General features: G+C 44.5%; 1 protein-coding gene across 2 annotated transcripts; it reads left to right on the top strand.

Annotated features, from left to right (window-relative positions):
• The first annotated feature begins 77488 nt into the window (after positions 1–77488).
• CCDC25 (coiled-coil domain containing 25) lies at positions 77489–119458 on the top strand. 2 transcript variants are annotated; one of them, XM_040427101.1, is made up of 11 exons: positions 77522–77547; positions 79017–79117; positions 79294–79373; positions 80092–80139; positions 80733–80772; positions 95327–95378; positions 106474–106549; positions 107504–107607; positions 111595–111797; positions 117452–117497; positions 118815–119458. In XM_040427101.1, exons 3-11 carry the CDS (start codon positions 79349–79351, stop codon positions 118842–118844), a joined length of 624 nt encoding a protein of 207 aa, XP_040283035.1. In that variant the 5' UTR covers positions 77522–77547; positions 79017–79117; positions 79294–79348; the 3' UTR covers positions 118845–119458. The 2 variants fall into 2 exon arrangements, with proteins under 2 accessions (XP_040283034.1, XP_040283035.1); XM_040427100.1 differs by lacking the exon at positions 79017–79117 and having other exon boundaries at positions 77489–77547.
• The last annotated feature ends 24721 nt before the right edge of the window (positions 119459–144179 follow it).

The following is a 144179-nucleotide window of genomic DNA, read 5'->3' as shown; positions in this document are numbered from 1 at the left end:
CCCAGCTGCCTATTTAAAGGACAGTCAGGTGCTGCCAAAACCCGGACCAGCACTTAAACTCAAGTCCGGTATTTGATCTCACCTGGCTTGAAATCAGCCCAGCTGCCCATGTTGGGAGGAAAATACCTGCCTTCCCAAACAAAACCTCTTGCTATGTCACATACCCCACCCCTTCTTTTGTTCAACCCTGATGGGGTGAACACACGCTAGACAGTGTACCCGGGACAGGGCATCCGCGTTTCCCTGTAACCGGCCTGCCCTGTGTTCTACTGTAAACTTTAAGTTTTGCAAGTTAGCCTAGCTCTGGGTCCCACCAACCAGCCAGGATTTTAATTAGCCTAGTATTTAGTAGTAGGGGTTAAATTAGCCTATCATGCTCTCAGTTGGAGTTCCTGTGAGCTTCAGAGCAGGTGAGCTTTGACAACTGTTCACATGGTGCAGTGCTGCATGGGGGCCGCTGTGCTGTTTTCCTGGCTGGTTGGTGGGACCCAGAGCTAGGTTGGGCATGGTCAGGCAGCAGGGGTTCTGTTTGGCCACTGGGTCCCGCCGCTGGCTGGGATGGCGCTACAGCGCTGGCGGTCGCGGTGTAGCGCCGCGCCAATTTTAGGTTAGGACCCACTCATAGAGGCAACCTTGGCGTGGTAAATAGGCTTATTGCCTTTTGATCAAAATGTACACAAATGCCTCATTTAGCATGTAGCATGGAGGTAGTACACATGCGCTATTCAGTGCTGTCTCCTGCAGGAATGCAGGGATGAGAACATAGCATTAGCAGTGGATGTGCGATTCATTTCTTCTTCTCTCTCATTATTTTAAGTTTTGCAAGGACAAGAACCATCTGGTGACCCGAGCATTCCTCTCTTTGGCCTGGCTCATCCACTTGAGAGGGGAGTGATCGATCACCAGACAGAACTTTCTCCCCAACAGATAATAGCACACACTCTCTCTCCACTATACTATACTGGTTCTTGGCTGGAGTGAGCTTAAGGCTGAGGAAGACAATAGTATGCTCCTCCCCGTTGACTTCCTGAGACAGTACAGCACCGAGGCGTACTTTGGAGGCATCAGTCTGTACTATAAACTCCCTTTTGAAGTCGGGCGTCACCAAAACCGGGGACCCACACAGGACCGACTTCAAAACGGAGAAAGCCTCTTCCGGCTGGTCATTCCAGCGGACCATCACTGACTTCCGTCCCTTCAAGAGCCCTGTCAATGGAGCTGCTAAAGTGGCAAAATGGGGAACGAACCTCATATAATAGCCCACCATTCCCAGGAACGACTTTACTTGCCTAGAGGTGACAGGTCGGGGCCAATTCCTTATTGCCTCTATTTTGTTTACTTGCGGTTTGATGACTCTGCACCCAATGACATACCCTAGGTATTTGGTCTCCTCTAACCCTATCACACATTTTTTGGGGTTAGCTGTTAGACCAGCCTTTCGAAGGGAGTCCACTACGGCCTGTACTTTGGGCAGGTGACTTTCACAGTCGGTATTGTGAATGACAATATCATCCAGGTAAGCCGAGGCGTACCGCCGATGTGGACGAAGCACAACGTCCATTAGATGTTGAAAAGTGGCAGGGGCGCCATGGAGACCGAAGGGTAACACCTTATATTGGTACAGCCCCCTGGTGTAATGAAGGCAGTTTTCTATTTTGCAGCCTCTGTACCTGCCAGTACCCTTTGATGAGGTCCATAACAGAAAAATACCGGGCTTGGCCTAACCTTTCATTAAGCTCATCCACCCGAGGCAGGGGATACGCATCGAATTTAGATATTTTGTTAAGCTTATGAAAATCATTACAAAGTCGTAACGTCCCGTCCGGCTTGGGTATTAAGACTATAGGACTGGCCCACTCACTTTTAGACTCCTCGATGATGTCTAGGCGCAGCATGAGCTGCACTTCCTCCGAGATGGCTTGTCACGGAGCCTCGGGTACACGGTATGGCTTTAACCCGACTTTTGCCTGTGGCTCAGTGACAATGTCATGCTGGATTGCGGAAGTGCGTCCAGGGAGGTCTGAGAACACATCCATGTTCTGACTAATGAACTCCCTGGTCTCCTGAGCCTGTTTAGAGGAGAGGCTATCAGCAATTTTTACTGTGGCAACCGCTTCCCTTGCATCAGACATAGGAGCCAGAACCTCTTCCCCTAGAAAACCTGGCCGCAGGCAATCTTCAGTACAGGTCTCCCTATCTGGTCTTCCCCCTGAGCCAGGCCACTTTGCTAGGGTTACCCCTGTCTCATGGGTATCAGTCACTCTCGTAGCAGGCCACAGTGCCGGGAAGCCCGGGAAGTCTCTTCCTATTATAAGTTCGTAGTGTAGATTGGTGGCGACAGCCACCTCGTGGGTCCACCTGCCGGCAACTGTGGATAGAAACACCATAGCAGTGGGGTAGTCTTTTAAGTCTCCATGAATACGCATGACCCCGACTTTGGTGGGCACAAGTCGCCGGGTCTGAGGTGGAGAGTCACAGGGTTTGATACCCCCTCCCAAAAGAACCCCCTGCAGATTCCGGGTAGCCTCATAGCGCTCCACCAGGTTGACCATCTTCAGAGCATTACCTGGAGAGACCTGGCCGATCCATTGCTGGAGAGGGGGTGGCAAAGCCCTCCAGAGCATATCAGCCAACAGACAGTCCAGCATAGCAGTGGGGCTTAGCACGTCAAGCTGTAGCCACTTTTGAAAGAGGTTAAGTAAGTTATATTACTGGGGTCTAACAGGCTCAGCCAGCTTTAACCCCTATTGATGCACCCGCTGGGCCCAGACCAACACATTCACCCCCAGTCTTGCCAGAATCTCACGCTTGACTTTTTGGTAGTCAGCTGCTTGATCGTCCGGCAAGTCGAAATACACCCGCTGAGAATCGGATGTCGGGAACGGAGCGTCGTCTGATAGTGTCATCTTGGGGATTGCCGCATGGACCGCTTTCCAGACATCATGGACACTCTGGGACGCTCCTACCGTCTGTAAAGTCATCACATGCTGTAACAGCAGCTGGTTTGTTTCCTGCTGGTGTTGGTTAGCCTCCATGAGAGCCTTCATTTTGTCTACTTGCCTGGGCGGGGCTAAGCTCCATTTAAGTAAACAGAGCTTAGCCCCGCCCAGGCAAGTTGATACTAGTCGTGACGTCACTGGGCCGGCGGTAAACAGTGAGAAGGCTGCGGCGCTGCTGGAGCGCCACTGCCTTCTCAAACAGCTGATCGTCGGGGGTCCCGGGTGTCAGACCCCCGCCGATCAGATGCTGATGATCTATCCAGAGGATTGATCATCAGTTTAAACAAAGTGCAGAACCCCTTTAAATTTAGCTGGTTTAATCCAGGAGATTTAGTCGTACACGCAAACAAAAATATTTCAGCATTTACGCCAGCCTCTCTGCGCTTGCCCGAATCCTCCAATTGTGAGGATTTGCTCTGGTAGACAGGGTAAGCGGACGCAGTACAGACGCAAAACAAGTTTGTAAATCAAAATGTCAGTGTTTATTCACACAAAAGGCAAAAGAAAAATGAATCATTACAGTCTTTGTGTTAATTCACACAATGAAAAGTCCATAGAACAGACACGTCACCATGGTGGCCATTTTATCCCCGGCAGTCCACAGCAGGCTTTAGGGGGCCTGTTTCCCAGCATGCAGCCCTCATGTGGCGCTCAGCCTTCCAGCACAGCACCGTGCTTCAGATCCCAAGACAGAGACTCAGCTGCTGAGCCCAGCTGCCTATTTAAAGGACAGCCAGGTGCTGCCAAAACCCAGACCGGCACTTAAACTCTGGTCTGGTATTTGATCTCACCTGGCTGGAAATCAGCCCGGCCGCCCATGTTGGGAGGAAAATACCTATATACAATATATATATACAGTACAGACCAAAAGTTTGGACACACCTTCTCATTCAAAGAGTTTTCTTTATTTTCATGACTATGAAAATTGTAGATCCACACTGAAGACATCAAAACCATGAATTAACACATGTGGAATTATATACATAACAAACAAGTGTGAAACAACTGAAAATATGTCATATTCTAGGTTCTTCAAAGTAGCCACCTTTTGCTTTGATTACTGCTTTGCACACTTTTGGCATTCTCTTGATGAGCTTCAAGAGGTAGTCCCCTGAAATGGTTTTCACTTCACAGGTGTGCCCTGTCAGGTTTAATAAGTGGGATTTCTTGCCTTATAAATGGGGTTGGGACCATCAGTTGCGTTGAGGAGAAGTCAGGTGGATACACAGCTGATAGTCCTACTGAATAGACTGTTAGAATTTGTATTATGGCAAGAAAAAAGCAGCTAATTAAAGAAAAACGAGTGGCCATCATTACTTTAATAAATGAAGGTCAGTCAGTAAGCCGAAAAATTGGGAAAACTTTGAAAGTAAGGGCTATTTGACCATGAAGGAGAGTGATGAGGTGCTGCGCCAGATGACCTGGCCTCCACAGTCACTGGACCTGAACCCAATCGAGATGGTTTGGGGTGAGCTGGACCGCAGAGTGAAGGCAAAAGGGCCAACAAGTGCTAAGCATCTCTGGGAACTCCTTCAAGACTGTTGGAAGACCATTTCAGGGGACTACCTCTTGAAGCTCATCAAGAGAATGCCAAGAGTGTGCAAAGCAGTAATCAAAGCAAAAGGTGGCTACTTTGAAGAACCTAGAATATGACATATTTTCAGTTGTTTCACACTTGTTTGTTATGTATATAATTCCACATGTGTTAATTCATAGTTTTGATGCCTTCATAGTCATGAAAATAAAGAAAACTCTTTGAATGAGAAGGTGTGTCCAAACTTTTGGTCTGTACTGTGTATATATATATATATCCCCTTCCTGACGCAGCAATTTTTGCGTTTTCATTTTTCACTCCCTGCCTTCCTGGAGCCATAACTTTTTTAATTTTCTGTTCACATAGTCATAAGTGGGCTTGTTTTTTGCAGGACAAATTGTACTTCATGACACTGGTAAAATGAAGTAAAAAAAAATCATTTTTATTTATAAAAAAATACCAGATATACCAGATTTACCAAATATTTTTAAAAAATTGCAAATTTCCAAGTTTCAATTTTTCTACTTAGTAATACCTCCAAAAATAGTTGTTAATTTACATTCCCATATGTCTACTTCATGTTTGGATCATTTTGGGAATGATATTTTATTTTTTGGGGATGTTACAAGGCTTAGAAGTTTAGAAGCAAATCTTGAAATTTTTCTGAAATTTAAAAAAAAAACAATTTTTAGGGACCAGTTCAGGTCTGAAGTCACTTTGCGAGGCTTACATAATAGAAACCACCCAAAAATGACCCCATTCTATAAACTACACCCCTCAAGGTATTCAAAACAGATTTTACAAACTTTGTTAACCCTTTAGGTGTTCCACAAGAATTAATGGAAAATAGAGATACAATTTCAAAATTTCACTTTTCATTGGCAGATTTTCCATTTTAATATTTTTTTTCCAGTTACAAAGCAAGGGTTAACAGCCAAACCAAACTCAATATTTATGGCCTTAATTCTGTAGTTTACAGAAACACCCTATATGTGGTCGTAAACCGCTGTACGGGCACACGGCAGGGCACAGAAGGAAAGGAATGCCATACAGTTTTTGGAAGGCAGATTTTGCTGGACTGTTTTTTTTTACACCATCTCCCATTTGAAGCCCCCCTGATGCAACCCTAGAGTAGAAACTCTATAAAAGTGACCCCATATAAGAAACTACACCCCTCAAGGTATTCAAAACAGATTTTACAAACGTTGTTAACTCTTTAGGTGTTCCACAAGAGTTATTGGCAAATAGAGATGAAATTTCAGAATTAAATTTTTTGGGCAAATTTTCCATTTTAATCCATTTTTCCCAGTAATAAAGCAAGTGTTAACAGCCAAACAAAACCCAATATTCATGGCCCTGATTCTGTAGTTTACAGAAACACCCCATATGTTATCGTAAACAGCTGTACGGGCACACGGCAGGGCGCAGAAGGAAAGGAATGCCATACGGTTTTTGGGAAGGCAGATTTTGCTGGACTGGTTTTTTTGACACCATGTCCTATTTGAAGCCCCCCTGATGCACCCCTAGAGTAGAAACTCCAAAAAAGTGGCTCCATTTTAGAAACTACGGGATAGGGTGGCAGTATTGTTGGTACTAGTTTAGGGTACATATTATTTTTGGTTGCTCTATATTACACTTTTTGTGAGGCAAGATAACAAGAAATAGCTGTTTTGGCACTGTTTTTATTTTTTATTTACAACATTCATCTGACAGGTTAGATCATGTGATATTTTTATAGACCAGGTTGTCACGGATGCGGCGATACCTAATATGTATATATTTTATTTATTTATATAAGTTTTACACAATGATTTCATTTTTGAAGCCAAAAAAAAAAGATGTTTTAGTGTTTCCATAGTCTGAGAGCCATAATTTTTTCAGTTTTTGGGCGATTACCTTGGGTAGGGTATGATTTTTGCGGGGTGAGATGACGGTTTTATTGGCACTTTTTTGGGGTGCGTGTGACTTTTTGATCGCTTGCTATTACACTTTTTGTGATGTAAGGTGACAAAAAATGGTTTATTTAGCACAGTTTTTATTTTTAATTTTTTACGGTGTTCATCTGAAGGGTTAAGTCATGTGATATTTTTATAGAGCCGGTCGATACGAATGCGGCGATACCAAATATGCATACTTTTTTTTATTTATTTATTTTAAAACAAAAAAAATGATGTTTTAGTGTCTCCATATTCTGAGCCATAGTTTTTTTATTTTTAGGGCGATTGTCTCAGGTAGGGGCTCATTTTTTGTGGGATGAGGTGACAGTTAGATTGGTACTATTTTTGTGGGAAAACGCCTTTTTGATCGCTTGCTGTTGTACTTTTTGTGATGTAAGGTGACCAAAAAATGGTTTATTTAGCACAGTTTTTATTTTTTATTTTTTACGGTGTTCATCTGAGGGGTTAGGTCATGTTTTTTTTATTTTTTTTCCTATTTTTTACCATTTCTTTTTAACTTTATTTGGGGAAAATGACGTTTTTGTTTATTTTTACTTGAAACTTTTAATTTTTGGGGGGGGAAAACTTTATTTTTTCAACTTTTTTTTCACTTTATTATTTGTCCCACTTTGTGACTTTTGCGGGTCTAATCGTTTACAATGCATTCCAATACTTCTGTATTGGAATGCATTGGCTGTATGAGTAATACAGTGTGTATTACTCATACAGCTTCCGGCCTGTGAGATCCAGGGGTCTGGATGTCACAGGCTCGTCACCGGAAGGCAGCGCGATGCCTTCCTTAGGCATCGTGCTGCCTTCCATGCCATCGGGTCCCCCCTACAGCCACATGAGGACCCGATGGCACCGCCACACGCCGCCGCAAACCGCAGGTAAAGCCGCAAACCGCAGGTCTGAATTGACCTGTGGTTTGCGGCTATCACTGACACGGGGGGGTCACGGGACCCCCCCGCGCATTTAGCCAAGTTGCCAGCTCAATGATTTGAGCAGGCACCGGGTTCCGATCACCGCCTGCTGGGCGGCGGTGATCGGAAATACACATGACGTACCGGTACGTCATGGGGCATTAAGGACTCGGGAACCATGCCGTACCGGTATGTCATGGGTCCTTAAGGGGTTAAAGATACCGGTGACATCTTACGCAAGGTGAACGGTTTACAATTGGAAGAAGATATGATCATTGTTACCTGTGATGTGGAATCACTTTACAAATCGATCCGCCATGAAGATGGGATGTTGGCTGCCACTCATTTCCTAATGACGTCTAACATAGATTGTGAGTATGGGACATTCATTTTGGAAATACTCTTTGTACTTTGCATTGCGACACCATTTTTTCACATTTAAGGGTTCCTACTACCTATAGCTCCAGGGTACTGCTATAGGGGCGGCTTGTGCACTCTCGTATGTAAATCTTTTTCTGGGGCTGTGGGAGAGGAGGATCTTCTTAACTGAACCAGTCGATCAAATTGAAAAAGTCCATCTATGAAGTCGATACATCGACGATATCTTCATTATCTGGCAAGGGACATTGGAAAACCTACAGAAATTTAGGACATCCCTAAATTATAACATTATAAATATCGATCTAATGTACAAGGCTGGTAGAGGAAATATGGACTTTTTAGATGAGCTATTGCAAGTTGATAATGATGGTTTCATTTACACAGACTTGTTCCGGAAACCCACGTCAGTGAACAGCCTTCTCCATACTAACTCTTTCCATCCAAAGAAATTGATAGAAAGCATTACCATAGGCCAATATCTGCAACTAAGAAGACTTCGAGATTAAGAATTTGAGGTACGAGCAAAAGAACTGCATAATAGGTTCAAAGAGAGAGGATACAGTAATTCATCACTGAAAAGGGGGTATTTGCGTGCCAAGCTATCCAAAAGAGATGCCTTACTACATAGCCGACATACATCAAGAGACAGAAAAGTGGAGATAGTGAGATTCATTACTTCATGCAATTTGGGCCATAAAGAAATATCCTCTATGTTAAAAAAACACTGGAACATCTTACTTATGAATAATACCCTGCGGAAATATTTGCCTCCCATCCATCACTGTCACGAGGGTGTCAAGAACCACGCCGTTATACCCGGGGTCAGGAAGTCGCAGCGGTTGGCTGCACGCTCTATGTAAGATAGGGCTGTTTCCTTATGGTAGCTTTCTGGGTTTGCTTTGCAAACCCTTTTGGCTCACTCAGGGATCCGTAGCTCCTTCTCCTCAGCTGTTCCTTGTCCAGCACTCCCAACCTCCTTATATTCCCCTCTCACACTTCTCTGGTTGCCAGATATAGAGCTTCCTGCCTGGACATCTATTCTGACCCTCTGGAGCTGTGTTGGTGCGTTCTCTGGTAGTTGGTCGAGAACGCTACCCTCCGGATCCCTGTTGGACCTTTGTGGTCTATTGTGGTCGCCCACCTGGGTGTATGTGTTTGTCTGTTTTGTCTGTCCTCTCCCTGGTGTTTCCCTCTTAGTGACAGTGGTGCGGACTAGCGATCCCACCGGCCCGTTCACTATCTAGGGCTCATTTTAGGGAAAGCCAGGGTTTAGGCACGTGATCGCCGCACGGGTGAGGAACCCGTCTAGGGACGTCAGGGCAGTCAGGTGCCAGCCGCAAGGTGAGTTAGGGGTCACCACCTTTCCCTCTCCCTTGGGCAGGGCTTTCCCTTTTTCCTCCCTGTGCGTGACGCCGGTCATTACATTATATCTGGCCCTTATTTTGTGTAGGTAAAAAAAATAAAAATAATTTTACCTACTTAGAATCCAGTATGGATCAAATTGCTGCTCTGTCCAAACAATTTCATGGCCTGTCTTTGAAGGTGGCAGGATTGAAGGCGTCGGTCCTCCAGCAACAGCAGCAATTACAACTGACCGCAAGCCCAGCGGTTGCTACTGGTAACCAGGTTGTTGCGGAACCCAAGGTCCCTCTCCCTGACAGATTTTCTGGGGGTAGGGACAAGTTTTTGACATTCCGTGAGGCCTGTAAATTATATTTTAAACTGCGCCCTTACTCCTCTGGTAATGAAGAACAGCAGGTGGGGGTTGTTATTTCCCTGCTGCAGGGGGACCCGCAGTCCTGGGCGTTCTCTTTACCTACTGATTCCCAGGCTCTTCGGTCAGTGGATGAGTTTTTCGGGGCCTTGGGTCTCATATATGACGACCCTGACCGAGTCGCACTGGCTGAATCAAGATTACGGAGACTCTTACAAGGAAAGCGGCCGGTAGAGGAGTATTGCTCTGAATTCCGTAGGTGGGCTACGGATACCCAATAGAACGACCCGGCTCTCAGGAGTCAGTTCTGCTCTGGGTTATCCGAAAGGATTAAGGATGCGCTTGCATTATATGAGACCCCCTTTTCCCTTGATGCGGTTATGTCCATTTCTATCCGAATAGATAGATGCCTTAGGGACAGGTTGAGAAAACCGGAGCAATTGGTAACCCCTCCCAAGCAGCAGTTAGTCTGTACGGACTTAGACGAGCCTATGCAGCTAGGAGGAACTACTCGTCAGGTCCGTCCTCCTGAGGCTCGCCGTAGGCGTGGGTTTTGTTTTTTTTGTGGGGAGAGGGGTCACTTCATTAATGTCTGTCCTTCTTTCCTCAGAAACAAAAGACCGTCGGAAAACTAACCCCAGGCTGTGTGGAGGATGTCAGCCGGGGGGTATACGTTTCCTCCATACGTACATCGCAATTTGTGTTGCCAGCGGTTATTGTTTTTGGTGATAAGAGGGAGACTATTTCTTTCTTTCTAGACAGTGGAGCAGGGGTAAATTTGATAGATGCCCATTTTGCCCGCACTATGGGTTTGTCTCTCTGTACGCTACAGAGACCTATTCCCATATTCGCTATTGATTCTGCTCCTCTGTCTCAGAGAAACCTCACCCACATTGTTCATAATTTACACCTTCGGGTAGGGGACCACCATAACGAGATGCTTTCATGTTATGTTCTGGAGGGGCTTCCCACTCCGGTGGTGCTGGGTCTTCCCTGGTTGGTAGCGCACAATCCAGTGGTGGATTGGCAGGCCAGTGAGATATTGGAGTGGAGTGAGCAGTGCAGAGAAAATTGCTTAAATAGCAATTGCTTAGTCGCCTCCATAACTACCCTACCTACATTTATTTCGGATTTTGAGGATGTTTTTTCTGAAAAGCGTTGTCAGAAGTTACCACCTCATCGTCCTTATGATTGCCCGGTTAACCTTATTCCCGGCGCAAAATTACCCAAGACCAGGTTATATAATCTTTCGGGTCCAGAGAGACAAGCCATGAAAGATTATATCTCCGAGAGCTTGGCTAAGGGACACATCAGACCCTCTTCTTCACCCGTGGCTGCAGTGTTTTTCTTCGTTAAAAAGAAAGATGGGGGACTGCGTCCTTGCCTAGATTTTCGCGAATTAAATCGGATAACCATCCGAGACCCATACCCTCTTCCTCTCATTCCTGACCTGTTTAACCAGATGGCGGGTGCTAGGTAGTTCTCCAAACTTGATCTTAGGGGGGCCTACAATCTGATTCGTATTAAGGAGGGGGATGAGTGGAAGACAGCTTTTAACACCCCTGAGGGGCATTATGAAAATCTAGTTATGCCTTTCGGTCTGACCAATGCTCCTGCCGTCTTTCAACATTTCGTTAATGACATTTTTAGTCATCTAATCGGCAGGTTTGTGGTAATATACCTAGATGATATTTTAATTTATTCATCTGATCTGAGAACACATGAGGTGCATGTCAGACAAGTACTGCAGGTCCTACGGACGAATAAATTATATGCTAAAATTGAAAAATGTGTCTTCGCCATTCAGGAGATACAATTCCTAGGTTATTTTTTATCTGCTTCAGGTTTCCGTATGGATCCTAGGAAGGTCCAGGCAATTTTAGATTGGGATCTTCCTGAGAACCTCAAAGCACTACAATGGTTCTTGGGCTTCGCGAATTTCTATAGGAAATTCATTAAAAATTATTCACTTATTGTAAAACTCCTTACTGACATGACTAGGAAGGGGGCTGATTTTTCTAAATGGTCTGACGCCGCTAAAGTTGCTTTTTCCTCTCTAAAAGAGAGGTTTACCTCAGCACCTGTACTAGTCCAACCTGATGTCTCTCAGCCTTTTATTGTTGAAGTCGATGCGTCAGAGGTGGAAGTGGGGGCGGTGCTGTCTCAGGGTCCGTCTCCTTGCAAATGGCGTCCTTGTGCTTTCTTTTCTAAAAAACTATCTGCAGCAGAAAAGAACTACGATATTGGCAATAGGGAACTATTAGCTATTAAACTTGCGTTTGAGGAGTGGCGTCACTTTTTAGAGGGGGCAGTCCACCCCGTCACTGTGATTACGGACCACAAAAACCTTCTGTACCTCGAATCAGCTAAGCGTCTCACCCCTAGACAAGCTAGGTGGTCGCTATTTTTTACCAGGTTTAACTTTGTGATTACCTATCGTCCTTGGGCAAAGAATACCAAGGCAGATGCACTATCTCGTTGTTTCCCTGGAGGGGGTAATGTGAGTGATCCGGTGCCCATTCTTCAAAGAGGAGTGGTTGTTTCTGCGGTACACTCTGTTCTGGAGGGGAAGGTGTTAGAGGCCCAGGGGGACGCCCCGGTCTCTTGCCCCTCAGAGAGATTGTTTGTACCGTTGAACCTACGTTTCGAATTATTAAAGGAACATCAGAATTCGGCACTTGCTGGGCACCCGGGTAGTAAAGCAACCTTGGAGCTATTGTCTCGTCGTTTTTGGTGGCCAAGGTTGCGTCAGGATGTATTGGATTTTGTGTCTTCTTGTTCTACCTGTGCGTGCGCAAAAGTTTCACATACACGTCCTGCAGGGTCTCTATTACCACTCGTCATTCCCAATAGACCGTGGACACATCTGTCAATGGATTTTATCACTGACTTACCTTTGTCTACGGGTAAAACAGTTATTTTGGTAGTAGTGGACAGGTTTAGCAAAATGGTACACTTCATTGCGTTATACCCGCACTACCTAATGCTAAGACTCTTGCTCAGGTATTCGTCAGTAAAATCGTGAAGCTACACGGGGTCCCCTCCGATGTTGTTTTGGATCGGGGTACCCAGTTTATTTCTAAATTTTGGAAAGCTTTTTGTTCCCGTTTGGGGGTACACTTGTCCTTTTCCTCAGCTTTCCATCCTCAGTCAAATGGACAGACTGAGCCTACCAACCAAAACCTGGAGACATATCTAAGATGTTTTGTGTCTGAAAACCAAGAGTTGTGGTCATCATATTTACCGTTAGCTGAGTTTGCCATAAATAATCGTCGTCAGGAATCCACTGGCAAGTCACCATTTCTTGGTGCATATGGTTTTCATCCCCAATTCTGTACTTTCAAAGAGGGGGGGTCTTCTGGGGTTCCCGAAGAGGAACGGTTTTCGTCATCTCTTTCATCGGTATGGCAGAAGGTGCAAGCTAACTTGAAAAATATGGGAGGTAAATACAAATGCATGGCTGATAAGAGACGGTCGCCAGGTCCGGACCTAGGAGTGAATGACTATGTGTGGTTGTCTACTAGGAATATTAAATTGAAGGTTCCCTCTTGGAAACTGGGTCCTAGGTTTATTGGCCCTTACAAAATTGTAGCCATCATCAACCCCGTGGCTTTTCGCCTGGAGTTACCTCAGACTTTTAAAATCCATAATGTTTTTCATAAGTCGTTACTCAAAAAATATGTTCCACCTCTAGAACCGTCACCGCTGCCACCCCCTCCTGTTGTCGTGGATGGTAATCTAGAATTTCAGAAAACCAAAATTGTTAATTCTCGTCGGGTCCGCCGCTCTCTTCAATATCTGGAGCATTGGAGAGGTTACGGTCCCGAGGAAAGAATGTGGGATCCCACCGGCCCGTTCACTATCTAGGGCTCATTTTAGGGAAAGCCAGGGTTTAGGCACGTGATCGCCGCACGGGTGAGGAACCCGTCTAGGGACGTCAGGGCAGTCAGGTGCCAGCCGCAAAGTGAGTTAGGGGTCACCACCTTTCCCTCTCCCTTGGGCAGGGCTTTCCCTTTTTCCTCCCTGTGCGTGACGCCAGTCTTTACAATCACCTACAGAAGGGAGAAAAACTTAAGGGGCATACTAGTACACAGGCACTACCAAGGTACAAATCCAAATAGATTATTTGGTTCGAAGGGACCCAAATTGGGGTGTCGTCCTTGTGGTAATTGTGTTGCCTTCCCCAATATTGTGAGAACTACAACATTCACAAATGGTACGGGCCACAGATCTTACATTATGCACGCCATATTTTGCAGTACGATTGATGTAATCTATTTGGCCAGTTACCCATGCAATCTTTTATATGTAGGTAATTAAATAAACTTACCATAGCGCATGTCTTGGGAATTAGCACGGCCAAGGACGAAAAGGATCTAACAAGACTGAACACCATCCCTCGTCACTTCAAAATCCATCATGAAGACAAGGGCTCTCTCCTGAAGGTATTGATAGGATACTGGTTGGCAATAGGGGAGGGAACTGGAAACGCCTACTGGCACAGAGGGAGGCGAAATGGATCTTTGAGCTCAATACAGTCGCCCCTCATGGTCTCAATGAAGGTTTAAGTTTTTCTCCATTTTTGTGATGATAATGTATAGATTGTAATTTAATAAGGTCTTTTCTGCATTCTGTATATTTCATTTTACTTTGGTTTTAATAGGAACTCATATATCTACAACAACAAAAAATGTTTTAATAGTTTTGTTATTTTGTTTATTCTATTTTAGGTGGTGGGATATATCCTTTTTTTATTTTAATATCTTTATTAGAATAAAACAAACATAATTCAAATTTTAAATACGTAATCAAAATGTAACATTATTATACTTTTCTTCCCCATAAACCACCAATTCCCCCCCCCCCCCACCACCACCCTTGCAATGCATCTCAAATCTCATATCACTCAAAAGAGAAAGAAGGAGAGTGGAAGAAACAAAAAGGGAAGCTGTAAAAAAAAAAAACAAGACAAAAAAATATATCATTGAGGCTTAAAAACTCCAAGCCTCCCATATCTTAATCCACTTCTCTAGAACATTTCTCTGCTTATATAGAATCTTAACTTAGAAAGATGACTCAATATAAAACATTTTACCTTAAAAGGAATATGTAGCTTTCATTTATAAATAAGAAAGTTATTAATACCATTTTAATATTCTTTTAATTCTGGACAGGACCAAAGCATATGTAGGTGATCCGCACCCGGTAGATCACACTGTGGGCACTTAGAACTATCTCTTAAGCCACATTTATTAAGCCATAGGGGTGTAACATATAATCTATGACAAATATTAAATTGTACTAAACTGTGATTAAAATTGTGAGATAATAAGCTTAAATCCAAAAATATATTTGTATAAATATATGGTAGTGCCTGCGCTGTCGCTATATGGTTGTCTCTATATGCACTACGGCAGATAGAGCCGCTGCTGAGTACCTAGAGGGATATCGGCTGCTCCGATCCAAAAATATATAAATCAAGATAAACAAATTAATGTTTGGTACCAGCGCTGGAAATATAAGAATAGATGATTAGTTAACTTGTGTTAGTTGGCGATTACCTTGTTCCGGCAGAACCAAAGGCTTGGTCAAATGAGGTGTACAGCAGATGTCCGGTTTAGCGGTATGGTGGAAAGGAAACTTTGCAGTGCTTCTTGATTCTTGCTCAACCTCTGAGCGCGTATGTCGCCCCGGCCGGTGGCTGGCGTGCGCGCGAGGGAGCTGTGTTGGTACGGGGTTCCGGAGCGTGCGGCGTGACGTCACGACTGACCTACGGAGAGATCCAGAGACCAAAAAGCGATCCTACGCGTTTCGAAGCCTACGGGCTTCTTCGTCAGGGATAATTGCTCTGTTTGTTCCCTGGATTAAATAGGTGCCCGGTCCCCATGGCAACTACTATAGGTTACCTCATCAGAGTTCCTGCATAGAATCCTGCATGGATAGATGGTAGCATCCGCTTATTTGTAGCAAACATCAATTAGAGTACTATAAGTTTTCCAGTGAGGGTCATTTAAAATGCAAATAATTCCATCTCACGGTTTAGGCCATTTGGTGCTAAAGTGTTCAATCTGAATATCCATTTGCTTTCACATCTCGACAACTGTTTAATAATGTCTCCACCTCTCAGATTTAATTTTACTTTTTCAATGCCCCCAAAGAAAGAACCAGCAAAGCTGCCTGCGTGGTGTTGGGCATAATGACAGGACAGGGGATGACCGTCATATTTTTTCTTTATATTGTTTAAATGTTCCCCCATCCTAGTTTTTAATTCACGTTTGGTTCGGCCCACATATATTTTAAAACAGGGACATTAAGGGCTCATTCAGACGGCCGTATGCTGTCCGCAAAAATACTGAATGCTATCCGTTTTTTTGCGGATCCGCAAAAAAAATGAAACATGTCCTATATTTGTCCGTGAAAATCAGGACATGGCCCCATTGAAGTCTATGGGTCCGCAAAAATACTGAATGCTATCCGTTTTTTTGCAGATCCGTTTTTTTGCGGATCCGCAAAAAAACGGATAGCATTCAGTATTTTTGCGGACAGCATACGGCCGTCTGAATGAGCCCTTAATAAAATATATCACGCCTCGAGTATTACATGAGATGTACTGGTTAATTTTATATTTGTGGTGATTGTCCCCTATTTCTGTAATGGGGAATTTAATTATGCCATGTTTAATTTTCCTACAGTTATTGCACAGTTTGCATGGGAAGAAACCTTTTTGTGTTAGATGACTCAAATTATTTTTTTGGGGCAATTTCACAGTGGGCGCTACCATAGTGCACAGATTTAAAGCCTTCCTAAAGATAAAGGTGGGATTTTTTGGGATCCTATCACCTATCAGTTTGTCTTGTCGCAACATTTCCCAGTGTTTTCTGACAATTCTTTTGAGGATTATTGCCCCTTCACTATATGTGGTGATTATCGGGATTTTGATGGGGGCATTGGTGCAGTCGTTTTCAATGATTTTTTCCGGGTCCTGCATTTTATCCTTCAATAATAGGTTACGATCTACCTCTCTGATGTGTTTACTGGTTGGTTCCAAGTCCTCCATTTTATACCCCTTTTCAATAAATTTGGTATTAAGGTCTCTGATTTCTTCCTCAAAATGACCAATATCTGTGCAATTCCTACGTATCCTGATGTATTGGCTACGAGGGATATTAGTGAGCCATGTTGGTAGGTGGCAACTTCTGAGAGGGATATAACTGTTGCAATCCGTGGGCTTACTGTATGTCTTAGTGTGAATCTGCCCTTTCTCAATAAATATTGTAAGGTCTAAAAAGTTTACCTGCTGTTTACTGTATTTAGGTGTGAACTCTAGATAAAATTCATTTTTATTTAAATCATTTAAAAAGTGGTTCAGTCCGGATTCTCCACCCTTCCAAATAAAAACAATATCATCAATAAAACGTCTCCATAGGACCAGATTCGCACCGAGTCTGCCCAGTGGGAAGATGGTGGTATGCTCCAAATGCCCCATATATAGATTAGCAAAACTCGGTGCGAATCTGGTCCCCATCGCAGTACCCCATGTCTGCAAATAAAACTCCTGGTTAAATTTAAAATAATTATGTGTAAGAATAAACATGACACAGTCTCCGATGAATTCTATTTGTTCTTTCGGCATGTTCCCATCTTTTTCTAAAAAGTACTCCGTCGCTGTCCTGCCTTTTGTATTTTCGATCACAGTGTATAGGGAGGTAACATCCAGGGTCCCCAGGATATAGTCATCCTCCCATTTAACATCTTCCAGAAGTTGTAAAATGTGTTTGGTATCTTTAAGATACGCTGGAAGTTTCTGAACATGGCTTTGTAATAAGGTGTCCACATACTTGGATAGATTGGCTGTCAGACTATCTATCCCTGAGATGATCGGTCGGCCAGGTGGGTTTGTTAGATTTTTGTGGATTTTCGGAAAATAATAAAAGATCGAAATCTTGGGGTATTGGTTATTAATATATGCTGCTTCTTCAACAGTTAAAATGCCTTTCATTTTTCATTTTTTGATAAGGGATCCAAGTTGATGTTTATATGTATTTGTCGGATCAAAACTCAGTTTTTTGTATGTTTTTTTATCACTAAGGAGTCGTATTGACTCACTATTATAAGAGTTCTCATCCAAGATAACAATCCCCCCCCCTTTTATCTGCAGGCCTTATCACAATTTGGTTATTGGTTTGTAATGTCCTAATAGCCTTTTTTTCCCAGAGAGATAGATTTTGGGAACCCGTTCGCTTGCTGTTTGGATTGATATTACGTAAGTCTCTCAGTACCAAGGCTTGAAATGCAGTAAAAGCATCAGAGTATTCACCGAGGGGGTTAAAGTGTGATTTGGGTCTCAGCGTTGTATGTAAGGGGTCCTGGTTAAGGTGCCTGGATCAGCAATGAGCTGTTGTCCCATCTCAAAATTAGGTTGCAAATGGTTTTTAGGTCTTATAGATGGTATTATGCCAATTTTTGGCATAAATTTATTAGTATTAGGACATGGGGTAGTACTCATTTTTAAAAATTATTTTTTTAAAGCTAAATTTCTTAAAAATTTCTTAATTCCTACAAATGCATAAAAGGGGCAAAATTTAGAGGTAGGGGCAAATTTAAGACCCTTCTCTAGTAGTGCCAACTCATTGTCCTTCAGGGTATAACAACTAAGATTATATATACCCTGCCCTCTCTTGCGTTTAGTTTCAAGTTTCCTAGTTACTCCTTTCCCTTTTTTGCCTCTTTTTGTTTTTTTCTTTGTGAAGGTCTTGCCTGGAAAAAATCCCTTTTCACTGTCTTTCTTTTTGTTTTTATTATATTGTCTATTTTTAGGGATTTGTCTTTAGCTCGTCTGCTGGTATTTCTTTTTACTATTGAGCTATAACTATGTGGCATTTGATGATTTACTCCAATATTAGTTGTTCCTTCATGATGTGATTGGACATGGGTATCTATACTTTCTACTGTAGTAATGGAGTCATTGTGGTTAGGGTCTTCATATAAAAACAAAAAGAAAGACAGTGAAAAGGGATTTTTTCCAGGCAAGACCTTCACAAAGAAAAAAACAAAAAGAGGCGAAAGAGGGAAAGGAGTAACTAGGAAACTTGAAACTAAACGCAAGAGAGGGCAGGGTATATATAATCTTAGTTGTTATACCCTGAAGGACAATGAGTTGGCACTACTAGAGAAGGGTCTTAAATTTGCCCCTACCTCTAAATTTTGCCCCTTTTATGCATTTGTAGGAATTAAGAAATTTTTAAGAAATTTAGCTTTAAAAAAATAATTTTTAAAAATGAGTACTACCCCATGTCCTAATACTAATAAATTTATGCCAAAAATTGGCATAATACCATCTATAAGACCTAAAAACCATTTGCAACCTAATTTTGAGATGGGACAACAGCTCATTGCTGATCCAGGCACCTTAACCAGGACCCCTTACATACAACGCTGAGACCCAAATCACACTTTAACCCCCTCGGTGAATACTCTGATGCTTTTACTGCATTTCAAGCCTTGGTACTGAGAGACTTACGTAATATCAATCCAAACAGCAAGCGAACGGGTTCCCAAAATCTATCTCTCTGGGAAAAAAAGGCTATTAGGACATTTCAAACCAATAACCAAATTGTGATAAGGCCTGCAGATAAAGGGGGGGGGGATTGTTATCTTGGATGAGAACTCTTATAATAGTGAGTCAATACGACTCCTTAGTGATAAAAAAACATACAAAAAACTGAGTTTTGATCCGACAAATACATATAAACATCAACTTGGATCCCTTATCAAAAAAGGAAAAATGAAAGGCATTTTAACTGTTGAAGAAGCAGCATATATTAATAACCAATACCCCAAGATTTCGATCTTTTATTATTTGCCGAAAATCCACAAAAATCTAACAAACCCACCTGGCCGACCGATCATCTCAGGGATAGATAGTCTGACAGCCAATCTATCCAAGTATGTGGACACCTTATTACAAAGCCATGTTCAGAAACTTCCAGCGTATCTTAAAGATACCAAACACATTTTACAACTTCTGGAAGATGTTAAATGGGAGGATGACTATATCCTGGGGACCCTGGATGTTACCTCCCTATATACTGTGATCGAAAATACAAAAGGCAGGACAGCGACGGAGTACTTTTTAGAAAAAGATGGGAACATGCCGAAAGAACAAATAGAATTCATCGGAGACTGTGTCATGTTTATTCTTACACATAATTATTTTAAATTTAACCAGGAGTTTTATTTGCAGACATGGGGTACTGCGATGGGGACCAGATTCGCACCGAGTTTTGCTAATCTATATATGGGGCATTGGGAGGATACCACCATCTTCCCACTGGGGAGACTCGGTGCGAATCTGGTCCTATGGAGACGTTTTATTGATGATATTGTTTTTATTTGGAAGGGTGGAGAATCCGGACTGAACCACTTTTTAAATGATTTAAATAAAAATGAATTTTATCTAGAGTTCACACCTAAATACAGTAAACAGCAGGTAAACTTTTTAGACCTTACAATATTTATTGAGAAAGGGCAGATTCACACTAAGACATACAGTAAGCCCACGGATTGCAACAGTTATATCCCTCTCAGAAGTTGCCACCTACCAACATGGCTCACTAATATCCCTCGTAGCCAATACATCAGGATACGTAGGAATTGCACAGATATTGGTCATTTTGAGGAAGAAATCAGAGACCTTAATACCAAATTTATTGAAAAGGGGTATAAAATGGAGGACTTGGAACCAACCAGTAAACACATCAGAGAGGTAGATCGTAACCTATTATTGAAGGATAAAATGCAGGACCCGGAAAAAATCATTGAAAACGACTGCACCAATGCCCCCATCAAAATCCCGATAATCACCACATATAGTGAAGGGGCAATAATCCTCAAAAGAATTGTCAGAAAACACTGGGAAATGTTGCGACAAGACAAACTGATAGGTGATAGGATCCCAAAAAATCCCACCTTTATCTTTAGGAAGGCTTTAAATCTGTGCACTATGGTAGCGCCCACTGTGAAATTGCCCCAAAAAAATAATTTGAGTCATCTAACACAAAAAGGTTTCTTCCCATGCAAACTGTGCAATAACTGTAGGAAAATTAAACATGGCATAATTAAATTCCCCATTACAGAAATAGGGGACAATCACCACAAATATAAAATTAACCAGTACATCTCATGTAATACTCGAGGCGTGATATATTTTATTAAATGTCCCTGTTTTAAAATATATGTGGGCCGAACCAAACGTGAATTAAAAACTAGGATGGGGGAACATTTAAACAATATAAAGAAAAAATATGACGGTCATCCCCTGTCCCGTCATTATGCCCAACACCACGCAGGCAGCTTTGCTGGTTCTTTCTTTGGGGGCATTGAAAAAGTAAAATTAAATCTGAGAGGTGGAGACATTATTAAACAGTTGTCGAGATGTGAAAGCAAATGGATATTCAGATTGAACACTTTAGCACCAAATGGCCTAAACCGTGAGATGGAATTATTTGCATTTTAAATGACCCTCACTGGAAAACTTATAGTACTCTAATTGATGTTTGCTACAAATAAGCGGATGCTACCATCTATCCATGCAGGATTCTATGCAGGAACTCTGATGAGGTAACCTATAGTAGTTGCCATGGGGACCGGGCACCTATTTAATCCAGGGAACAAACAGAGCCATTATCCCTGACGAAGAAGCCCGTAGGCTTCGAAACGCGTAGAATCGCTTTTTGGTCTCTGGATCTCTCCGTAGGTCAGTCGTGACGTCACGCCGCACGCTCCGGAACCCCGTACCAACACAGCTCCCTCGCGCGCACGCCAGCCACCGGCCGGGGCGGCATACGCGCTCAGAGGTTGAGCAAGAATCAAGAAGCACTGCAAAGTTTCCTTTCCACCATACCGCTAAACCGGACATCTGCTGTACACCTCATTTGACCAAGCCTTTGGTTCTGCCGGAACAAGGTAATTGCCAACTAACACAAGTTAACTAATCATCTATTCTTATATTTCCAGCGCTGGTACCAAACATTAATTTGTTTATCTTGATCCAAAAATATATTTCCCCATCCTTCTGGTTGGATACTAGGACAATCAAGTCCCCAGGCCTTTTGTCCCAGTTATTGTATTTTCGAAAATCGTGCCTTAAGAAGTAATTTATAAATATGTGCAATCTTCAGTCTCTGCTCTGAATTCCCTATCAACTCATTTAAAAAGGTACAAGTACAGTATCTATCTCTAAAAGTGATTTATTCTTTAAACTAGAAAGTGCAGATCACAACTGAAAATATCTACACTGCTCAAAAAAATAAAGGGAACACAAAAATAACACATCCTAGATCCGAGTTAATTAAAAATTCTTCTGAAATACTTTGTTCTTTACATAGTTGAATGTGCTGACAACAAAATCACACAAAAATAAAAAAATGGAAATCAAATTTTTAACCCATGGAGGTCTGGATTTGGAGTCACACTCAAAATTAAAGTGGAAAAACACACTACAGGCTGATCCAACTTTGATGTAATGTCCTTAAAACAAGTCAAAATGAGGCTCAGTAGTGTGTGTGGCCTCCACGTGCCTGTATGACCTCCCTACAACGTCTGTGCATGCTCCTGATGAGGTGGCGGATGGTGTCCTGAGGGATCTCCTCCCAGACCTGGACTAAAGCATCTGCCAACTCCTGGACAGTCTGTGGTGCAACATGACGTTGGTGGATAGAGCGAGACATGATGTCCCAGATGTGCTCAATTGGATTCAGGTCTGGGGAACGGGCGGGCCAGTCCATAGCATCAATGCCTTCGTCTTGCAGGAACTGCTGACACACTCCAGCCACATGAGGCCTAGCATTGTCTTGCATTAGGAGGAACCCAGGGCCAACCGCACCAGTATATGGTCTCACAAGGGGTCTGAGGATCTCATATCGGTACCTAATGGCAGTCAGGCTACCTCTGGCGAGCACATGGAGGGCTGTGCGGCCCTCCAAAGAAATGCCACCCCACACCATTACTGACCCAATGCCAAACCGGTCATGCTGGAGGATGTTGCAGGCAGCAGAACGTTCTCACGGCGTCTCCAGACTCTGTCACGTCTGTCACATGTGCTCAGTGTGAACCTGCTTTCATCTGTGAAGAGCACAGGGCGCCAGTGGCGAATTTGCCAATCTTGGTGTTCTCTGGCAAATGCCAAACGTCCTGCACGGTGTTGGGCTGTAAGCACAACCCCCACCTGTGGACGTCGGGCCCTCATATCACCCTCATGGAGTCTGTTTCTGACCGTTTGAGCAGACACATACACATTTGTGGCCTGCTGGAGGTCATTTTGCAGGGCTCTGGCAGTGCTCCTCCTGTTCCTCCTTGCACAAAGGCAGAGGTAGCGGTCCTGCTGCTGGGTTGTTGCCTTTCTACGGCCTCCTCCACGTCTCCTGATGTACTGGCCTGTCTCCTGGTAGCGCCTCCATGCTCTGGACACTACGCTGACAGACACAGCAAACCTTCTTGCCACAGCTCGCATTGATGTGCCATCCTGGATAAGCTGCACTACCTGAGCCACTTGTGTGGGTTGTAGACTCCGCCTCATGCTACCACTAGAGTGAAAGCACCGCCAGCATTCAAAAGTGACCAAAACATCAGCCAGGAAGCATAAGAACTGAGAAATGGTCTGTGGTTACCACTCCAGAACCACTCCTTTATTGGGGGTGTCTTGCTAATTGCCTATAATTTCCACCTGTTGTCTATCCCATTTGCACAACAGCATGTGAAATTGATTGTCACTCAGTGTTGCTTCCTAAGTGGACAGTTTGATTTCACAGAAGTGTGATTGACTTGGAGTTACATTGTGTTGTTTAAGTGTTCCCTTTATTTTTTTGAGCAGTGTATTAAACGCTTATACAAGTAGAGCCCCCCCGACAGAGTGGAGAGGGTCTTGTATAGAGAAGGGTCGGCACTGCTTTGGAGTGGATGCAGTGCACGAGTCAATGGGGAGGCGTCCCAATACTTGCAAAAAATGAAGAAGAGACCGGCACTCGCGATGATGATCAATGTTGCGTTTATTCAGTCACATATTAAGGAGCATAGTGACGCGTTTCAGCACACACACGTGCTTTCTTCAGACTATACAATGAACTCCTATCTCATCTCTTATATACCCAAAAAGAGGGAGGAGTAACAAAACAAAAGGGAAATTACATCATACTATGTAACTCCACCCACATCAGGGCTGACACAGGTAAAACAATGAAAGGTGCAATAAACCATAAGGATCAATGTAAATACATTGATGAAACAATGAAGCAATTGATAACAATTCAGGAATCAGGTCCGCTGAAAGAAACAAATATAATGTATATTATTATAATAATAATTATTATAATAAAAATAATAATGTAGTCAAGAACTAAGTGAAACTAGAAATGTTATACTCGCGGTTGAGCCCCCTTGGATCCACAGTTTGTAACCGGTGGATCCAATAAGCCTCACGCTTTAAAAGCAAACTATTTCTATCGCCGCCACGGCGAGGTAAAGATACACTCTCAATCACTTGAAACCGCAACTGCGATATCGCATGACGCTTCTCGTGAAAGTGATATGGTAGGGGTAACAGCAAATTCTCAGTGCGGATGGTGGATTTATGCTTACTTAATCTATCTTTTATCCGCATTGAGGTTTCCCCTACATAGACTAAACCGCAGGGACATTTCAAAATATAAATGACATTTTTGCTGTCACATGTGAACATGCCTTTAATTGGAATTTGTTCACCAGAATGAGGGTGAGTCAAGGTAGAACCTCTAATGACACTCGAGCAGTTGTTACAATTTAAACACGGAAATGTACCCTGACGCGGGGTAGCCAATGTGGTCTGTCTGATAATGGGTTTGTTAGTGCCTATATCTGCTCTAATAATTTTGGCACGAATATTGTCTGCTCTTTTGTAGCACATCATTGGAGGATTTTGAAATATCTCTATATGAGGATATGATCTGGACATAATGTGCCAATGCTTATTGATTATACCCCTCATTTTGTGTGTCCAAGGATGGTACTTCACTATTAATGGAATGCGAGATGGTTTGATAATCTTCTGTCCCTGGGGTTGATCTAACTTATGCTTTTGGGATTGTAATAAATGTAGGGGATAGCCCCTATTAAGGAACTTTTTCGTCATCTCTTGAAACCTAATTTCACAGGTATCAGGATCAGTCACGATCCTTTTAACCCTCTGGTACTGTGAAAAAAGAATCGCCTTCTTGATTGCTGGGGGATGGCTACTAGTGTAGGTGAGTAAACTATTACGATCTGTATCCTTAATATATAAATCGGTATACACTGTACCGTCGTCCTTGCGCTTCACCCATGTATCAAGAAAGGATATTTGTTGAAAGTCAAAATGTATTGTAAATTGAAGCTCACTCCAGATGGAGTTGAGATGACTATTAAATTCCATGAGGGATCGAACGTCGCCTCGCCATACGCAAAACACGTCATCTATAAATCTGCGCCAAAATATGCAATGTTTTAAATATAAAGAATTGGAATAAACAAATTCACTTTCAAACGATGACATATAACTGTTTGCGTACGGCGGTGCGACGTTCGATCCCATCGCGGTCCCGCGGCACTGTTGAAAAAAGGTATCTTGAAATAAGAAGTAATTTTCCTCTAACACTAATTTTAAGAGTGTCAGAAAAAAATCCTTCTGTGCTGATGTATAATGACTGGTATTTAATAATCTGGATGCTGCCTCTAAACCCTTTTCATGAGTAATAGAAGTATAGAGGCTGCATACATCAAAAGTGACCAGTATGCAGTCTCTATCTAGGTGAAGGGGACGTATCTCACTCAGGAAATGCCCTGTGTCTCGTAGGTAGGAAGGAGATAACATGGTCAAAGGTGTTAGTACTTTCTCCAGAAAGATGGCTGGGGGAGAGAGGATTGAATCTGAGGAGGCCACAATAGGGCGTCCCGGTGGTCTAGTCATGGAGTGGAGAGGGTGTCAGCAGTAAGTTGTGTTGACTTCAGTGATTATTTTGCCCTTCCTCTAATCCGTCAGAACAATAACCCACAAGAAACCTATCCTATCTGTGGAGCATACGCCTTCACTCGGTCAGCATTTGGTCAGTAATCCATCAGTATTGCTAATGACAAAAAAAAAAAAACAGGAGTGGATCCAAAACAGAGATGACACGTGAATGGAATATTTGCATGTCTTCTGTGTTTTCTACCTACTCCTGCTTTTGGCTACCAAATCAAAAGAGAATTCTGATGGGACCATACAGGCCTTAAAGCTGCTACACAGACATTATCCGTTGTGCGTCTCATTTTTTCTTCCTTCTGACCGATCAGAAGAAGGGTCAAATAAATCATGATGTCAGCCAGGTCTAAAGGCAAAATAGTGGCCCAGTCATAAAGTTGGGAGGGTGGGAACAGCATGAGAAGTCCACAGAGTGGCCCTATGACATAGTGGTGAGGTGGAAGCAGCATCAAGAGGCCGCAATGTGGCACAATGACAGAGTCTGGAGGTGGCAGCAGCATGAGGAGACCACAGAGTGGCAGAACGACAGAGTCTGGAGGTGCTGGAAGCATTAGGAGGCCACAGAGTGGCACAATTACAGAGTGGAGGTGGCAGCAGCATGAGCAGACCACAGAGTGGCACAATGACAGAATCTGGAGGTGGCAGCAGCATGAGGAGACAGCAGAGTGGCACAATTACAGAGTCTGGAGGTGGCAGCAGCATGGCAGGACCACAGAGTGGCACAATGTCAGAGTCTGGAGGTGGCGGCAGCATTAGGAGGCCGCAGAGTGGCACAATTAAAGAGTGTTGAGGTGGTGGCAGCATTAGGAGGCCACAGAGTGGCAAGATGACATAGTGTGGAGGTGGCAGCAGCATGAGCAGACCACAGAGTAGCACAATGACAGAATCTGAAGGTGGCAGCAGCATGAGGAGACAGCAGAGTGGCACAATTACAGAGTCTGGAGGTGGCAGCAGCATGGCAAGGCCACAGAGTGGCACAATGTCAGAGTCTGGAGGTGGTGGCAGCATTAGGAGGCCGCAGAGTGGCACAATTAAAGAGTGTGGCGGTGGAAGCAGCATGAGCTAGACCACAGGGTGGCACAATGACAGAGTCTGGAGGTGGCAGCAGCATCAGGAGGCCACAGAACGTCAGGGTGACATAGTATGGAGGTGGCACCAGCATGAGCAAACCACAGAGTGGAACAATGACAGACTCTGGAGGTGGCGGCAGCATCAGGAGGCCGCAGAGTGGCAAGTTGACATAGTGTGGAGGTGGCAGCAGTATGAAGCTTATTATCTCACAATTTTAATCACAGTTTAGTACAATTTAATATTTGTCATAGATTATATGTTACAGGTGGCACCAGCATGAGCAAACCACAGAGTGGCACAATGACAGACTCTGGAGGTGGCGGCAGCATCAGGAGGCCACAGAGTGGCAAGGTGACATAATGTGGAGGTGGGTGGCAATACCAATACACTCTGAAGATGGTGGGTGACAGAAAGAGCACTTGGCATTAGATGTGTGGCATCAGGCAGGTGGCATCATCAGAATAGTTGCTGAGTCATGTAGCCAGAAGAAATTGGTCTCTTTTGTCAAAGTGTTGGTGTGGCACCATGAATGATCTAGTCTGATGCATCAGGAATTGGTGGGTGGAAATCCTGGCTGATTTATCTTGACAAAGGTCAGACTCTCCACATTTTGGGTGGACAGGCAAGTTCTTCTTGGGGTAACTATGACCCCCGCCGCACTAAACACCTGCTCTGATGCCACACTACTGGATGGACAGGACAGCTTTTCCAGGGCAAAGTCAGCCAGTTGTGGCCACAAATCCAGTTTGGCTGCCCAGTAGTCCAGCGGATCTTCAATGATGGCTGGCAGGGTGCACTTCAAGTATGCCACCACCTGCTGGTTCAGGTTCTGCTCCAGGTCTAGATGCTGCTGCTGGTGAGTAGTTTCTTCACTAGGCGGGTAAAGAAAGCTGCACATCAATGACTCTAGACTCAGGCTGCTGATGGAGCTGGAACTGCTCCTGTCACCCCTCCCCAGCAGCCATGGCTGTAGAATGTGAGCGCAGAGGGCCCCCCAGGTCAGCCCTGCAAGATGATGGACAATGGCGCAGATAGGCAGCCGCCAACTTACTACATAGGATGTCTCTATAGTAGTTCAGTGTGTACTCCCTCTCAGCGGGTGTAAAAAAGGCCCCCATTTTGGAACGGTAGCAAGGGTCCAACAAGGTGGAGAGCCAGAAGTCATCCCTCTGCCAAATGGTGACAATTCATCTGTCACTACCCATGCAATTGAGCATGCAGCGGGCCATTTGCGCAAGTGACTCGGAGGGACTCCCTGCCTCCATCTCCACTGCATACTGCCACGGTGTGTCTGGGTCCTCTGCCTCGTCTTCCTCATCGCCCTGTAGCTCCTCTATGTGCTCCTGCTCCTCCTCTCCTGTCACCTGTGTAGAAAAATCACCCATTTCGCTACACATAGCTTGTGCCTCAATGTCCTCCTCCTCCAGTTCAGCACCCACAGGGCTCATGTGGCCATGAGATGTAGTCGCCACATCTCCTGTCCCCTGGCCAGCCATATTTAGCATCCCGTAGTCCTGGTGACGGACAAATAAAGTGGCCTCCACAAAGGGCCCGAGCAAACGGCAGGTGTCACGCATGAGCTGCCACTTGCTAACATCGAAGTTACACAGGGGAATACCTCTGTCCTCTTGTATCATCAAGAAATCGTTTATGGCCTTTCTTTGTTCATATAATACGTCCAATATATGGAGGGTGGAATTCCAACGGGTGGAAACGTCACATATCAGCCTATGTTGGGGGATGCAGCTCAAGGAAGGTGTGCTTTGCGGTGTATGGCTAAAGTGCATGCAAAGTTTCCTGCCAATTTTTAGGATGCCTTGCAGATGGGTAGAAAACTTCAGGAACTGCTTGACAACCAGATTGAACACAAGTGCCATGCAGGGTGCATGGCTCAGCCCTTCTTGACACAGCGCCGACACAATGTTCTTCCCATTGTCGGTCACCATGTTTCCGATTTTCAGTTGTCGCGGAGAAAGCCAGGATTCGATTTCTTGTTGAAGGACACAGAGCAGTTCCTCCCCGGTGTGACCCCGGTGTGACCCAGGCAAGCGAGGTGCAGAAAAGCATGACACCGCAGTGCCCTGCACATGTGGTATGCTGGAGGTTGACAGTGATCATTTTTGTAAATATACTTGATTAACAAATTCCCACCGTTTAGGATAAAATTCATCCCCACTTACCTCATTGTTGTGACTCGGTCTCCCCTGGTTACGGCCACCGCTCTTCTCCAGAATCCCGGTGGCCGCGCTTGCGCAGAAGACTCCTTCTTTTCTCCCGGCCGGGCCGCTCACTGTCCTGAACACGCACGCTGCCACGTGCACGCCGGCTCTGTACTATACTGGCCAGAAATAAGTCACCATGGCGCATGCGCGGCGGCGTGCGTGTTCAGTCCAGCGTGCAGCCCGGCCGGGAGAAGACTTCAATCAAGATGAAGCCTGCCCCCAGCCAGAATCCAGGAAGTGAACGGCGCGGTGGCAGCAGGTAAGTATAAAAAGGCGAAGTGGGAATACCCCTTTAAAGACCTAGACACCCATGAGGCCGCAATAGCTGGTCTGAGACTTGTTGATGCACATTCCCATGACCTCCGAAGATAAATATCCGCCTTTTTATCTAAGGGATCTCCTAAACAGCCTAGGTCTTCAAAAGGAAGGTCTGATCTCCTGGAAATCTTGGCTACCGATGCATCAACTAAAGTTGCCTTATGCCATGCGGTAGAGACGGATTCCTCAAACGGGTATTTACGCTTGACAGATTTTGGGATAAAAAAAATTCTTTCGGGATTTTTCAATTCCTTCTTAATTAAAGTCTCAATATTCTTGTGAATGGGAAAAGCCCTATGGCGCTTTGGACCCAGACCCTCAAAGGCCTGATCAGCTATAGATTTAGGCTCATTAGAGTCCTCTAATTGACTAGTAGTCTTCACAGCTTTTAATAAGGGCTCTACATCCTCTGGTGGAAAAAGAGATTTTCCTGCCGTATCCTCGTCATAAGACATATACTCGGAGGATAATTCCTGGCCTGAATCTAGGTCTTCTTCAACCGTTGAAGGCTCAGAGTCAGAGTCCCAGTTACCGGCCCGTTGCGCCGCCTTTGCCTGAAGGATTTTTAAGAGGATTTAACTTCCAACTGCACTAAGACTTTAAAAAGCTATGGCATTCTTCCACCACTAGCTTATCAATACATGATTCACAGAGTGGCTTAGCATAAGTAGAGGACAGGGGCACTTTACTCCCCCCACATTCTTTATGCTTGGTTTTCCCGGAGGCTTTTTTAGGAACTTTAGCAACCTACAAAGAATCATACAACACCCAGGCATAAAAAAGGAGGGTTAGAAAACAATAAATCTCACCCAACTGTCGTGTCAATATTCCCCACTCCTCATGTCCAGTACCGGGCTTGTGGGCCTCGAGGGTTCCACGGGGTTAGCGCGTCCAGTATCACCTGGCTCCGACATAATATGTGTCTGCTCCAGATTCTGCACAACACTGTGTGCATCCATAGCTGGCTGCCTCCTCCTGCTGCCGTATTTTTTTAACACGCCTCAGCTCCTTCCCATGTCCTGTTTTTTAAAAGGACTGCCTAATCCACGCTCTCGCAATTCCGACTCCGGCGGCGCCACCGGAAGTGACCTCTATGCGCCGGAAGCGCTTGATACTGCGCATGCGCCTAGCGTCCCGAGCCCCGATCCGCCATTTTGCCAAAGGGAGGCCGGCGCTACCACAGCCATGGACCGGGAGCCGCCTGAACACGGCCACAGCGTGACCCAAAGAGGCCAGGGAGGGTGCAGGATAGAGGGCAGACTTCGGCAACTGCTCCGCATGGAGACTTACGTCGCCAGGATGGGTCCTGTTATGGTAGGGTAGACCTGGATATTCCCTAGCCATCCGAGGTGAGAACCAAAAAAGAAAGGGAACTCCTCAGGTACCTCCTATCCAGAGGACAGGAAACCTGAACTGAGTAGTGATGAGTGGCAGGGGCAATATTCGAATTTGTGATATTTCACGAATATTAACCATATATTCGCGAATTCGAGAATTCGTTATGTCCAGTCATTATTTTCTTAATTGCGGAAATCTGCAATTGAAAAATTCTCGATAAAAATTTGCATTACGAAAAATCGCAATCAACACTACTCCTAAAGTCAAAAATATTGCAGCCTTCTCATTGGCCCACAAGCTAGAAGCAGGGAGGGATTGTCACAGAGGGGATTGGGGGAAACCCCCCACCGTCCGGTGTAAAAGGGTAAAAGGGGATCAGCCTGGCCAAAAAGAGTAATAAGGGAGCAGGTCACCTCCTACAACATCCCTAATCCTCTCCCTGACTCCTCACCGTATGACCAGATCCCGATGGTAGGACGACTCATACTCAGAATTCCTAGAGACCCTAAGTCGCCCTGGTAATCCCTCATCAAGGAGCAGGGAAGAGACAACCTGTTCATCCCAGTCATGGAGGAACAGGAGTCTCTATCTGAGGCCAGACTGCAAGGAGAGGGGAACACATACAGCATATGGAGATGGCAGGTAAGCGACACCCATAACACACTTACCTGCCACAGACACACTGACTGGAACCCGTGCACAAGTGCTGGTGTCCACACCAACATTAAAGGACACAGCACACACCACAAACCACACAGGGACCCAGGACACCCATAGCTGCAATAACATGAGACAGGGGAATGTCTAGTAAACATGACACCAAACACCACCAGACATGGAACACCAAACACCCTGAACCTAACCCACTCCATACAAATAGGGACAGGAAGGGAAGGAGACACCGGGATAACATTGATGACCACAAGGGTGGCCCTCACCGGACAGATGGAACACCCTGGACTGGAGCAGAGCTCCAGCACCAACCACAGCTGAAGTACAACTACCTCCAGCCAGGAAACCACAGAAGATATACCAAGTGACCACACCCAGTCAGGGAGTTACCCCTTACAGCACCAGACAGAGGGAGGCTACAACTAAAAGGGGAAGTGCATACACAAGCATACCAAACACGTAACCACCGGCAACAGCATGCGTGGCAACCATGTCACGGCAATCACCCAGAAGGCCGAGACACCGCCACCGCATGCTCTCACAGCAACACGTTGCCGCAGTCAACCGCAAGTGTGGCAACAGTGTCACAACGTACACCATAGGCCGTGACAGGGATCATGTGTACTGATTTAAAAAAATCTCGAATATTCGAAATTACGAATATATATCACTATATTCTAAATATTCTCGAATTCTCAAAGAGCCGATATTCGCGATAAAAATTCGCAATTTGAATATTCGTGATCAACACTAGAACTGAGGTGTGGTGGGGGTGTGAACCTTTTTATCTCAGCAGGTTTCTTGTACTGGATGGGAGGACCCGGTCGGATGGGTGCCATCATGGGTGAGGGGAAAATATATATTTTCTTTTTCCGCTAACACACGTCACAGAAGTCTTCACCACAGATAACTGAACCGCTGAGTGTCAAATATATATTTTATTTTTCCGATAATACACATCACAAAAGGCTTTACCACAGATAACTGGACCGTTGAGCAGCAAATATATGTATTCTTTTTACGGTAATACACACCACAAAAGGCTTTAAAAGATATACGGTAACTGCACCGCTAAACGGCAAATATATTTTGGTTTTGCCACTAATACACGAGAAAGAGGGCTGTAATTTTCGCACTTCACCACTCATCAGCTAATAAGCCCTTTTCTTCCCACTAATAAAAGCCCAAAAATTCTTTAGAACATATAACTGCACCGCACAAGGGCAAATAAGACGTACAAATATTTCCTTGTAATAAACCCTGTTAATGGCTGTATCAAACAGCACTTGCACCCTAATAACAAGAACGGTTTGCTGGAATTACAGAGCTGTATAATGGCAATTTGGGTCCCCAGTCAGTGCAGCAAGGTGAAATAGGATTGTTCCTATTACCCAGGCTATAATATTTACAATTGATCCACTGGACCCAGGAGGTCAAGAAGTACAAATTCAATAGTCTGCGACTATAATTCCTGTTTCTGGCCTTTTCTCTCATTTTTAAAATATAACTTTTATTTCTCTTTTAATAAACGATATAGCCCAAAAAACATATAAATTTTAAATTGTTGTTTTCAATTTATATGTTTTTTGTGGCTATATCGTTTATTAAAAGAGAAATAAAAGTTATATTTTAAAAATGAGAGAAAAGGCCAGAAACAGGAATTATAGTCGCAGACTATTTAAATTGTATTACCCAGGCTGTCACCTCTCCTACTGAACCCTGTTCTGCATAAAAGCTGTGAAATGATTCCTCCCTATACTTTCCCTACACCTTGAATAATCTTTCCCTGCACTGGTAAATCGCTTTTTCTGCACAATTAAATAGTTTTTTCCTAGCACTGTCCCTAGCGCCTGCAGACGTCTCTCCCTGCACTAAGTACACTGGTAAATGGCAGAATGTAAGATGGCTGCCGCTATTTATAGGCCTGTGACATAACAGGGCTGGCTGGCTGCTGATTGGCTGCATGCATGCATGTCAACCTGGGTGATCCCGCCTTACCAGAGTTCCTTTCTCCATGTCCTAACACAGTGTTCCCCAACTCCGGTCCTCGGGACCCACCTACCAGTCATGATTTGAGAATATCCCACAGAATGAATACCTTTGGAAAGTCCTGATGCATTGAAACTAATGATATCACCTGCTGATTACTAAGAAAATCCTGAAAACCTGACCCTTAGGTGGGCCCTGAGGACTGGAGTTGAGGAACACTGTCCTAAAACGGGCAGCGGCCATTTTAGGACAAAAATGTGATTTGTTACCACGAAGCGCGAGGAAATTCGACTTCGGTGTGAATTAAATTTTTCCTGAAATTCGGATCGATTTCCACTTCGTCAGCTTCGAGTCTCTCATCTCTAAAAATATCTAAACCACAACAAATTATCCACCCCTTGTGCTAAATCCAAGAATGACAATATTTCTCTATTCTTCACCACCTGTATAACATATAAAACACCCTTAAAACCTTCAAGTAACAATTGTACCAAAAACCTTCAAGTAACAATTGTACCAAAGAGGAGTGCATTGGAGCGATCCCTTTTACCCTCAACCATGATCTAATAGTAATAATTGATAATGGATGTGGGGGGCACTCTGATATCCCTGGCTGTATGTGATGATAACGGTGTATATAGTACAAACTAGAATTGTATATGACAATGGAGATATGTCTTAATACAATATAAATTTATTTTTCAAGCTGCTAAAAAGGTGCCATGTGCATATCATCAAAAGGTACAATTACAATTGTTATGAAAATATTTTAAAACCTATTTCCTTAATAGTTAACTTAAGATAGAAAAAAGGAAAAAAATGGAAAAAAATTATAGATAAATTATTGATTTGTAGAAAAAGTCATTTCATAAAGAATCCACTTCATGGGAATTTTCCTTTCGCTGATACTATGGGATAATAGTCTTTTTACTTATGTTCAGTAGATGGCGCTGTAGCTCTCAAATCGAAGGGTGTGAAGTAGTCGGAATAACATGACATCTGATTGTAGGCCATTGTGGCCACTGAGAAAGAAGCATTGCGCTTCGAAACGCGTTTGTTATATCCTGTAGTAATATATATATATTTCATATTTTTAAGCAATCCTAACAATCCTACAAAGGACTGGACATCCGATCCGATATAACTGAGAGCATTAAAAAGGCGAACAGCCCGGCACCCCCGCATCTATTCAGAGGACAAGATACCGCTGAAGCTCCCGCTCAAGTGGGACGCCACGTCAAGAGCTGGTGAGTAGAGATGGCCTTGCGGTTCGACCAGCGGTCATTTAACGGTGAACTTTGCTCGTTCGCGACTCACCGAACGGGCGAACATATGGCGATGTCCGCTGGCGCCATACTCTTTTACATTGTGAAGAACTTTGACCCATGACACATCCATCAGGTGGTACAGGACAGCCAATTGAGACGTTTCAGCACATGGACATACCCCCTACCTTATAAATAAACCTGATCTGGCCGCCATTTTACATTCAGTGTTTTGCCAGTGTAGGGAGAGGTTGCTGTGTGGAGCAGGGACAGGCTGTTAGGGACACCAAACGCTAGCTAATAGGGCCACAAAAGTCCTTTTAAGGACTATTATAGGTGTGCTATCGATAGGTGTGATATACTGAGGGGTGCGATATACTTATAATATACTTTCTAACATAGAAAGTATATTATAGTGCATTTGTATTGTGCGGCAGTTGTGTGCGGTTCTGCTGCGATACTGCAATTACACAGAGTGGCAAACGCTATTGGAACAAATAATTTCTACTGGTGTGATTTACCAGTTGCCCCCAAAAAAACTGATTGAAGCAGGGGTGTAATATACCAATAATATACTTTCTATATAGTGCATTTGGGTAGTGCAGCATTTGTTTGCGCTTTTGCTGCTGGAAAATTGATATCCAATGACCGTGTAATCTACCTCCTACTTGTTCTTTTATGTCTGCTGAATGAATAATTGTTGCGGCCTCGGAGGAATTCAACACCAGTGACGACCATGTGTTATCGATTTTCAACTATTATTATTAGGGTTTTTTTAAAGAGGGGGGATTTCGTTAGCCATGTTTTTAATCCAATTTTATGTTTTTTGTTAATTTAACCCCTTCACGCAACATCACATACATGTACGTGGGGGAATGTGGTGCCTCACCGCATTCCCACGTGCATGTACGTGATCGGCTTTCACTGTCAGCGCAGGGAGCGAAGCGCTGAAGCTCCAGTGAAGCCGGCGTGCTGGGGTTGCTAGGCAACCAGAGAAGCCGGCAGGAGCTGTATTGTAGCTCTGACCCGCCCACGATCGCTGTGATTGGTCCATTACTGCAGAGGGACCAATCACAGCGCATCGGGGCAGGTAAGGGGGGGTTAGGGAGGGACTATGTGCTTCTCCTTCTCTGATCGCCCCAATTCCTGTCAGGGAAGCGATCAGAGAAGGAGAAAGTGTGAAAATATTCCCCACCTATGACGAGTATACTCGTCATGGAGCACTGCTACTTAGCGCGCCATGATGAGTATACACGTCATGGCATAAACTGTCACCATGTCTGCAGACATGGTGACAGCGCTGAGATCCCGGCTGTCACACACAGCCGGGCACCTTAGGTCAATGCCGAGGGGGGTCCTGTGACCCCCCCATGTCGGCGATCGCTGCAAACCGCAGGTCAATTCAGACCTGCGGTTTGTAGCGCTTTCTGCGGTTTCTGATCGCCGCGGTCCCTGACCGCGGGGATCAGAAACTTTACTATGCCCAAAATAAAGCTTTTTCACCCCCCCTGCACCCCTGAATGATGTTATGTGGGCGGGTGGTGCAGGGGGGGTGTCGCAGGCGGTGGGGAGGTGCGGTAAGCTGCGGGAGGCGGGCGGTGCGGCAGGCGGGATCGCGATCCCCCGCCCGCCTCCCTTTCAATGATCGTTGGTGTCTAGTGGGGATACCAGGGTGCCAGCACATTGCTGGCACCCTGGTATAAACGGCTGACATCTGCGATGCGATGTCAGCCGTTTAACCCTTTCCATACAGCGGTCCGTACGGACCGCTGTATGGAAAAGGTTAACAGCGCAGGGAGCTCTCTCCCTCTCCCATCGGGGGGCTGCTGTGCCTTTGCAGCCCCCCGATGGGAGAGGGAGAGAGCCCCCAGAGAGCCCCCCTCAGACCTGTTCTTACCCTTCCCCGTCTGCGCAGTTCTGACCAGTACTGAGCAGACGGGGAAGGTTCCCATGGCAACAGGACGCCTCTCAGGCGTCCTGCTGTCCATGGTGCTGAACAGATCTGTGCTGAAAGCATAGATCTGTTCAGACAAGTGTAAAATACAGTGCAGTACAATATATATTGTTCTGTACTGTATTATACAGACATCAGACCCACTGGATCTTCAAGAACCAAGTGGGTCTGGGTCAAAAAAAAAGTAAAAAAAAGTGAAAAAAGTAAAGTTTCAAAAAAACACATTTATCACTGAATAAAAAAAATAAAAAAAAATACACTACACATATTAGGTATCGCCGCGTCCGTAACGACCTGATCTATAAAACGGTCATGTTACTTTCCCCGCACGGTGAACGCCATAAAAATAAAAAAATAAAAACTATGAGGAAATTGAAATTTTGCCCACCTTACTTCCCAAAAAAGGTAATAAAAGTGATCAAAAAAGTCGCATGTACGCCAAAAAAAGTACCAATCAAACCGTCACCTCATCCCGCAAAAAATGAGCCCTTACATGAGACAATGGCCCAAAAAATAAAAAAACTATGGGTCTCAGACTATGGAGATACTAAAACATGATTTTTTTTTTGTTTCAAAAATATTATTGTGTAAAACCCTGATAAATTATAAAAAGGTAGACATATTAGGTATTGCCATGTCCGTAAGAACCTGATCTATAAAAATACCACATGACCTAACCCCTCAGGTGAACACTGTAAAAAAATTTAAAAAAAACGGTGTCAAAAAAGCTATTTTTTTGTTACCTTACATCACAAAAAGTGTAATAGCAAGCGATCAAAAAGTCATGTGCACCCCAAAATAGTACCAATCTAACCGTCATCTCATCCCGCAAAAATGATACCCAACCTGAGACAATCGCCAAAAAACTGAAAAAACTATGGCTCTCAGACTATGGAGACACTAAAACATGTTTTTTTTTTGTGTCAAAAATGATATTATTGTGTAAAACCTAAATAAATAAAAAAGTATACATATTAGGTATCGTCACGTCCGTAAGAACCTGCTCTATAAAAATAGCACATGATCTAACCTGTCAGATGAACGTTGTAAATATTAAAAAATAAAAACAGTGCCAAAACAGCTATTTTTTGGCAAATTTTCCATTTTAATTCATTTTTTCCCATAACAAAGCAAGGGTTAACAGCCAAACAAAACTCAATATTTATTGCCCTGATTCTTTAGTTTATAGAAATGACCCATATGTGGTCGTAAACTGCTGTATGGCCACACGGCAGGGCGCAGAAGGAAAGGAGCGCCATATGGTTTTTGGAAGGCAGTTTTTGCTGGACTGGTTTTTTGACACCATGTCCCATTTGAAGCCCCCCCGATGCACCCCTAGAGTATAAACTCCAAAAAATTACCCCATTTTGGAAACTACACCCCTCAAGGTATTCAAAACTGATTTTACAAACTTTGTTAACCCTTTAAGTGTTCCACAAGAGTTAATGGCAAATGGAGATGAAATTTCTGAATTTCTATTTTTTGTTACTTTGCCTCACAAAAAAGTGTAATATAGAGCAACCAAAAATCATATGTTCCCTAAACTAGTACCAACAAAACTTCCACCGTATCCCGTAGTTTCCAAAATGGGGCCACTTTTTTGGAGTTTCTACTCTATGGGGGCAACAGGGGGCTTTGAATGGGACATGGTGTCTAAAAACAATCCAGCAAAATCTGCCTTCCAGAAACCATATGGCATTCCTTTCCTTCTGCACCCTGCCGTGTGCCCGTACAGCAGTTTACGACCACATATGGGGTGTTTCTGTAAACTACAGAATCAGGGCCATAAATAAAGAGTTTTGTTTGGCTGTTAACCCTTGCTTTGTTACTGGAAAAAAAATATTAAAATGGAAAATCTGCCGAAAAAGTGAAATTTTGAAATTGAATCTCTATTTTCCATTTATTCTTGTGGAACACCTAAAGGGTTAACAGCGTTTGTAAAATCAGTTTTGAATACCTTGAGGGGTGTAGTTTCTTAGATGGCGTCACTTTTATGGAGTTTCTACTCTAGGGTTGCATCAGGGGGGCTTCAAATGGGACATGGTGTCAAAAAAAACAGTCCAGCAAAACCTGCCTTCCAAAAACCGTATGGCATTCCTTTCCTTCTGCGCCCTGCCGTGTGCCCGTACAGCGGTTTACGACCACATATGGGGTGCTTCTGTAAACTACAGAATCAGGGCCATAAATAATGAGTTTTGTTTGGCTGTTAACCCTTGCTTTGTAACTGTAAAAAAAATATTAAAATGGAAAATCTGCCAAAAATGTGAAATTTTGAAATTGTGTCTCTATTTTCCATTAAATCTTGTGCAACACCTAAAGGGTTAACAAAGTTTGTAAAATCAGTTTTGAATACCTTGAGGGGTGTAGTTTCTTAGATGGGGTCACTTTTATGGAGTTTCTACTCTAGGGGTGCATCAGGGGGGCTTCAAATGGGACATGGTGTCAAAAAAACAGTCCAGCAAAATTAGCCCTCCAGAAACCAAACGGCGCACCTTTCACTCTACGCCCCGCTGTGTGGCCATACAGTAGTTTACGGCCACATATGGGGTGTTTCTGTGAACATCAGTCAGGGCAATAAAGATACAGTCTTGTTTGGCTGTTAACCCTTGCTTTGTTAGTGGAAAAAATGGGTTAAAATTGAAAATTAGGCAAAAAAATGAAATTCTCAAATTTCATCTCCATTTGCCAATAACTCTTGTGCAACACCTAAAGGGTTAATGACGTATGTAAAATCAGTTTTGAATACCTTGAGGGGTGTAGTTTCTTAGATGGGGTCACTTTTATGGAGTTTCTACTCTAGGGGTGCATCAGGGGGGCTTCAAATGGGACATGGTGTAAATAAACCAGTCCATAAAAATCAGCCTTCCAAAAACCAAACGGCGCACCTTTCACTCTACGCCCCGCTGTGTGGCCGTACAGTAGTTTACGGCCACATATTGGGTGTTTCTGTAAACGGCAGAGTCAGGGCAATAAAGATACAGTCTTGTTTGGCTGTTAACCCTTGCTTTGTTAGTGGAAAAAATGGGTTAAAATGAAAAATTAGACAAAAAAATGAAATTCTCAAATTTCCTCCCCATTTGCCAATAACTCTTGTGCAACACCTAAAGGGTTAACAATGTATGCAAAATCAGTTTTGAATACCTTGAGGGGTGTAGTTTCTTAGATGGGGTCATTTTTGGGTGGTTTCTATTATGTAAGCCTCGCAAAGTGACTTCAGACCTGAACTGGTCCCTAAAAATTGAGTTTTTGTAAATTTCGGAAAAATTTCAAGATTTGCTTCTAAACTTCTAAGCCTTATAACATCCCCAAAAAATAAAATATCATTCCCAAAACAATTCAAGCATGAAGTAGACATATGGGGAATGTAAAGTCATCACAATTTTTTGGGGTATTACTATGTATTACAGAAGTAGAGAAACTGAAACTTTGAAATTTGCAAATTTTTCCAAATTTTTGGTAAATTAGGTATTTTTTTGTGCAAAAAAAATTATTTTTTTGACTTCATTTTACCAGTGTCATGAAGTACAATATGTGACGAAAAAACAATCTCAGAATGGCCTGGATAAGTCAAAGCGTTTTAAAGTTATTAGCACTTAAAGTGACACTGGTCAGATTTCCAAAAAATGGCCTGGTCCTTAAGGTGAAAATGATCCCGGTCCTGAAGGGGTTAAACATATGTATTTGACCTGTATTTGTACTGGCCTGCAGTAAAATTGATATCCATTGACCGTGTAATATACCTCCGGCCACATAATCACTTGATGTTTTTCTGTCCAGTGAATGCCTAATGTTTGGGGCTTGTAGTCCAGTGGCCTACAGTAAAATTTTTATCCATTGACCGCATAATGTACCTCCAGCCACATAATCAGAATTTATTTTAGGTCAGGTGAATGCCTAATTTTTAAGGCCCATACTCCTGTGGCCTAAAAAAAAAATATTTCTAGGCTCCAGCAGGGCACATTTCAGAGAATTTCCCTTTAAGACGCATTAAAATGTCCCCTGATTAAGATTTTTTGTGGGAATTTTTGCCATTGATCCCCCTCTGGTGTCACTGTCCATGTTGTGGGACTATTTGTGCACTTTTACTAAGTATTTGGTGGCTGCAAATATGAGCTGAAGGTTTTTCAGGTTCGCCTGCCATTAAAGTGAATGGGGCCTGCCGTGAACTTGCGGTTCGCGGACATTTGTGCACGATCGCGTTCGCGAAGCGTCCCGGCCGATTTTCGTCCATCACTATTGGTGAGCATAGCGGAGAATACCAGCACACATTGCTGCTGACAACTCCCGATCCATCCAGCATCTACAGAACGGGTAATGTAACAATACACAGATCGAAAGAGCCAGGATCACATACAAAGTATGTAAATTATTATTATTTTTTTCTGGATATAATATTTACTGGCAGAAATACATTTATCGGTGCATTAATTGGTAGATACAAAAATTTGGGATACAAACCAACATATTATTTATACATCCAATCCTACTAAACCATAGTACCTTCCTATTACTCAAGCAGCGATCGGCTGAAACCTCACCTGAATCTTATAATAGGATTATTAATTATACCAATATAGGAGGATTTTACTATTCAACACCAGTCAATTAAGGATCAATATGAATTAATACCTACAATCAGATGTCATGTTATTCCGACTACTTCACACCCTTTGATTTGAGAGCTACAGCGCCATCTACTGAACATAGGCAAAAAGACTGGTATCCCATAGTATCAGCGGAAGGAAAATTCCCATAAAGTAGATTCTTTATGAAATTACTTTTTCTACAAATCAATAATTTATCCATTTTTTTTATCCATTTTTTATCTTTTGACCTTTTTTTTTGTTTTTTCTATCTTAAGTTAACTATTAAGGAACTAGGTTTTTAAAATTTCCATAACAATTGTAATTGTACCTTTTGATGATATGCTCATGGCACCTTTTTAGCAGCTTGAAAAATAAATGTATATTGTATTAAGACATATCTCCATTGTCATATACAATTCTAGTTTGTACTATATACACCGTTATCATCACATACAGCCAGGGATATCAGAGTGCCCCCCACATCCATTATCAATTATTGCCAATTCTGTTTTGCGACATTGGGGTGAGTCGCGGGGAGAGCACCGAACCATAGTTTCACAAATTGGTGCAGCCACTGACCCACCTGCACATGATCTAATAGTACCGTCAAGACTTAAACAACAACTTTGTAGCCTCTCTATAGTCCTGCTCCCCATTAATCAATTGGCCAGATTCTAGTAGAGTAAATATATTATTATAGGAGGATCCCTTCACCAAAGTCGTGAACAATGGACTTTTCTGCCATTCACGATACAACCATAACTGGGAAGCAATGAAATAACCCTTGAAGTAGGGGAGGTTCAGTCCCCCCTGCTCCAATGGTTTATACAAATATTTCAATTTAAGCCTTACTCACTTTCTTCCCCACAAAAAGTCATTAATAATTCTCTCCATAAGTTTAAAAAACTTGTCCTCTATCCATATAGGTGAATTCCTAAGAATATAAAGGAGTTGGGGTAAAATCACCATTTTAACCAGGGATACTCTATCTGCTCTGGATAGGGGAAGTTGAAGCCATATCCCGATTTTCTACCTGAATTTAATAGTCAAATTAAGCTTTAAAAAATCCTCAATCTTGGGAGATATAATCATGCCCAAATAATGAAAAGAATCAGAAACATTCAACTTAGTCAAAAAACCTTCATTAGAGGGTACAAAATCCAGTGGCATAAGAGTAGTTTTTGACCAATTTATATCTAAACCTGAGACCTTGCCGAAGGAATTAACTAATCGGATGAGTCTTGGAAGAGTTGTGTTTGTGTGATCTGTAAAGAATAAGACATTATTATTATATAAGGAGATACGATTTTCCACAAGTGGTTGAGGAGCCAACCCGGAGGGAGGCCATTTTGGATTTGGTATTCACAAACGGGGATTCGGTATATGATGTCATTGTAGGCGAAACCTTGGGATCTAGTGATCACCAGTCAGTGTGGTTTAATATAAGAACTGTGAAAGAGTCCCACCACACAAAAACAAAAGTTTTAGATTTTAGAAAAACAGACTTTTCAAAAATGAAATTAGTCATAAATGAGTCCTTATCAGACTGGAACGGATTACATGGAGTCCAGGAGAAATGGGACTACTTAAAAGGTGCATTATTGAAGGCAACAGAAAATTGCATTAGACTTGTCAGTAAAAGCAAAAAAAGGAGGAGACCACTGTGGTACTCAGCAGAAGTGGCCCAAATAATTAAAAATAAAAAGCTAGCATTTTGTAATTATAAAAAAACCCAGAGCAATGAAGATAAGGAAATCTACAAGATTAGGCAGAGAGAGGCCAAGCAAGTTATAAGAACTTCTAAAGCGCAGGCAGAAGAAAAACTAGCTCAGTCTATGAAAAAAGGGGATAAGACATTCTTCAGATATATAAATGAAAAAAGGAAATTAAAACAAGGAATAACTAAATTAAAAACAAAGGACGGAAGGTATGTAGAAGAGAATAAAGGGCTAGCCGACTGCCTTAATGAATACTTCTGTTCAGTTTTTACAAAAGAAAAAGGAGAAGGACCTCCACTAGAAAGGATGACTAATAAATCGTTTGATGCATGTGTCTTTACAGAGGAAGATTTTCTAAGTTTGCTGTCTAAGGTGAAGACAAATAAGTCACAGGGGCCTGATGAGATACACCCAAAATTATTAAAAGAGCTTAGTGGTGAGCTGGCAAAACCGTTAACAGATTTATTTAACCAATCATTAGTAACAGGAGTCGTCCCGGAAGATTGGAAATTGGCAAATGTCGTGCCCATTCACAAGAAAGGTAGTAGGGAGGAATCGAGCAACTATAGACCAGTGAGTCTGACATCAATAGTAGGCAAATTAATGGAAACCCTATTAAAGGATAGGATTGTGGAACATCTAAAATCCCATGGATTGCAAGATGAAAAACAACATGGGTTTACTTCAGGGAGATCATGTCAAACAAATCTTATAGATTTTTTTGACTGGGTGAATAAAATAATAGACGGTGGAGGTGCAGTAGACATCGCATATCTAGATTTTAGTAAGGCTTTTGACACTGTCCCACATAGAAGACTTATCAATAAACTGCAGTCATTGAGCATGGACTCCCATATTGTTGAGTGGATTAGGCAGTGGCTGAGTGACAGACAACAGAGGGTTGTAGTCAATGGAGAACATTCAAAACAAGGTAATGTTACCAGTGGGGTTCCACAGGGATCTGTACTGGGACCGATTTTGTTTAATATCTTCATAAGTGATATTGCAAAAGGCCTCGCTGGTAAGGTTTGTCTTTTTGCTGATGACACAAAGATATGTAACAGGGTTGATGTTCCTGGAGGGAAACGCCAAATGGAAAAGGATTTAGGAAAACTAGAAGAATGGTCAGAACTCTGGAAACTGAAATTTAATGTGGATAAGTGCAAGATAATGCACCTGGGGCGTAAAAACCCAAGGGCAGAATATAGAATATTTGACACAGTCCTGACCTCAGTATCTGAGGAAAGGGATTTAGGAGTAATTATTTCAAAAGACTTAAAGGTGGGAAGACAATGTAATAGAGCAGCACGAAATGCCAGCAGAATGCTTGGATGTATAGGGAGAGGTATAAGCAGTAGAAAGAGTGAAGTGCTTATGCCGCTGTACAGAACACTGGTGAGACCTCACTTGGAGTATTGTGCGCAGTACTGGAGGCCATATCTCCAGAAGGATATAGATACTCTAGAGAGAGCTCAGAGAAGAGCTACTAAACTAGTACATGGATTGCAGGATAAAACTTACCAGGAAAGGTTAAAGGACCTTAATATGTATAGCTTGGAAGAAAGAAGAGACAGAGGGGATATGATAGAAACTTTTAAATACATAAAGGGAATCAACTCGGTAAAGGAAGAGAGCATATTTAAAAGAAGAAAAACTGCTACAAGAGGACACAGTTTTAAATTAGAGGGGCAAAGGTTTAAAAGTAATATAAGGAAGTATTACTTTACTGAGAGAGTAGTGGATGCATGGAATAGCCTTCCTGCAGAAGTGGTAGCTGCAAATACAGTGAAGGGGTTTAAGCATGCATGGGATAGGCATAAGGCCATCCTTCATATAAGATAGGGCCGGGGGCTATCCATAGTATTCAGTATATATCCGTTTTTGATCTTCCCATGCTGCTATCAGTTTCTCTATTAAGTATATGATCTTGATCTATGGACCTCTCAGCCGATTATATATGGATAAATTTGTATGATTAGGGATTTATTTATATTTTTATATTTTTAGGAATATTAATGTGTTTTTATATATAATAAAATGTTATTTTAAATTATGAATGGGGTATATGGTAATCCCAATATGTTGTTAATCTGATTTATGATAAAACGCAATGAGGTTGTAAAAAACCGCAGTATTACCGCATGGAAACCGCAATGGAGCATATTTGTCCAAAATCCGGATTTTCCGGAGTACCGAATGGACTATAAAAGGTGGAGTGGGAGGTCTTGCGCTTTTACCACTGAGGAAGGGGTGTAGAACGCCCCGAAACGCGTCTGGTGACTGGAAGAAGCGCCCACCTAACCCACTGGATTCTGATGGAATACATTGCATGGCCATGCGATAAGGAATCTTACTAATACATTACCAGGACAAAGGAGCTAAATACAGGTTCCAACAACGATCTACCATGCATACCAGCCAAATTTTCTGCTCCCGCGATACTGTGACGTCAGCGACTCGAGATCTGTGACGTGAGACGCCGAAGTGGCCGGCATCACTCGCTGCTCGTGGCAGGACGGCCCAGCGGAGAACAGTTTGGTGAATCTTGGGATAAGGTAGGAACCTGAACTGGGCACGCATTATCTATAGCCCTGTGCGGTTATACCGGAACAATTGTGGAGAGACTGCTATATTGAGAGACATTTCCATGCACGTGGACACTTTAATCCGGAGCCATACGAATCTGTACCGGGACACTATAGCTGCTATATGCGGCCTGCGGTTTCATTGTCACCATATAACCTTATGTGGTGTCAAGTGTGAATTGTGAATATTTATTACGCAAGGTTTACGCAACCATCATTCGTCAGTGTGATTTTATGTTGGTACCATTTATCATTTTATGTGATTTTATTGCATTTGAGTGTTGATACAAATTACCATTTATTAAATACCATTTATTCCCCATGGTCCAGATAGTGTGAGTGCTCACTCCTTTCTTCTTTTTATAAAGGGAATCAACTCGGTAAAGGAAGAGAGCATATTTAAAAGAAGAAAAACTGCTACAAGAGGACACAGTTTTAAATTAGAGGGGCAAAGGTTTAAAAGTAATATAAGGAAGTATTACTTTAATGAGAGAGTAGTGGATGCATGGAATAGCCTTCCTGCAGAAGTGGCAGCTGCAAATACAGTGAAGGGGTTTAAGCATGCATGGGATAGGCATAAGGCCATCCTTCATATAAGATAGGGCCGGGGGCTATCCATAGTATTCAGTATATTGGGCAGACTAGATGGGCCAAATGGTTCTTATCTGTCGACACATTCTATGATTCTATGTTTCTATCCCTAATGTTCCAAACCCTTTCATTTTAGCATCCTGTCTAACGGCCAAAGCCTCGATATAAATATCAAATAGCAATGGAGATAGTGGACAGCCTTGATGAGTGCCCCTATTCAAGTCGAAGCTAGATGTCAAAATTCCATTAACATTTAACCTCGCTGAGGGAGATTTATATAGTAGTTTAATAATATTTATAAATCTATCTCCAAAACCCATCCTACCCAAAACCTTCCAGAGGAATCTCCACTCCACCCTGTCAAAGGCCTTAGAGGCATCTAAAGACAGGATGGAGCGAGAGGTCCCCCCGGGGGACTGAATGTTTGTAAACAAACTATGGGCGTTATAATTAGAGATGAGCGAATCGAATCCCACAAAGTGGAATTCCATCCGAATTTCAGGATAAATTTGATTTGCCTCAAAGCTGAATTTCCTTGTGCTTCGTGTCAGCGAATCGACTTAACCTGAAATTAATATTAACAAAATATGAACCTTACCTTCTCCATTTGCTCGTGACGGGCCGTCAGCCTCCATCTTGCTTGAAGATCTCGGATCTCCTGTGACTGACAGCTGGCTGTCGGGCATAAGCGCTGTCAGTCACAGCGAAGGGGCAGGGAAGGGGGCACGGTTACCTTGACTCAAAAATAGCGCGGGCAGGGGATAAAAGATAGTTTTTTTTTCCTGCTTTTACCGCATCTGATTGCAGGAAGAAAATCATCATTAGAAACACACTGCCGGCTACTTGAAGGTACTGCTGGCAGTTTGGGGTGGTTTTTGCCACTGAAAGGTTCCCTTTAACAATTTTTCCAATAGTTAGGCGAATATTATCTATATGTTTTTTTTGCTCTTGATTGGAAATCACTCTGGACAGTAGTTTACCCGGACGCCTGACTCTATAAAGTATTTTTGACCTTTGATAAATAACCTCTGTTGAGCCTTCTCCAACAAAAAAACTGAATAGGCTTGACTAGCTTTCTGCATAGCATTTCTATTTTCTTCTGTCTTATTCCTATAGATTGAATGTGTAGCTAATACCGCTAATTCTTTCAACTTTTTCTCATTGATGCCATACCCCTTCCTTAAATTAGCAATCTTACTAACGAATGTTCCCCTCATAAAGGCCTTAAAGGTATCCCACACTACCTGAATTTTAGCTGAGTTATAATTGATATCCCAAAAGCATTCCATCTCTTGTTGTATTATTTCATGATTCTCCATTACCGACATCCAATAGGGATTTAATCTAAATGGGGGTCTCGTTGTATTCCTATCATTAGCCATACAAAGCTCAAGGGACAAAAGGACATGGTCCGAGAGAGATTTTGTCTCATAATTCATCTGTTTAACATATCTCATATATTTAATATTTATTAGGGCAAGATCTATCCTGGACATAGATTTACCAGATTTACTGATACGGGAGTATGCTCTTCTCCCATGCCCTAAACGTCCCCAAAGATCTTCAAAACCAGCTTCCTAACAAAACCATGCCAAGGGAGACCCTTGGACAGAAGTATAGCCATCTCCACCCATAGAAACCCTGTCTATAGTAGGATTGATGACACAATTAAAATCCCCAATAACGAATGTAGGACATTCAGGCCATTGATCCATAAAAGATAACAAAGAGTTAAGCACATAAAGGGAAAACGGAGGTGGAATATAAACAAAGGCTAAAATACATAATTTCCCCCAAAAGTTTACAGTATAAAAAAACATATCTCCCCTGCTCATCAACAGAGTGTCATCCACAGATCCCTTCCAAAATATGGAGCAGTCCTTTGTAGACAGAGGCTATCCTAGGAGTCTGGTGCATAGACATGCAGACAAAGCAAGAAAAATGTCAAGATGGGAACTGTTCATTACAAAACAGAAACAAGAAAGTGATAGGTTACCTTTTGTGTCATCTTATAATGAGTTGAGCCCTAGCATTGAACGAATAGTGAGACAACATTGGGGGATACTCAGGAGCGGCTATCCTACAATAGCGGCATTCAGAGACCCCCCTATGATGGCATATAAAAGAGCAGGGAATATTAGAGACAAAATAGCGCATTCAAGGGTGCCAACAAAAAGCCAGTTAAGACAAACATTATGCATCAGTATTTACACATCCCGACACAGGAGAAACTTTTGACATCAAATATTATCTCACATGTGATTCATCGTGGGTAATATATGTATTGTGGTGTCCGTGCAAAATGCTTTACGTAGGGGAGACCACGTGTGACCTGAAAACCGGGTTAAATAATCATAGACAATCCATCAGAAATAAAAGAAAAGACCTTCCGGTATCAAAGCATTTTGATGAATTTAAATTTATGATTCTAGATCATGTCAAACCGTTGGAAAGGGGTGGCCATAGGCTAATGATACTAAAGAAAAATGAGCTCAGATGGATTTTTCGTCTTGATACATTGAAGCCCAAAGGCTTAAATGTTGAATTTAGGGTAACTGGGGGTATGGTGGGTTAGTGCCCTGTCCTCTATTGCTTGTGGCTTTGTGTATTCATGTTGCTGTATCAAGTGAATCTAATGTATGTTACATATAACTCCAATTTGGTAAATAATGCCACAATATGATTTTTTCTATTGTTGAGAATATAACTTGTGATATAATGGAAAACAAGGAAGCTGTTATGCTGGGGTATAGATTAGCTGGATACCAGAGTATGGAACAAGGAAGATGTTCAATGTATATATATTTGCCCAAAAGATTGCCCTTAGATAAAATGGTGGAGATCGGGAGTGCGTCCCCGGGATGAGGACGCTCGATGATGCATGGGCGAGCGGTGTGGTGATTGGTCCGCGGGCACTTTCGTGTGCGCTGGACGGGCAGACTGCACGGATACCTGGCGTCGCGATCGTTTGGTCTCCGCCCCGGGTGATGTTCAACAGATATGTACCGCCTAGTAGGAGGGATATGGGTTGACACATGCGCATTAGGTATTGGGAGACGCGCTGAATGTAGCGTGAAGTACCGCGATTTAAGATGAAAGTTTTATCTTCCTTGTTCGACATATGAAATACAGCTTTAATCTCCCAGCAAGGCATTTTTTAATGTATAGGTTTTTAATGCACTCTGCACTTTATTACACTGTCACTATGATTGTATGAAGTTTATGCTTAAGTCACGGTTATGATATATTGATTGCCATCGAACACATATGGGGCGTTTTTCGTCCCTGTTCACATTGAGATGTGGTTTGGAAATGAATGAATTGTAACATTGTTAAAGGGGGAGTGCACGTTTTTTATAGGATGATCAATTAATTGGAATTGACTACAATATGTATATATACTAGCACTATTGCACTTTATGTTTCACTTGGCTTGAAAAAGGTTCTGAGAGAGAACTGAAACATTGCTACATGACATGTGTGAATAAATAGCAAATTTTTTTCATCTTTCAAGGAGTACTGCAGAATTTTATTGTTTATATATATAGCAGAAAAAAACACTGGCAGCACCACGCAAAAAAGGATATAAGGAAAAAGAGCGGGTGCAATGTCCAAGTATGGTAACAGGTGCTTACCCACTTATAAAGAGCAAAAATCGGACTGCACTCCAGACGGTTCTTCAGTAAAACAGTGTGTTTTTATTCACCCATATGGTGGCAAAGAGTGACGTTTCGGCTCATACATGAGCCTTTCTCAAGGCTTGAGAAAGGCTCATGTATGAGCCGAAACGTCGCTCTTTGCCACCATATGTGTCACGACCGCTATCCCAGCAGCAGTCGTGTCGCACCAGACGGAGGGGAAGGGGGACCCTTATCTACGGATGGGAAATAGAATGGCCACCCCTGACTTACCCTAAGCTGGCACCTGTCTGCCCTGATACCCTAGACGGGGTGTGAACCCGTGCGGCGAGCAGGATGCCTAAACCCTCAGTCACCCTAACATGACTAGACTGTGGAAAGGCCGATGGGAGCACTAGTCACCATCACTCACGTCTAGGAGAACAACAGGGGAAGAGAGCAACAAACAAACAATCTATAGCAGAGATAGACTTATCCTGTCACGAGCAGAGAAGGCGATCCCAATCACGACAGTCCACGCCGGACAAGAGCTCCACAGCAACACCATCAAACGATCTCCTTCAAAGGTCAGAATAGCACTGGAAGTAAGGACTATATCTGGCAATGACTGCAAGTGAAACTGAAACTAATATAGTAGCTGGGAGTGGCAGACAGGACTCACCTGAGAAGGATGCCTACAAACTCCCAGTCAGGACAAAAAGGTTCACAAGGCAAAACCCAGATGACATACCCTGAACCACGGAGCAAACTCACAAGCTATCGTGAGTAGCAAGTCGCTGCGACCTTCTCCTCCCAGACCTGTCTGGATCAGTCACAGTCGTGACAATATGGGTGAATAAAAACACACTGTTTTACTGAAGAACCGTCTGGAGTGCAGTCCGATTTTTGCTCTTTATATATATATATATATATATATATATATATATATATATATATTATAAGACATATACCGTATTTTATAAGACGCACCTAGGTTTTTGAGGAGGAAAATAATAAGAAAAATATTTTAGTGGGTTTTGAACTAATGGTGGTCTGTGGATGACACTGGTTTGGAAGGGATCTCTGGATGACACACTGTTATGGGGGATCTGTGGATGACACTGTTATGGGGATCTGTAGATGACACACTATTATGGGGGAGATCTGTGGATGACACTGTTATGGGGAAGATCTGTGGATGACGCACTGTTATGGGAGACCTGTGGATGACACATTGTTATGCAGATCTGTGGATGACACACTGTTATGGGGATCTGTGGATGACACACTGTTATTGGGGGACCTGTGGATGACACAATGTTATGGGGGATCTGTGGATGACACACTGTTATGGAGATCTGTGGATGACACACTGTTATGGGGATCTGTGGATGACACAATGTTATGGGGATCTGTGGATGACACACTGTTATAGGGGATCTGTGGATGGCACTATTATGGGGGATCTGTGGATGACACTATTATGGGGGATCTGTGGATGACGCGGATAAATGGGAGGAAATGCTCAAAAAACCCAAACACTGTGGCGTGTTTATAACGGGGGAGCAATTCCTCCGCATGTGATCTGTTGCTAGCGGCAATGCCCAGCAAAAAAAGCATACAATGGAGGATGTCGGCAGCGGACCACATGCACCACAATGGCATCCTACACAAAATGGGATAAATACATAAATCACTGCAAAAGGTGCACCACAATGTGTTCCTGACAGGAATACATTAGCTAAAGTCTCAGTTCCCAGAGTTGTCAGTTGCATATCTTTGTGGTGCACCTCTCGCAGTGATTTATGTATTTGTATAATTTTCATCCACACATTATCCCATCTTGTGTAGGATGCCATTGTGGTGCATGTGGTCCGCTGCCGACATCCTCCATTGTATGCATTTTTTGCTGGGGATTGCCGCTAGCAACGGATCACATTCGGAGGAATTGCTCCCCCGGTTATAAACACGGCAGAGTGTTTGGGGTTTTTGAGCATTTCCGCCCATTTAGGTCACTTTATTTCCGTTATTTTTCTATATAAGGATAAGGCCTCATGCACACGACCGTATGTGTTTTGCGGTCGCAAATTGCGGATCTGCAAAAAAACAAAAACGGATGACGTCCGTATGGCATCCTTTTTTTTTGCGGATCCGTTATTTTGGAGGATCCATTGTAATAATGCCTATTCTTGTCCGCAAACTAGAAAACTCTTTTTTTTGTGGGGCTACGGAACGGACATACTGATGCTGTCCGCATTTTTGGTGGACCCATTGAAATGAATGGGTCCGCATCCAGTCAGCAAAAAAAAAACAGAATGGACAAGGAAACAAAATACGGTCGTGTGAATGAAGCCTTAGAGCACACTACACACTTATCCCCTGAGGAAGCGATTGCGAAACGCTCGTCGGGGTCAGGACTACATTGCTCGGTATTATTTTCTACATGATGTACTCTTTAATGAATTTTGTATGTATTACATTGCACCAAGCACTTTATTTGTAATTAGCAAGGTGATTTTTTTCCTTTAACTTACATTCTTGCATTAAAGGAGGTTGCACTTTGCAATTTGGGATAATAAGGAAACTTAAGATAGATATTTTCCATTAACGGGTCTTGTAGTTTGGCATACGACACTTTATCTGTGGTCCTGTTTTTCTTGATTCCTGTGTATGCTGCCATTACTGGTTTTTAAGACTGTTGGATATTTGATCAATAAAACATGCGGGGCATGTTGCTTACCCACGGGCAATAGATCGCGCCCACGCTGTATTTGGCGCCGGTTTTTAAATGCCTCGTTATCCCAAGACGAGGCGGCGGCCTGTCAGGCGTCCAACGTCATCGCGCAACTGCGCGTGGCGAATGATGACCATCCGCGCATGCGCGCTGACGCGTGCACCCCGACAGAAGCATCACAGGACGCGACTCACACTGGGTAACGTCAGCGCGTCCGAACGCGCTGTTCAACAGTGCGATCAGCTGACACTGGTTGCTCGGCATACCGGGCGCGTCCCCAGCAACCAATGCCAAAACGGTCTTTAATACAGACCGTATTGTATTTAAAGACATTTGCCGCGTTAGTATATACATGGAAACTTAGTCACAGGGGTAGAGAGATCAGATCATATGAAGGGCCAATATGGGTCAGCTACAAAGAGATGGAATATCGAATCATATTAAAAATACAAGCAAACGTAGCCTAACCAGTGGTATCCCTTGAGAAGTTCTGTTCCTAAATTGTTGGGGGGCATGATAAGACATGAAGTAGAACCTACTTCTACTTCATGTCTAATCATGCCCCCCAATAATTTTTTTGTAAAATTCTGCAAAGCAGCCAAATCGAGTTTTTCAATACTTCGCTCATCTCTACCATTCTATGGTGGAGTTTGCCCTTTGGGAACCACTAGAGGGCGCCAGAGCCCTGGAGAAGAGACAGGGAAAAATCTGTTACAACCGTTGCAATAAATATCAATTCTAAGACAACACTCTTCCTTAAAAAACCAAAGAGACAATAAAAACACTGAGCTGTATGAACTATGGGGACAAATAGTGATTAACTACTGTCGTAGATATCATTTTCACCGAATGGTTTCTGTGATTTCATCGAGACCATTCGGGTCAATCGTACGTAATTTATAAATCCAGAAAACTTCTCTCTTCTTTAGGACTTCAAATCTATGGTTGGTGTCTACCGGGACATGATCTATCTATCAGTTCTGCTGGTGCAGTCACTGTGTATATACATTACTTATCCTGTACTGATCCTCAGTTACATCCTGTATTATATTCCAGAGCTGCACTCACTATTCTGCTGGGGCAGTCACTGTGTACATACATTACATTACTTATCCTGTACTGATCCTGAGTTACATCCTGTATTATACCCCAGAGCTGCACTCACTATTCTGCTGGTGCAGTCACTGTGTACATACATTATATTACTTATCCTGTACTGATCCTCAGTTACATCCTGTATTATACTCCAGAGCTGCACTCACTATTCTGCTGGTGCAGTCACTGTGTACATACATTACATTACTTATCCTGTACTGATCCTGAGTTACATCCTGTATTATACTCCAGAGCAGCACTCACTATTCTGCTGGTGCAGTCACTGTGTGCATACATTACTTATCCTGTACTGATCCTGAGTTACATCCTGTATTATACTCCAGAGCAGCACTCACTATTCTGCTGGTGTAGTTACTATGTACATACATTACTTATCCTGTACTGATTCTGAGTTACATTCTGTATTATACTCCAGAGCTGCACTCACTATTCTGCTGGTGCAGTCACTGTGTACATACATTACATTACTTATCCTGTACTGATCCAGAGTTATATCCTGTATTATACTCCAGAGCTGCACTCACTATTCTGCTGGTGCAGTCACGGTGTACATGCATTACTTATCCTGTACTGATCCTGAGTTACATCCTGTATTACAGGGAGTGCAGAATTATTAGGCAAGTTGTATTTTTGAGGATTAATTTTATTATTGAACAACAACCATGTTCTCAATGAACCCAAAAAACTCATTAATATCAAAGCTGAATATTTTTGGAAGTAGTTTTTAGTTTGTTTTTAGTTTTAGCTATTTTAGGGGGATATCTGTGTGTGCAGGTGACTATTACTGTGCATAATTATTAGGCAACTTAACAAAAAACAAATATATACCCATTTCAATTATTTATTTTTACCAGTGAAACCAATATAACATCTCAACATTCACAAATATACATTTCTGACATTCAAAAACAAAACAAAAACAAATCAGTGACCAATATAGCCACCTTTCTTTGCAAGGACACTCAAAAGCCTGCCATCCAAGGACTCTGTCAGTGTTTTGATCTGTTCACCATCAACATTGCGTACAGCAGCAACCACAGCCTCCCAGACACTGTTCAGAGAGGTGTACTGTTTTCCCTCCTTGTAAATCTCACATTTGATGATGGACCACAGGTTCTCAATGGGGTTCAGATCAGGTGAACAAGGATGCCATGTCATTAGATTTTCTTCTTTTATACCCTTTCTTGCCAGCCACGCTGTGGAGTACTTGGACGCGTGTGATGGAGCATTGTCCTGCATGAAAATCATGTTTTTCTTGAAGGATGCAGACTTCTTCCTGTACCACTGCTTGAAGAAGGTGTCTTCCAGAAACTGGCAGTAGGACTGGGAGTTGAGCTTGACTCCATCCTCAACCCGAAAAGGCCCCACAAGCTCATCTTTGATGATACCAGCCCAAACCAGTACTCCACCTCCACCTTGCTGGCGTCTGAGTCGGACTAGAGCTCTCTGACCTATACCAATCCAGCCATGGGCCCATCCATCTGGCCCATCAAGACTCACTCTCATTTCATCAGTCCATAAAACCTTAGAAAAATCAGTCTTGAGATATTTCTTGGGACAGTCTTGACGTTTCAGCTTGTGTGTCTTGTTCAGTGGTGGTCGTCTTTCAGCCTTTTTTACCTTGGCCATGTCTCTGAGTATTGCACACCTTGTGCTTTTGGGCACTCCAGTGATGTTGCAGCTCTGAAATATGGCCAAACTGGTGGCAAGTGGCATCTTGGCAGCTGCACGCTGGACTTTTCTCAGTTCATGGGCAGTTATTTTGCGCCTTGGTTTTTCCACACGCTTCTTGCGACCCTGTTGACTATTTTGAATGAAACGCTTGATTGTTCGATGATCACGCTTCAGAAGTTTTGCAATTTTAAGAGTGCTGCATCCCTCTGCAAGATATCTCACTATTTTTGACTTTTCTGAGCCTGTCAAGTCCTTCTTTTGACCCATTTTGCCAAAGGAAAGGAAGTTGCCTAATAATTATGCACACCTGATATAGGGTGTTGATGTCATTAGACCACACCCCTTCTCATTACAGAGATGCACATCACCTAATATGCTTAATTGGTAGTAGGCTTTCGAGCCTATACAGCTTGGAGTAAGACAACATGCATAAAGAGGATGATGAGGTCAAAATACTCATTTGCCTAATAATTCTGTACAGGGTGTATACTCCAGAGCAGCACTCACTATTCTGCTGGTGTAGTTACTATGTACATACATTACTTATCCTGTACTGATTCTGAGTTACATCCTGTATTATACTCCAGAGCTGCACTCACTATTCTGCTGGTGGAGTCACTGTGTACATACATTACTTATCCTGTACTGATCCTGAGTTACATCCTGTATTATACTCCAGAGCTGCACTCACTATTCTGCTGGTGGAGTCACTGTGTACATACATTACATTACTTATCCTGTACTGATCCTGAGTTACATCCTGTATTATACTCCAGAGCTGCACTCACTATTCTGCTGGTGGAGTCACTGTTTACATACATTACATTACTTATCCTGTACTGATCCTGAGTTTTACAGCAAGACACGGAGGCTTCGTATTGCTTTCTCCTTCTTTACTGAACCACCAATAGCAGCAAAGAGAAAAAAATTACATATAAGGAACCATAGCAACCAAGGTCCCTCCCCACTGGCCCCTATAATAGGCCTCTCTTCCTCTGTGACTTCCTCTTTCTTTGCTGCTGCCACCAAGTTAAGTACATCTTCTTCCTTGCTTATGTCATTGATGTTTGGTGTATATTGTGCGCTGTATACCCCAGGGTGACTAACCCTGCTTGCCCGCAGCGCTCCTATTTGTTGTTTTTGCACGCCTGCCCCTGTTGGGGCGACTACACTAGTCCCCTGCGCTTATCACCGCGCTAGTTGCTCCCAGGGACGCTTTCCCTTAGCCCCCCCTTGCTTGTTCCTTCCCAGGGAGAGTTCGCTACCCTACTCGGTGAATTCTTACCCTTTTGGACCATCTGGTATGGTAGCGCGGCTCCCGGTGCTCGGTGGGCGGGCCCTCTGTCCCCTTGTACCGCCATACCATCACTGACGCTCCCGGAGCGGTGGGGCCGCGAGATCTCGCGAGATCTCGCGAGATCTCGGCGGCCATCTTGCGATTGGCTGCCGTGATTCGCGGGCCTTTTGGGGGCGGAACTACAACACTTCCTGCTTCCTTCCAGCATTCGGCCACTACACACGGCTCGGTCGGCGGCTCCTGCTCCCCTGCTCTGAAACTGCAGCGCTTCTCTCAGGTGACCTCTTCCCACCCTCTGGGTTTAATATTAGTGCAGTGTGCTGTTCAATCTGACCAGTTTAGGGATGTCATCTACTACTCCCCCTCAGACGGCCAGTAGGCCCCCCTCCCCCTCTGAGAGACGTCTCTCCACTGAGGTGGATGCACAGGCGCTGGCCCTGCAGCGCTCTGTATCGGATGCAATCATGGCAGCCATGGGCTCCATGTCATCCATTCTCTCACAGACCATTTCCCAGGCTCTGTCCGTCCTACCTCCCACTGTACCTTTGCAGGACCCCACTGACACAATGCAGCCTACCTCTAATGACCCTCCTGTGGCTCAGGAGATTGTGACTGGTGCGCATCTTGCCACCCCAGAGACCGTGCTTAGCTCACGGAAAAGGGCCTATTCCCGCCAGGCAGAACGGGAGCGGACATGGAAATGCGCGAGAGCGCAATTACCGGAACTGTCTGACTCTGACAGAGCTTCAGACGAGGAGGCATTTGCAGACATGGATTACGGGGCAGAGGAGGATGTCACACCCCCCCCCCCCCCCCCCGATTCAGGGCCCCTCTACTTCCGCTACGGCGGCCTCCTCTGCCAAGGAGGTGGCGTCCTCCAGCTATGCTGACCGTTCTGAGGTCGTATTAGATGACTCAGGAGAACCCATGTTCGACCCTGAGTCCTTACATCACCCGCGTTTGGCGGAATGGCTCCCCTCTCCCCATGTGGGGGCTTACTTAGAGCATTGGGTCCGTCACTCGCTTACCCGCGAGTCACGCAATAAGCTCAGGGCAGAGTGTCCCCGACCAGTAGTACCCAATAAGGTGTGTGACACCCCAACAGTTGACCCCAAGATGGCGCAATTTCTGGCCAAGACTGGCTGGTACTCAAAGAAGGGCCTGGATTCAGCTCTCCGCAGCTGCCAGGACAAAATTCTAGATATCCTTGGTCCACTGACCAAGATCTTGGAGATGGCCGAGACGGCTAGGAATGAGGGATCCCAAATAGACCCCGAGGAATTACGGGGCTGGACCCAGCGGGCCATTTGCCTTACTGGTAACGCCAATACGGCAGTGGCGATTGAGAGGCGCAAGTCAATCTTGTTCAAGATAGACCCGAAACTAGCTAATCTAGCGCTCACTGAAGCGGGAAAGGAAGCCCAGGGCCTCCTTTTCGGTGAGTCTTTCATCAAGGACATGAGTCGTTTTGTGGGCACCTTTACTGCGCTTGACAAGGCCCAGAGCTCGATCGGGCCGGCAGTGGTAGGGGCCGCCTGTCCGGCCGTTCTAGTTTCCAGGCCCGTGGAGCAAATAGAGGCTTTGGTGGACATCGTCCATCCTTCCAGGAGCAACGTAACCCGTCTCCTTTCTTCGCCTCCAGAGGAAATCAGTGGCGTTCTCGTTCCTTCCGGGGCAACCCCAACCATCGCAGACCCTTGGGTAAGTGCTCCCCTGACCGGGGATTCTATGGTGCCTTGTGTAGGGGGCAGACTCCAGCGTTTTTCCCACGCTTGGAGTGTCATTACCTCAGACCCGTGGGTCCTCACCACGGTCAAGGGATTTCACATAGAGCTCACGGGGTCTCCCTACCTTGTTCCCTCCCCGCCACTTGTCCCCCTGTCACACCCAGATTGCGCTCTGGTTGACGCGGAGTTGAGCTCCCTCAGACAGAAGCGGGCGATCGAACGAGCGTCCCCATCACGCGGGGCTGTGATCAGCAATATCTTCCTTGTCCAGAAGAAGGGTGGACAGATGAGGCCAGTTATCAATCTGCGCGCGCTGAATGCGGTAGTTCGCTACCGGCATTTCAAAATGGAGGGGATCCATCTTCTTCGGGATTTGTTAGTTCCTGGGGACTGGATGGTAAAGCTGGACCTGAAGGATGCCTACCTGACGGTCCCAGTGGCCACTCACTCCAGGGACCTGCTCCAGTTCAGGTGGAACGGCGAGGTATGGAGGTTCACCTGTCTGCCATTCGGACTGTCTTCAGCTCCTTGGTGCTTCACCAAGTTGCTGCGTCCAGTCGTGTCATGGTTGAGGACTCGGGGCGTCCGCCTAATCATTTACCTGGACGACATCCTTCTGATGCACGAATCCAGGGTGGGATTGCTGGAACATCTCCAGTGGACGTCGGATTTGCTTTCAGATCTCGGATTCCTCCTCAACGTAGAGAAGTCCTGCCTCATCCCGGCTCAGAGGATGGAATTCTTAGGATTCACGGTGGATTCTCTCTCAGAGTCCCTCAGTCTGCCGACGGCAAAGTTGCGGGCGATCCGCAAAGAATTGAGACATGCACTCCTCATACCCCATCTCTCATTGCGTCATCTGGCCCGCATCATCGGTCTGTTAGCCTCGTCCATCCAGGCGGTGTTTCCAGCCCCGTTACATTACCGGGCGCTCCAGCGACTGAAGATCGCCCATCTTCGGACCGGTGCATCATTTGCGGACGCGGTGGTTCTGGACTCGGAGGCCCGAGAGGAGTTGAGTTGGTGGATAACCAATCTGGAGGCGTGGAACGGCAGGGCGATTTTCGGCTCCCTGCCAGAGTTGACCATAGAATCGGATGCGAGCCTCCAGGGTTGGGGCGCCCATTGCAATGGTGTTTCCACGGGGGGCCCCTGGTCAGCGGAGGAGTCCCTCCTGCACATCAATGCGTTGGAGCTCCTGGCGGGATCTTTCGCGGTGAAGAGTTTTTCCAACGGGATCGCCAACGCATGCATCAAGTTACGTATGGACAATATATCTGCAGTCCAGTATGTCAACCGTTTGGGGGGTACTCGTTCAGCAACGTTGGCTCGTTTTGCCAAAGACTTTTGGACATTTTGCCTATCCAGAGACATCATGGTCCAGGCGGAGTACCTACCGGGGCTGAACAACGTTCAGGCGGATTGGAACTCGCGCTACCTATCGGATGGCAGCGATTGGCAGTTGGATCCTCTGGTCTTCTCAGCAATTTCGGAATTGTGGGGTCCAATGTCTATCGACCTGTTCGCTTCACGGCTGAACAGACAGCTCACCCGGTTCTACAGCTGGCGTCCGGACCCAGAAGCAGTAGCAGTGGATGCGTTCCTCCAGGATTGGTCGGTATCCCGCCTGTACGCGTTTCCCCCATTCTCAATGATACCGAGGACACTCTTGCAGGTGATTCGTCAGCAGGCGGACCTAGTTCTGGTGGTACCGTTCTGGGGGTCTCAGGTCTGGTTCCCCTCGTTGCTGAGGATTCTAGTGGAGATTCCTGTACTTCTCCCGACCCGATCGGATCTCCTCCACAGCCCTCTGGGTCTACAACATCCCCTTCTACTCGACGGATCCCTGCGGCTGCTGGCATGCCGGATCTCCGGACACCTGGATCGTTCGAGGGAGTTTCGGCAGCAACTCGACAGTTATTGGACAGTGCATGGGCTCCCGGCACTAGGAAGTCGTACCGGGCAGCCTGGAGAACTTGGGCTAACTGGTGCGTGGAACGGGACTTGTATCCTGTTTAGGCACCTGTTACCCACCTGCTAGAGTTTCTCACCTCTCTCTTCAAGGCGGGGAAGGCATATCGGACCATTAACCTTTTTAGGTCCGCTATTTCTTCTACCCATGCGGGCTTCGAGGGCGTCGCGGCTGGCCAACATCCGTCGGTTTCTCGCCTTTTAAGGGGGGCTCGTTTATCTCGCCCCCCGCGTCCTCGTTTTTCCACTACATGGGACGTGTCCCTGGTCCTTACCTTCTTGACCTCCTGGCCCGGGAACTCTGACCTCACAATTAGGCAATTGTCAGCTAAATTGTTGGCGTTATTTTGCCTTATTTCGTGCAAGAGGGTCTCGGATGTGAGGGCTCTTGATCACGACGCGCGTTCCTTTACCCCAGAGGGGGTTACTTTCAACATCTCGCGTCGCACGAAGACCAGCATACGTTTCGTGTCCTACCCCAGTTTTCCTGACTCTCCAATCTTATGTCCAGTGGCGTGTCATAAAGAATACGAGTCCAGGACGCTGGCGCATCGGTCTCCGGCCAGTTCTCAGCTGTTCATTTCTATTCGTCATCCTTTTGGACCGGTTTCTAGCCCCACGTTAGCACGCTGGCTTAAATGGGTTATGTCATTAGCGGGTGTGGACACGTCTGTCTTCACGGCCCATTCGGCGCGTGGGGCCTCTGCCACCGCCTTGGCGGTTTCGGGTGCCAGATTAGAGGATGTTATGCGTCTGGCTGATTGGTCCAATGTTACCACGTTCAGGGAGTTCTATTTCCGTCCTCCATCTAATTTATTTGCTTCTATCATTGACGGGCTTTGAACTTGCAATACGAAGCCTCCGTGTCTTGCTGTAAAACTTAATGATTTTCCTATTTCATGACGTAAAGTCATAGTTTTATTAAAGACACGGAGGCGAGTATTGCCCACCCTATTCCCTCCCTTGGGGTTTTCTCGCAGTTTTTGTTACAGAGATCATGTATCATTACCTCTATGTATTATTAACCTTTTAAGTTATTGTGTTTTAGGTTTTATTGTCCTAATGTTCTTGCATTGACATTGTATTTCATGTTATTTATTACAATTCTTATTGTGTTCGGTCACTTGTCACCTGTCTTTCCAGTGGCGAAGGTGGCGTCTGGACATTCTGCCTTGAGAGTTTGTTTCACCTAGGCCTATGGTCTGTTTTATTTTCCAGGATGAAGTCTTTCCGTTACAGGATGCCGTGTTTTCCGGAGGATATGTTCTACAGTTTAGCCTGGTTGGCTAGTTGATTACGCTTCTGGGCGTTGGACTGTCTGTTCCAGTTAGAGTTTGGAGTCATCGTTGTGATGTTCGTGATGTTGGTTCAGTTCGGAGTTACCGTTGGGATGTTCGGGATGTCAGCACCAGATGTTCAAAGAAAGAGGAAGTCACAGAGGAAGAGAGGCCTATTATAGGGGCCAGTGGGGAGGGACCTTGGTTGCTATGGTTCCTTATATGTAAATTTTTTCTCTTTGCTGCTATTGGTGGTTCAGTAAAGAAGGAGAAAGCAATACTCGCCTCCGTGTCTTTAATAAAACTATGACTTTACGTCATGAAATAGGAAAATCATTAAGTTACATCCTGTATTATACTCCAGAGCTGCACTCACTATTCTGCTGGTGCAGTCACTGTGTACATACATTACATTACTTATCCTGTACTGATCCTGAGTGACATACTGTATTATACTCCAGAGCTGCACTCACTATTCTGCTGGTGCAGTCACTGTGTACATACATTACTTATCCTGTACTGATCCTGAGTTACATCCTGTATTATACTCCAGAGCTGCACTCACTATTCTGCTGGTGCAGTCACTGTGTACATACATTACTTATCCTGTACTGATCCTGAGTTACATCCTGTATTATACTCCAGAGCTGCACTCACTATTCTGCTGGTGGAGTCACTGTGTACACACATTACATTACTTATCCTGTACTGATCCTGAGTTTTACAGCAAGACACGGAGGCTTCGTATTGCTATCTCCTTCTTTACTTCCACCAATAGCAGCAAAGGAGAAATTAACATAAACATAACAATAAAGGACCCTCCCCTGACAGATCCTATAATAAGCAGTGTCCTCTTGCATATCTTCCTCTTTCTTTGCTGCTCCACCAAAAGCTAAGTGATTTCTGTATTTGATGAAGTGATTTTACATATTATGAAGCCATTATGTCTTTACCATGTGTATTAATACTTGTCTAGTATATAGAGCGTTCTGCCCTTTGACAGGGTCCCTTTTCCCCTCATTGTGGGCATTTGATTACTGAACAACTGTATTTCCCCTACACCTATCGCGGTTTTCATCAGGGGGTCGTTTCCCCCCCCCTTTCCCCTCTCAGCCTCGCTTCACGCTGCGATTTTATCTCATTGTTTGCTCCCTTCTGGCTTAGGGGGAGCTCTGCGTCTCCCCTCCTTTCCTCCCTACCTCGTCGCCGCTCCGATTCCCTCCCGCTGGTTCCCGGCGGTAGAGGTGTCGGTGGCATATTGCAGTTGCTTCCCGCGGCTCCGAGATCTCGCGAGATCTCGGCGGCCATCTTGGGGAGCTCCCGACCGTCCTCTCGCGGGATTTCGGAGCATACTACCGTGCATGTCAGTTCGTTCGGCTCCGGATCGGCTCCTGCAGTGCGGCGCTTGGGGTGATTAACCCCTTCTTAGGTTTACTTTCTACCCCTTATTAGCGACCCTTATTCTAGGCATCCCCATTAGGTCCTCTGCCTTTAGGAGATATATATTATAATATTCAGAATCATGTCATCTGACCGCTCTCCCTCTGGGCCTAATCCCCCCCCATCCACAGGGGACCACAGCTTACCAGCCATGAGTGCACAGGCCCTGGAGCTACAACGCTCAGTGTCTAGTGCTATTATTGAGGCAATGGGATCCATGTCCTCCATGATCTCACAGACCATATCCCAGGCCATATCTGCCCATGTTCCTGGCCCCTCTACTCAATTGCCTGTACTCACTAACCCGCAGCCTACCATTGAACCTCCTGCCCAGGAGACTTTGACTGGTGTGATCCAAGCCACCCATGATAGCGCGCTTAGATCGCGCAAAAGAGCCTTACCGCGCCAGGCAGAAAGGGCGCGAACGTGGAAATGTGCTAAAGCACAAACTAATGACATAGATTCGGATAATGAATCTGACATGGAGGCTTATGCGGAGGCAAGTGACCACTCTGATGGGGAGTTGGAGATGGAACCTGAGTTTCCAGGCACCTCAGGCCCTAGGCCTTCCACATCTGGGTCCGTGGGCGCATCCGCCTCTGCACCTAACACGGCTTCTACCCTGGTGGATCCCTCAGGCAACCCATTATTTGACCCTGATGCCCTCCACCACCCTAGGTCGGCGGAGTGGCTGCCGGTAGCTCATGTGAGCGACTACCTTGAGCATTGGGTGCGTCGTCCTCTCAGCAAAGAGGCGCGCAGCAAGCTCCGTGCGGAATGCCCCAGACCATTGATCCCCAACAAGGTCTGTGAAACGCCATCTGTGGATCAAAAAATGACACCGTTTTTGGCTAAAACCGGCTGAAATCCCCGTAAAGGGCTAGATTCCGCAATAAAGAGTTGTCAGGACAAGCTCCTCGACATTTTTGGCCCCCTCGCCAAAATCTTTGAGATGGCCGAATCGGCCAGAGTGGACGGCTCTCCGATAGATCCGGAGGAGCTTACTGGCTGGATACAGAGAGCCATTTGCATTGCGGGCAGCACCAACTCCTCCCTGGCCATTGAAAGGCGTAAAGCCATTCTGTTTAAAATTGACCCGAAATTGGCCAACCTAGCACTCACTGAGACAGGGAAGGATGCTCAGGGTCAACTGTTCGGGGATTCCTTTATCAAGGACCTCAGCAGGTATGTAGGAGCTTTTACTGCTTTGGACAAGGCCCAGTCCTCCATGAAAAGGGTCTTTCAGGGACGGGTCTCCACTAGGGCCGGCAGTAGTAGGGGCCGTCTGTCCGGCCGCTCCAGTTATCAAGCCCGCAGCTCGGGCAGAGGCTCCTTCAGCCAGAGACCTCCTTTCCAGGACCAAAGGAATCCTCCTTCGTTCTTCCCGGCCAGAGGCGGCCAATGGCGTTCCAGGTCCGTTAGAGGGAATCCGAACTTCAGAAAATCTTTCGGTAAGTCTTTCCCCAGTGGGGACTTCTTTGGCTCCTTGTGTCGGGGGCAGACTCCGTCTATGTTCCCACGTTTGGTCCAGCATTACATCAGACCCATGGGTGCTGAGCACGGTACAGGGGTTCCACATAGAACTTAAGGGTTCGCCAGATCTAGTCCTTTCTCCCCCACCCCTGGCACTACCAGACAGGGAACTAGTGGACGTAGAACTTTTTTCCCTCTTTCACAAGGATGCGATAGAAAGGGCCCCTTCCACCCCGGGGGGTGTTCTCAGCCACATTTTTCTAGTTCAGAAAAAAGGTGGACAATTGCATCCAGTCATAAATCTCCGTGCCCTGAACGCTGTGGTGCGCTACCGCCACTTCAAGATGGAGGGGATTCCCCTCCTTCGGGACTTGCTGATTCCGGGGGATTGGATGGTGAAGCTGGACCTCAAAGATGCCTATCTGACGGTCCCGATTGCCTCCTCCTCCAGGGATCTCCTGCACTTCCTGTGGAAGGGCGAAGTGTGGCGCTTCACTTGCCTACCATTCGGCCTTTCCTCAGCGCCTTGGTGCTTCACCAAGTTACTACGCCCAGTCATGGCCTGGCTGCGGAGTCGTGGGGTTCGTCTAGTCATATATCTGGACGACATCCTCATTATGCACCAATGTCAGTCGTCTCTACTACAACATCTCCAGTGGACCTCGGATCTTCTGACGGGTCTGGGTTTTCTACTCAATCTCGAGAAATCCTGCCTCACACCGACTCGACGTATGGAGTTTCTGGGCTTCACGGTGGACTCTGTTGCGGAATCTCTCAGTCTTCCTGCAGAGAAATTGCGGACGATACGCAAGGAGTTGAGACATGCTCTCTCAACTCCCTCCCTATCTCTACGCCACCTGGCTCGCATCATTGGGCTATTAGCCTCCTCTATCCAGGCAGTCTTCCCCGCTCCACTCCATTATCGGGCTTTACAGCGCCTGAAGATCGCCCACCTCCGTGCCGGGGCCTCGTTTGCAGACGCGGTGATTCTGGATCAGGAAGCTCGGGAGGAACTTCGTTGGTGGTTAAGCAACTTGGAAGCCTGGAACGGCAGAGCAATCTTCGGATTCCAACCAGAATTCACGGTGGAGTCGGACGCGAGTCTCCAGGGCTGGGGTGCCCACTGCGAGGGTATCTCCACTGGGGGTCGATGGTCGGAGACCGAGACCCATCTTCACATCAACGCTCTGGAACTTCTAGCGGGTTTGTTTGCCATCAGGAGTTTCACCAAGGGCATAGCTCATGCATGCATCCGTCTACGCATGGACAATGTGTCGGCGGTCCGATATGTTAATCACCTAGGCGGCACTCAATCGGCCACCTTAGCCCGACTGGCGAAGGAGTTCTGGTCCTACTGTCTGTCCAGGGACATCATGATTCAAGCGGAGTACCTGCCGGGTCTTCACAACTACAGAGCGGATCGGAGTTCCCGATGCTTCACGGACGGCAGCGACTGGAGGCTGAATCCGGAGATGTTCTCCACAATCTCGGACATCTGGGGTCCTTACTCCATAGACCTTTTTGCCTCCCGGCTCAATACTCACCTGCCCAGGTTCTTCAGCTGGCGGCCGGACCCGGAAGCAGAAGCGGTGGATGCGTTTCTACAGGACTGGTCTGCAGCCCTACATTACGCGTTTCCACCGTTTGCCATGATTCCGAGGATGTTGCTACAGACTCGGCGTCAGGTGGCGGAATTGGTGGTGGTGATTCCCTTCTGGGGATCTCAAGCCTGGTACCCGATCCTCCTAGAACTCCTAGTGGATGTACCTCTCCTACTTCCGACGCGGACGGATCTCCTCCAGGACCCTCTAGGTGCCCCAAACCCCCTTCTGGTCGAAGGCTCCCTTCAACTTCTAGCGTGCCGAATCTCAGGACTCCAGGAGAGGTCGAGGGAATTTCGGAGGCAACTAGACGCCTCCTGGACAACGCTTGGGCTCCCGGCACCCGAAAATCTTACCGGGCAGCTTGGGGATCTTGGGTTAGCTGGTGCATGGAACGGGACCTGGATCCCATTTCGGCATCTGTAACCCATTTGTTGCAATTCCTGACATCTCTTTTTGAAGCAGGGAAAGCTTATCGGACCATCAATTTGTTCCGTTCTGCGATTTCCTCGACTCATCAGGGATTTGATGGCGTTCCTGCTGGTCAACACCCTTCGGTGTCTCGACTTTTACGTGGATCACGCTTGGCTCGTCCTCCCCGGCCTCGTTTCACCACTACGTGGGATGTTTCCCTTCGTCAACTGTCGGCCAAATTGCTGACCCTCTTTTGCCTGATTTCCTGTAAGAGGGTCTCTGATGTCAGGGCTCTGGATCATGATGCGAGATCCTTTACTCCCGAGGGTGTTACCTTTAACATCACGCGGCGCACCAAGACCAATATTCGGTCTGTGTCCTATCCCGGTTTTCCGTCTTCTCCGGCGCTCTGTCCTGTAGCTTGTCTACGGGAATATGAGTTGCGCACTCGGTCTCACCGTTCTGCGGACAACCCGCAACTTTTCCTCTCTATTCGCCATCCCTTTGGCCCGGTGACCAGTCCCACTTTGGCACGTTGGATGAAGTGGGTCATGTCCCTTTCTGGGATTGATACGACGGTCTTTACCGCTCACTCGGCCAGGGGCGCGGCTGCCACTGCCCTGGCGGTTTCGGGGGCTCGTTTGGAGGAGATTCTGCGTCTGGCTGACTGGTCTAGGGCCACGACGTTCACAGAATTTTATTTCCGTCCGCCCCCTCATGTGTTTTCATCTATTATTGAGCAGCTTTGAACTTGCAATACGAAGCCTCCGTGTCTTGCTGTAAAACTTAATGATTTTCCTATTTCATGACGTAAAGTCATAGTTTTATTAAAGACACGGAGGCGAGTATTGCCCGCCCTGGGTTTCTCCTGCCCGCCCTGTTTATATGACGTTATTTTGACATTATTGACTGTTACATTGTCTTTTATTGTTATTTATGAGATTTATTACCGTTAAGGTTTATTCATGGTTCTGTTTATCAGCGACCTTGTTGATGTACGACCGTTATAGGGTCGAGATTGCTCAGTTTTACCCAATTTTTACACTGGCTATATTATTAATTCTGTTTCAGGTTGAAAACCCCTCAGCATATGGAATTCCGTGTTGTTCCAAGTTTTCCTGAGATGTTAGCCATGTTGGCTCGAGTTCTTTAGTTGGACGGTCCAGAAGGGTCGGTGGCGGATCCAGTTCCAGTTTCGGTTACGGTTTCGGTTATGGTTTGGTGTCGTGGATTCAAAGAAAGAGGAAGATATGCAAGAGGACACTGCTTATTATAGGATCTGTTAGGGGAGGGTCCTTTATTGTTATGTTTATGTTAATTTCTCCTTTGCTGCTATTGGTGGAAGTAAAGAAGGAGATAGCAATACTCGCCTCCGTGTCTTTAATAAAACTATGACTTTACGTCATGAAATAGGAAAATCATTAAGTTACATCCTGTTTTATACTCCAGAGCTGCACTCACTATTCTGCTGGTGGAGTCACTGTGTATATACATTACATTACTTATCCTGTACTGATCCTGAGTTACATCCTGTATTATACTCCAGAGCTGCACTCACTATTCTGCTGGTGCAGTCACTGTGTACATACATTACATTACTTATCCTGTACTGATCCTGAGTTACATCCTGTTTTATACTCCAGAGCTGCACTCACTATTCTGCTGGTGGAGTCACTGTGTACATACATTACTTATCCTGTACTGATCCTGAGTTACATCCTGTATTATACTCCAGAGCTGCACTCACTATTCTGCTGGTGCAGTCACTGTGTACATACATTACATTACTTATCCTGTACTGATCCCGAGTTACATCCTGTATTATCCTCCAGAGCTGCACTCACTATTCTGCTGGTGGAGTCACTGTGTACATACATTACTTATCCTGTACTGATCCTGAGTTACATCTTGTATTATCCTCCAGAGCTGCACTCACGATTCTGCTGGTGGAGTCACTGTGTACATACATTACATTACTTCTCCTGTACTGATCCTGAGTTACATCTTGTATTATCCTCCAGAGCTGCACTCACTATTCTGCTGGTGCAGTCACTGTGTACATACATTACTTATCCTGTACTGATCCTGAGTTACATCTTGTATTATCCTCCAGAGCTGCACTCACTATTCTGCTGGTGGAGTCACTGTGTACATACATTACTTATCCTGTACTGATCCTGAGTTTTACAGCAAGACACGGAGGCTCCTATTGCTTTCTCCTTCTTTACTGTCCACCAATAGCAGCAAAGAAAAGTTTACATAACATAACGTAACCATAGTAACATCACCCTCCCCTCACAGTCCATATAACAGACGGCTCCTCCTATAGATCCTCCTCTTTCTTTGCTGCTGCCACCAAGATAAGTACTCATTTTGGCAGCTCCTGTGTCTAAATTTTGCATTCTATTTGTATTGCTGTTTATTTGTCACTTGCTGTTATTACACGCTTCTGTTAGCGTTTATCATGCTGCTCATTGCTTGGGACTAGTTCCCTGCGCCCATCGCTTTGCTGTTTTCATTTTCCTAACGTTATTGGGTCCGTTTTTCCTCCCAATAGGTTCCGCTTCTTGCGGTTTTCACTGTACTCCATTATAGTGTTTTTATTGCAGGTTCCGTCTTACCCCATCGGCGCAGCGTTTCCCGCGCTCTCCTCAGTCTTTTCCTATGGCCGCGTGATCTCGCGAGATCCCGGCGGCCATATTGGTGCTCCTTTGGCCGTCTCCCGCTTGTTCTCGCGGGATTTCGGCAGCCATTTTAGTTTCTTCTGCTGTCTTCCCGCCGGGTCTCGCGGGACCTCGGCGGCGCTTCCTGTTTCTCCGCATCCGTCCTGCGATCCAGTCGCCTGTACCGGCGCTCCTGTACATCGGGTGACTAACCCTGTTTTCCTTCCCTACTCCGTTTACCCTGCAATATAGCATCTACCCGGTCTATTAGGCTCTCATATATTCCTCACCTTAGCTCAGTGTAGCCATTATCTAGCATTAGGCATATATATATATAGGGATAGTTTCTTATTTCCTATCATGCCTCTATCCGATCCTACCCCTGAGGCCTCTGCACCTTCATCCCCTGGGAGGGATGCCCATATTGGGGCTGACACCCAAGCAGTAGCGCTGCAGCGCTCTGTCTCGGCCGCAATCACTGCTGCAATGGACTCTATGTCCTCTGTGCTGTCTCAGACGATAGCACAGGCACTGGCTGGCCACCCTTTTTCAGGGTCTGTGCAGACTGCGGTCCCCACAGCTCAGCAACCTCCTACTGTGAATATTCCTGTGCCACAGGAACAATTGACTGGTGCGCATCCGGCCACCCTTGAACGCGCGCATAGATCGCGTAAGAGAGCCTTTCCGCACCAGGCAGAACGGGCGCGGCCTTGGAAATGCGCTAGAGCACAACAATTAAGCGATTCTGAAGCCGAGATCGGGTCAGATGAGGAGGCTTTTGCTGAAGCTAGTGTTGATTCTGAGGAAGAAACGCATTCGGGGCCCAGTGCCCCCCACTGCCCCACTCCTTCCACTTCTCAAGTGAAGGATTCCTCTGCTGTGGTTACTCCGGCTTCTTCCCTGGTTGACCCTTTGGGAGAGCCCATGTTTGACCCTAACACCCTCCACCATCCCAGATCGGCGGAGTGGCTGCCGACAGACCATGTTGGTAAATACCTGGAGTACTGGGTCCGCCGCCCCCTTAGCAAGGAGGCGCGCAATAAGATGAAGGCGGAATGCCCTAGACCCATTGTACCTAATAAGGTATGTGACACCCCTGTGGTTGATCCTAAGGTCACACAGTTCCTTGCCAAGTCCGGCTGGAATCCCTGTAAGGGGTTAGACTCGGCTCTGCGTAGCTGTCAGGACAAGCTCCTGGATGTGTTTGGTCCTCTGGCCAAATTGTTTGAGATGGCTGAGAATGCCAGATCTGAGGGGTCCCATATTGACCCATAGGAAATGAGAGGCTGGATCCAGCGAGCAATATGCATCGCTGGCAACGCCAATTCCTCTTTAGCAATTGAGAGAAGAAAGGCGATTCTATTTAAAATAGACCCTCAACTGGCCAACCTGGCCCTGACTGAATCAGGCGCAGATGCACAGGGTCATCTTTTTGGCGACTCCTTTATTAAGGATTTGAGTCGGTTCGTGGGAGCATTTACTGCCCTAGATAAGGCCCAATCTTCCATTAGGAGAGTATTCCAGGGACGGGTCTCCACCAGGGCCGGCAGTACTAGGGGCCGCCTGTCCGGCCGTTCCAATTTTCAACCCCGCAACGCGGGCAGAGGCTCCTTTCATCAACGCCCCGCCTTCCAGGAACAGAGGTTTCCATCCCCTTTCTTCCCTGCCAGAGGTGGACAATGGTGTGGCAGATCCTAAAGAGGGAATCAGTCTTCACGACGTCCTTTCGGTAAGTCCTCCCCCGATGGGGGCTTCTTTAGATCATTGCATAGGGGGCAGACTCCTGCATTTTTCCCCTGCTTGGGCGGCAATAACATCCGACCCTTGGATTTTATCCACTATAGAAGGCTTCCACCAGATTCCACCCCCTCCCACCTCCCTGCTGTCTCGCCCCGACGCCGCGCTGGTAGACCTAGAACTCACTTCCCTCTACCACAAGCGGGCGATCGAGAGGGCACCATCATACACGACAGGGGTCATCAGCTCTATCTTTCTAGTCCAGAAGAATGGGGGTCAGATGCGCCCAGTTATCAATTTGCGGGCTCTGAATGCGATTGTCCGCTATCGCCACTTCAAGATGGAGGGCATCCATCTACTCCGAGATCTCCTTATGCCGAGCGATTGGTTTGTAAAACTAGACCTCAAGGACGCTTACTTGACAGTTCCTGTGTCCGCCCCCTCCAGGGACTTGCTTCGTTTCCTGTGGAAGGGGAGATCTGGCAGTTCTCGTGCCTCCCTTTCGGGCTTTCCTCAGCACCGTGGTGTTTCACGAAACTAATGCGACCGGTTGTGGCCTGGCTCCGCAGTCGTGGGGTACGCCTCATAATATACCTGGACGACATTCTTGTCATGCATCAGTCGGCCTCGACTCTGTTAATACATCTCTGCTGGACGACGGACCTTCTATCCCGTCTAGGTTTTCTCGTCAACCACGAGAAGTCGTGCTTAGTACCATCGCAGAGGATGGAGTTTTTGGGTTTTACCGTGGATTCGGTGTCGGAATCCCTCTCTCTACCCGCAACGAAGCTGCGTTCCATACGCAAGGAACTCAGACATGCCCTGTCTATGCCTCTGTTGTCCCTACGCCATCTGGCCAGGATCATCGGTCTCCTCGCCTCTTTGATCCAAGTGGTATTTCCAGCCCCTTTGCACTACAGGGCCCTTCAGCGCTTGAAGATAGCACATCTCCGCTCTGGCGCTGCGTTCGCAGACACTCTGACCATGGACCCGGAATCTCGGGAAGAGATCGCTTGGTGGATCGACAACCTGGAAGCGTGGAACGGCAGAGCGATATTCGGTTTACAACCCGATTTCACTGTCGAGTCGGACACCAGTCTTCACGGTTGGGGTGCCCACTGCAACGGGATCTCCACGGGTGGGCGGTGGTCCACAGAAGAGGCACGACTTCATATCAACGCGTTGGAACTTCTTGCCGGTTCCTTTGCCATTCGGAGCTTCACCAACGGGATGGCTCGGGCGTGCATTCGTTTGAGGATGGACAATGTGTCTGCGGTGCGATACATCAACCGGTTGGGAGGTACGCGCTCGGCTACCTTGGCTCGGTTGGCGAAAGATTTCTGGTCTTTTTGTCTCTCCAGGGAGGTCATGGTTCAAGCGGAATATCTCCCGGGACGCCACAACAGTCGGGCGGATTGGGGCTCTCGCTACCTTACGGACAGCAGCGATTGGCGATTGGATGCTAGCTCCAGAAACCTTTTCCGAGTTATCCAGGAATTGGGGTCCTTTTGCTATAGACCTATTTGCCTCACGTCTCAACACCCAACTTCCACGGTTTTTCAGCTGGCGCCCGGATCCGGCGGCAGAGGCAGTGGACGCGTTCCTTCAACCCTGGTCCGGTCCGCTGATGTATGCATTCACGCCATTTGCTATGATCCCGAGGATAATGTTACATGTTCGTCGTCATCTGGCCGAATTGGTGGTGGTGGTCCCTTTCTGGGGGACTCAGGCTTGGTTTCCGTCGTTACTGGGTCTCCTGATAGATGTGCCGTTTCTTCTCCCGATTCGGATGGATCTCCTCCAGGACCCTCGAGGATTACACCACCCGCTCCTGTTGGACGGATCCCTACGTCTGATAGCCTGCCGGATCTCAGGACGCCTGGAGAAATCGGCGATATTTCGGAGGCAACTAGACGCCTTTTGGACAACGCATGGGCTCCCGGCACCAGAAAATCTTATCGGGCAGCCTGGCGATCTTGGTCTGGTTGGTGCGTGGAACGGGACTTGGATCCCGTTTCGGCCCCTGTGACCCATCTTTTACATTTTCTTACCTCCCTTTTCGAAGCGAGTAAGGCTTATCGGACAATTAATTTGTTCAGGTCCGCTATTTCGTCTACACATCAGGGTTTTGATGGTGTCCCTGCGGGACAGCACCCTTCCGTATGTCGTTTGCTTCGCGGTTCCCGCATGTATCGTCCTCCCCGGCCTCGCTTTACCACGACTTGGGACGTGTCTTTGGTCTTGTCTTTTTTATCCAACTGGCCAGGTAACCCGGATCTCACGTTACGGCAGTTGTCGGCCAAATTATTGGTTCTTTTTTGCCTGATATCCTGTAAGCGGGTCTCAGATGTTCGGGCGCTTGATCACGACGCCAGGTCATTTACTCCGGAGGGGGTCACCTTCAATATATCCAGACGTACTAAGACCAACATTAGGTCGGTCTCTTATCCATCTTTTCCGGCTTCGCCGGCTCTTTGCCCGGTGACTTGTTTGAGGGAATATGAGTCTCGGACGCGTACTTACCGGTCGTCTTCGGTTCCTCAGCTTTTCCTGTCCATTCGGCATCCGTTTGGTCCTGTGTCCAGCCCTACTTTGGCGCGCTGGATGAAGTGGGTTATGTCGTTAGCAGGAATTGATACTTCCATATTTACAGCTCATTCCGCTAGAGGCGCATCAGCTACCGCCTTGGCGGTTTCAGGGGCACGGTTGGAAGATATTCTACGTCTTGCGGACTGGTCTTCGGCGTCAACATTCAGGGAGTATTATTTTAGACCGCCTCCACATTTGTTTTCTGCTGTTATTGTTCAACTTTAAACTTAGCAATAGGAGCCTCCGTGTCTTGCTGTAAAACTAGGTGATTTTCCTAGTCTCTGACGGAAAGTCATGGTTTTATTAAAGACACGGAGGCGAGTATTGCCCGCCCTAGGATTCCCTCCCTTACAATGTATTTTTCTGTGGTTTTCAGTCTGATTTGCATGCTATGTCTGCATAGTCGGCTTAAGATGTTTATTCTGGCAGGATCGCGTATGACTTGCGATGTATTCTCCTGCCTATTGCTTAACCTGTTTATTACTTTCAGGAGAAGGTTGATTCGCTTCGGGCTTCAGTTGCTCTGTTCCAGTTATAGCCATGTTGGCTTTCTTTGAAGAAAGGTTCCAGTGATCTGAGCTGATGGGGTTCGTTGGGATGTTCCGGTGGTTCCATGTTGGTTGTTTTCCCGATTCAAGGTTCCGGTTTCGTGTTCGGTGGTTCCGGTCATGGTGTCAGGCTCGTAAAGAAAAAGGAGGATCTATAGGAGGAGCCGTCTGTTATATGGACTGTGAGGGGAGGGGGATGTTACTATGGTTACGTTATGTTATGTAAACTTTTCTTTGCTGCTATTGGTGGACAGTAAAGAAGGAGATAGCAATACTCGCCTCCGTGTCTTTAATAAAACCATGACTTTCCTTTAGAGACTAGGAATATCACCTAGTTACATCTTGTATTATCCTCCAGAGCTGCACTCACGATTCTGCTGGTGGAGTCACCGTGTACATACATTACATTACTTATCCTGTACTGATCCTGAGTTACATCTTGTATTATCCTCCAGAGCTGCATTCACTATTCTGCTGGTGGAGTCACTGTGTATATACATTACATTACTTATCCTGTACTGATCCTGAGTTACATCCTGTATTATACTCCAGAGCTGCACTCACTATTCTACTGGTGCAGTCACTGTGTACATACATTACATTACATATCCTGTACTGATCCTGAGTTACATCCTGTATTATACTCCAGAGCTGCACTCACTATTGTGCTGGTGCACTCACTGTGTACATACATACATTACTTATCCTGTACTGATCCTGAGTTACATCTTGTATTATACTCCAGAGCTGCACTCACTATTCTGCTGGTGGAGTCACTATGTACATACATTACATTACTTATCCTGTACTGATCCTGAGTTACATCCTGTATTATACTCCAGAGCTGCACTCACTATTCTGCTGGTGGAGTTACTGTGTACATACATTACATTACTTATCCTGTACTGATCCTGAATTACATCCTGTATTATACTCCAGAGCTGCACTCACTATTCTGCTGGTGGAGTCACCGTGTACATACAGTACATTACTTATCCTGTACTGATCCTGAGTTACATCCTGTATACTCCAGAGCTGCACTCACTATACTGCTGGTGCAGTCACTGTGTACATACATTACTTATCCTGTACTGATCCTGAGTTACATCCTGTATACTCCAGAGCTGCACTCACTATTCTGCTGGTGCAGTCACTGTGTACATACATTACATTACTTATTCTGTACTGATCCTGAGTTACATCCTATATTATACTGCAGAGCTGCACTCACTATTCTGCTGGTGCAGTCACTGTGTACATACATTACATTACTTATCCTGTACTGATCCTGAGTTACATCCTGTATTATACTCCGGAGCTGCACTCACTATTCTGCTGATGGAGTCACTGTACATACATTACATTTCTTATCCTGTACTGATCCTGATTACATCCTGTATTATACTCCAGAGCTGCACTCACTATTCTGCTGGTGCAGTCACTGTGTACATACATTACTTATCTTGTACTGATCCTGAGTTACATCCTGTATTATACTCCGGAGCTGCACTCACTATTCTGCTGGTGGAGTCACTGTGTACATACATTACTTATCCTGTACTGATCCTGAGTTGCATCCTGTATTATACTCCAGAGCTGCACTCACTATTCTGCTGGTGGAGTCAGTGTGTACATACATACATTACTTATCCTGTACTGATCCTGAGTTACATCCTGTATTATACTCCAGAGCTGCACTCACTATTCTGCTGGTGCAGTCACTGTGTACATACATTACATTACTTATCCTGTACTGATCCTGAGTTACATCCTGTATTATACTCCAGAGCTGCAATCACTATTCTGCTGGTGCAGTCACTGTGTACATACATTACATTACTTATCCTGTACTGATCCTGAGTTACATCCTGTATTATACTCCAGAGCTGCACTCACTATTCTGCTGGTGCAGTCACTGTGTACATACATTACATTACTTATCCTGTACTGATCCTGAGTTACATCCTGTATTATACTCCAGAGCTGCACTCACTATTCTGCTGGTGGAGTCACTGTGTATATACATTACATTACTTATCCTGTACTGATCCTGAGTTACATCCTGCATTATACTCCAGAGCTGCACTCACTATTCTGCTGGTGCAGTCACTGTGTACATACATTACTTATCCTGTACTGATCCTGAGTTACATCCTGTATTATACTCCAGAGCTGCACTCACTATTCTGCTGGTGCAGTCACTGTGTACATACATTACATTACTTATCCTGTACTGATCCTGAGTTACATCCTGTATTATACTCCAGAGCTGCACTCGCTATTCTGCTGGTGCAGTCACTGTGTACATACAATTCTTATCCTGTACTGATCCTGAGTTACATCCTGTATTATACTCCAGAGCTGCACTCACTATTCTGCTGGTGCAGTCACTGTGTACATACATTACATTACTCATCCTGTACTGATCCTGAGTTGCATCCTGTATTATACTCCAGAGCTGCACTCACTATTCTGCTGGTGCAGTCACTGTGTACATACATTACATTACTTATCCTGTACTGATCCTGAGTTACATCCTGTATTATACTCCAGAGCTGCACTCACTATTCTGCTGGTGCAGTCACTGTGTACATACATTACAATACTTATCCTGTACTGATCCTCAGTTACATCCTGTATTATACTCCAGAGCTGCACTCACTATTCTGCTGGTGGAGTCACTGTGTACATACATTACATTACTTATCCGGGACTGATCCTGAGTTACATCCTATATTATACTCCAGAGCTGCACTCACTATTCTGCTGGTGCAGTCACTGTGTACATACATTACATTACTTATCCTGTACTGATCCTGAGTTACATCCTGTATTATACTCCAGAGCTGCACTCATTATTCTGCTGGTAAAGTCACTGTGTACCTACATTACATTACTTATCCTGTACTGATCCTGAGTTACATCCTGTATTATACACCAGAGCTGCACTCACTATTCTGCTGGTGCAGTCACTGTGTACATACATTACTTATCCTGTACTGATCCTGAGTTACATCCTGCATTATACTCCAGAGCTGCACTCACTATTCTGCTGGTGCAGTCACTGTGTACATACATTACTTATCCTGTACTGATCCTGAGTTACATCCTGTATTATACTCCAGAGCTGCACTCACTATTCTGCTGGTGCAGTCACTGTGTACATACATTACATTACTTATCCTGTATTGATCCTGAGTTACATCCTGTATTATACTCCAGAGCTGCACTCACTATTCTGCTGGTGGAGTCACTGTGTACATACATTACATTACTTATCCTGTACTGATCCTGAGTTACATCCTGTATTATACTCCAGAGCTGCACTCACTATTCTGCTGGTGCAGTCACTGTGTACATACATTACATTACTTATCCTGTACTGATCCTGAGTTACATCCTGTATTATACTCCAGAGCTGCACTCTCTATCTCCATCCCCTACGCACACAGAAGTATGTGTATCTTTAGTGGGCTATAGATAGGGCTCCACAGGCTTCTGCGTACTTCCTCTTATTTCCTTCTATGACTTAATTTATTATTTACCAAAAGTGTTGAACAAGTGGAGTTTTTGGAGGAGAATTACCGCAGACATCAGCTGAGCCTTGTGACTGGACCTGGTCTGTCTTGTCATACGGCTCCTGACCTGCAGATGGCAGTGTGTCTCCACGAGGTCAATTATTGTCAATGCTGTCTAGCGTCGTGTGATTCCACTCCCGGCCTGCAGATGGCAGTGTCCCCGCTGTTGCCGCCTGGTGTACTATCCTTAGCTCTGCGGCGGTTGGTCTTACGTCACTTCCGGTTGGTGAGCCGGGCAGGAAGCGGACCGTTGTTGAGATTCCGGTGAGTGCACGGGAGAACCGGGTGGTTGTCATGGTAACTGCTGAGGCTACCAGAAGGCCGCCTTGTCTAAACCGGCGCCTGGAGCACCACAAGTGCCAGCATGTCCGTCTGGGACTTGCGGGCAATGCGGTGTCTGCTGTCATTATCACAGTGTATCACCTCATGTATCTAAGCTCCCAGTCAGAGCTGAGCTTTCATGTCTCCAGCGCTGGCTCAGGGATGTAATCCGGCCTGTGATTCCATAGGGTTCTTCTTCGAGTTCAACATCTCTGCTTCATGTCAGTGAACAGGAGGGTTCATACTGGCAGCTTGCTGGTCCCCGTCCTGAAGGGCAGCGCTGACACATTGTAACAAACCCAGCAGCTGGGTGACGTCAGGACAGGGTGACGATCTCTGAGCCATGCCCGTTGGTTTCGGCGATCGATTAACACGCCTGTGAGGTCTATGACATATCAGACTTCGAGGGTCTGTCCACCTGGTGCTGGGGTATCGCCCGTGGTGATGCGGGGCGGGTGAGATTGTCGAAAATCACAGGGGAAAAAAATCTGCCTAGTAAAGTGACCGGAGGAGACGGGCGGGTAAGTCTGGAGGTAGGTCCTCAGCGGCGGTCAGGTCTGACTCTGGGACCCCCGCCAATCGGCTGCTTGGAGCGATGATGTCACTGGAAGAGGTCAGAACGCCGCGGCCTCTTCCGTCAGCTGATCGGATCCCCTCCTGTTAATAGGGTCTCCTGCGCCGGACGACCTCAGCTGTGAAGGGTCCACAAGCGCCACGAGACCCCCCTCCCCCAGTGACGTACCGCCTGCGGACATCGCACCGCCGCAGGGTTGATTCGATTCCGATACCATAAAAAAGTATTGCGATACTCGATACCAAAAAAAGAAAACACCAAAAAAGCCGCGTGCATTCCGCATAAAAAAAATTGTGAATCGCGCTGTTTTATTATTATTTTTTCTGTACCGGCAAACGGACAGCATTTGTAGACTGTTGCCGATCCGTCTCACAAATGCATTGCAATACTGGATCCGTCTGTCCGTTTGTCATACGGACAAACGGATCTGTTTCTATATAATTTTTTTTTTACATTTTTCCTGGTCTGCGCATGCGCCGACTGGAAGGACGGATCTGGCACTAATACATTCCTATGGGGGAAAAAATGCCATGGTAACCGATCGGAGCCCCAGGATTACACTGCTGGGGCTCCGATCAGAAGCTGCCACGGCCACCAATGAAGAGCAGGGGATAGGACCCTGTGGCCACAGCCACCAATGAAGAGGAGGGGATAGGACCCTGTGGCCACGACCACCAATGACTTTAATACTTTTCTCCTCACCTCACACTGCGCACACGCAGATTGTTAAATCTCCTTACCCTCACAAGGGTTGGGTTTAGGGTTATGCCCCCCAAGATGGCTGTATCAATACCGGGACCAAAGTATTGATTGGGTATCTATATTTCGATACCCGCAGCAACCCTACACCGCCGAGGCCAGTCATTGGCTGCAACGGCGCACGTGACCCTGTCCATGTGGAGGTTGTCAGGTGAAGGGGACCACAGAGCGGCGGGGAATGTAAGTATAGATCTCATCACAAGTACAGGGTGTATATATATATAGCAAAACTCCTGGACAGTCCCTTTAAGGACCGTGCTTAGAGCATTCCCCCATCATTCATTACTTCGCTGATGACTTACCGTCTGTGAGACATTAACCATTGATGAGCCAGTGACTTGTGTTTCCTCCCGCAGTTGTTGTTCTTCCGCTGGGTCACGTGAGTGGAGGCGCAGTCCTCAGGGGGGCGCCATGGTGTTCTACTTCACTAGCAGTGGTAAGTGACTGGGGTGTTGTGTCATCGGTGGCTCTACCAGTAACACCAGCTCATGCGCTGCTTCGGTATCACCACACCCCCTTATCATTTGCTTCCCAGTCCGCCAGGGCCAGCACTTCGCTTCCCAGTCCGCCGGGGCCAGCACTTCGCTTCCCAGTCCGCCGGGGCCAGCACTTCGCTTCCCAGTCCGCCGGGGCCAGCACTTCGCTTCCCAGTCCGCCGGGGCCAGCACTTCGCTTCCCAGTCCGCCCGGGGCCAGCACTTCGCTTCCCAGTCCGCCCGGGGCCAGCACTTCGCTTCCCAGTCCGCCGGGGCCAGCACTTCGCTTCCCAGTCCGCCGGGGCCAGCACTTCGCTTCCCAGTCCGCCGGGGCCAGCACTTCGCTTCCCAGTCCGCCGGGGCCAGCACTTCGCTTCCCAGTCCGCCGGGGCCAGCACTTCGCTTCCCAGTCCGCCGGGGCCAGCACTTCGCTTCCCAGTCCGCCGGGGCCAGCACTTCGCTTCCCAGTCCGCCGGGGCCAGCACTTCGCTTCCCAGTCCGCCGGGGCCAGCACTTCGCTTCCCAGTCCGCCGGGGCCAGCACTTCGCTTCCCAGCCCGACTTAGAGGGCCACAGTTATAAGTCCAGGTCCCTTTCAGTAACCTCATCCTACCCCGATAGGAGCATCGTGATGTCACACCTTGCATCAGTCTCTGATCATTTCTCTGCTTCTCTTGCAGTTGTCTCCCTGCCATATACGATATACATGGGAAAGGACAAGTATGAAAGTAAGTGACCGCCATCACCGGAGGAGGGAAGGGGGGGGGGGGGTATACCGCTGACCAGTAGTGGGGGAGGGGCAATAACTGATCAGTCTGTCACCAGCCAGATCTCCTTATATTAGAGCTTCTATCAGACCACAGAGGAGAAGGAGGCTGTATGTACAGCACCCAGTATATTACCAGTGACCTGCTCCGACCTCAGGACCGACTGCAAGATACATGTAAGGCCTCATTCACACGTCGGTAGTGTGTTTTGCAAATCTGCAAAACACGGAAACCAGCAATGTGCGTTCCGCATTTTGCAGACCGCACATCGCCGGCACTAATAGAATATGCCTATTCTTGTCCGCAATTGCGGAGAAGAATAAGGACATGTTCTATTTTTTTCGGGAATGGAATTGCGGACCTGGAAGTGCGGGTCCGCAATTCCGTATCCGGGCTGCACATCGTGCCGCCCCTTAGAAGTGAATGGGTCCACAATTCCGTTCCGCAAAATGTGGAACAAAATTGCGGACGTGTGAATGGGGCCTAAATAACATGACTGACAGCGCCACCTGCTGATGACATACAGTTTACATTTGATTTTGCTTCTCTTTCAGATGAAGACCTCATAAAATATGGCTGGCTGGAGGATATCTGGTATGTCGTCATTATATTCTTATACATAGGAGCAGTATTATAGTAGTTATATTCTTGTACATAGGAGCAGTATTATAGTAGTTATATTATTGTACATAGGAGCAGTATTATAGTAGTTATATTCTTGTACATAGGAGCAGTATTATAGTAGTTATATTCTTGTACATAGGAGCAGTATTATAGTAGTTATATTCTTGTACATAGGAGCAATATTATAGTAGTTATATTCTTGTACATAGGAGCGTATTATAGTAGTTATATTCTTGTACATAAGAGGCAGTATTATAGTAGTTATATTCTTGTACATAGGAGGCAGTATTATAGTAGTTATATTCTTATACATAGGAGCAGTATTATAGTAGTTATATTCTTGTACATAGGAGCAGTATTATAGTAGTTATATTATTGTACATAGGAGCAGTATTATAGTAGTTATATTCTTGTACATAGGAGCAGTATTATAGTAGTTATATTCTTATACATAGGAGCAGTATTATAGTAGTTATATTCTTGTACATAGGAGCAGTATTATAGCAGTTATATTCTTGTACATAAGAGGCAGTATTATAGTAGTTATAGTCTTGTACATAGGAGCAGTATTATAGTAGTTATATTCTTGTACATAGGAGCAGTATTATAGTAGTTATATTCCTGTACATAGGAGCAGTATTATAGTAGTTATATTCTTGTACATAGGAGCAGTATTATAGTAGTTATATTCTTGTACATAGGAGCAGTATTATAGCAGTTATATTCTTGTACATAGGAGCAGTATTATAGTAGTTATATTCTTGTACATAGGAGGCAGTATTATAGTAGTTATAATCTTGTACATAGGAGACAGTATTATAGTAGTTATATTCTTGTACATAGGAGGCAGTATTATAGTAGTTATATTCTTGTACATAGGAGCAGTATTATAGTAGTTATATTCTTGTACATAGGAGCAGTATTATAGTAGTTATATTCTTGTACTTAGGAGCAGTATTATAGTAGTTATATTCTTGTACATAGGAGGCAGTATTATAGTAGTTATATTCTTGTACATAGGAGCAGTATTATAGTAGTTATATTCTTGTACATAGGAGCAGTATTATAGTAGTTATATTCTTGTACATAGGGGCAGTATTATAGTAGTTATATTCTTGTACATAGGAGCAGTATTATAGTAGTTATATTCTTGTACATAGGAGGCAGTATTATAGTAGTTATATTCTTGTACATAGGAGCAGTATTATAGTAGTTATATTCTTGTACATTGGAGCAGTATTATAGTAGTTATATTCTTGTACATAGGAGGCAGTATTATAGTAGTTATATTCTTGTACATAGGAGCAGTATTATAGTAGTTTTAGTCTTGTACATAGGAGGCAGTATAATAGTAGTTATATTCTTGTACATAGGAGCAGTATTATAGTAGTTATATTCTTGTACATAGGAGCGGTATTATAGTAGTTATATTCTTGTACATAGGAGCAGTATTATAGTAGTTATATTCTTGTACATAGGAGCAGTATTATAGTAGTTATATTCTTGTACATAGGAGCAGTATTATAGTAGTTATATTCTTGTACATAGGAGCAGTATTATAGTAGTTATAGTCTTGTACATAGGGGGCAGTATATAGTAGTTATATTCTTGTACATAGGAGCAGTATTATAGTAGTTATATTCTTGTATAGAGGAGCAGTATTATAGTAGTTATATTCTTGTACATAGAAGCAGTATTATAGTAGTTATATTCTTGTACATAGGAGCAGTATTATAGTAGTTATATTCTTGTACATAGGAGCAGTATTATAGTAGTTATATTCCTGTACATATGGGGCAGTATTATAGTAGTTATATTCTTGTACATATAGGGCAGTATTATAGTAGTTATATTCTTGTACATAGGAGCAGTATTATAGTAGTTATATTCTTGTACATAGGAGGCAGTATTATAGTAGTTATATTCTTGTACATAGGAGCAGTATTATAGTAGTTATATTCTTGTACATAGGAGCAGTATTATAGTAGTTATATTCTTGTACATAGGAGGCAGTATTATAGTATTTATACTTTGTACATAGGAGCAGTATTATAGTAGTTATATTCTTGTACATAGGAGCAGTATTATAGTAGTTATATACTTGTACACAGGAGCAGTATTATAGTAGTTATATTCTTGTACATAGGAGCAGTATTATAGTAGTTATATTCTTGTACATAGGAGGTAGTATTATAGTAGTTATATTCTTGTACATAGGAGGTAGTATTATAGTAGTTATATTCTTGTACATAGGAGCAGTATTATAGTAGTTATATTCTTGTACATAGGAGGCAGTATTATAGTAGTTATATTCTTGTACATAGGAGGCAGTATTATAGTAGTTATATTCTTGTACATAGGAGGCAGTATTATAGTAGTTATATTCTTGTACATAGGAGCAGTATTATAGTAGTTATATTCTTGTACATAGGAGCAGTATTATAGTAGTTATATTCTTGTACATAGGAGCAGTATTATAGTAGTTATATTCTTATACATAGGAGCAGTATTATAGTAGTTATATTCTTGTACATAGGAGCAGTATTATAGTAGTTATATTCTTGTACATAGGAGGCAGTATTATAGTAGTTATATTCTTGTACATAGGAGGCAGTATTATAGTAGTTATATTCTTGTACATAGGAGCAGTATTATAGTAGTTATATTCTTGTACATAGGAGCAGTATTATAGTAGTTATATTCTTGTACATAGGAGCAGTATTATAGCAGTTATATTCTTGTACATAAGAGGCAGTATTATAGTAGTTATATTCTTGTACATAGGAGCAGTATTATAGTAGTTATATTCTTGTACATTGGAGCAGTATTATAGTAGTTATATTCTTGTACATAGGAGGCAGTATTATAGTAGTTATATTCTTGTACATAGGAGCAGTATTATAGTAGTTTTAGTCTTGTACATAGGAGGCAGTATAATAGTAGTTATATTCTTTGTCAATTGTCTTTTTATTGAAAAGCATATCAAAAGAGATGTTTACATACATTGATGCACAAATCAGAGTTATTACAGACAAGTCTAAAGCGTACTTTGACAGTATAGTGCATAGTATACATATGACATATATAAAGTGCATGTCTTCAGAGCAAGGTCATCTAGAACCAACTAATTGACATTTGGTGTGTGACCTGATGTAGGTAGGTCAAACAAACATATAAAAAGGGGGGGGGGGGGATGGGGGATGGGGGGGGGGGTGTCCTTAGAACTGGACAGATACGGTCTGAGGCTGTTAAGATAACCTTTGATGATTCCAAAGGGAGGAAGAAGGTTTAGCACCCTCCATTCTCACTAATGTGTCGTTCCTGTCTGCGGGGACATTTTCAAAGTTGTTTGTCTGTTGAAAATTGTTTAAGATGTTGGTGTACCATTCGCATATCTATATGTAATCCATGGGGCCCATAGCTTTTTGTGCTTCTCATGTGCCCTAAGTTCCCAGCCCGCTAGCTCTTCCATACGATGAACATGATCTAGTTTGCTTAACCACTGAGAGGTGGTGGGGGGTTCTTTACTCAGCCACTTTTGGGGGATAAGTAGACGGGCAGCTTGAATCAAGTGTATAACAAGTTTGTTCCTTGATGGCGATAGTTCTTTTGTTGGAAGCCATAAAAGAACCAACTCTGGGGTTAATGTCAGGTTAGTGTTTAGAATTTCATTAATGGTCCGAGAGACGTCATCCCAGTATCCTCTTATTTTAGAACAGGACCAAAAAATGTGTAGAAGAGTGCCACTCTCTTCCCCACACCTCCAACACCTGTCGTGATCACTCAGACCACTAAGAAATAGTTGTTTAGGGGTGAGGTACCACTGTGTGAGGACCTTATATGAGTGCTCTTGGATCTTCACGCAGCGGGAGAAGCCATGCGAGTGTGCGTGCATACGGAGAATATCTGTCTCCGAAAAGGTAACCTTAAGGTCATTAGCCCAGGTGTGGACATATTGTGGAGTAATGCGACGTTGTGGTGAGATCAAGGCCAAATATATAGTGGATATCAATTTGCGTTGAGGGGAAGGGGGGGTTGCTAATTTTTCAAACCATGTCGGGGTCATTACACATGACTTCTGAGTAGTTAGTTGTTTCCCAGCAGATTTTATAGTTATTAGGTCTAGAAAGTTAAATGTACTCCAGGCTAAGCTAAGGGGATGTTGATCCGGTAAAGTGCCGTTTACCTTTCCTATAAAGTCAGCTGTGGAGAAATCTCTTAATCTGCGCCAAATCTGTGAGACCTGAGATCCTGGAGGCTGAATCGAGTGTGGTATGAGATCTGCTGGCATTATACTAGGGGGGTTCTGTAGGAGCCCATGTGTCTTGTTGAGCTGTTTAATGACCAGGCTAGTGCCCTTTAAGAGGACATGTGAATGGAGTGATGCATTTGCCTGACCCCATAGTGCTGCTTTCTGTGGTTGGGTGAGCTGCATTAGTTCCAGTTCCGTGCCCAATGTGCGGTAGACAGGGGAATAAAGCTGCAACCACCTCCTCAGGTGAATAGCCCTGTAATATGTTTGGACATCCGGCAGTGCTATACCTCCATGACCACGCCCCAGTATCAGCCTCTGGTGAGGAGCCCTAGCCTTCTTGCCGCCCCATAGGTAAGTCATAAAAAGCCTGCGAATCCTTGTAAAATATGAGTTAGGTAAAAATATTGGCAACATCTGTAGTACGTACATAATTTTTGGGAGGACAAACGCTTTTAGTATATTCTTCCTTCCCATCCAAGAGGAATAAGGGAGGTGTAGCGATTGGAGCAGGTTTTGGACCTCTGATATTAGGGGAGTATAATTAAGCCGGAATAAATCTTCCGTGCAGGCGGAAATCTTAACTCCTAGATAGGAAACACAGGAGGACTGCCATTTAAATGGTGTATTTGATTTCAAAATGGCTATGGAGCTCGCCGGAGCATTAACGTTTAAAGCTTCTGACTTGGTATAATTCATTTTGTAGTTTGACAGCCTACCATACTCTTTAAACAATGTCAAAAGATGCGGGAAGGCCTCGACCGGGTTAGAAACCATGATCAGTAGATCGTCAGCATATGCCACGTTAATGTATTCTATGGCGTCATTTTCTGTTTTCACACCACGTATATTTACATGGTCTCTAATGGCCTGAAGAAGGGTCTCCATGACCAATATATATAAGGCAGGAGATAGGGGGCAGCCCTGACGTGTCCCGTTGCGAATAGGGAAGGATGGGGACAATGTGCCATTGACCCTGATTCTAGCACTCGGATCCTTGTACAACGACATGACTGCCTCCTGAAATCTCGTCGGGATTCCAAACCTCAGTAGAGTCCTCCTCATAAAGTCCCAGCTCACCCGGTCGAAGGCCTTCTCCGCATCCACACTGAGCAGCGCCAAGGGGAGGTTTTTCTTTTTGGCCCACTGTATTGCTGTGATTAACCTACAGGAATTATGATTCCCTTCCCTCCCTGGAACAAAGCCAGATTGGTCAGGGTGGATAAGTTTAGGAAGTAGATTTCCCAGACGTGTCGCCAGAAGTTTGGCCCATATTTTTATATCTACGTTAAGTAACGAGATTGGCCTAAAACTACCGCAGAGAAGGGGATCTTTCCCCGGTTTGGGGAGGATGGTTACCGTGGCCTCCAGTGATTGTTTATGAAGGGTTTCACCATTTAGGAGTGCATTGCACCACGTTACCAGGTGGGGTATTAATATATCTGAGAATTTTTTATAATAGCCCACTGGGAAGCCATCTGGGCCAGGACTTTTACCCATGGGCATAGAGGCTAGTAACTTTTTCACTTCTAGTTCGGTGACTGGCTCTAATAATGTGTCACTTTCTTGGGAGGTTATCTGGGGTAGATTGAGGCCTTTTAAAAACAGGTCTGTTGCTTCTGGTATTGATGGATCTGGGTGATTAGGGTCTGACAGGCCGTATAGTTGCTTATAGAATTTTTGAAATTCTTCTGCAATGTCAGCTGTTTTATGCAGCATATTTCCAGTACTGGATTTGATATTGGGTATGAACATGGACTCTTTCCTTTGTTTAATAAGGGAGGATGTCAGTTTAGAACCTTTATCCCCGTGTGAGTAGTGTTTAAATTGGGCATATTGATAGGCCTTTGCGTTTTGAATGTTTAAATGGTCTTTTAGTTGTGATCTTAGCTGGGTCAGTTCAGTCTGGACTTTTATTGCTCTAGACCGTTTATGGACCGCTTCTTTATCTGCTATCTGAACCAAGAGATCGTGTAGGATCTTTTGTTTCTCTTTTTTAACCCTACTACCTAAGGCTATTAACTCTCCCCGGATAACCACCTTGTGCGTCTCCCACAGTGTCGTCTGGGGCATACCTGGTGTCGCATTATCTATAAAGAAGTCCTTTAATTTTTGCTCCAGGATTGAGGTATCTGCTTGTCTATCTAGCAGCGTCTCGTTTAAGCGCCACTGTCTAACTGAGTCAGGCAAGCTGGAAAATCTGAGGGCAGCAGAGACTGGGGCATGGTCAGAGACGGACACAACACCTATGTCAGCCGAGTCCACCATATCCACGGCATTGCTTGACAGTAGGATATAGTCTAATCTTTTATGTGATTTGTGTGGGGCCGAGAAGAAGGTGAAGTCCCTAGTATCTGGGTGGGCTAGTCGCCAGACGTCCAGCAGATTCATGTCTGATATGTACCTATTGATGCACCCCAGTGCTGATTGGGTCAATTGGGAGGAGCCGTCAGAAGCATCAATCAAAGGATTCAGTGTGACATTGAGGTCTCCCCCAATCAATCTAATCCCCTCTGCAAACAGATCTAGTTTACTTAGTGTGATCTTGATCCATTGTTTCTGGCCACGGTTAGGGCTGTACAAACTAGCGAGTGTAACCTTTTGTGTACCTATGAGGCCTTTCACGAAAATGAAGCGGCCCTCAGGGTCCGTCAGGGTAGATATCAATGTAAATGGTACTTTTCTAGAAATTGCAATACCCACTCCTCTTTTTGCTTTCTCAAAGGCACTGAAATACCAGTGTTGGAAGTATGGGTTCTGAATTTTAGGTACATTTGTTTCTCTAAAATGCAGCTCCTGAAAGAAGCAAATATCTGTATTGTTCTTTTTTAGCAGACGGATGACCTGAGAGCGCTTTTGTGGGGTGTTAAAGCCCCTTACATTATACGTTGTACATTTAATTGACGACATCATTGAGAAAATGGGGTGACTTTGGAACCGGAGAACTCCAGTTATTCACATCGACCGTATCTAGGGAGTGAACAAGTAACATCACAACTAAAGTTTCTGTCAACATGACAAGTATAACAGTGCAATGGCTCCCATGCCAGCAACACCGCAGCAGGTCACTTAGCTGCAGTGAAGCGGGCGTGAGCAGCCATTTAATCAGGCACATGTACCAGGTCTGTGCCAAGATAACCCTGGTAGGTAGGGGGGGTACAAAGTGGAACCATATCTTCATAATGGTGTCCACATTGCGCCACCTGCTGAACTGGTGCGGGATAGCACCTTACATATTATGGTCTAGGTTGAATGCAGTAAAATAACATTGCAAAGCAGAATGTCTGCTCTGCAGATTACAACAAGAACGGGAACAATTCAGGACTCATGACAGACAGGTATACTTGCAGACTTAAGATGTGATATAATCAAGTAAGAACCTGTCCCTCTATGATGTCTGTGGAGAACTTCATCTGAGGTAAGATAACTCCTCTGTATAGTCTCTAGGACTTCAAGTGTCTCTAGATCTGTGCTGGTTCCTCTTCTTCTGTGAAGCTTTAAGCCATCCTGAGGCCTCTGGGAGATCTGGCAGCTGTGTTCCAATCTCTGCAGACGGCAGCCATGATGGTACATCTAGTGGATCTGTTTGCAGCAGCTCCCAGGCCGCCTGGAGATCTTGTGGCAGGCGAATGGTGCAGCGCTTCCCATCTACAGCAAAAGTGAGGCCAAAGGGGAATAGCCATTTGTATGGCACCTTGTGATGGCGCAGATGGTCAGTGAGGGGCCGCAGCGCCCTCCTTTTATTCAATGTGGAGGATGCCAGGTCCTGGTAGATGGAGATTTTAGCCCCCTCATATATGATCTCCTTCATATTTCTGGCAGCTTGCATCAGGGCAGCAGTGTCCACATACCTCAGGAGACCGCATACCACGTCCCTGGGGTTCTCTCTCTCTTTTGGCTTCGGCCTGAGCGCTCTGTGGATTCTTTCTATTTGAATCTCGGCCGCTCTGGAGCTTCCCAGGAGCAGGGAGAAGATGGCGCCGGCAGCTTCTGGTAAGCCTTCATGTGGGGTGCTTTCAGGCAGGCCGCGGATCCGGAGGTTTTTCCTCCTATTCCGATTCTCCTGGTCTTCTATGAGGGAGTATGCAGTGTCCAGTGAGGCTGCCAGAGCCATGGTGTGATTGCTTGCAGCTCTGATGTAATTCGAGATGGACGCCTGGTTACTTTCCAGTGTTTCCACCCTCGTGCCGATATGCTTCAGGTCAGCTTTAATCTCCTGCAGATCCTGAACCACTGGGGCCAGGGCTGCTGATAAAGCCTGCTGCAGGAACTGCCTGGATATCGGGGCAGCACTTTGTGATGTGGAGCCTGCTGTGTGCTCTGCAGCAGCTTCATCTTCTCCCTCCGAATCCCTGCCCCAATAGTAGTTATATTCTTGTACATAGGAGCAGTATTATAGTAGTTATATTCTTGTACATAGGAGCGGTATTATAGTAGTTATATTCTTGTACATAGGAGCAGTATTATAGTAGTTATATTCTTGTACATAGGAGCAGTATTATAGTAGTTATATTCTTGTACATAGGAGCAGTATTATAGTAGTTATATTCTTGTACATAGGAGCAGTATTATAGTAGTTATAGTCTTGTACATAGGGGGCAGTATATAGTAGTTATATTCTTGTACATAGGAGCAGTATTATAGTAGTTATATTCTTGTATAGAGGAGCAGTATTATAGTAGTTATATTCTTGTACATAGAAGCAGTATTATAGTAGTTATATTCTTGTACATAGGAGCAGTATTATAGTAGTTATATTCTTGTACATAGGAGCAGTATTATAGTAGTTATATTCCTGTACATATGGGGCAGTATTATAGTAGTTATATTCTTGTACATATAGGGCAGTATTATAGTAGTTATATTCTTGTACATAGGAGCAGTATTATAGTAGTTATATTCTTGTACATAGGAGGCAGTATTATAGTAGTTATATTCTTGTACATAGGAGCAGTATTATAGTAGTTATATTCTTGTACATAGGAGCAGTATTATAGTAGTTATATTCTTGTACATAGGAGGCAGTATTATAGTATTTATACTTTGTACATAGGAGCAGTATTATAGTAGTTATATTCTTGTACATAGGAGCAGTATTATAGTAGTTATATACTTGTACACAGGAGCAGTATTATAGTAGTTATATTCTTGTACATAGGAGCAGTATTATAGTAGTTATATTCTTGTACATAGGAGGTAGTATTATAGTAGTTATATTCTTGTACATAGGAGCAGTATTATAGTAGTTATATTCTTGTACATAGGAGGCAGTATTATAGTAGTTATATTCTTGTACATAGGAGGCAGTATTATAGTAGTTATATTCTTGTACATAGGAGGCAGTATTATAGTAGTTATAGTCTTGTACATAGGAGCAGTATTATAGTAGTTATATTCTTGTACATAGGAGCAGTATTATAGTAGTTATATTCCTGTACATAGGAGCAGTATTATAGTAGTTATATTCTTGTACATAGGAGCAGTATTATAGTAGTTATATTCTTGTACATAGGAGCAGTATTATAGTAGTTATATTCTTGTACATAGGAGCAGTATTATAGTAGTTATATTCTTGTACATAAGAGGCAGTATTATAGTAGTTATATTCTTGTACATAGGAGGCAGTATTATAGTAGTTATAGTCTTGTACATAGGAGCAGTATTATAGCAGTTATATCCCTGTACATAGGAGCAGTATTATAGTAGTTATATTCTTGTACATAGGAGCAGTATTATAGTAGTTATATTCTTGTACATAGGAGCAGTATTATAGCAGTTATATTCTTGTACATAGGAGCAGTATTATAGTAGTTATATTCTTGTACATAGGAGGCAGTATTATAGTAGTTATAATCTTGTACATAGGAGACAGTATTATAGTAGTTATATTCTTGTACATAGGAGGCAGTATTATAGTAGTTATATTCTTGTACATAGGAGCAGTATTATAGTAGTTATATTCTTGTACATAGGAGCAGTATTATAGTAGTTATATTCTTGTACTTAGGAGCAGTATTATAGTAGTTATATTCTTGTACATAGGAGGCAGTATTATAGCAGTTATATTCTTGTACTTAGGAGCAGTATTATAATAGTTATATTCTTGTACATAGGAGCAGTATTATAGTAGTTATATTCTTGTACATAGGAGCAGTATTATAGTAGTTATATTCTTGTACATAGGAGCAGTATTATAGTAGTTATATTCTTGTACATAGGAGCAGTATTATAGTAGTTATAGTCTTGTACATAGGAGCAGTATTATAGTAGTTATATTCTTGTACATTGGAGCAGTATTATAGTAGTTATATTCTTGTACATAGGAGGCAGTATTATAGTAGTTATATTCTTGTACATAGGAGCAGTATTATAGTAGTTTTAGTCTTGTACATAGGAGGCAGTATTATAGTAGTTATATTCTTGTACATAGGAGCAGTATTATAGTAGTTATATTCTTGTACATAGGAGCAGTATTATAGTAGTTATATTCTTGTACATAGGAGCAGTATTATAGTAGTTATATTCTTGTACATAGGAGCAGTATTATAGTAGTTATAGTCTTGTACATAGGGGGCAGTATATAGTAGTTATATTCTTGTACATAGGAGCAGTATTATAGTAGTTATATTCTTGTATAGAGGAGCAGTATTATAGTAGTTATATTCTTGTACATAGAAGCAGTATTATAGTAGTTATATTCTTGTACATAGGAGCAGTATTATAGTAGTTATATTCTTGTACATAGGAGCGGTATTATAGTAGTTATATTCTTGTACATAGGAGCAGTATTATAGTAGTTATATTCTTGTACATAGGAGCAGTATTATAGTAGTTATATTCTTGTACATAGGAGCAGTATTATAGTAGTTATATTCTTGTACATAGGAGCAGTATTATAGTAGTTATAGTCTTGTACATAGGGGGCAGTATATAGTAGTTATATTCTTGTACATAGGAGCAGTATTATAGTAGTTATATTCTTGTATAGAGGAGCAGTATTATAGTAGTTATATTCTTGTACATAGAAGCAGTATTATAGTAGTTATATTCTTGTACATAGGAGCAGTATTATAGTAGTTATATTCTTGTACATAGGAGCAGTATTATAGTAGTTATATTCCTGTACATATGGGGCAGTATTATAGTAGTTATATTCTTGTACATATAGGGCAGTATTATAGTAGTTATATTCTTGTACATAGGAGCAGTATTATAGTAGTTATATTCTTGTACATAGGAGGCAGTATTATAGTAGTTATATTCTTGTACATAGGAGCAGTATTATAGTAGTTATATTCTTGTACATAGGAGCAGTATTATAGTAGTTATATTCTTGTACATAGGAGGCAGTATTATAGTATTTATACTTTGTACATAGGAGCAGTATTATAGTAGTTATATTCTTGTACATAGGAGCAGTATTATAGTAGTTATATACTTGTACACAGGAGCAGTATTATAGTAGTTATATTCTTGTACATAGGAGCAGTATTATAGTAGTTATATTCTTGTACATAGGAGGTAGTATTATAGTAGTTATATTCTTGTACATAGGAGCAGTATTATAGTAGTTATATTCTTGTACATAGGAGGCAGTATTATAGTAGTTATATTCTTGTACATAGGAGGCAGTATTATAGTAGTTATATTCTTGTACATAGGAGGCAGTATTATAGTAGTTATAGTCTTGTACATAGGAGCAGTATTATAGTAGTTATATTCTTGTACATAGGAGCAGTATTATAGTAGTTATATTCCTGTACATAGGAGCAGTATTATAGTAGTTATATTCTTGTACATAGGAGCAGTATTATAGTAGTTATATTCTTGTACATAGGAGCAGTATTATAGTAGTTATATTCTTGTACATAGGAGCAGTATTATAGTAGTTATATTCTTGTACATAAGAGGCAGTATTATAGTAGTTATATTCTTGTACATAGGAGGCAGTATTATAGTAGTTATAGTCTTGTACATAGGAGCAGTATTATAGCAGTTATATCCCTGTACATAGGAGCAGTATTATAGTAGTTATATTCTTGTACATAGGAGCAGTATTATAGTAGTTATATTCTTGTACATAGGAGCAGTATTATAGCAGTTATATTCTTGTACATAGGAGCAGTATTATAGTAGTTATATTCTTGTACATAGGAGGCAGTATTATAGTAGTTATAATCTTGTACATAGGAGACAGTATTATAGTAGTTATATTCTTGTACATAGGAGGCAGTATTATAGTAGTTATATTCTTGTACATAGGAGCAGTATTATAGTAGTTATATTCTTGTACATAGGAGCAGTATTATAGTAGTTATATTCTTGTACTTAGGAGCAGTATTATAGTAGTTATATTCTTGTACATAGGAGGCAGTATTATAGCAGTTATATTCTTGTACTTAGGAGCAGTATTATAATAGTTATATTCTTGTACATAGGAGCAGTATTATAGTAGTTATATTCTTGTACATAGGAGCAGTATTATAGTAGTTATATTCTTGTACATAGGAGCAGTATTATAGTAGTTATATTCTTGTACATAGGAGCAGTATTATAGTAGTTATAGTCTTGTACATAGGAGCAGTATTATAGTAGTTATATTCTTGTACATTGGAGCAGTATTATAGTAGTTATATTCTTGTACATAGGAGGCAGTATTATAGTAGTTATATTCTTGTACATAGGAGCAGTATTATAGTAGTTTTAGTCTTGTACATAGGAGGCAGTATTATAGTAGTTATATTCTTGTACATAGGAGCAGTATTATAGTAGTTATATTCTTGTACATAGGAGCAGTATTATAGTAGTTATATTCTTGTACATAGGAGCAGTATTATAGTAGTTATATTCTTGTACATAGGAGCAGTATTATAGTAGTTATAGTCTTGTACATAGGGGGCAGTATATAGTAGTTATATTCTTGTACATAGGAGCAGTATTATAGTAGTTATATTCTTGTATAGAGGAGCAGTATTATAGTAGTTATATTCTTGTACATAGAAGCAGTATTATAGTAGTTATATTCTTGTACATAGGAGCAGTATTATAGTAGTTATATTCCTGTACATATGGGGCAGTATTATAGTAGTTATATTCTTGTACATATAGGGCAGTATTATAGTAGTTATATTCTTGTACATAGGAGCAGTATTATAGTAGTTATATTCTTGTACATAGGAGGCAGTATTATAGTAGTTATATTCTTGTACATAGGAGCAGTATTATAGTAGTTATATTCTTGTACATAGGAGCAGTATTATAGTAGTTATATTCTTGTACATAGGAGGCAGTATTATAGTATTTATACTTTGTACATAGGAGCAGTATTATAGTAGTTATATTCTTGTACATAGGAGCAGTATTATAGTAGTTATATACTTGTACACAGGAGCAGTATTATAGTAGTTATATTCTTGTACATAGGAGCAGTATTATAGTAGTTATATTCTTGTACATAGGAGGTAGTATTATAGTAGTTATATTCTTGTACATAGGAGCAGTATTATAGTAGTTATATTCTTGTACATAGGAGGCAGTATTATAGTAGTTATATTCTTGTACATAGGAGGCAGTATTATAGTAGTTATATTCCTGTACATAGGAGCAGTATTATAGTAGTTATATTCTTGTACATAGGAGCAGTATTATAGTAGTTATATTCTTGTACATAGGAGCAGTATTATAGTAGTTATATTCTTGTACATAGGAGCAGTATTATAGTAGTTATATTCTTGTACATAGGAGGCAGTATTATAGTATTTATACTTTGTACATAGGAGCAGTATTATAGTAGTTATATTCTTGTACATAGGAGCAGTATTATAGTAGTTATATACTTGTACACAGGAGCAGTATTATAGTAGTTATATTCTTGTACATAGGAGCAGTATTATAGTAGTTATATTCTTGTACATAGGAGCAGTATTATAGTAGTTATATTCTTGTACATAGGAGCAGTATTATAGTAGTTATATTCTTGTACATAGGAGCAGTATTATAGTAGTTATATTCTTGTACATAGGAGGCAGTATTATAGTACTTATATTCTTGTACATAGGAGCAGTATTATAGTAGTTATATTCTTGTACATAGGAGCAGTATTATAGATGATTGTCAGTAACTTCTGAAGGACTCACTCCCAGTATATTTTACATAGTCAGTTATTACATTTCGGTATGAGAGGTCCCAGATCCCTGTGATCAGCCGGCCGCCCCTTCACCTCCATACTGCTGCCTGTGTACGGATACATCACCTTGTGTCTTGTCTCCGCAGGTTCCATGTGGATAAGCTCTCCTCTGCTCACGTTTACCTCCGGCTCCAGAAGGTGAATATTACTGCACTTGAGGAAAGTCACATGTTGTGTCTGTTGTAAAGATATACAGATCTAGCAGAGCCGAGGCTGTCGGTTTCCACACATTACAGGGACGCTCTGTGGGTCACCAGGATTGTAGCCGAATTAGCAGCAGATAACTGGTCGACCTGCCTTTCTCCATGTGACTTTAGACTCTATTTCACCCTTGCTAGAGAAGGTAGCGCGGCTTCGAGGAAAAGGGCGTGAGTACCGCAGTGCACCTGGGTTTTGGTGCAAAAAAATTGGTTTAAAGGGTTTCTATCACTTCATATGACATAATTAGCTGGCAGACACTAGCGATCTGCTAGTGTCTGCTCTGGCCAACCATCCTACTATAATCACTTGTGGGGCAGCGGTTTTGCTAAAAAACTAACTTTTATAAATATGCTAATGAGCCTCTAGGTGCTATGGGGGCGTCATTAGCACCTAGAGGCTCCGTCTACCTTCATACACAGCGGCCGCCCAGCACGTCCCTCCAGCCCGCCCATGTCCTCCTCCGTTTGACGCAGCGGCCGAATTCTCGCGCATGCGCTGTGCGCGGCTGTATTCGGCGCATTAGAGATGTCTGAGCTCGGAGCGGTCAGACATTCAATGCGCATGCACGGCTGTATTCGGCGCATGCGCATTGAATGTCTGACCGCTCCGAGCTCAGACATCTCTAATGCGCCGAATACAGCCGCGCACGGCGCATGCGCGAGAATTCGGCCGCTGCGTCACACGGAGGAGGACATGGGCGGGCTGGAGGGACGTGCTGGGCGGCCGCTGTGTATGAAGGTAGACGGAGCCTCTAGGTGCTAATGACGCCCACATAGCACCTAGAGGCTCATTAGCATATTTAGAAAAAATTAGTTTTTTAGCAAAACCGTTGCCCCACAAGTGATTATAGTAGGATGGTTGGCCAGAGCAGACACTAGCAGATCGCTAGTGTCTGCCAGCTAATTATGTCATATGAAGTGATAGAAACCCTTTAAGATAATCCAACCAAGAGCAGGCTTGGAACTAGAGAAAAATCTCTGAAGACACATCATATTTATAATGCAGCGCGCCCTGTGAGCTGTCTACATTGACGACAGGTTAGTTAATCTGCCTATGAAATTATGTAGCGGTGTGGAAGAAACCTATCCATGCACATTTAACTCTGCTACATCTCTGCTCCTCACCATGTAAAGTGCTGTTTTTAGTTTACAAGGAACAATCTGACAAAAGCTGGGAAGATGCAGGGAAGTCCAAATCTGCTTGTCTTCCCTGCCTTTCCACTATCTCTGCTTGCTGTTCCTCAGACCTAGTGCCGCAATGTTGTGACTGGGATAAAAAGGGGGTAAAATATTTAGGTCAAGTATTTGAGGAAGATAAACTGAAGGATTTTGGCACCTTGGTCATGGAGTTTGGGATCCCCCAAAAGGATATTTATAAATATTTTCAGCTCAAAAATGACGAAGTTAGATAAATATAGAAAGGAACAATCAGAAAGAATAGATAAATTCACTAATGGAAGAGATTAAAGAGGAATAACGGCAAAAGGATACGGGATGTTGATGGAAGGAAAAAAAAGAACGGATTACAATACAATACTTGCCAGAAGAAAATGGGAAAAAGAGCTTCTGTCTCTTACGGAAGAAAAATGGAAAGATGCCCTTAGAAGTTATATTATGGTGTCGGAAAGGGCCTCGCACAAGATGTCTCAGTTCTTTATAGTCCGTAGGCTACACCGATCTCCCTGGGCGTTAAAGAGAATGGGGGTGAGAACTTCTGATAAGTGCCCAAAATGTAGGGGAGAGAAGGCGGGTCTTATACACTGTTTTTGGGGATGTCCTAAACTTTTTAGACATTGCAGAAATTGTATTAGAATTTCTGGGTGTTCAAGTTTTTGAAGAGCCAGTAGTTTGTATATTAGGGGCTACAGAACATTTTAAACCAAAAAAAAAGAGATACGATTGGTTTTAGGTAAAGTATTATTTCAAGCCAGACTTCTCCTACATCGGAAATGGGTAAATGACGATCCCCCTACAGTGGGACAGTGGCAACAAGCCTTAAATTAGAAGGGGTGTCCGAGAGACACAGCGAGAGAGCAGAAAAAATTGATAAAAAAAATGGTTGAACTAGGCCGGATGTGTTTTTTTTTTTTTTTTTTTTTTTTTTTTTTTCCCTCTTTCTCTCTCATATGGTATTGCATTATTGATCTATGTGATATGGATTTTTGTATATGTTTGTTATAGAGTTTCAGTGCATGTCAGGAATAGATTGGCAAATTACTATCCGTCAATCCATGTGAAGCGCGGTGTGATCACAGCTGCTCGCTCCTTTCATGAGTATACGGAGGAGTGGTTGTAATTCCACCTCACCACCGGAGACGACGCGTAGTGTAAAGACCAGGAAGCGCCGCTCATTTGGAGCAGCTGATCAGCAGGGGGCGCCGGGGGTCGGACCTCCGCCCATCAGATATTGACGACCATAGGCCATCAATTTAAATTTCTGCACAACCCCTGTCACCCCTTTTGCGAGTTTCAGAGTTTTATATATTTTTTTTCTCCCCCTGATGAGCACTTGTTTTATGCAGGACAGCATTATTTAAAATTTCCTGCAATGTAATGGAAAGCTGGGAAAAAATTCCACCCGCACTGGTGTTGGGGAAAAACAAACCCGCAATTCCCCCACAGTCTCCTGGGTGTTCCCTATGCAGTAAAGCTGACCTGCTGCCTGCAGTCTCTGGGTCCTTTACGATTAAAGTGATTCCGCATTTGTATAGTTTTTCTTGTGCTTTAATATTCAGAAAAATAATAACTTTGAAAAAAATAATAATAATTTTCCGTCGCCATATTCTGACCTCCATAACTTTTTTTTTTTTATAGTATTTCTACATTTTTGTGGTTTTTATTGATACTATTTTTTGGAGTGTGTGACATTTTGATCACTTTTTATTTAATCTTTTTTGGGAGGTGAATCGACAAAGAAACTGCAGATCAGCATTTTTTTTTTTTGTCCGTTAAGGGTACTTTATTTTTATTTTCCGGCACTGAGTTCCGTCCTAGGGGCTCAATACCGGAAAAGAACTGATCAGTTTTATCCTAATGCATTCTGAATGGAGAGCAATCCGTTCAGGTTGCATCAGGACGTCTTCAGTTCCGTCTTTTTGCCTTTTCAGGACGGAGATAATAACGCAGGATGCTGCGGTTTTATCTCCGGCCACAATCCTGAACACTTGCCGGAATGCCAGCATTTTTCCCTATTGAAATGCGTTAATGCGGCCTCGAGTGTGAAAAAAATTAATGCCGGATCCGTTTTTCTGGATGACACGGGAGAGACGGATCCGGCATTTCAATGCATTTGTCATACAGATCAGGATCCTGATCCGCCTGACAAATGCCATCAGTTTGCATGCGTTTTGACGGACCCAGCAGGCAGTTCCGTTGACCGAACTGCCTGCCGGATTCCTCTGCCGCAAGTGTGAAAGTAGGGGTGGGCGGTATAGGCGATATGCAATATAAATTTGGGCCACGATATGGATTTTCGCCATATCGCCGGACCGCGATATGATCGCGCTCTCTGTGCGCACCATTTTCTCCTGAGCCGGCCGGCACAGTGGAGGGAGAAGGAGGGAGTCCCTCCCTCCCCACTGTGCGCGGCTGCCGCTGAACACCAATGAGGACAGAGTAGGAGGAGGAGGGGAGGGACTGTGGCCACTGCGCCACCAATGAATGTGCCAGCCATATCCCACAGGGTCCCCCCCCCCCCCATCATTGGTGGCAGTGGACAGTTCCGATCGGAGTCCCAGCAGTGTAATGCTGGGGCTCCGATCGGTTACCATGGCAGCCAGGAGTCACGCTACTGAAGTCCTGGCTGCTATGGTATGTTAGTGAGCAGCATTTTACTCACGTGCGCCGTGATCGCCGGACGCTCCTTCTTCTGTCTGTGCTGTGGATTGCTAATGCTTATAGCATTAGCAATGCGCCGCACAGACCTATGAGAAGAAGGAGCGACCGGCGGCCACGGCGCACGTGAGTATAATGCTGCTCACTAACATACCATCGCAGACAGGACTTCAGTAGCGTGACTCCTGGCTGCCATGGTAACCGATCGGAGCCCCAGCATTACACTGCTGGGACTCCGATCGGAACTGTCCACTGCCACCAATGATGGGGAAGGGGGGGGACCCTGTGGCCACTGCCACCAATGATTAATACTGGGGAGGGAGGGAGGGGTGGGTGGGTTTGAGTTACCATAGGGGGCAGATCAGAGGCTGGGGGGGGGGCAGATCAGAGGCTGGGGTGGGGCAGATCAGAGGCTGGGGTGGGGCAGATCAGAGGCTGGGGTGGGGCAGATCAGAGGCGGGGGTGGGGCAGATCAGAGGCTGGGGTGGGGCAGATCAGAGGCTGGGGTGGGGCAGATCAGAGGCTGGGGTGGGGCAGATCAGAGGCTGGGGTGGGGCAGATCAGAGGCTGGGGTGGGGCAGATCAGAGGTTGGGGGGGGCAGATCAGATGTTGGGGGGGGCAGATCAGAGGCTGGGGGAGCACATGAGAGGCTGGGGGGGGGGCACATGAGAGGCTGGCTGCCATGGTCAGCTCCCTGCTGTTGTGTGCACAAAGCACAGGGCAGCAGGGAGAGTGTAAAGTCCTATTCACCCTAATAGAGCTCTATTAGGGTGAATATGACAAGGGTTCTAGCCCTTAAGGAGGCTAATAGTTATTAAATAAAAAGTAAAAAAAAAAAAAGTTTAAACACCCCCCAATATAGAAAACAATATATTGCAATATATATCGCATATCGCACATGCTTAAAATTATATCGCAATATACATTTTAGGCCATATCGCCCACCCCTATGTGAAAGTGCCCTAAGCCGTTCACCGCACGGGATGAATACATTTGTGCAAATAGTTTGTGCGTTTTGGCACCCTGCTGTGCTAATTATCTTTATTTTTTTATGTATTTTATAATTTCGAAAAGCATAACTTTTTTTTTTTCCTTTAACCACTTGCCATCTGGGCCCTTTGCCCCCTTCCTGACCAGGCCTAATTTTGCAAAACTGACATATCTCACTTTATGTGGTAATAACTTTGGAACGCCTTTATTTATCCAAGTCATTCAGAGATTGTTTTCTCGTGACACATTGTACTTCATGATAGTCATAAATTTGAGTCAATATATTTCACCTTTATTTATGAAAAAATCACAAATTTACCCAAAAATTTGAAAAATTCGCAATTTTCTAAATTTCAATTTCTCTGCTTTTAAAACAGAAAGTGATACCTCATAAAATATTTATTACTTAACATTCCCCATATGTCTACTTTATGTTGGCATCATTTTGGAAATGTCATTTTATTTTTTTAGGACGTTAGAAGGCTTAGAAGTTTAGAAGCAATTCTTCACATTTTTAAGAAAATTGCCAAAACCCACTTTTTAAGGACCAGTTCAGGTCTGAAGTCACTTTGTGGGGCCTACATAGTGGATACCCCCATAAATGACCCCATTGTAGAAACTACACCCCTCAAGTTACTTAAAACCGATTTTACAAACTTTGTTTACCCTTTAGGCGTTCCACAAGAATTAAAGGAAAATGGAGATCAAATTTTTAAATTTCACTTTTTTGGAAGATTTTACATTTTAATCCAATTTCTTCTTTAACACATCGATGGTTAACAGCCAAACAAAACTCAATATTTATTACCCAGATTCTGCGGTTTACAGAAACACCCCACATGTGGTCATAAACTGCTGTATGGGCACACGGCAGGGCGCAGAAGAAAAGGAACTCCACATGGTTTTTAGATGCCATGTCCCATTTGAAGCCCCCTGATGCACCCTTACAGTAGAAACTCCCAAAAAGTGACCCCATTTTGGAAACTAGGGGATAAGGTGCCAGTTTTATTGGTACTATTTTTGGGTACATATGATTTTTTGATCATTCATTATAACACTTTATGGGGCAAGGTGACCAAAAAAATTGTTGTTTTAGCACAGTTTTTATTTATTTATTTTTACAGCGTTCACTTGAGGGGTTCAGTCAAGTGACATTTTTATAGAGCAGATCGTTACGGACGTGGCGATACCTAATATGTATACTTTTTCTTATTTATTAAAGCTTTACCCAATAATAGCCTTTTTGAAACAAAAAAATTATGTTTTAATGTGTCCATGTTCTGAGAGCTATAGTTTTTTTATTTTTTGAGAGATTTTCTTATGTAGGGGCTCATTTTCTGCGGGATGAGGCGACGGTTTTATTGGTACCATTTTGTGGGACATATGCCTTTTTGATCACTTGGTGTTGCACTTTTTCTGATGTAAAGTGACAAAAATTGCTTACACAGTTTTTATTTTTTAATTTTTACGGTGTTCACCCAAGGGTTTAGTTCATGTGATATTTTTATAGAGCTGTTTTTTACGGACGCGGCAATACCGAATATGTATACTTTTTTTTATTTATTTTACTGTAACACAATAATAGCATTTTTGAAACCCAAAAAATTATGTTTTAATGTGTCCATGTTCTGAGAGCTATAGTTTTTTTATTTTTTGAGAGATTTTCTTATATAGGGGCTAATTTTTTGCGGGATGAGTTGACGGTTTTATTGGTACCATTTTGTGGGACATACGCCTTTTTGATCACTTGGTGTTGCACTTTTTGTGTTGTAAGGTGACAAAAATGGCTTTTTTTGACAGTTATTCGTTTTTATTTTTTATGGTGTTTATTGGACTGGGTCGATTATGTGATATATTTATAGAGCCGACCGTCACGGACACGGCAATACCAAATATGTCTATTTTATTTAATTTTTTCTATATTTAAATTATTTTTTTTATTCCTTATTTGGGGAATTTTTTTTTTTAACATTTTATTTTTATTTTTTTTATTTTACACTTTGCGTCCCCCATAAGGTCATACAAGACCTCTGGGGGACATTTACTTCACTTTTTTTTTTTTTCACTGTTGATTTCTCCTGTCACTGGGGCTGACATAGTAGCCCCAGTTACAGGAGAAATACACCCCCCAGAGAGGCTGTACAGCAGTATACTTTGCTGTACAGCCTCAGTGCAGGGCTGATCAAGGTCTCTGGAGACCTGACAGCTCCTGCACTCACCCGGCTCAGACAGTCACATGTCCTGGAGATCGTGCTGATTAGACTCCAGTGAAAACAGCTGCTGGGTGAGTGTAAATGTTCCGATCTCCCTCTCCTGCCAGCACTAATTAGAGGGAGACGGTACAAGCCTTTCTGAGCGCTGTAACTGCAAATTACAGCACTCCCAACACATGCTCTGGAGACAATGCTGCTGATTTAAAGAAGGAAGGACCGGCACTCGCGATGATGATGAATGTTGCGTTTATTCAGTCACATATTAAGGACATATAGTGACGCGTTTCAGCACAACACGTGCTTTCTTCAGACTATACAATAAACTCCTATCACATCTCTTTTATACACAGAGAGAGGGAGGAGTAACAAAACAAAAGAGAAATGACATCATACTATGTAGCTCCACCCACCTCAGGGCTGACACAGGTGAAGTAATGAAAGGTGCAATAAACCAAAAAGGTCAATGTGGATACATTGATGAAACAATGGAACAGTTGATAACAATTCAGGAATCAAGTCCGCTGAAAGAGACAAATGAAATGTGTATTATTATAATCTAATTCTTATAATAAGAATAATATAGTCAAGAAATAAGTGAAACTGGAAATATTGTACTCGCGATTGAGCCCCCTTGGATCCAAAGTTTGTAACCGATGGATCCAATAAGCCTCACGCTTTAAAAGCAAACTATTCCTGTCGCCGCCACGGCGAGGTAAAGATACGCTCTCAATCACTTGAAACCGCAACTGCGATATCGCATGACGCTTCTCATGGAAATGATGTGGTAGGGGTAACAGCAGATTCTCAGTGCGGATAGTGGACTTATGCTTACTTAATCTATCTTTAATCCGCATTGAGGTTTCCCCTACATAGACCAAACCGCAGGGACATTTCAAAATATAAATGACATTTTTGCTGTCGCATGTGAACATGCCTTTAATGGGAATTTGTTCTCCAGAATGAGGGTGGGTCAGTGTAGAACCTCTAATGACACTCGAGCAGTTGTTACAATTTAAACACGGAAATGTGCCCTGACGCGGAGTAGTCAGTGTGGTTTGTCTGACTATAGGTTTGTTAGTGCCTATGTCTGCTCTAATAATCTTATCACGAATATTATCCGCTCTTTTGAAACACATCATTGGAGAATTTTGAAATATCTCCATATGAGGATATGATCTAGACATAATGTGCCAATGCTTATTGATTATGCCCCTTATTCTCTGTGTCCAAGGATGGTACTTCACTATTAATGGGATACGTGGTGGTTTAATAGTCTTCTGTCCCTGCGGTTGATCTAACTTGTGCTTTTGAGATTGTAATAAGTGTAGGGGATAGCCTCTATTGAGGAACTTTTTCGTCATCTCTTGCAACCTAATTTCACAGGTGTCAGGATCAATCACGATCCTTTTAACCCTCTGGTACTGTGAGAAATGAATCGCTTGCTTTTAAAGCGTGAGGCTTATTGGATCCACCGGTTACAAACTGTGGATCCAAGGGGGCTCAATCGCGAGTACAATATTTCCAGTTTCACTTATTTCTTGACTATATTATTCTTATTATAAGAATTAGATTATAATAATATATATTTCATTTGTCTCTTTCAGCGGACTTGATTCCTGAATTGTTATCAACTGTTCCATTGTTTCATCAATGTATCCACATTGACCTTTTTGGTTTATTGCACCTTTCATTACTTCACCTGTGTCAGCCCTGAGGTGGGTGGAGCTACATAGTATGATGTCATTTCTCTTTTGTTTTGTTACTCCTCCCTCTCTCTGTGTATAAAAGAGATGTGATAGGAGTTTATTGTATAGTCTGAAGAAAGCACGTGTTGTGCTGAAACGCGTCACTATATGTCCTTAATATGTGACTGAATAAACGCAACATTCATCATCATCGCGAGTGCCGGTCCTTCCTTCTTTATTGCAAGTATTGGGACGTCTCCCCACTGACTCGTGCACCGCGTCTATTCCAGCAGTGCCGACCCTTTTCTACATAATAATGCTGCTGATTTGTCTCCAGTGTAAACAGCTGCTGGGGGGATCGCTGCTGGAGTGTGAATGTACCGATCTCCCTCTCCTGCCAGCGCTACAGAGAGGGAGACGGTACAAGCATTTCAGAGCGCTGTAACTGGAAATTACAGCGCTCACATGCCCCGGAGACCATGCTGATCAGTCTCCAGGGCTTACAGTTTAACATTACGATTGCGATGCCTAGTTTAAATACCGATCTCCCTCTCTGACTGGCAGTAATAAGAGAGAGATGGTAGATGCATTTGTGATCGCTCTGACTGCTTGTCAGAGCGATCAAAAGCCCGGAGACCAGCAAAAAAGGTCTGAGGGTAAAGCTCCATGTTCTTGGCTGTGAGGAGGGAGCTTAGTCACGGAGTTTCTATGTACAGGGGCAGAGCACAGGGGGGAAAGCTGCAGGACGTTTTAAAACGTGCTTTCAGAAATAGAGATCCACCTCCCGGACGTTTATAGTCAATGGGCAGACGGGAGGTGGTTAAAAAAAATAAAATATGTAACTTTTGCCTTCATCTGATTGCTTCTCTCATAGACTGCAATGAATCACTCAGGCAGAGCACCAGAGGAACATTGCTGTGGCAGACCTTCAGAAGGCTGACTTGGCAACCTACCAGCTCCTTGGATCGAGGCATGGAGGAGCCTCTCGGGCTCCTGGAGCACAGCGTTACTGGGAAAAGACTGATCAGACTCTGTGGTCACAATTGAGCATGGCATCTGAGGAGTTGAATGTCTGTGATTGGCGTTATCGCCGATTATGGACATTGCCTCCTGTTGTCTGAGCAGGCGTCATGTTTAAAAGCTGGACCTCTGCCGTACATACACATTGTGGGTCTGTTAGGGGTTACATGGGTAGTCCAGCCTTTTTAAGTGATGGCCTATCCTCAGGTCACCTCTGTTTAGCTCAGTTTCCTGGAAGTTGGCACCAAATCTACAGAGCACTGTCAACATCCCAGTAGACAATACTCGCCCATACAGCACTGCTCCTGTAGACATCAGTGGGAGCAGTGTTGTCCACTACAACGTTGACAGTGCTGTACAGTTCCGGCACTGACATTCGGTGATGGAGCTACACCCTAACAGCTCATTGTCGCAGGTGCGTGGGGTGTCACACCCCAACGATCAGCTTGTGAAGGCCTATCTTTTTCTTACCGATCGGCAGGGGTCCTGGGTGTCTGAGAATCGGCACTCGCGGTAGCGCTGCGGCCTTCTCGCTGTTTCCTGCAGTCCAGTGATGTCACAACTATTTCACTGGCCTGGTCACGACCCCACTGAGCCTAGGCCAGTGAAATAGTCGTGATGTCATCGACTCCAGGAAATAGCGAGAAGCCCCCCCCCCCCAAAAAAAAACAACATAGAACCCCTTTAAGGAAGCGGAAAAAGAGACTTACAGAAGTTGTCACTTCAGCAAGTGGCATTTATTCTGTAAAGAAAGTTAATACAAGGCACTTACTAATGTATTGTGATTATCCATATTGCCTCCTTCGCTGGCTAGATTCATTTTCCCATCACATTATACGTGGGTCGTTTCCATGGTTATGACCACCTTGCAACCCATCAGCTGTGGCCGTGCTTGCACACTATAGGAAATAGTGCCGGCCAGGACTGTGGGAGCGCACATAGGCTGCTGCTTTTACCTATATTGTGCAAGCGCGACCACCGCTGCTGGATTGCAGAGTGGTCGTAACCATGGAAACGAGCAGTGTATAATGTAATGGAAAAATGAATCAAGGAAGCAATATGGACAATCACAATACATTAGTAAGTGCCTCGTATTCACTTTCTCTACATGATAAATGCCACTTGCTGAAGTGAGACAACCCCTGTAAGATCCAAGGGGTCATGGGCGCCCCTATTCACTGCTGCTTACAGAATCATGGATAATTTCAGGGTCTTACAGACTGTTGAGGAGATGCCGGGCTGACCACTTGGCCCTTGTATAATAGGAATGTGACTAATTGTGTGTTTTAGGGTCAGACGATAGACGATATCCCAAAAGACGTCCTGACCGACTGCGCCCAGCTGGTGAAGGCCAACAGCATCCAAGGTACCCCCTTATGTCTAAAGTGTTAAAGGGGTTGTCCGGGATTTTACTATGGGTGGTCTCTTCTCAGAATAGGCTGTCCTCATCAGATCCAAGGGGGTGCGGCATTGCTATTACCAGGGAGCTCCTGCTGACCCCTTGGAAGTACCAGTAACAGTCCTTCAAGGGGCTTTCTGAGTTAATTAAAAGCTTTGCAGAAGGTAAAATGATGAGCGGATCCTCACTTGCTGCTTCCGTGACTCCGGTCCTCTTCGCCGTCGTTTGTGTGCAGAGCGGCAGCAGTGACGTAGAGTCATACAGCCGAAAACCACTGCAGCCAATCGCTGGCCTCTGCTTTCTCGTGCTTTGTACAGCTGAGGCCAGTGATTGACATGTGTGAGTATAGGCTCATTATTTTAGAACATTGAGTGGCTTCTGCGCAAGGTCCCCTTTCTCATCGCTTTGTGAATAGTGGATAATTTCACATAACCGGTATACCCCTTTAACCCCTGACTGCGTGACACCGTTAGGGAAAAGTCGTGTGACTCCTGGCTTTCGTGAATGGGGCCTACAGGAGTGAGGATCCATTTAGGGGGTCACGATAATCAAAGGAGAAGACCGGCACTCGCTAAAATAGATGCAATGCTTATTTTTATTGCCACATGGAGGAACCAAGTAAGTGACGCGTTTCGACTCTGTCATCAAGTCAAAGTTTGACAGACTCAATTACAGCGTTGAAACGCGTCACTTACTTGGTTCCTCCATGTGGCAATAAAAAGGAGCCATGCATCTATTTTAGCGAGTGCCGGTCTTCTCCTTTTTGTATCTGCGGGACGCCGACCCTGGACTGAATAGTGGAGCGCTGGCTGTTTCACTTTGTGGTCTCTTACGATAATGTCATGTCGGTGGGCGCCGATGATGACTTGATGTTCTGGAAAAGCCATAATGTCTTTATTTATTTTTTTATCCTCCTTCCAGGCTGCAAAATGAACAACGTCAACGTCGTGTACACCCCATGGGCTAATCTGCGCAAAACCGGAGACATGGACGTCGGTCAGATTGGATTTCACCGGCAGAAAGATGTAATTCCCTCAGAATTGAATGTAGAACTGTCGGTCCCTGTTAGGAGCGATGCAGACTTCGGCAGGCTCCTCGGCCATGTTCAGTAACCACCTGGGCAGATCCTCCTGCTCGCTATGTGTAGTGGCTGGAGCTGCTCGAAGCGCGGTCCTAAGAGCTCCCAGGGAACACGGATTCCATGGGGAGGAAGAGGATGATTTGACTGTGAAGACGTACAGAGCGCAGTGATGAGAAAGCATCAGGGCAGCTTAAAGGGGTTGTCCAGGACTAGAAAGACATTGCTGCCTCCTCCCAGGAGGAGGAGACTTGCTCAACCACATTCATTTCAATGAAACTGAGCTTCAGTAATGGACTCCACCCATGGACGGGTGCTGGGGGTCTTTCTTGAAGGGAAGCATCCCTGTTTTCCTAACCCTGGAAACCCCCTTTTAAAAGTGGCTGTTGCACATTGACTTAACCTACCTTGTGCATTCAGGGCAAATTGAGACGTTCGAGAAGGGTCCGGTGCACTCATCAGATGGGTGGTCTTACAGGCTCGTCAGGTCATTACAAATGATGTGTGGCCCAGTGCAGAAGGAAGCGGTCTTCTGATGAGCGCCAGAGCTTCTCCCACTTCGTTATGCGGCCTCCGTATGTTGAAATCTTCCTTTCCAAGACCCCAGATCGTTTTAACTCCTGATTGGGCAGTATAAAGAGTGACCGTAATATTCCAAGCTGTAGGAAACCTTTTCACATGTATACTGCCATGTGTCCAGCAGATGGCGCCGGGCATCCGCAATGTGAACGCAGCAGTGGGAGTTATAAGGAATTTCAGAGACCGCACCTTCACTGTTGGGGTCCATTCACACGACCTTATTTTTCAGTCCTCATCCAAACTGCCTTATTTGCGGATCGGATGTGGACTTATTTATTTCAATGGGGCCGCAAAAGATCCAGACAGCACACCGTGTGCTATCCGCATCCGTATGTCCGTAAAAAGATAGAGCATATCCTTGTCTTGTCTGTTTGAGGACAAGAATAGGCGTTTCCAACATAAGGTGGAAGGTGCAGTACCAGAAAATGGTTACGATGGTGTGAATGGACACTAATCCAGTAATACATGAGGGTCTCGCCAGTTCTGCACTCAGACCGCTGACCTTCCTAGCGCAGACTGACCATTTTACATTTGATGTTATGGACCCGTTGGACGGCTGGAGCCGCGTTTCACGACTGGTGCTGCTGGGTTAGCCGTAGTAAGTGCGCACACCGACAGACCTCTTCCGTCAGGGTAGATGAATCCAAAACTAGTTCTGCCCCTGGTGCACTGTCCCGCTGGTCTGATCTGGAGGAGCCGGCCCAGGTTACAAGCGCTTGGTGCATTTTTGCAGCAAAAACTGAAAATGACCAGCCATGAGGAAATCAGGTGGAAGCTGGTAAATGTGACGCCAGCACCTGCACCATTTTCACCTTCCCCTCCCCGCAAGGCCGTGATGTAGTTTTAAAGGGTTTCTCCATTTTCACAACCTTTTTTTTTTTCTCTCACTTCATTTAAAATGAAAAACAAAGCAACTTTGCTATGGGTGTTAAAGGGGTCCTCAAACTTCCGCAAATAGCATTTATCATGTAGAGAAAGTTAATACAAGGCATTTACTAAGGTATAGTGATTCTCCATATTGCTTCCTTTGCTGGCTGGATTCCTTTTTCCATCACATTATACACTGCTCTTTTCCAGGGGTCACAACCACCTTGCAATCCAGCAGTGGCGGTCGTGCTTGCACACTATAGGAAAAAGTGCCGGTCTTTCTGGTGGCCGGGACTGTGGGAGCGCACATAGGCAGCTACCGTCTCGGCCAACTCGTATCTCCGCAGCAGCGGTGGCTGTAACCTCTGGACATGAACAGTGTATAGCAGGGCTACTCAACTGGCAGACCGCGGTCCGAATCCGGCCCCAGGTGCCGGCTCTCAGGGGGTGCCAGAGTCCAGAAGAAATGAGCGCTTCCATCAATACAGATGGAAGCGCTAATTGCTGGAGCACAGGAAGCTGCGGTCCTGTCACTCACCGCTCAGCTCCCTGCGCTCCTTCCCCGGAAATCTGCATAAGCTCCGCCCACATCGTGCTGCAGCGCGATCTGTGTCTGCAGGGGTGAGAGGACTGTGAGCTTCAGGAACGGGACAAGGTGAGTAGTTACTGTTTTTTTGTTTGTTTTTTAACACAGATGGGGCACAGTGGGCATTGCTAATGTGAAGGGGGCACAATGGGCATTACTACTATTAAGGGGACACAGTGGGGATTATTACTGTGAAGGGCACAATGGGCATTATTATGGTGAAGGGGGCACAATGGGGATTATTACGGTGAAGGGGGCACAATGGGGATTATTACTGTGAATGGGGCACAATGGGGATTATTACTGTGAAGGGGGCACAGTGGGGATCATTACTGTGAAGGGGGCACAATGGGGATCATTACTGTGAAGGGGGCACAATGGGGATCATTACTGTGAAGGGGGCACAATGGGGATTATTACGGTGAATGGGGCACAATGGGGATTATTACTGTGAAGGGGGCACAGTGGGGATCATTACTGTGAAGGGGGCACAATGGGGATCATTACTGTGAAGGTGGCACAATGGGGATCATTACTGTGAAGGGGGCACAATGGGGATCATTACTGTGAAGGGGCACAATGGGGATCATTACTGTGAAGGTGGCACAATGGGGATCATTACTGTGAAGGGGGCACAATGGGGATCATTACTGTGAAGGGGGCACAATGGGGATCATTACTGTGAAGGGGGCACAATGGGGATCATTACTGTGAAGGGGGCACAATGGGGATCATTACTGTGAAGGGGGCACAATGGGGATCATTACTGTGAAGGGGGCACAATGGGGATCATTACTGTGAAGGTGGCACAATGGGGATCATTACTGTGAAGGGGGCACAATGGGGATCATTACTGTGAAGGTGGCACAATGGGGATTATTACTGTGAAGGGGGCACAAAGAGGGGATTATTACTCTGTGGGGAGGAACTAAGGAGGCATCACAATGTGTGAGGGGCACTAAGGGATCACCCTGCTGTGAGGGGCACTAAGGGATCACCCTGCTGTGAGGGTGCACTTAGGGGTATCATACTCTGTGGAGCACTAAAGGGATATCATACTGTCTAAGGGGCATCATTATTGTTAGGGGGCACTGAAAGGACGTCCTTGCTGTTTGGTCAGCAGAAAGGAGATTAGGTGGGCTTGGAGGACTGGATTATTGTAAAAAAAAATAATACAGCGCTAAACGCCACTGGTGTCCCTCCTCATTTTTTTTTGGGTTTGCAGCTCGGACCTTCATCCTACAGCAGACTCAGGTATGTGGTCCTTTACAAAAAGTACTTGAGTACCCCTGGTGTATAGTGTGATGGAAAGATGAAGGAAGTGTTTTTTTTATTTTTATTAATGCTATTTGCTGAAGTGAGACAGCCCATATAGTTACAAATTTCCTACTGTTTTGTGTTTACAGACTGCGTCTCCATGGTAACAGACTACAAAAATGTATGTTGGCACAAAGTTGGGAACACATGGAAGAACGTCCGTTTGTAGTCTATTTCCATGGAGATGCATTATCTATATAGGAGCCGTAGAATTATAGCAAATTGGGTTGTGAAGGTTGACATATCCTTTAAAGGGGTAGGGGCATTTACAGTTTAAAGGGGTTGTCCCAGTTTAGGTTCTCCACCCTTTTGTTACCCTGTATGTATGGAGCTGAGGTTGAGCATGCTCGCTGCCACTGATTCATTCTCATGGGACAGCTGTGTACAGATCTTGGCTATCCTCAGCCTCGGAGAGAATGATGCCGTATCACACGTGCTCATCCTCCGCTCCTTTCATTCACTGATCTTGTATCCCTCATACTCCTGATCGGCCGGGTTCCCATCGATCTGTGGCTGGGGGATCAGTTAATATCTCGGTGCAGCCCCTTTGAGGATTTCATAGACCTCACTCCTTGTCCGTTTCAGGTGAAAAGTATAAACGTCGAGAAGAAAGCCAATGAGATCCTCAATCGGCTGGAGAAAACGAAAGATGAGCGCTTCCCCGACCTGGCGGCAGAGAAGGAATCTCGAGACCGGGAAGAGAGGAACGAGAAGAAGGCTCAGATCCAGGAGGTTAAGAAGAAAGAGAAGGACGAAGTGAAGAAGAAGAAAGAGATGGAAGAGCTCAGGTGACGTGACCACCATGGTTACAAATCTAGTAATGAACGCCTCCCCGCCTCGGGGACATTATTCTGAACATGGAGTCGTGAGGTGAAAGGAGGATGATAGATGTTACTCTACACCTCGTAGACTTTCCTGGTGTTCGGACCAGGTCCGTCCGCCGGGGATCGTGACTGTGTCATACTACTAATGCGCGGGGGAGTGCAGTGTGTGTTCTGGAAGAGGTCACAGTCATAAACCGAATGAAGTCCTTACAGGCCGAGTCAAATCAAAGGGGAGTCCAGTCTGAGTGTGCGAAATCTTAACCCCTTCCTGCACCTTCAGAGGACCTAGCAAGATGATCGACTGGGTACTGCCCATGTGATCGCTGGTGTAATACTCAGCCATAATTTCTACCCCAGCAGTTAAAGGGTTAGGACTGTGAACCACGTGTGTTATCACCCATTGATCGCTGAGTCCAACTGCTGGGATCCTAACCAGTCATTACAACAGGAGGCGTCCGACTGCCTGTGCTAGTGGAGCAGTAATGGACTGAATGCAGTACTCTGCAGTCCCGTAGACAAATACCCTGCTGCTTCTTTCACACAGGTACCCCATGTTTTACCAGTCCTGTGGTTAGGGGGTGACCTGCCCACCCCTTTAACCCTCACAGTACCGCAGCCAAGCCTGATCACGGCAATGTACCAAAGAGGGAACCCCCTTTGTTCCTTGATTCCCAACATTGAGGACATATTTCTGTGCACAGTCACAATATACTGAGTACGCCAAGTACCAGTACGCCAAGAAAAGAAAAGTCACTATAAATGAACACCCCCCTCCTCAGAAAAAAATAAAAATATTAGACAATAAAAAATGAGGTCAGCGATGTAAACATGGTGGAATGTACATGGAGAAGAAAACGGAAACTAATCTATATATATATATATATATAAAGAAGGACATATATATGTGTGTGTATGTTCCGTAGTCACTCAAAAACGCAACCATCGATTTCAACGAAACTTGGTATACACATCCCTTGCTACCTGGAAATAAATCTTGTGGGGGTCTCCGCTCTCTAGGACGGACCGTTCCTGAGATATTCCCAAAAAAGGACCTGCATTAGCCAATGGAAGCCTGCAAGTCTTTCTCTTCATATCCCAACTGCCATACACGCGGTCACATGTCCCTTATCAGCCAATAGAAGCTCGCAGGCTCTTAGTCTCCACATACACACGGTTTTACTCCAGGTTTCCATAACAACCCAGCCATTTTTCTTCACTGCCGTAGGTCAGCTTTAGGCTACGGCTACACGATGACAATAAGTCGCACGACACATAGGGCAAAATTACACTGCAAATTTTTTTTATAATGATAGTCTATGGTGTCGCATGTGACATGCTGCGAGTGCGACATGACAGTCGCAGAAAAATTCATCTTGGATGGATTTTTCTTCGACTGTCGCAGTCGCAGCATGTGCAGTGCGACACCATAGACCAGTGATGGTGAACCTTTTAGAGACCGAGTGCCCAAACTGCAACCCTACCACCCACTTATTTATCGCAAAGTGCCAACACTGCAATGGCAATGAATACCAATATAGTATGTCTTCAATGTAATTTATCTATAATAACCTGCCTACATTCAATGCGCTGCCTGTGCCATTCATAGCGCGCCCTACGCTGATGAATGACAGGAAAAGTCTAAGGCATATTGGTACACCATAGACTTTTCCCAGGGCGCGGGTGCCCACAGAGAGGGCTCTGAGTGCCGCCTCTGGCACCCGTGCCATAGGTTCGCCACCACTGCCATAGACTATCATTATAGAAATTGTTGAGACAAAATGTTGCGCGACACATATAGCAATGTAGTTGTGCCCTATGTGTCGTGTGACTTATTGTCCGCGACACATGTCACATGTAGCCCTAGCATTAAAGGGGCAGGGCGCTGTGGAGGTCACTGTTAAGGCAGCGGGGTACTGTGAGGTCACTGTTAAGGCAGCGGGGTACTGTGGAGGTCACTGTTAAGGCAGCGGGGTACTGTGGAGGTCACTGTTAAGGCAGCGGGGTACTGTGAGGTCACTGTTAAGGCAGCGGGGTACTGTGAGGTCACTGTTAAGGCAGCGGGGTACTGTGGAGGTCACTGTTAAGGCAGCGGGGTACTGTGAGGTCACTGTTAAGGCAGCGGGGTACTGTGAGGTCACTGTTAAGGCAGCGGGGTACTGTGAGGTCACTGTTAAGGCAGCGGGGTACTGTGAGGTCACTGTTAAGGCAGCGGGGTACTGTGAGGTCACTGTTAAGGCAGCGGGGTACTGTGGAGGTCACTGTTAAGGCAGCGGGGTACTGTGGAGGTCACTTAAGGCAGCGGGGTACTGTGGAGGTCACTGTTAAGGCAGCGGGGTACTGTGAGGTCACTGTTAAGGCAGCGGGGTACTGTGGAGGTCACTGTTAAGGCAGCGGGGTACTGTGGAGGTCACTGTTAAGGCAGCGGGGTACTGTGGAGGTCACTGTTAAGGCAGCGGGGTACTGTGGAGGTCACTTAAGGCAGCGGGGTACTGTGGAGGTCACTGTTAAGGCAGCGGGGTACTGTGAGGTCACTGTTAAGGCAGCGGGGTACTGTGGAGGTCACTGTTAAGGCAGCGGGGTACTGTGGAGGTCACTGTTAAGGCAGCGGGGTACTGTGGAGGTCACTGTTAAGGCAGCGGGGTACTGTGGAGGTCACTGTTAAGGCAGCGGGGTACTGTGGAGGTCACTGTTAAGGCAGCGGGGTACTGTGGAGGTCACTGTTAAGGCAGCGGGGTACTGTGGAGGTCACTGTTAAGGCAGCGGGGTACTGTGGAGGTCACTGTTAAGGCAGCGGGGTACTGTGGAGGTCACTGTTAAGGCAGCGGGGTACTGTGGAGGTCACTGTTAAGGCAGCGGGGTACTGTGGAGGTCACTGTTAAGGCAGCGGGGTACTGTGGAGGTCACTGTTAAGGCAGCGGGGTACTGTGGAGGTCACTGTTAAGGCAGCGGGGTACTGTGGAGGTCACTGTTAAGGCAGCGGGGTACTGTGGAGGTCACTGTTAAGGCAGCGGGGTACTGTGGAGGTCACTGTTAAGGCAGCGGGGTACTGTGGAGGTCACTGTTAAGGCAGCGGGGTACTGTGGAGGTCACTGTTAAGGCAGCGGGGTACTGTGGAGGTCACTGTTAAGGGAAGCGGGGTACTGTGGAGGTCACTGTTAAGGCAGCGGGGTACTGTGGAGGTCACTGTTAAGGCAGCGGGGTACTGTGGAGGTCACTGTTAAGGCAGCGGGGTACTGTGGAGGTCACTGTTAAGGCAGCGGGGTACTGTGGAGGTCACTGTTAAAGGGGCGGGCTGCTGTAAAGGTCAACGTTAAGGAGATGGGTTGCTGTGGAGGTCCCATTTTAAAGTGGCGGGGCACTGTGGGGGGCTGTAGTGTTCATTGTTATGGGGGATACTGTCGATATCTTTTAACGACACACACAAACATTAAATGAAATATACCCGTGCGAAGCCGGGTCCTTCTGCTAGTTACTTTATATTTTTGCATCAAACGCTGTTTTCTTCTTTATGGCGAGTGATGAAAAATTCTGAAAGACATATATGGCTCGGCGTTACAGGGTTTGAAGAGACTGTCCACTTTGGACAATCCCTTTGTTGTTAGAAGTGCTCTTCCTACTACAACGGGTATCACAAGGTGTCCGGCTGCTGGAAACCCCAGAGATCAGCTGTAATCTTAAAGGGGTTATTCAAAGTGTAAAACATGGCCCCTTATATAAGTTATACTTACCCCGCGTTGCTCCTGATCTCCGCATGGCCGCCACTCTATCTGCCCGTCGTGTGGATCAAAACATCCGGTAAGGGGGGCAAATAGCAGGCCGCGACGGGGACCAGCCTCCCTGGAACTGTGGGTGACGCAGCGGTAGCCGTGCGGGGATCAGGGGCGATGTGGGTGTCGGGGAGTCGCGTAAGTATAATCAATATAAGGGGCCCGGGCATTGGGGGGCATGTTTTAACTGATGATCAGAAGGATATAGGACCATAGTGGAGGGGCAATCACTAGAACAGCAGCAACTGATCATATTCTTAGTATCCTTCTGTGTAATGCTGGAGAGAAGATGGAGGTGGTAGTCACCTGATGGTTGTCATGACTAACGTCCAACAGGGTGTAGTGTTCTGTCTGCTGTATACATCCCTGTCCATTATATACTCCCCGTGTACATCCCTGTCCGTTATATACTCCCCGTATACATCCCTGTCCGTTATATACTCCCCGTGTACATCCCTGTCCGTTATATACTCCCCGTGTACATCCCTGTCCGTTATATACTCCCCGTGTACATCCCTGTCCGTTATATACTCCCCGTGTACATCCCTGTCCGTTATATACTCCCCGTGTACATCCCTGTCCGTTATATACTCCCCGTGTACATCCCTGTCCGTTATATACTCCCCGTGTACATCCCTGTCCGTTATATACTCCCCGTGTACATCCCTGTCCGTTATATACTCCCCGTGTACATCCCTGTCCGTTATATACTCCCCGTATACATCCCTGTCCGTTATATACTCCCCGTATACATCCCTGTCCGTTATATACTCCCCGTATACATCCCTGTCCGTTATATACTCCCCTTATACATCCCTGTCCGTTATATACTCCCCGTATACATCCCTGTCCGTTATATACTCCCCGTATACATCCCTGTCCGTTATATACTCCCCGTATACATCCCTGTCCGTTATATACTCCCCGTATACATCCCTGTCCGTTATATACTCCCCGTATACATCCCTGTCCGTTATATACTCCCCGTATACATCCCTGTCCGTTATATACTCCCCGTATACATCCCTGTCCGTTATATACTCCCCGTATACATCCCTGTCCGTTATATACTCCCCGTATACATCCCTGTCCGTTATATACTCCCCGTATACATCCCTGTCCGTTATATACTCCCCGTATACATCCCTGTCCGTTATATACTCCCCGTATACATCCCTGTCCGTTATATACTCCCCGTATACATCCCTGTCCGTTATATACTCCCCGTATACATCCCTGTCCGTTATATACTCCCCGTATACATCCCTGTCCGTTATATACTCCCCGTATACATCCCTGTCCGTTATATACTCCCCGTATACATCCCTGTCCGTTATATACTCCCCGTATACATCCCTGTCCGTTATATACTCCCCGTATACATCCCTGTCCGTTATATACTCCCCGTATACATCCCTGTCCGTTATATACTCCCCGTATACATCCCTGTCCGTTATATACTCCCCGTATACATCCCTGTCCGTTATATACTCCCCGTATACATCCCTGTCCGTTATATACTCCCCGTATACATCCCTGTCCGTTATATACTCCCCGTATACATCCCTGTCCGTTATATACTCCCCGTATACATCCCTGTCCGTTATATACTCCCCGTATACATCCCTGTCCGTTATATACTCCCCGTATACATCCCTGTCCGTTATATACTCCCCGTATACATCCCTGTCCGTTATATACTCCCCGTATACATCCCTGTCCGTTATATACTCCCCGTGTACATCCCTGTCCGTTATATACTCCCCGTGTACATCCTGTGTAGTGTCATGCTATGTATACCTGTCCATTATATACTCCTGTATGCTAACACTATGTATTTTCTGTCACCAGGAATTACACCTCATTGATGAAAACAGAGAATATGTCTACAAATCAGGTAGGTCCTGGACCTTTCTAATAGACATTCCATTCATGAAGATCTCCGCTTGCTGCCAGTGAATGGCAAAGTCTGAGAACCGCTCGTCATCTCTTCCCGCTCACACCGCTGCTTGGCTTGTTACAGTGTAAGGCTACTTTCACACTTGCGTTCAGAGCGGGTCCGTCTGGGGTCTGCACAGACGGATCCGCTCCTATAATGCAGACTTTGGATCCGTTCAGAACGGATCCGTCTGCATTTTATTGTAGAAAAAATTCTAAGTGTGAAAGTAGCTTCAGACGGATCCGTCCAGACTTTACATTGAAAGTCAATGGGGGACGGATCCGTTTGAAAATTGAGCCATACTGTGTCAAATTCAAACGGATCCGTCCCCATTGACTTACATTGTAAGTCTGGACGGATCCGCTTGCCTCCGCACAGCCAGGCGGACACCCGAACGCTGCAAGCTGCGTTCAGGTGTCCGCTTGCTGAGCGGAGCGGAGGCTGAACGCTGGCAGACTGATGCATTCTCAGCGGATCCGCGTCCACTCAAAATGCATTGGTAGCTGGACGGATGCGTTCGGGGCCGCTTGTGAGAACCTTCAAACGGAGCTCACGAGCGGAGCCCCGAACGCTAGTGTGAAAGTAGCCTAAGAGTTAGAGCGTAGGCTAACACACTGTAACAAGTACTTCAGCTTTGTAATGTGGCTTCTTTATGTCCAGAATGTAATTATGAAGATTTAGGCCTTTTGTTAAAACGAGAAAAAACTATTAAACAGTAAGAATGGGAAAAATGTAAAAAATAAAGAAGAGAACCCCCCCTAAAAAACACTTAAAGGGGTTATCCAATACTATAGAAATGTCCCCCATATGCCGGGCCCCTCAAACTGATTCTACCTACCTGGCTCCCCGCTCCCTGTGCTGCTCCTGGTTCCCGCACCGCTACTTCTGCTTCTCCCCGTGCGAGGATGAAAACATCCAGTGTCAGGGGGGATTGGGGGGAGCAGCCAATGGCAGGCGGGGACGAGCCTCCCTAGCGTCACCCGCTATTATTGGATAACCCCTTTAAGATGCTTTTATTGGGGCATGTCTGTGGTCTCCACCCCACTATCCACCATTAGTTCCTTTCCTGTTTGTATTGTCCCCGACAGATAGCATATTCCTTCTTCCCAATCCTCTTCCTCTTGGACAAACCCAGTTTGCCATGCCCCGCCCCCGAGGATCCTGTTTTCTTTACATCAGCCCTACTACTATCACAGTGCACCATGTTAATGGGAAACGGTTATCAGTCTGGCTATTTTGGCAATGGTAACATTCTGGCATTTGGTCTTCCCACAGGACGGCAATGACTCCGACGACTTCATGTAAAGCGGACAGCGCCAGTGGTCGCAGATATATGGACTATTTTACATTGGTCTGGGGACCGTCTACTCAATGCCAAAATAAAGAGAGCCTCTGCATTCAGTACCTGCTTTACTTCTCCAGCCTGACTCCATCAATCCCTCCAGGGAGGGTGGGTTTGGCTGGGCTGGTGCCATCTTCATGTATCATGGAGAGCTTTGGGGGTGAAGGAGTTTCCTAAGACGAGGGGTTTGTCCTATGCATATAATGGGAGCTGGCAGGCTCCTGCAGACCGCCCATGCCTGTAGCCTCCACAGACTCCATATACCCTGACGCGACTTCATAAGATGTCCACTGCCACACGTTGTGAACTCGACCGCCCGTTGGCAGCTGCCGGAAGCAAGACTTTAACAATTTTTATTTTTTCTCGACAGCTGACTGACATCAGAAAGTGAAATCTTATTTTTTTTTAGATGTCTCTTCCGATGCCTACAGTCTTATTTTTGTTTGGTCTTTTGGATGTAGTCCCTGGACATCACTGACAATATCGGCCTCTTCGTGCTGCACGTCTCGGTTTGGATGCATGGAATGAGAGAGTTGGCAAATAAAGTGCTGGCCTTAGTACGGGTCGCTTCTCTGTGTACTGCTAAGGTATCCACTGTGCACTCATGTACAGACCTAATGGAGAAACGTCATGCCCCTGGTGGTCCAGTAGGAGGCACCGTGACTTATATTTTCTGATATCCATTGAGTTGAGTAGGTCACGTTTAGGTGGTCTAGAGCTTAGCGGGTGGCAGGAAGGTTATGTAGGAGTACGTAGATGATTATATTCCTGGTGTCTAAGACTAGTTTCACAGTAGCGTTCGGAAGATCTGGCAGGCTGTTCCGGCAAGGACCATCCTGCTGGATCTCTCTGTATCCGACATTGCTGGACGCTACATGAATGCCATCCGGCATTAAAGAGTCTGCACTAAGGGTACAGATGGCTGTTAACCAGTTGGGGTGTGTCTGACAATGGCAGCACTGATTGGATAGAGTCACACTGTGCAGGGACACCACCCCAAATGGTAACACCCCTCTGTACTCTTACTGCAGACTGCTAGCATTTCATTCATACACTCCTAGTAGAAATAATAGAGGAACGGTACAAGGTACAGCCATAAGGCTAGATGCAGAATTGTTATTACATGGGGAATGCAAGTAATTACTAAGGGTCCATTCACACATCCGTGTGTGTTTTGCGGATCCGCAAAACACGGACACCGGCAATGTGCATTTTGCAGACCGCAACATCACCGACACTTAATAGAAAATGCCTATTCTTGTCCGCAATTGCGGACAAGAATAGAACATGTTCTATTTTTTTCGGGATCGGAATTGCAGACCTGGAAGTGCGGGTCCGCATTTCCGAATCCGGGCCGCACATCGTGCGGCACCATAGAAATGAATGGGTCTGCAAATCCGGAATTGAGGACGTGTGAATGGAGCCTTAAAGAGACATGTCAGGAGAGGGGACGGGTCCTCTGTAATGTAGCTTCTGGCAATGCCGGACACAGAGCGGGCAAGGCCGTTCCTTCCCAGAACTGCCTTCCAGATCTCCCTAATGTGGGCGTCATATTGCCTTTTGTTCTATGGCATGGTTGCAAAGATAGGTTCTATTCTTTTTGTGGATGGAGAGGTAAGTTATGCTTTCATTCTTTTGTGTTACCTGTGTTCAGGTGGTTAGGAGAATCTGGTGTCTAGTGGTTGGCTGCTGTGCCATATTGTCCCTGTCCACTTGTAGCTTTAGGACCTAGTACTTTGCAAGAGAGGGAACAGACCCAGGGCACCTCGAGCAGAAGGACTGCAGATCTGTGCCGTATGGACGGTTTTTTTGTCATGGGCCCAATGCTGGACGTGACTACCTGCGACATCCACACCTAGCCTTATCTATGAATCTCTGTGTGATTTCAGTCTGGTAAAAAAATAAAAAATCAAACTCACATGGATCCAGAGATCTCTTCTGTCATTGCTCCACATGCCCTGCTAGAGTCATATCCAGCTGGCATCTCGAGGAGTGTCCTTTCTGCTGCAGCTCAGGGGTGATGTTCTCTCTGCTGCTGCTGCAGCTCTCTCCCTATCACAGCTCAGGAGGCTGTTGAAGGCTGAAACTGAGCATGTGGACAGAGACGTACGAAAAAGAACAAACAGCGGGTGGCGCCATACAGATACATTATACTGAATTAGACCACCCCTTGAATTAAATCAAAAGAATTGCGGGACTGTCACTTCACCGCACTGAGGTTGCTCACTCACTACATTTGGTAACCATTGTGTGCAGTTTACTCTCCTGTAGTTCCTTCATCATCCACTAGGAGTCCTCACATGACTGTAGGAGCTTATCTGTGAGTACTCCTCGCACTATCATCCCCTACATGTAGGGGGCAGTATTCACTCATTCACTTAATGTTGTTTGGTTCTGACTTCTGCAGGATGGCTGATTGCGCAAGCTCTGTAGTTGCATGGTCCCCAAAGTTGCCGAAGACCCATATTGCACATCAGAAGGCATCAGCATAGTGACCTGTGACAATTGGGGCAGGCCAGGTACAGATTTGGCGTAAGGGGCCAGGAGTTTCTTACACCTGAGTCAGGGTCTAGCCTTGCGTCCTAATGCTATGCCAAAAAAAAACTGGAGAAATCCCTAAAGTCGAGAAGACCTTCCAAAGCATTTTGTGGTAACAGTCTTTGTAGCAACTGCCCTGAACTTGTGGTGCAGCAAGAAGGAGCATATAGTATGGGTCTATGAGTGTGACACTTTTACCACAAGAAATTAATTTCATTCTTGCATAGGTGCCATGGATGCAGCCATGTGGTCCTCCCAGTGTGGAGGGCACCTTCTCTAGAGTTCACAGAGGTCTTCAGACTGTGATAGCGCTCTCCATTGGAACATTGAGCTGGTGGATGTACCAGTGGTCAGACCACCACTCAGTAGTAAACCAAAGCTCCGTGGTAGTCTCTGAAACCTACTCTCCACTGGACATCCTACCATGGGTTACTCCAAAAAAAGTCAGGAACCTTCAGGTGCTCCAACAGCCTTCTTGCCTGTGGACAGGTTTTGTCCATGTCAGGTTTTATTTGCTGATGCTCAGACTACATGGACTATCGAATCCCACTTCATAGTCCTCGTGACTCTAGGTTCTCATGTTTTGCCGCTCCCAGAGATGAAGCAACCTGAAACTAAACGGATGATTCCAAGCCTATTTTTTTTGTACCTCTTTGACCTGATCTTTAGATCAAGGCAGCGCCCCCAGGAGGGAGCTCAGGGTCATTAATCCTAACGAAGTTTTTGGAGAGAGCTTCACATCCCTTTCCAAGCCATATCTATGTATGGCTTTCCTGGACTATTAGTTTTCATTCCATGACACAAGGGTTAAAGCTCGACCCCAGGGCCTTCTCTTAAGATGTGCCAAGGCTTTAGATGTAACCCTCCCAGGTCACCCTCTCTTCTCTGCGCTGGAGGGCTCATATTAATATTCTGGGCTCGGTCTGTTTTTGTTTTTTTGGTTGCTTTGTCATGTGCGGTACATTTTCACTCGTTCCTGCCCATGTACACATGGTGTCTCACTGAAGTGCTATTTCCTTGTCTTTGTATCCTGAGGCAGCGCAGAAAATTAGAAGCAGATGAATGGAGAGTGATCCAGTGATGCAGCCAGAGAGCAGAGCTCGTAGCCAGCGTATAATTACTGAGTGAGGTTGTACATGTGAACACAGGAAACTTTATATCTTCTTGCGGGGTTAGCGTCATCTTCTAGCAGCCTGTTGTACCCCTTTATTATCGGATCTCTTTTCAAGCGCACAGGCTTCCTCAGTCTCCACATATACTGGCCTAGAGGGATCTAGGAAAGGACTGGGAGGAGGGGGATGCAGCTGCAGGTTGTCTCCTTCAGCATCTGTGAGAGGGGAGGAGGAGCAGCATGAAACTGAATTCTCATTGGTCAAATACCACCTGTGACATCACATCAGTTAGTCTACTCTCTCAGCAAGCATGTATATTGTAAAGATGTATTATCAAAAACAGAGAGATATGAAAAATGACCGAAGTACTTCAGATTACGTGCAACACTTCTGGCTTCATCTGGTACTTACAGTGGCATGCAAAAGTTTGGGCACCCTTGGTCAAAATTACTGGAACTGTGAACAGTTGAACAAGTTGAAGATACAATGTTCTCCAAAAGGCATAAAGTTAAAGATGATTTAAGCAAAAACATTTTTTTTTCATCTTTTACATTTTCAAAATAACACAAAAGGACCCCAAAGCATAATTTGGGCACCCTGCATGGTTAGTACCTAGTAGCACCCCCTTTGGCAAGTATCACAGCTTGTAAACACCTTTTGTATCCAGCCAAGCGTATTTCAATTCTTGTTTGAGGTATTTTTATCCATTATTGCTTACTAAAGTCTTCCAGTTCTGTGAGATACCGGGCCGCCTTACATGTGCTGCTCTTTTGAGGTTTATCCACAGATTGTCAAAGATATTCAGATCAGGGGACTGTGAACGCTGTGGTAAAACCTTCAGCTTGTGCCTTTTGAGGTTGTCTATTGTAGGTTTTCAGATTAGTTTAGGATCTGAAGCCATCCCATTTTCCATGTCAGCTTTTTTACAGTCGGTGTTATGTTTGCTTCCATAATTTACTGGAATTTCATTGAATCATTTCTTCCCTCTACCCGTGAAATGTTCCCCGTGCCATTTGCTGCATCACAACCCCAAAGCATGATTGACCCAACCAAACGCTGAATGGTTGGAGAGGTGTTCTTTTTATGAAATCCTGTTCCTTTTTTCTCCAAACATACCTTTGCTCATTGTGACCAAAAATTTCTATTTTACCCTCATCGGCCCACAAGACTTGTTTCCAAAATGCATGAGGCTTGTTTAGATGTTCTTTTGCAAACTTCTGATCCAGAATTTTGTGTCGAAGACACAGGAAAGGTTTTCTTCTGATAACTCTTCTATGAAGGCCATATTTGTGCTTGTGTTACTGAACAGTAGAACAATGTAACATAACTCCAGAGTCTGCTAAGTCTTCCTGAAGGTCTTTTGCAGTCAAGAGAGGGTTCTAATTTGCCTTTCTAGCAATCCTACAATCCCAGAGCAGCTGTCTCTGAAACTGTTCTTGGTCTTCCAGACCTTCTCTTGATCTGCACTGTTCTTGTTAACCACCATTTCTTAATTACATTTCCAACTGACAAAACCTCAGGCTACCTCAAAAGGCACAAGCTGAAGGTTTAACCATGGCCTTCACAGTCCTATGATTTGAACATCATTGAAAGTCTGTGGATGGACCTCATAAGAGCAGTGCATGCAAGACGGTCCAAAAATCTCACAGAGATGCAAGATTTCTGCAAGGAAGAATGGATGACAATCCCTCAAACAAGAAATGAAAGACTCTTGGCTGGCTACAAAAAGTTAATTGTGATACTTGCCTAAGGGGGTGCTACTAGGTGGTAACTATGTAGTGTGCTCAAACTTTTGCTTCAGGCCCATTTCCTTTTTTGTTATTTAGAAAATGTAAAAAATAAAAGCAAAAAAATATATATTTTTCCTTAAAATACTAAGGCAATGAGTCATTTTCAACTTGTTCACAGTAATAGTAATTGTGACCAGGCGTGTCCAAACTTTTGCATGCCAATGTATCTACAGGTGCTTAAGCAGAGAGATACTGAGTGTGCACAATGACCACTCCCGCAGAATAGTGAGTGCAGCTCTGGAGTATAATACAGGATGTAACTCAGGATCAGTTCAGGATTGTTATTACCAGCGGGTGAGAACCTGCTGCCCCACGTGACCAACTCCCTCTGAGGGCGATGTCTGAGCACTCCCCTCGTTCTTTACACAATACATCTGATGGGGAGGAAAGACTTTCCCGAGGGGTGTACTAGGTGCTACCTCAGAGGGGAATTGGAACATGAAGGAATTGAGACCAGAGTGTGAACCCACTGGACTGACCTCCAGGTGACACAATATACCCAGTGGATGCTGGGAGGCCAGAGGCTGATCAGACGGAGGCATAGTCAGGGTACGAAGACAGAAGTCATGGCAGGAAGCAGTCAAAGTCACTAAACGTGTAGGTCAGGGCAGGCAGCAATCATGCAATGTCCGTAAAACGTAATCCAAAGTCTGGTACGCAGAATTATAGGAAACAGCAGGACACCTTAGCTCAAACAGGAAACTATACTAGCTAGGAAGCTAATTGCTCAGGTGCTGCCCGGTTAAAGGAGGCGCCTTTAAATGCACATTGCAGGCTGCGGAAGATAGAGGGCGTGCGCATGCTGCCTCACAAAAGGAGCAGAGATATGCCCTCGCACGCCATAACAAACAGTACAGGAGACTGAGCCGGTGTGCAAGCTTCGCACAAAGCTGGAAGGTGGATGCCAAAGACTACATAACTGCACCCGTGCCAGCAAGGAAACAAGAGCCAGCACGGGGCGCATACAACAGTTAAGCTTCCCGCGCTTGTCAGCGCGGCAGCAGGAGGAAGTGGAGATGTACGCCTGTGCCTGCGTGTAGGGGCAGCAGCGCAGGCACGGAGCACTGGGCTAACAAGAATAAGTAAAGTAATGTATATACACAGTGACTGCACCAGCAGAATAGTGAGTGCAGCTCTGGAGTATAATACAGGATGTAACTCAGGATCAGTACAGGATAAGTAATGTATGTACACAGTGACTGCATCAGCAGAATAGTGAGTGCAGCTCTGGAGTATAATACAGGATGTAACTCAGGATCAGTACAGGATAAGTAATGTATGTACACAGCGACTCCACCAGCAGAATAGTGAGTGCAGCTCTGGAGTATAATACAGGATGTAACTCAGGATCAGTACAGGATAAGTAATGTATGTACACAGCGACTCCACCAGCAGAATAGTGAGTGCAGCTCTGGAGGCTACCTGCACACATTGTGGATTATGTGTGAATTTTCCGTGCCAAAAAATGCTGAGTAATACAGTGTATGAGATTAGATAACTCATGTACATTTTGCTTTTTTTCCATGAGGAAATTGTCCTGCCGGTCTGTTTTTTTTCAAATCTGCCCCATGTCAATTGATTTTATTTTATTTTTTTTGTTTACCCTTTGCAATGTTAGGGGGAGATCTGCAACAAAAACTACAAGTAACACATAGAGCTTTTGGTGCATTTTTCTTGGCAGATTTCCGTTAGCTTGTAAATCAGTATGCGGTGTGTTGTCCATTAGGATACGCTGATTATCCTCCCATTGTCCTCTACGGACTGGCAAGCTAATTTATGAATAGGACATAAAAGAGAAATAATTTGCTCATTCATATCTCACACGGAGAGGGGACTTCAGAAGTCCTGCAGGTTAGACAGCAGCGTCTACTAAATGTGGAACTCTACTGATGTTATAAATAGTCATATTCCCACTAGAACTTCTGCTCCTGGTCATGAGGGAAATATACAGAAAAGACAAAACCACCATCAAAATAAAAAGAAATCCTTATGTTAGGGGATCTGGCCTCATCCTGTGGGTTCGGGGAACCTTTTCCAACCCTTTTGTACTGGAAAATTCTTTCCTAATCTCACAGGATGGGTCATTGGCTCTAAATACACAGCTTTTGTATATCCCTCTGATGGTGAAACCTTTCCTCTAGGTGTGGTGGATGTCCCCAAGTCATTTTTTTTTTGCCTAAACTTCTTTTTTCCGCCCAAGGCTGGAGAATTTATGACATACTCTTCAAAGCTGCCCGATTGCCTCTCTGGCAGCCACTGCTTATGGAGGCATACTGTGGTAGGCACTGACTGATTCTGTTTGATGCGAGCACTCTTTCTGGCACCATTTTAATGGCACCTTCTGGCTGAGACTACGTATAGGGGCATATTTAAAGCAGAGGCCCCTATACGCACCCGTCTCCTACCGCTGTCTCCCAGCCAGGCTCTGTCATGCAGGCCGCATAGGGTGCTCTCTCTCCCAGGTTCTAAAAGGGCCAATCTTCACTAGCTAATGGCTGACAACCACGGTGTATTTCATGCAACTTTCCCAGTAGAAGTGTGCCTGAGCAATAGTTTGCCAAGCGTGCTGTTCCGTTGTGCCCTTGCACCGACCTCTACCTGGCTATGACCCTCTGCTGCCTTCCCCGACCTCTACCTGACTACCGTATTGATCCTTTGGTCGCCTGACCTGACAGCAGATATAAAATTTTTTCCGGAATCGCACATACTCTGCCCGTTATTGGCTGCAAATTTTGCCTGACCTTTGTGTTTCACACCAGTGTCTTTGACCCCTACGGGTCAGCTGTCACCCACACATGGACTTCACCAGGAGGTAACGGCCTGATGGCTCTGCTGCAGCGAAGTCCAGATCCCTGTATAGAGGTTAAAGAGTGAAAACCAGGGAACTGCCAGGATAACGCTCTTAGGATTAGCTAAGTCAAACCTCTTGGTTGACACAGTGGTTCCACACCTACTGATCTTTCCATGCATTTTCTGGCTGATACTGTTCTGCACTTCTTATAGGGGAACTCTGGGTGAGACTGATAAAATAAGCTCTGGTCGGAACTGCTTAACCACCTCCGGACCGCCTAACGCAGGATCGCGTTCCGGAGCTGGCAGCGCTGCGCAGAGTCACGCATATACGCGTCATCTCGCGAGACGCGAGATTTCCTGTGAACGCGCGCACACAGGCGCGCGCGCTCACAGGAACGGAAGGTAAGAGAGTTGATCTCCAGCCTGCCAGCGGCGATCGTTCGCTGGCAGGCTGGAGATGTGATTTTTTTAACCCCTAACAGGTATATTAGACGCTGTTTTGATAACAGCGTCTAATATACCTGCTACCTGGTCCTCTGGTGGTCCCCTTTGTTTGGATCGACCACCAGAGGACACAGGTAGCTCAGTAAAGTAGCACCAAGCACCACTACACTACACCCCCCCCCCCCCGTCACTTATTAGCCCCTGATCACCCCATATAGACTCCCTGATCACCCCCCTGTCATTGATTACCCCCCTGTCATTGATCAACCCCCTGTAAAGCTCCATTCAGATGTCCGCATGATTTTTATGGATCCACTGATAGATGGATCGGATCCGCAAAACGCATACGGACGTCTGAATGAAGCCTTACAGGGGCATGATCAATGACTGTGGTTATCACCCCATATAGACTCCCTGATCACCCCCCTGTCATTGATTACACCCCTGTCATTGATCAACCCCCTGTAAAGCTCCATTCAGATGTCCGCATGATTTTTACGGATCCACTGATAGATGGATCGGATCCGCAAAACACATACAGGCGTCTCCCTGGAGCCTTCCAGGGGGGGTGATCACCCCATATAGACTCCCTGATCACCCCCATGTCATTGATCACCCCCCTGTCAGGCTGCATTCAGATGTCCGTATGATTTTTACGGATCCACGGATACATGGATCGGATCCGCAAAACAAATACGGACATCTGAATGGAGCCTTACAGGGGGGTGATCAATGACAGGGGGGTGATCACCCCATATAGACTCTCTGATCACCCCCCTATCATTAATCACCACCCCTGTCATTGATCACCCCCCCTGTCATTGATCACCCCCCTATAAGGCTCCATTCAGACATTTTTTTGGCCCAAGTTAGCGGAATTATTATTTTTTTTTCTTACAAAGTCTCATATTCCACTAACTTGTGTCAAAAAATAAAATCTCACATGAACTCACCATACCCCTCACGGAATCCAAATGCGTAAAATTTTTTAGACATTTATATTCCAGACTTCTTCTCACGCTTTAGGGCCCCTAGAATGCCAGGGCAGTATAAATACCCCACATGTGACCCCATTTCGGAAAGAAGACACCCCCAGGTATTCCGTGAGGGGCATATTGAGTCCATGAAAGATTGAAATTTTTGTCCCAAGTTAGCGGAACGGGAGACTTTGTGAGAAAAAAATAAAAAATATCAATTTCCACTAACTTGTGCCAAAAAAAAAATTTTTCTATCAACTCGCCATGCCCCTCATTGAATACCTTGGGGTGTCTTCTTTCCAAAATGGGGTCACATGTGGGGTATTTATACTGCCCTGGCATTCTAGGGGCCCCAAAGCGTGAGAAGTCTGGTATCCAAATGTCTAAAAATGCCCTCCTAAAAGGAATTTGGGCACCTTTGCCCACCTAGGCTGCAAAAAAGTGTCACACATCTGGTATCGCCGTACTCAGGAGAAGTTGCGGAATGTGTTTTGGGGTGTCATTTTACATATACCCATGCTGGGTGAGAGAAATATCTTGGTCAAATGCCAACTTTGTATAAAAAAAATGGGAAAAGTTGTCTTTTGCCAAGATATTTCTCTCACCCAGCATGGGTATATGTAAAATGACACCCCAAAACACATTCCCCAACTTCTGCTGAATACGGCGATACCACATGTGTGACACTTTTTTGCAGCCTAGGTGGACAAAGGGGCCCACATTCCAAAGAGCACCTTTAGGATTTCACAGGTCATTTACCTACTTACCACACATTTGGGCCCCTGGAAAATGCCAGGGCAGTATAACTACCCCACAAGTGACCCCATTTTGGAAAGAAGACACCCCAAGGTATTCCGTGAGGGGCATGGCGAGTTCCTAGAATTTTTTATTTTTTGTCAAGTTAGTGGAAAATGATGATTTTTTTTTCTTTATTTTTTTTCTTACAAAGTCTCATATTCCACTAACTTGTGACAAAAAATAAAAACTTCCATGAACTCACTATGCCCATCAGCGAATACCTTGGGGTGTCTTCTTTCCAAAATGGGGTCACTTGTGGGGTAGTTATACTGCCCTGGCATTCTAGGGGCCCAAATGTGTGGTAAGGAGTTTGAAATCAAATTCTGTAAAAAATGACCTGTGAAATCCGAAAGGTGCTCTTTGGAATATGGGCCCCTTTGCCCACCTAGGCTGCAAAAAAGTGTCACACATCTGGTATCTCCGTATTCAGGAGAAGTTGGGGAATGTGTTTTGGGGTGTCATTTTACACATACCCATGCTGGGTGAGAGAAATATCTTGGCAAAAGACAACTTTTCCCATTTTTTTATACAAAGTTGTCTTTTGCCAAGATATTTCTCTCACCCAGCATGGGTATATCTAAAATGACACCCCAAAACACATTCCCCAACTTCTCCTGAGTACGGAGATACCAGATGTGTGACACTTTTTTGCAGCCTAGGTGGGCAAAGGGGCCCATATTCCAAAGAGCACCTTTCGGATTTCACTGGCCATTTTTTACAGAATTTGATTTCAAACTCCTTACCACACATTTGGGCCCCTAGAATGCCAGGGCAGTATAACTACCCCACAAGAGACCCCATTTTGGAAAGAAGACATCCCAAGGTATTCGCTGATGGGCATAGTGAGTTCATGGAAGTTTTTATTTTTTGTCACAAGTTAGTGGAATATGAGACTTTGTAAGAAAAATATTTTTTAAAAAATCATCATTTTCCGCTAACTTGTGACAAAAAATAAAAAGTTCTATGAACTCACTATGCCCATCAGCGAATACCTTAGGGTGTCTACTTTCCGAAATGGGGTAATTTTTGGGGTGTTTGTACTGTCTGGGCATTGTAGAACCTCAGGAAACATGACAGGTGCTCAGAAAGTCAGAGCTGCTTCAAAAAGCGGAAATTTACATTTTTGTACCATAGTTTGTAAACGCTATAACTTTTACCCAAACCATTTTTTTTTTACCCAAACATTTTTTTTTTATCAAAGACATGTAGAACAATAAATTTAGAGCAAAATTTATGTATGGATCTCGTTTTTTTTGCAAAATTTTACAACTGAAAGTGAAAAATGTCATTTTTTTGCAAAAAAAATCGTTAAATTTCGATTAATAACAAAAAAAGTAAAAATGTCAGCAGCAATGAAATACCACCAAATGAAAGCTCTATTAGTGAGAAGAAAAGGAGGTAAAATTCATTTGGGTGGTAAGTTGCATGACCGAGCAATAAATGGTGAAAGTAGTGTAGGTCAGAAGTGTAAAAAGTGGCCTGGTCTTTCAGGGTGTTTAAGCTAAGGGGGCTGAGGTGGTTAAAGGACCCCCTGGCCGGTGTGTTTAAGCACTGCTTATGTGCACAGGTTTTTCCCTGCCACACAGTGATTCTCAAAAGTTTAAGCTAAAGTGTCTTAGCTGCTCTTCCCAAAACATGCATAATAATTAGGGGAGCGGGAATGCTAACCACCATTAGCATCATGTCTGTAGCCTCCTTATTTGCTAGGAGTTTGTTCCTATGACCTGTGCAGCTGCAGAATGTCACTGGAAAAGCTGTAATCTGCAGGACTTTGCTGTTCTGTTTAGACAATCAATGTAAATATGAAATAAATCCAGGAATGTGCAGACGGTGGGGAAATGTGGCTTATCCACTAAGGTTTTGTGAGTTTGTTACATAAGTTGAAGCAATAACTGGAGAGTGATTTCTACTGTAGTAGAGGACAAGTCCAGAGACTAATAGAAGGGCCATACTGGGCTCCAGTTGGGTGCTAGAAGAATCAGAAGTCCAATGAGTGATACTACAAGACGACAATTCGGAGCACGAGAGAAAGCCCACCTCAAAATGAGGGAAAGAAAATGAAGATCACAGTCCTGACCTGAACCTCATCAAGGTTCTGTGGAAGAACGTTCAAAGGGCTGGAAAGCCTCCAATGTGGCCCATTGAAAGCAATTTTGTACAGAAGAATAGACAGTAATTCCTCTATAGCAGGGGTCTCAAACACGTGGCCACTGAGCCAATTATCTGCATCTCACGATACCTCAAGTGAGGGGCCACCATTATATTATCTAGTAAAAGCTTCCATGTAGAAGCACGCATTAGTACAGGACAGGAGGCCCCAGAGAGCGGTGAGTATGGCACTACTAGCGCTGCACCGGCATTACTCACCGCTCCCCACTCCTTGTCTCCGGGTGCCGACACAGCCCTATGTACTGAAAGGGTAAAGCGTTTGACCTGACGATGTGCAACGTCAGGACACAGTGTTGTGGTGCATGAAGAGCCAGGGTCATGGCAGCACCGGAGAGGAGAGTTTTTTTTTTTTTTTGTTCTCTGCTCTCTGGAATGGGCTCAGTACAGTGGTAGATGTGGTGGAATGGCCTCTGTACAGTGGTAGATATAGCAGAATGGTCTCTGTACAGTGGTAGATATAGCAGAATGGTCTCTGTACAGTGGTAGATATAGCAGAATGGTCTCTGTACAGTGGTAGATATAGCAGAATGGTCTCTGTACAGTGGTAGATATAGCAGAATGGTCTCTGTACAGTGGTAGATATAGCAGAATGGTCTCTGTACAGTGGTGGAATGGTCTCTGTACAGTGACGGATGTGGTGGAATGGTCTCTGTACAGTGACGGATGTGGTGGAATAGTCTCTGTACAGTGACTGATGTGGTGGAATGGTCTCTGTACAGTGATGGATCTGGTGGTATAGTCTCTGTACAGTAGTAGATTTGGTGGTATGGTCTCTGTACAGTAGTAGATTTGGTGGTATGGTCTCTGTACAGTAGTAGATTTGGTGGTATGGTCTCTTTACAGTGGTGGATATGATGGAATGGGCTCAGTACAGCGGTAGATGTGTTGGAATGGTCTCTGTACAGTGGTGGATATAGCAGAATTGTCTCTGTACAGTGGTGGATATAGCAGAATGGTCTCTGTACAGTGGTAGATATGGTGGAATGGGCTCAGTACAGTGGTGGAATAGTCTCTACAGCGGTATATATAGTGGTATGGTCTCTGTGCAGTGATATATATGGTGGAATGGGCTCAGTACAGCGGTAGATGTGTTGGAATGGTCTCTGTACAGTGGTGGATATAGCAGAATGGTCTCTACAGTGGTGGATATAGCAGAATAGTCTCTGAACATCGGTAGATATGGTGGAATGGGCTCAGTACAGCGGTAGATGTGTTGGAATGGTCTCTGTACATTGGTGGATATAGCAGAATGGTCTCTGTACAGTGGTGGATATAGCAGAATGGTCTCTGAACATCGGTAGATATGGTGGAATGGTCTCTGTATAGCGATAGATATGGTGGAATGGTCAGTACAGCGGTATATATAGTGGTATGGTCTCTGTGCAGTGATATATATGGTGGAATGGGCTCAGTACAGTACTGTAGATCTAGGCAGGTGGTCTGGGCTTGTACCCTGTACATGGTAGATACCTTAGATGTTTATTTTGGAGACACTGGTGCTACTGAATGTTTTTTTTTTTGCCATCGTTTCAGGAATTTTTCCCACAGTTCCTCGGCTATTGTGGTCGTCTGTGTGGAATTTCTTCTCTTACAGTACAGTTGGCTGGATCTCCTTTCATGGCTGCTTCTGGAACCACATGGATGATGATTATGCAAGAAAATTGTAAAACCACCAAATTATATACCTTACTGTACATCTCTGGCTATGATGGTTATAGGCTTGGGACTTGTCTACGGAGAGTGTAGGGTAAGACCGGCCCCTGTGCTGCACCAATGATGTGTCTGCAGTGAGGGCCTGACTAACGCAGCCTTACATCTCGGACTTTTGAACTCAGGACATTTGGTATTTGTGCTATAAGCTATAGATGAGCATCAGCTTGTGGTCCTCCATAGCTCCATACATGGTGAGCACAGTCCACGGGAGCTGCTTGTGTATGGCATGGCCGTGGATGTAATCTTTCATATAGCAGATTATGTAATCCTGATCTACATCAGCACATATGATACACACAGATTACTGATACTGTACACCGGGGATTATCACACTCATCATTGTATCCACATATATAGACAATATCGTTACGATAACAACTTCATTACAGAGCACATATAAAGTAGTCTACGATGGATGCAGCAGATTTAAGCTTGTGATTTGGTCCAACACATGGAGATATCAGGTTATCTGTGTTGTTACATAGGACTGCAGGTGATATCCACTACATTATCTGTACTCAGAGTTATTCCTGTTATCTGTGGTGTTACATAGGACTGCAGGTGATATCCACTACATTATCTGTACACAGAGAGTTATTCCTGTTATCTGTGGTGTTACATAGGACTGCAGGTGACATCTACTACATGATCTGTACTCAGAGAGTTATTCCTGTTATCTGTGGTGTTACATAGGACTGCAGGTGACATCTACTACATTATCTGTACTCAGAGAGCTATCACTGTGTTATCTGTGGTGTTACATAGGACTGCAGGTGACATCTACTACATTATCTGTACAAGAGATGAGCGAAGTTATCAAAAATTTGTTTTGTTACGAATTACTACTAGTAAATAGCGGGCGCAATGACGGGGAATGAAGATCGCGCTGCCCCCGTCATTGAACCCCTGAGGTGCTGCATTCAGCGCTGATCGCGGCATCTCACATTACAGCCTTTCAGGGGTTAATCAAGGGTTAAAAAAAAATACCTCATCTATTTACTCGCGGTGGTGCCGTCGTGGCCATCTTGATTAAAAAAAAAAAAACTCGCCAGATCACCACGTCATCACACTGGGAGGACACCTTTTCTTCAATCAAAATGGCCGGGACGGCACCTCCATGAGCAAATGGATGAGATGAGTATGTTTTGTTTTTGTTTTTGTTTTGTTTTTACCGACATTTCAGGAAAAATGGATTCGTTACCACGAAGCCCCCAAGAAATTTGGCTTTGTGGCGAATCAAATTTTACCTGAAATTCGGATCAAAGTCAATTCGTTTAGCTTCGATTCGTTCAACACTAGTCTGTACTCAAAATTACTGCAACCCCTTCACTGCCATAGACCACCAGTGATGTTATCATTAACCCATTACAGCCCTAGTCCTTCAGTGGTGTGATATCAATCTTTTCCCTACTCTAGAACACCAGGGATGTTATTAACCTCTTGACTACATTGACCACCAGGGATGGCGTCAATAACCCCTTGGAGATGTTCAAAGCCCTTAAAATCAGTGGTAAAGTCTTCCCTATTGAGTGGTTGTGGATATTTACAGATATCATAGTCTTTATGGTTTCTATATCTGATATAGGGCACATTAATGTGTCTGTCAGGGCATGAAGGGCCCCCGCGCTGTTCGTGCACAGCAGCCCTCAGTGGTAAGTGATCATCCCTGTATAGGGTTAAATAGCAATAGACGGCAGATGACTCAGATGTAAGAGGAAATCATCAGATTTCTCCACAGCAGGGCGTCAGCCGTGTGCCCAGCTGCAGACCCACAGTCAGCACTTCAGTCCCATGATAGGTCTGCTTAGCTCAGTACAGAACCAGGTTCCCCACCACCATCCGTGAAATCAGCAGCAGGTTTTATCCCTGACACCTGACACCCAGGAGCATACAGCAGGCGAGGTGTGCACCCTCATCACTATCCCCTTAGTAGACCCAGCAATTACAGTCATAGCTGAAATTTTTCCAGAAAATGAAGTATTTCTCCCAGAAAATTATTGCAATTGCACTTGTTTTGTTATACACATGTTTATTTCCTTTCTGTGTTTTGGAACAACACAAAAAAATAAAAAAGCCCAAAATAATATCATTTCACACAAAAATGAGCCAGACAAATTTACTGGCACCCTCAACTTAATATTTTTGATGCACACCCTTTGGAAGAATTAACTGAAATGAATCGCTTCCTATAACCATCAACCAGCTTCTTACACCCCTCAACTGGAATTTGGGACCACTCTTCTTTGGCAAACTGCTCCAGGTCTCTCATATTTGAAGGCTGCCTTCTCCCAACAGCAATTTTAAGATCTCTCCACAGGTGTTTAATGGGATTTAGATCTGGCCTCATTACTGGCCACTTCAGAACTCTCCAGCGCTTTGTTCCCATCCATTTCTGGGAGCTTCATAAAGTATGTTTCGGGTCATTGTCCCTGCTGGAAGACCCATGACCTAGGACGGAAACCCAGCTTTCTGACACTGGGCCCTACATTGTGACCCAAAATCCTTTGGTAATCTTCAGATTTCATGTCAAGGCACCCGTTGCCAGAGGCAGCCAAACAACCCCAAAATATCTTTGAACCTCCACCATATTTGACTGTAGGTACTGTGTTCTTTTCTTGGTAGGCCTCAGTCTGTTTTCGGTAAACAGTAGAATGATGTGCCTTACCAAAAAGCTCTATTTTGGTCTCATCTGTCCACAAGACCTTTTGGCTTACTCACATACATTTTGGCAAACTGCAGTCCAGCTTTTTAATGTCTCTGTGGTCAGCAGTGGGGTCCTCCTGGGTCTCCTGCTATAGCGTTTCATTTCATTCAAATGTCGACAAATAGTTCACACTGACACTGATGCTCCCTGAGCCTGCAGGACAGCTTGAATTTCTTTGGAACTTGATTGGGGCTGCTTATCCAACATCCGGACAATCCTGCGTTGCAACCTTTCATCAGTTTTTCTCCATCGTCCAGGTTAGCTACAGTGCCATGGTTTGTAACCTTCTTGATTATGTTGCACACCGTGGACAAAGGAACATCAAGATCTCTGGAGATGGATTTTATCACAATTTTGGTTCTCAAGTCCTCAGGCAGTTCTCTTCTCCTCTTTCTGTTCCTTGCTTAGTGTTGCACACAGACACACCATGCACAGATTGAGTCACCACCTCCCCTTTTTATCTGGTTTCAGGTGTGATTCTAATATTGCCCACATCTGTTACTTGCCACAGGTGAGTCTGAACGAGCTTAAAACAAATTTGTTTACTCACAATTTTGAAAAGGTGCCAACAATTTTTTCTGGCCCGTTTTTGGAGTTTTGAGTGAAATGATGTCCAATTTGCCTTTTTTTCTCATTTTTTTTTTGTGTTGTAGACTCAAAGGAAATAAACATGTGTAAATGCAAAAATTTTCTGTGAGAAATACTTCATTTTCTGGAAAAATGTCAGGGGTGCCAACACTCTCAGCCATGACTGCATATCTTGAACTACATCTCCTGGATATTCCAGTTCTATAATCTGTTTATCACATGTCAGACAGCTGCAGTTTGTGCTCCAGAGCTGCTCCTCCTACTGGAAGTGTGGACATTGGCACTCATTTTGGAGACTCGTGTAAGTGGTCTTTTGTCATCCAGTCCCAGGAGCTAAATGGAAGTATGAAACTTTTTTCTCCATGTCTTTGGCTGTTGGGCATGTTGCTCCCATAGTCATCATTTCGCTATACTGTCTGTACCGCTTGGATTTGTACACGGTGAGAAGGCAAGGTAGGATAGCCATCATGGCAGCCCACGTGCACTCTGGGAGTTAGGGAAGCAAAATCTTCAGTTCCAGCTGCTGAAGAGACTAATGGTGTCTAGCCGACTTGACATCTCTGCTCTCCTAGGCTTCACAGCAGCGCAAGTTATATCAGTAATGACTGGCAAAATGGATAGGCTGCATTCTCAGTGATGTCACCGCTGATCTGTAGTGAATGGATTGGCTGCATTCTCAGTGATGTCACCACTGATCTCTAATGAATGGATAGGCTGCATTCTTAGCAATGTCAATAAACCTGTGTTTTCATTATGGGGTCTTTGAAGGTAAATTATGGGTCACATATAAAATATTCATTTTCTTCTTTTACTTTCTTTGTACTGTGATTTTTATTTTGATCTAATTACACTCAGTGTAACCTCTGTTTACTTTACATCTCCTGCTTTGCGGACTGTGGCTCAGGCCTTGGGGAGCTCCTTAGGGAGGTTTCTTCACAAGTTCCCTATGATGTTGTCCTACTTTCGCCTTAGTTTTGTATGTAACATGATCCATCCATTGGTACCTGGATCCTGAAAAGGAAAAAGCCTGTTGTATTTCAGTGTGGTAGAGACTGTTTACATCTGGCCTGGTGTTTCTCATGAGACATGGTTGGTCTGGCACTAGTATGGAGGTTGATGAGCTGCTCTTTCCTTGGAACATTCTTCACTCAGACTTTTAAACCCCCTGGAGGACTACTAGGCTGCATTCAAGACAGCAGTGCATAGAAAGCCAATCTTGGGAAACCACTTAGAAATAAGCAAGAGGCTATTAATGTTCCTACACAAGTAGTAAATAAAGATCTGCAATGAGCTGAGGATGGTTCACTGTGGTCTGTTACCACAAGAAAACCTAAAAGATGTACTGTATAAAACCTGACAATGTGTTGTAGGTATCATGGGTCTTACAGGAGTAGTGGATCCTTAAAACTCCAGGGGTAGATAGGAAAACAAATATCCCTCACCTTTTAAAATGCTTTCCGTTTCAGCGCCACAGATCCCAGCAGTCCCTGCTGGACCAGAAGTGATGGAGACCCATTCTTGGTCACCAGACCACTGCATTGGACTCAGTGGTCCCATATAAGGTTGAACGAACCCGAACTGCAAAGTTCGGGTTCGTTCCGAACTTTGCGAGTTCGGGTACCCCGACCCGAACCCAGACTTTTTCACTGAAGTTCGGTGTTTGGGCGATTAAATTATTTTCCATTATAACATGGTTATAAAGGAAAATAATAGCATTCTTAAGACAGAATGCTAAATAAAATGGCCATTGAGGGTTTAAAAAAACCTCACCTCATCCACTTGATTGCACAGCCGGTATCCTCTTCTTTCTGCAGGACCTGCAAAAATGACCCGCGATGAGTTCACCGCGCTCACCATGTGGTGAGTGTGGTGACGTCATCGCAGGTCCTGCAGATAAAAGAAAGAAGAGGATACCGGCTGTGCAATCAAGTGGATGAGGTGAGTTTTTTAATTTTTTTATTATTATTATTATTTTTAACCCGTCAATGGCCATTTTATTTAGCATTCTGTCTTAAGAATGCTATTATTTTCCTTTAGAACAATGTTATAACGGAAAATAATAAAGTGAAGTTCGGGTCCCCATTGACTTTAACCCCTTAGGGTCCCATGACATACCGGTACGGCATGGTTCTCGAGTCCTTAAGGACCCATGACGTACCGGTACGTCATGTATAATTCCGGTCACCGCCGCCCAGCGGGCGGTGATCGGAACCCGGTGCCTGCTCAAATCATTGAGCAGGCACCTTGGCTAAATGCGCTAACCCGTGATCCCCCCCCCCCCCCCCGTGTCGGCGATCGCCGCAAACCGCAGGTCAATTCAGACCTGCGGTTTGTGGCTTTTACCTGGTGCGGCGGCGGTGGTGCCATCGGGTCCCCATGGGGCTGTAGGGGAAACCCGATGGCATGGAAGGCAGCACGATGCCTTCCGGTGACGAGCCTGTGAGATCCAGCCCCCTGGATCTCACAGGCCGGAAGCTGTATGAGTAATACACACAGTATTACTCATACAGCCAATTCATTCCTATACAGAAGTATTGGAATGCATTGTAAAGGGATTAGACCCCCAAAAGTTCAAGTCCCAAAGTGGGACAAAAAATAAAGTGAAAAAATAAGGTTTTCCCCCCCAAAAATTTAAAGTTTCAAGTAAAAATAAACAAAAACGTCATTTTCCCAAAATAAAGTAAAAAGAAATTGGTAAAAAATAGGGTGGATAAAAAAAAAAGGTATACATATTAGGTATCGCCGCGTCCGTATCGACCGGCTCTATAAACATATCACATGACCTAACCCCTCAGATGATAAAAACTGTGCTAAATAAACAATTTTTTTGTCACCTTACATCACAAAAAGTACAACAGCAAGCGATCAAAAAGGCGTTTGCCCACCAAAATAGTACCAATCTAATCGTCACCTCATCCCGCAAAAAATGAGCCCCTACCTAAGACAATCGCCCAAAAAATAAAAAAACTGTAGCTCAGAATATGGAGACACTAAAACATATTTTTTTTTGTTTAAAAAAAGCTGTTATTGTGTAAAACTTACATAAATAAATAAAAAGTATACATATTTGGTATCGCCGGGTTCATATCGATCGGCTCTATAAAAATTATCACATGACCTAACCCCTCAGATGAACACCGTAAAAAATAAAAACTGTGCTAAATGAACCATTTTTTGTCACCTTACATCACAAAAAGTGTAATAGCAAGCGATCAAAAAGTCACACGCACCCCAAAATAGTGCCAATAAAACTGTCATCTCATCCCGCAAAAATCATACCCTACCCAAGGTAATCGCCCAAAAACTGAAAAAATTATGGCTTTTAGACTATGGAAACACTAAAACATGATTTTTTTTGCTTCAAAAAAGAAATCATTGTGTAACCTGTCAGATGAATATTGTAAATAACAAAAAATAAAAACTGTGCCAAAACAGCTATTTCTGTTTTTCTTGCCTCACAAAAAGTGTAATATAGAGCAACCAAAAATCATATGTACCGTAAACTAGTACCAACAAAACTGCCACCCTATCCCGTAGTTTCTAAAATGGGGCCACTTTTTTGGAGTTTCTACTCTAGGGGGCATCAGGGGGGCTTCAAATGGGACATGGTGTAAAAAAAACAGTCTAGCAAAATCTGCCTTCAAAAAACCGTATGGCATTTCTTTCCTTCTGTGCCCTGCCGTGTGCCCATACAATAGTTTACGACCACATATGGGGTGTTTCTGTTAACGATAGAATCAGGGCCATAAATATTGAGTTTGGTTTGGCTGTTAACCCTTGCTTTGTAACTGGAAAAAAATTATTAAAATGGAAAATCTGCCAAAAAAGTGAAATTTTGAAATTGTATCTCTATTTTCCAATAATTCTTGTGGAACACCTAAAGGGTTAACAAAGTTTGTAAAATCAGTTTTGAATACCTTGAGGGGTGTAGTTTATAGAATGGGGTCATTTTTGGGTGGTTTCTATTATGTAAGCCTCGCAAAGTGACTTCAGACCTGAACTGGTCCCTAAAAATGTTTTTTTTTTTTTAATTTCTGAAAATTTTCAAGATTTGCTTCTAAACTTCTAAAAATAAAAAATCATTCCCAAAATGATCCAAACATGAAGTAGACATATGGGGAATGTAAAGTAATAACTATTTTTGGAGGTATTACTATGTATTATAGAAGTAGAGAAATTGAAACTGCAATTTTTTATAAATATTTGGTAAATTTGGTATTTTTTGATAAATAAAAATGAATTTTTTTGACTTCATTTTACCAGTGTCATGAAGTACAATATGTGACGAAAAAAAAAATCTCAGAATGGCCTGGATAAGTCAAAGCGTTTTAAAATTATCAGCACTTAAAGTGACACTGGTCAGATTTGCAAAAAATTGCCAAGTCCTTAAGGTGAAATAGGGCCGAGTCCTTAAGGGGTTAATGGGGTCTGGGTTCGGGGTCAAGTTCAGGTACCTTTCACGGGTTCGCTCATCCCTAGTCACATATGCCTGAACGGCACATCACTGCTGAGGTTCAGCAATGATTTACTATTCTTGCATGTAACCACTTAGACCAGCAATTTGCTTCAGCGGTCTCATGCAGTTAAAGGGGTTGTCAGGTCATAAGTCTGTGTTGACACTTCCACTAAAGTTTCCATATTTCTGCTCAATCACAGCAGCAGAGAAATCAAAATGACCAAATGCTGAATAAATCCTGTGATAGACCCAAATGGAGCCCGACGTTCCTTGCTGACTTGGGGATCCTTCAGGTTTCTGTTATAGTTTAAAAAAATTGGCAAAGAATAGCTGCTACTTTTCCCATCAAATTGGGAGGAATTTCCAACGGAGGATGAACAGAGCCTGAGATATTGTCCAAATATTCACCCTAGAACCCCTGCAAAGAAGTAAGGCCTTTCCTAGTTGGAATCCCAAGTTACAGTCCTCAGAAAATTCATCAGTTGGTGATGAGTTGGGTACAGAGTTGTCTTGAACAGTGTGAAGTCAAAGGGAAGCAAGGGGTTGTCGTTGAAATCAGTCAGGAAGCAACAAACCAGAGAGATATATGAAAAGATACCTAGATCATGGCCCAAGGGTCAAAACCAAGAGGTTGAAGTACTATGCAACGAGTCCGAAGGAGCAAAACTGAGTCAAAATCCAGAGGCTAGGGTAAAAGACAGACAGGGTCAAAACATTGGTAAACAACTAATTTAAAAACAATAAAGCTTACACACAGACTGGGTTATCCAGCCAGATATTCAATTTCAAAACTGCCACCTCATGACATCATCAGAGCAGTCAGGTGTAGACCCAACATAGACAACTGCAGAAAGGGGGGGACATCGACACAATTCTAACATTTTTGCCTCTATACACCACCACAATGGATTTGAAATGAAACAAACAAGATGTGCTTTACCTGCAGACTGTCAGCTTTAATTTGAGGGTATTTACATCCAAATCAGGTGAACGTGTAGGAATTGCAACAGTTTGCATATGTGCCTCCCACTTGTTAAGGGACCAAAAGTAATGGGACAGAATAATAATCATAAATCAAACTTTAACTTTTTAATACTTGGTTGCCCACGCCATGACACTACCACCACCATGCTTCACTGATGAGGTGGTATGCTTATGATCATGAGCAGTTCCTTTCCTTCTCCATACTCTTCCCATCACTCTGGTACAAGTTGATCTTGGTCTCATTTGTCCATAGGGTGTGTTGATCCAGAACTGTGAAGGCTTTTTTAGATGTCGTTTGGCAAACTCTAATCTGGCCTTCCTGTTGAAGTCTTCTCTTGATCGTTGACTTTGACACACATACACCTACCTCCTGGAGAGTGTTCTTGATCTGGCCAACTGTTGTGAAGGGTGTTTTCTTTACCAGGAAAAGAATTCTTCGGTCATCCACCACAGTTGTTTTCTTTGGTCTTCCGGATCTTTTGGTGTTGCTGAGCTCACCGATGCGTTCCTTCTTTTTAAGAAGGCCACACCTAATGTTTTTGCTATCTCTATGATGGGTTTGTTGTGTTTTTTCAGCCTAATGATGGCTTGCTTCACTGATAGTGACAGCTCTTTGTATCTCATCTTGAGAGTTGACAGCAACAGATTCTAAATGCACATAGCAAACTTGAAAAGAACTCTGGACCTTTTATCTGCTCATTGTAATTGGGATAATATAGAAACATAGAATGTGTCGGCAGATAAGAACCATTTGGCCCATCTAGTCTGCCCAATATATCTGAATCCTATGAATAGTCCCTGGCCCTATCTTATATGAAGGATAGCCTTATGCCTATCCCATGCATGCTTAAACCCCTTCACTGTATTTGCAGCTACCACTTCTGCAGGAAGGCTATTCCATGCATCCACTACTCTCTCAGTAAAGTAATACTTCCTTATATTACTTTTAAACCTTTGCCCCTCTAATTTAAAACTGTGTCCTCTTGTGGTAGTTTTTCTTCTTTTAAATATGCTCTCCTCCTTTACCGAGTTGATTCCCTTTATGTATTTAAAAGTTTCTATCATATCCCCTCTGTCTCTTCTTTCTTCCAAGCTATACATATTAAGGTCCTTTAACCTTTCCTGGTAAGTTTTATCCTGCAATCCATGTACTAGTTTAGTAGCTCTTCTCTGAACTCTCTCTAGAGTATCTATATCCTTCTGGAGATATGGCCTCCAGTACTGCGCACAATACTCCAAGTGAGGTCTCACCAGTGTTCTGTACAGCGGCATAAGCACTTCACTCTTTCTACTGCTTATACCTCTCCCTATACATCCAAGCATTCTGCTGGCATTTCGTGCTGCTCTATTACATTGTCTTCCCACCTTTAAGTCTTCTGAAATAATTACTCCTAAATCTCTTTCCTCAGATACTGAGGTCAGGACTGTGTCAAATATTCTATATTCTGCCCTTGGGTTTTTACGCCCCAGGTGCATTATCTTGCACTTATCCACATTAAATTTCAGTTGCCAGAGTTCTGACCATTCTTCTAGTTTTCCTAAATCCTTTTCCATTTGTCGTTTCCCTCCAGGAACATCAACCCTGTTACATATCTTTGTGTCATCAGCAAAAAGACAAACCTTACCATCGAGGCCTTTTGCAATATCACTTATGAAGATATTAAACAAAATTGGTCCCAGTACAGATCCCTGTGGAACCCCACTGGTAACATGACCTTGTTTTGAATGTTCTCCATTGACTACAACCCTCTGTTGTCTGTCACTCAGCCACTGCCTAATCCACTCAACAATATGGGAGTCCATGCTCAATGACTGCAGTTTATTGATAAGTCTTCTATGTGGGACAGTGTCAAAAGCCTTGCTAAAATCTAGATATGCGATGTCTACTGCACCTCCACCGTCTATTATTTTAGTCACCCAGTCAAAAAAATCTATAAGATTTGTTTGACATGATCTCCCTGAAGTAAACCCATGTTGTTTTTCATCTTGCAATCCATGGGATTTTAGATGTTCCACAATCCTATCCTTTAATAGGGTTTCCATTAATTTGCCTACTATTGATGTCAGACTCACTGGTCTATAGTTGCTCGATTCCTCCCTACTGAGGGAGGATGAGGGAATAACACACACCTGGCCATGGAACAGCTGAGAAGCCAATTGTCCCATTTCTTTTGGTCACTTAACAAGTGGGAGGCACATATGCGAACTGTTGTAATTCCTGCACCGTTCACC

This window comes from Bufo bufo, chromosome 4, assembly GCF_905171765.1.
Source record: "Bufo bufo chromosome 4, aBufBuf1.1, whole genome shotgun sequence".
Lineage (NCBI taxonomy): Eukaryota > Metazoa > Chordata > Amphibia > Anura > Bufonidae > Bufo > Bufo bufo.
The sequence above is the reverse complement of the archived record's forward strand: the minus strand, read 5'-3'. Positions and strand labels throughout refer to the sequence as shown.

Coding starts and splice junctions, on each gene's coding strand:
- CCDC25 (XM_040427100.1), top strand. CDS start 79,349: ATGGTGTTCTACTTCACTAGCAGTG. Junction 106,550..107,503: donor GAAGGCCAACAGCATCCAAG/GTACCCCCTTAT, acceptor TCCTCCTTCCAG/GCTGCAAAATGAACAACGTC. Junction 107,608..111,594: donor GATTTCACCGGCAGAAAGAT/GTAATTCCCTCA, acceptor TGTCCGTTTCAG/GTGAAAAGTATAAACGTCGA.